At 45.9% G+C, this 121,896-nt stretch overlaps 2 protein-coding genes across 2 annotated transcripts; one reads left to right on the top strand and one right to left on the bottom strand.

The window, feature by feature from the left end:
* Positions 1–17,263: 17,263 nt before the first annotated feature.
* LOC141048067 (SLAIN motif-containing protein-like) lies at positions 17,264–60,254 on the top strand. The gene is made up of 9 exons (XM_073543427.1): positions 17,264–17,498; positions 35,057–35,665; positions 38,982–39,121; positions 40,401–40,550; positions 42,219–42,359; positions 46,056–46,373; positions 53,430–53,567; positions 55,835–56,135; positions 58,365–60,254. Exons 2-9 carry the CDS (start codon positions 35,070–35,072, stop codon positions 58,426–58,428), a joined length of 1,848 nt encoding a protein of 615 aa, XP_073399528.1. The 5' UTR covers positions 17,264–17,498; positions 35,057–35,069; the 3' UTR covers positions 58,429–60,254.
* Positions 60,255–73,065: 12,811 nt separating this feature from the next.
* Positions 73,066–105,601, bottom strand: VAMP7 (vesicle associated membrane protein 7). The gene is made up of 8 exons (XM_073543428.1): positions 105,357–105,601; positions 95,148–95,295; positions 91,878–91,935; positions 90,854–90,991; positions 87,806–87,896; positions 85,843–85,910; positions 78,885–78,977; positions 73,066–76,326 (listed from the first exon to the last, which is right to left on the bottom strand). The coding sequence occupies exons 2-8, from the start codon at positions 95,291–95,293 to the stop codon at positions 76,258–76,260; spliced, it is 663 nt and encodes a 220-aa protein (XP_073399529.1). The 5' UTR covers positions 95,294–95,295; positions 105,357–105,601; the 3' UTR covers positions 73,066–76,257.
* Between the last annotated feature and the right edge of the window lie 16,295 nt (positions 105,602–121,896).

The raw sequence follows: 121,896 nt of genomic DNA, 5'->3' as shown, positions 1-121,896 counted from the left end.
TGTTGTAATATATCTATCATACAGGGAAAGTGTACTATTAGTGTTAGTCCACTAGATGTAGATAGGTAGCATAATGTAGGCTTGATAAAAGTGTAAATAGTTAACTGTAGGAGGGGTCACTATGGTTAGAGGAAGGGAGCTTCCTGAATAGAGGCAGAAGGGAAAGGATGCCCATAGAGCTCGGGTGGGCTAATAGCCCAGGCAACTTAGATACGGCGTGCGCTCCAATCTGGAACACATATGATTCTTATCATGACATTTTGGCATATACTTTATTTGTTTAGCATATGCAGTTTCAATTTGGGTGTTACAATATTATTTTTAGGGCTTGATTGTTATTATTTGCACTGGCTCTATTTATTATTATATCACTTAGGAACAAATGTTTCCATTGGATGGGGTTACATATAAATATTTCCCGTTTCACTTACACCTCACTCCTTGAAAAAGCCACGGTAGGCGAAACGTACGTTGGAGGGAGCCTTAGACGCACTGAGCCATTTATTACGGGTATCTATGATTTAGTTATTCTTATGCACTTTTATGATTGTTTTTTTCAGCCTGTTCGCATTATGCACTTTATTATTGCTATTACATTCATATGATTACTTTGCTATTAAGGCCAATGTGTCTATTATGTATCCATCTCCTCGTGATATTATCTTATGGTAATTTATTATGTCCATTCGTTCTGCTATTCCCCTGTCTGTGTAATTTAATAAATTTATTTGAATCTTTATCAATCTGGACTTTTTCTTGGCTTATTCATTTTTTGAGAAGGTTATTATGTCCATTATGAATATCCATATATGCTTTAGAGATAATAAGTGATTTTTCACTTAGTTGGTTGTTAATTTGTTACCCCAGTTTACTGGGTTATTCTAATTCCAATGTTGTTTTTTTCTGTTTCTTTCAAGATGGATCTTCGCTCTCTTGAGGCCAATTGGCTTTTACAGGCAGAAAATATTTTTAAAGGGGAACAGACTCAGGACAATCCTAACCATAATAACATACGTGAGCTTAAAAGCAAACTCAAGAATTGTTTCCACCGTAGAATAAAGATTTGGTGGAATAAAGTGTTTTTTAGAAAATTATTTAAGTAAAAATTTGATCTCTAGAGGCCTAAGGGTACAATTGTTTCCCTCTTATGGTAGGGATGATGCTAAATTCTCATCAGCATGGGAGAATATTTGTGACACCTGTTAACGTTCCTTCTTGTCATTAATAATTGATTATAATTCCCAGTCCTTACCAGTACTGGAGAAAGAAATTGAGGATCTTAATAAAGATCTTAGTAAATTAATTACACCTGTTGAGATTGAGAGATTCAAAAAGGAATTAGAGGATTTGCATTCTACATGGGAAAAACAAATTAAAGAGGTTAAAACAAAAAAATATACTAGGGACCTCTCTGATGCAGGGAATGACAGGGTATATAAATGGAAACTCCCCTCGAGACAGAATAGGATGAGGAGTGCCTCCATGACTTCATCTACGTCTATTGAGTCATCTAGCTCTGGTTTTAGAAGAACGTAAAATACAAGAGATCGGAAGCGGAAGAACTATCCTACACAGGTGTCCCCCAACAAAAAGAAGGATGCCCAGGGTCCAAGTGATACTTTTTCTAATAAGGTAATTAATTTATCTAATATTGAATTGACGGAACCACAGCTGGAAGTCCTTGAGTTGGGACTCAATTTTTCACCTAGTGCTAAATTTGATACTTTTTTAGCTATAAAAGACTTACATCTTTTTGCTCGTAGACTTCTTCTCAAAAAGCTTCATCATAGGACAAATGCTGAAGTAAATAATGATTTCAATACGGAGGAAGAAATTGAGGCATTGGAAACGTTGAATGAATTACTTTTGGAACAGGGCCCCCAAAAAAAGTAAGTTTTCTGGTACTTTGGTCCCTAGGTCAAAGAAATTTCCACCTTTAACTCTCAATGCGAATATTGATTTATTTGTCAAATTGGTCAGTTCGGACCTGAAAAAAGTATCAACAGGGATTTCAGATTATAATTGCACTTTGGCACAGGCAAAAGCAATTAAAGAACTTTCCATTAGAATTGATGTGGTTATTAAACCATCTGATAAAGGTGGCAATACCGTTATTTGGCCATGCACTATGTATGAGAAAGAGGTGTATAAGCTATTGAGGGATACCAAGTGCTATAGGAGACTTACTTTTAATCCCCTTAATTCTTTTTGTTCACAGTTGAAGACTATTTTGACACATGGAGTTGAGTCCTCAGTAATTACTCAAAAACAGATGGAATACCTCACCCTAGAATATCCAACTATTGCGACATTCTATATACTCCCAAAGGTACACAAGAATGCAACTTGTCCACCGGGCCGCCCTATTGTGGCAGGCAATAACAATTTTTGTGAACCAATTTGCAAGCTGATAGATTATGTCCTTTATCCTTTGGTAGAAACTTTACCTTCCTATTTAAAGGATACAAATGATGTTTTGAGGAAAATGGATGGCCTACAGTTGGAAGAGGATATGATCCTGGTGACCTGCGATATTGAATCTCTTTACACCTCTATACGCCATGAAGATGGTTTGTCTGCTGTCAAACAGTTCTTGATGATGTCCAATGAAGATGGTGAGTTCTGCAGTTTCATTATGGATCTCCTCAAGTTTGCACTCACCCATAAATGTTTCATATTTTCTGATCAGTTTTTCCTACAGCTCCAGGGTACTGCTATAGGGGCGGCTTTCGCGCCCTCGTATGCAAATCTATTCCTGGGGCTGTGGGAAAGAAATATTTTTACAACTGATCCTACACCCTTGGTGGACAGAGTGTAATACTGGGGGAGATACATTGATGATATTATATGTATTTGGCAGGGCTCTATGGACGAGTTGCATACCTTTATGAATCATCTGAATAACAACGATTTGAATCGACGTGTAACATATAAAGCAGGAAGATCCAATATTGAATTTTTGGACATTGTCTTCCAAGTGGATGATGCTGGCTTTGTCTACTTTGATGTGTTTCGTAAACCTACTTCGACAAACAGTCTTTTACATTTTTCTTCATCACATCAACAGAGTCTTATACGTGGTATACCTGTGGGACAATTTTACGTATGCGACGTATCTGCTCAAAAGAAGAGCTGTTTGAAAAACAGAGTATGGATTTGAGTCGTAGATTTAAAGAAAGAGGATACCCTACTACATGTATCAATAAAGGATATTGGTGTGCAAAGAAAACAGAACGTTTTGAGACACTTCATAGACGTAAATTTGAGAAACAGCATTCAGACAAGGTACGCTATATTCAAACCTATAATTGTAAATGGCGTGAGATCAATAACATTCTCACAAAACATGGCAGGTTTTGCAATTGGATCCGGTTCTTACACAATATCTATCTCCTAGGCCGTCCATCACATATAGGAGATCTAGGAATTTCCGTGATACACTTGTACATAGCCATTATAAGAAAAAGGAGGTTAATGTCTTTGGATCAAGAGGCCCTCAATGGGGCTGCCGTCCATGTGGATCCTGTGTAGCTTGTTCTAATATTGAAAGGTGTGTTGATTTCTCAAATGCTAATGAGAATAGATCATTTAAGATACTGCATCATTTTACTTGTACTACCATTGCAGTGATCTATTGTGCGAGTTGTCCCTGCAATCTTAAATACGTGGGTTTAAACTCTAGAGAAATTATACGCAGGGTTAGAGAACATGTCCTGGACATTAGAGCAGCGCAAAATGTTTCTGATGTGGATTCTTTAAAAACACTGCCCAGGCACTTTAAACTTTTTCATCAATGTAATGAATCATTACTGAAAGTTCGAGGAATTGATCACGTTATGTTGAGTGCTGGGGGGTGACATTAAGAAGCGTCTTGCACAAATAGAATCCAAATGGATTTTTAGATTGGATACTGTTGCACCTAAGGGTCTTAACGAGCAGTTGTCTTTTAATGCATTCTTATAATTTTTATTACTAAATTCTCCTTTTCTTGCTTTTAGCTTGAACTCGGTCCTTAGAAACATCGTTATCCATGATTTATCCATATTTCATAGCACTTTTATAATATGCAATATATAATATGTATTACTATTAAAAAATTTTTGTATATATTTTATGGAAATATATTTATATATATTTTTTCACCTTCACTCGATCGCACGTGTGTTTCACTTCACTTATTTCACTTTATATGAATGTATTATATATATATATATATATATATATATATATATATCTTATTTAATAATGTTCACTTATCGATTTACTGTGAATTTACACTATGGATATTTATGGATAGGTTTTTCATTTTATTTTGTATTTTTATAGTGCAATATATATATTATTACTCCCCTTCTCTTATTGTTAGTAAGTTCGATATTGCCATAATAGATATTTTAATGCGCTGTGTTTGATGTCTGTAATTGTGGTCTGCGTGATTCTCATTTAAGGGTGCTTATATTGTATTATTCTGTTGGCGTTCCATCATTAAGTATATTTTAAGCGATGCACTACTTATTGTCTAATGGGAGGAGACTTTGTTAATGTGCATTGCTTTTCTGTAAATGCCCATTTTTGTTTGCGTCATCAGGATGCTCCCATTGTGTTGCTTTGTTTGCGTTCCATTGGTGAGCACATAGTTAGTGACGTGCTACATGATGTTGCAGGGGAGGAGATTTCCACTATGTGTCCTTCATTCTGGAGTGTTCCGCCCTCGGCCTGCGTCATTTCCGGTTTCGGTTGCATCTGTGGAGACCTGCATTTTATGTATGTCTCCCCGTGCTTCCAGTCCCTATGATGGCGGCGGCGACGGCATGCATTCCAGTCTGGAATGCATGAAGACATCCTGTTATTTTCTTTTGTTTGCTTTATTTTTGTCTCCACGTGTTTCCGGTTTCTGTAATGGCGGCGGCGGCGGCGGCGTGCGCTCCAATCTGGAACACACATGATTCTTATCATGACATTTTGGCATATACTTTGTTTGTTTAGCATATGCAGTTTGAATTTGGGTGTTACAATATTATTTTTAGGGCTTGATTGTTATTATTTGCAATGGCTCTATTTATTATTATATCACTTAGGAACAAATGTTTCCTTTGGATGGGGTTACATATAAATATTTCCCCTGTTTCACTTACACTTCACTCCTTGAAAAAGCCACGGGGGGCGAAACGTACGTTGGAAGGAGCCTTAGACGCACTGAGCCATTTATTACGGGTATCTATGATTTAGTTATTCTTACGCACTTTTATGATTGTTTTTTTTCAGCCTGTTCACAATATGCACTTTATTATTGCTATTACATTCATATGATTACTTTGCTATTATGGCCAATGTGTCTATTATGTATCCATCTCCTTGTGATATTTTCTTATGGTAATTTATTATGTCCATTCGCTCTGCTATTCCCCAGTCTGTGTAATTTAATACATTTATTTTAGTCTTTATCAATCTGGACTCTTTCTTGGTTTATTCATTTTTTGAGAAGGTTATTAACTTAGATACCCCGTAACGTTGTGTGCAAGCAAGAGCCCAGACATCCAGAGTGAGTGGGACATCATAGTCATAGCTACAGGAGCTACAAGTGTGTAAGCTACAGGAGAAGACACGGCAGGACAGGCAGGCGGGTCGCTCATCATGAGGCAGGCTGAGGAAACACCCGGCGGCAGTGAGTCTGGACAGGGAGGATGCCGAAAAACGTACAATAGAGTACGATCCGATCTCGAGCCGTGTGACAGGACAGAAGTGAAGGGAAAGCTGGAGTGATGTGTAATGTGGAACCTGCTGTAGATGCTGTATTGAACCTGGATGTGCTGCCAAGACATGAGAGTAAAGTTTTGCGTTTTCAGTTACAACTGGACTGTGCCTCTGTTATTTCACAAAGGCCAAAGGTGACCTTAGAGAGCAAAGAAAGAACCCTGGCAGCACAGAGAACGGAGAGGCAAGTAAGCTGAAAGTGGAACGTGATTTTTATGTAAAGGGAGGTCAGGGCCCCCAAAGCCCGATAAGCTCAGCCACAACTACTGCCCTGGACGACCTTTACATACCTACCGCTGAAATTGTGACAGCGGGTGGGGGAGGACCAGTGCCGCCGTGGACAGTTCGCCGTTTCTAGTTAGTGTCCAACCACTGGGACCCCCACGATCCGCAGAACAGGGATCTTTTATTCACCTCAGAATGGAGCAGCAGAGCACATGCGGTAGGCACCTCTAATTCCCTATGGCATTCTGCCGATCGGTGGGGGTCTCTGTGGTCGGAAAACCCCCCAAAATAAGTAATCACTCATCCTGTGAATAGGTGATATCTTGTTTTAACCGGACAGCATAAAAGCTTACTGGTCTAGAATTATCTGGGAAAGACAAGACCTTTTCCTCGTACAGGGCAGTGTTCACATGCAGGCTGGATATGATGGGGGCGCTCACCCTTGTAGTGGTCCCAATAAGCATGTCACTGTGTAGCAGAGGTTTGTCCTCTCCAGCAGAACTCACCTCGTCTCTCCACTGTGACCATCCCACCTCGGCTCTACAGTCACCCCTAAATCCTGGGGCACTAGAACCCACCTAAATAACAGACTGAGCAAATACATATTACTCAGGGCACAAATCCTCAGCAACCTCAGGGACATCCAGCAATCTACCCGCCGGCTGCTTACAAGGGGTCAGCAATAACTGAGTGAAGTACCTGAACCCCTTAATGCCCCATGACATAGATATTCATCATGGAACGTCAATCGTTGCTGTTAACCTCTTAAATGCCGCTGTCAATTGCTGATAGAGGCATTTAAGGGCTGCAATCAGGCCTGGACGTCAGATAGGGAGGTCATCGGTTTCCGAGACGCAATTGCCGGGAAATGACAGATTGCTATGACAGCTGAATGTCCCGTTGTCTGTCATGGTGTGATTTCTCCTGTGGCAGAGCATCATAGAAGACATTGATTTTTACTATATACCGTAATACTGCTTAAAGGGAACTAGTCAGCAGGATTGTGCTCAGTAACCTAAAGTGTCAGGTCGGCGCCGTTATACTGATTAAAATAATACTTGGGTGATGAAATTCATCTTGTGGTGGTTGTTTAATCTTTATTTTCAGTTTTCAGTAAATGAGATTCTCGTTCTCCTGGGCGGGGCTGTGGGCGGGGCTTTATGTGGTACTCTGATTACATATTCATCGGTATGGTTTATGACAGGTCACTGATCTCTCAGTGACCTGCCTCGCAAATCTATATTCAGTTAAGACAGAAAGTTATATTACTGAGATAGATGACAGTTCGTGCTGATAAGGTTCTATATAGAGGGGAAGGAGGGAGGAGCTTGACCTTTAGCTCCTCCCTCCTCATCCCCCTCTCCATAGAATCTTATCAGCATTAACTGTTATCTATCTCAGTAATATAACTTTCTGTCTTAACTGAATACAGATTTTACCTGTTGAGAATTGAGAATGAACGATCAGTCTAGGAGGAGTAAGAAGCTGATTTCCCTGATAAGTTATATAACAGTTTCTTCTTTTCACATGAACTAATAATTTATGAAATAAAAATGAAAATAACAGTTTGTCTTTTAAGGTGGTTTGGCAATACCCTTTAATACCCAAGTAGTGTGTTTAATGGTCTTGTTTCAGGTGTAGTGCAGCAGTGTCCACGTTGTGCAGTGATGAGGCAGTCACCCAACCAAGTTCAAAACAAAATGTGTTTAACCCCTTTACCCCCAAGGGTGGTTTGCACGTTTATGACCGGGCCAATATTTACAATTCTGACCACTGTCCCTTTATGAGGTCATAACTCTGAAACGCTTCCATGGATCCCAGTGATTCTGACAATGTTTTCTTGTGACATATTGTACTTCATGTTATTGGTAAAATTTCATTCAAATAACTTGCGTTTATTTGTGAAAAAAACAGAAATTTTGCGAAAATTTTGAAAATTTCACAATTTTCCAACTTTGAATTTTTATGCCCTTAAATCACAGAGATACGGCACACAAAAAACTTAAAAAGTAACATTTCACATATGTTTACTTTACATCATGACAATTTGGGAACCAAAAGGTTTTTTGGTAGGAAGTTATAAGGGTTAAAAGTTGACCAGCGATTTCTCATTTTTGCAACACCATTTTATTTTTACGGACCACATCACATTTGAAGTCACTTTGAGGGGTCTATATGATAGAAAATGCCCCAAAGTGACACCATTCTAAAAACTGCATGCCTCAAGGTGCTCAAAATCACATTCAAGAAGTTTATTAACCCTTCAGGTGCTTCACAGGATTTTTTTGAATGTTTAAAAAAAAAATGAACATTTAACTTTTTTTCACAAAAAAATTAATTTAGGTCCAATTTTTTTTATTTTACCAAGGGTAACAGGAGAAATTGGACTTTGAAAAGTTATTGTGCAATTTCTCCTGAGTACGCTGATACCTGATATGTGAGGGGGAACCACTGTTTCGGCGCATGGCAAAGCTCAGAAAGGAATGAGCACCGTTTGACTTTTTCAATGCAAAATTGGCTGGAATTCAGATCGGACGCCATGTCACGTTTGGAGAGCCCCTGATGTGCCTAAACAGTGGAAACCCCCCACAAGTGACCCCATTTTGGAAACTAGACCCCCCCAAGGAACTTATCTAGATATGTGGTGAGAACTTTGAACCTCCCAGGGCTTCACAGAAGTTTATAACGTACAGTCGTAAAATTAAAAAATCTAATTTTTTCCACAAAAATGATCTTTTCACCCCCAATTTTTATTTTCCCAAGGGTAACAGGACACTAAAAGTTATTGTGCAATTTGTCCTGAGTATGCTGATACCCCATATGTGGGGGTAAACCACTATTTGGGCGCATGGCAGAGCTCGGAAGGGAAGCAGCGCCATTTGACTTTTTTGGCTGGAATTGAGATCGGACACCATGTCGCGTTTGGAAAGCCCCTGATGTGCCAAAACAGTGGAAACCCCCCACAAATGACACCATTTTGGAAACTAGACCCCCCAAGGAACTTATCTAGATGTGTGGTGAGAACTTTGAACCTCCCAGGGCTTCACAGAAGTTTATAACGTACAGTCGTAAAATTAAAAAATCTAATTTTTTCCACAAAAATGATCTTTTCACCCCCAATTTTTATTTTCCCAAGGGTAACAGGACACTAAAAGTTATTGTGCAATTTGTCCTGAGTACGCTGATACCCCACATGTGGGGGTAAACCACTATTTTGGCGCATGGCAGAGCTCGGAAGGGAAGCAGCGCCATTTGACTTTTTTGGCTGGAATTGGGATTGGACGCCATGCCGCGTTTAGAAAGCCCCTGATGTGCCTAAACAGTGGAAACCCCCCACAAATGACACCATTTTGGAAACTAGACCCCCCAAGGAACTTATCTAGATGTGTGGTGAGCACTTTGAACCCCCAAGGGCTTCACAGAAGTTTATAATGCCTGTGCGTGAAAATAAAAAAAAATCATATTTTTTTTCCACAAAAAATGATATTTTTGCCCCCAATTTTTTATTTTCCTAAGGGTAACAGGAGAAATTGGACCCAAAAAGTTGTTTTGTAATTTGTCCTGAGTAGGCTGATACCCCATATGTGGGGGTAAAACACTGTTTGGGCGCATGGCAGAGCTTGGAAGGGAAAGAGCACCATTTGACTTTTTCAACGCAGAATTGGCTGGAATTGAGATCAGACGCCATGTTGAGTTTGGAGAGCACCTGATGTGCCCAAACAGTGGAAACCCCCCAATTCTAACTCCAACCCTAACCCCAACACACCCCTAACCCTAATCTCAGCCCTAGCCCTAACCCTAATGGGAAAATGGAAATAAATACATTTCTTTAATTTTATTATTTTTCCCTTACTAAGGGGGTGATAACTTGGAGGATTGATTTACTATTTATGGCGGTTTTTATGTTTGGCAGCTGTCATACGCTAAAAGACGCTTTTTATTGTAAAAATAGTCTTTGCATCACCACATTCTGAGAGCTATAATTTTTCCATATTTTGACCCACTGAGTCATGTGAGGTCTTATTTTTTGCAGGATGAGTTGAGGTTTTTATTGGTACCATTTTCGGGCACATGACATTTTTTGATCGCTTTTTATTTTGAGTTTTGGGATGCAGAATGAACAAAAACCAGCGTTTCATGAATTTCTTTTGGTAGTGCGTTTACACCGTTCTGCGTGCGGTAAAATTGATAAAGCGGTTTTATTCTTCGGGTCAGTACGGTTACAGCGATACCTCATTTAGGTCGTTTTTTTATGTTTTGTCGGTTTTATGCACTGAAAACAATTTTATATAAAAAAATTATTTTTGCATCGCTTTATTCTGCGAGCTATAACTTTTTTATTTTTTCACTGATGGCACTGTGTTGTGGCTCGTTTTTTGCAGAACAAGATTACGTTTCCAGCGGTACCATGGTTATTTATAGCCATCTTTTTGATCGTGCATTATTGCACTTTTTGTTCAGCAGTATGATAATAAAGCATTATTTTTTGCTTAGTTTTTTATTTTTATTTTTTAAGGGGTTTGCTAAAGGGGTTAACTAATAGGACAGTTTTATAGGGCGGGTCATTACGGACACGGCGATACTAAATATGTGTACTTTTATTGTTTGTTTGTTTTTTTATTTCCAAAAAATGAATTTATTAGGGAATATATATTTTTTTAATTTATTTAGCGATTTTTTTTATAAATTATTTTTTACACTTTTTTTTTAACTTTATTATACTGTCCCAGGGGGGACATCACTGTCATGTGACAGATCGCTGATCTGTCACATCACAGATCGCTGTGACAGATCAGCGATCTGTCACAGGCACTGCTGGAGGCTTCCTCAGGCATGAGGAAGCCGGCTCCCTGCAGACCCCCGAAGGTCCCCGCCGCCATATTGGATCCGGAGGCTTGCAGGGAAGGAGGCCCCCGGAGCAGCGCTGCACATCGTGGATGGGATAGTACGTCTCATGTTAGAAAGGGGTTAATGTCCAAAAAACTCACACAGTGCACAGCACGCTGTATCCTCTGGAATGCAGCTGGGATAACAAAAGCAGTCTGTGACCGGTTGCCGTGAGCGACTACACCTCTGGATCCGCTGAGGGTGCCAGATCTTTTGGTTCTGCTTGGCCATGTGTTGCCTCACAGAGGAAGTGCTCTGTCTACTTGGGCCATGGGCCTCTGGCAAGATCCAGGCTGGAGGATACAGACCGGCCCCACTACCTTCCTGCAGTCCGTTTCAAACATAAAAGTCCATAAAGGGTTACTTACTTTTATTCTGCCTTGTGACTCACAGGCACCCTGCTGTGACCACAAGGCACTCCAGGGGATCTAATACGACTCCGGTCACTGCTACACACAGGATATTAACGTGGTTTTTTTTTGTTTTGTTTTTTTGAGCCAACACTTTATATAGAGGTCGCCCCAGGACAGGAAACTCTTGGAAGTTCAGATAAGTATTTTGAAAGTAGTATATTTGTCTCTGAACAAGTCAGTCACGTCCCCACATCCTATGCCGTGATCATGCAGTTTTATCCAAAGGGAAGTACAGTTGTGGCCAAAAGTATTGACACCCCTGCAATTCTGTCAGATAATACTCAGTTTCTTCCTGAAAATGATTGCAAACACAAATTCTTTGGTATTATTATCTTCATTTAAATTGTCTTAAATGAAAAAACACAAAAGAGAATGAAGCAAAAAGCAAAACATTGATCATTTCACACAAAACTCCAAAAATGGGCCAGACAAAAGTATTGGCACCCTCAGCCTAATACTTGGTTGCACAACCTTTAGCCAAAATAACTGCGACCAACAACCGCTTCTGGTAACCATCAATGAGTTTCTTACAATGCTCTGCTGGAATTTTAGACCATTCTTCTTTGGCAAAATACTCCAGGTCCCTGATATTTTAAGGGTGCCTTCTCCAAACTGCCATTTTTAGATCTCTCCACAGGTGTTCTATGGGATTCAGGTCTGGACTCATTGCTGGCCACCTTAGAAGTCTCCAGTGCTTTCTCTCAAACCATTTTCTAGTGCTTTTTGAAGTGTGTTTTGGGTCATTGTCCTGCTGGAAGACCCATGACCTCTGAGGGAGACCCAGCTTTCTCACACTGGGCTCTACATTATGCTGCAAAATTTGTTGGTAGACTTCTGACTTCATAATGCCATGCACACGGTCAAGCAGTCCAGTGCTAGAGGCAGCAAAGCAACCCCAAAACATCAGGGAACCTCTGCTATGTTTGACTGTAGGGACCGTGTTCTTTTCTTTGAATGCCTCTTTTTTTCTCCTGTAAACTCTATGTTGATGCCTTTGCCCAAAAAGCTCTACTTTTGTCTCATCTGACCAGAGAACATTCTTCCAAAACGTTTTAGGCTTTTTCAGGTAAGTTTTGGCAAACTCCAGCCTGATTTTTTTATGACTCGGGGTAAGAAGTGGGGTCTTCCTGGGTCTCCTACCATACAGTCCCTTTTCATTCAGACGCCGACGGATAGTACGGGTTGACACCGTTGTACCCTCGGACTGCAGGGCAGCTTGAACTTGTTTGGATGTTAGTCGAGGTTCTTTATCCAACATCCGCACACTCTTGCATTGAAATCTCTTGTCAATTTTTCTTTTCCGTCCACATCTAGGGAGGTTAGCCACAGTGCCATGGGCTTTAAACTTCTTGATGACACTGCGCACGGTAGACACAGGAACATTCAGGTCTTTGGAGATGGACTTGTAGCCTTGAGATTGCTCATGCTTCCTCACAATTTGGTTTCTCAAGTCCTCAGACAGTTCTTTGGTCTTCTTTCTTTTCTCCATGCTCAATGTGGTACACACAAGGACCCAGGACAGAGGTTGAGTCAACTTTAATCCATGTCAACTGGCTGCAAGTGTGATTTAGTTATTGCCAACACCTGTTAGGTGCCACAGGTAAGTTACAGGTGCTGTTAATTACACAAATTAGAGAAGCATCACATGATTTTTCGAACAGTGCCAATACTTTTGTCCACCCTCTTTTTTATGTTTGGTGTGGAATTATATACAATTTGGCTTTAGGACAATTCTTTTTGTGTTTTTTCATTTAAGACCAATTAAATGAAGATAATAATGCCAAAGAATTTGTGTTTGCAATCATTTTCAGGAAGAAACTGAGTATTATCTGACAGAATTGCAGGGGTGTCAATACTTTTGGCCACAACTGTATCTCCTTTTTATTATTCATTTAGTTACATTTTATTTGTAGAAGGTTTTGGGGAAGGGAATACCATGTTGAATTCTATTTTTACTAGATCCTTAGGCCATTACATGTATGTTAACGCTAATTATCAAGCTGCACCTAGGTTGGCTTCGTCATGTAACAATGGCCAGTGTAAGTACTGCCAGTAATTGGTGATAAAGCGCATACGTTGTTGATATTCCTAATAAGTTACACAGCTGTTCAGATGAGGAGAGAAAAGGGGGAGACAGGGCGCTTCCAATGCGTAGGCCTGTATGGAAAGCAGATGAGTGCACAGCAAGTGTTAGGCTCACCTGATAGGGTTGTGAGAGTCACAACACCTATAATCGCATAAAACAGCTGCAGCAGTCTGCACGAGGTCCAAGGACTTGGTACAAAGAGAAGGCAGGTAGTGCAATAAGAGACTGAGCTGCTGTGGTAGAATTCAAGGTATCTTTATTGCCAACGCGTTTCCTGAGCCAGTCCCAGCTCACTTCATCAGGGCATGTCAGATGAGGAGAGAGGAGACGGAGGCTCTATCCTGGTGTAATATGAGTAGTGCAGAGCCCTGAGTCTAGTGGTGACCTAGGCTCTCTACTTCCCCAGTGAAATGCAGCGTGCCAAAGAAAAGAACATAATTATGTGTAACGTTCTTTTTGGAAACTTTGGTCCAGTGGAACGATAATTGGGATAAGGACGGGAAGAAGAGCTCGTCTGGGGCTGACAGGACCGTGCTGTTGTTGTGCACGTGCCCCTTCTCTTTTTCTCATCCACTGGTTGAAGCTGATGGACAATTGTCTTTTTTCAACAGCATTAATTCTGTAACTATGACTGTTTCATTGCCTGCAGTCTCTGTCTGTGCCAGCACGAACACTGTACTTGTTGGAATATGTTTGGTGTAACAACTCCATTCCTGTCTATGAGTGTCCAGTTGCTAGATTTGTTTGCTGTTTATAAAGGTAAAAAAAAAACTCCCAGAGGCTCACACAGGGAGAGCATGTGACTGTATTTCCTGTTTTTCCTGCGTCTGTGTATGAGAGAAGCAGCCTGCTGTAGATACTGCACAGACAGAGACACACAAATGATTTATTCCTGATCTATTAAGCTTATCACATGTTGTTCCTGATTGTTCCTAAATAAAGAAGCTCTGTTGTCACACGCTTAGAGAGTATCCTGAATAATCCGCTGCCAACAGTACTCCAATGAGGTCTTATTTCACCCACGTGGCTTTTGTGGTGGACACACTCTACTCTACAGCAATAGCATCGTTTCTTCCATCCCTCTCCAACAATCCCAATAAATGATCCCCCATCTGACCTTTTGGGCTACCCTGGTTTCTGCCCCAACATGTTGCTGGCCTGGGTCTCCAACTGGTCCTGGTCACACTGCAGCTGACCACCCAGTATAGACCCCACAACGTCGGTGGGTGATATCTCTGCTTGGGTGTCTTGCTGTCTCTCTAAGATGACACTCACATCTCCGGCTACTTTGTTCTCTTCTCCAGAGAGGTATCCGCACATTCTTCTCTTACTAGACCTACTCTGTTCTCCTCTGCCCACAAGACACGAGTCCTCCAGATACTGGGTCACACAATGGCAGCACCTCAAATCAAGGACCATCCTCAAATCTCCCAGTCCCTTCCACTAGGACACCTGTAATGGGGGCAAACTGCAAGTGCCCCTACTTGTCCGCTTCTAACATCACTCTGTAAGGATGGGGCAAAGGTAAGGTGGTTGTAAAATGGAGACATAAAAATGTTTGCAAAGATCAGAGTGGGAAAAATAAACGATAGTTACCCTCCCCGATCTCCCAGTTTTCTTCACAGCGTATACTCAGCCAATCAGTGACTCACTTGTGAATTGAGGCAGAACCCAGAAGCAGAGACCACTGAGGACATGATAAGTGTCAGATACTGTACTGCAGGGGATGGTTACAGTGAATATCACTTTCCTAAAAGTGATATGTCAGCAATTCAAAACAGGTCACATTTTGTTCTTACTTTATTCCCATTGATCCCCTGGATTTACAGTTTTTTTGTCTTTTTAAAATCCGCCATATGGTTACGGAGATATGGGGCAGCTTTTTATTTGGCCGCAGCCTAATGACACGCCCCCGAGGATTCTGTGAGCCACGCCCTCTCTTGATGGTGAGCTAGGAAAAGTAGCACTAAAAAAGGCTCCTCTCTCTAGTCAGCACCGTGCCCCGTGCCCGGCATCCGCCCACTTCTCCCTACACCCTCCGTGCATGGAAGCAGAACCCAAGAGGGCGTGTATGAGCTGAGCACGCTCCATAGCCGCTGGGCGGCAGCTGTTTTACACTGCAGATACCTTCTGTGATTGGAGGGCGCTCTGATCACACAAGTTTAACCCCTTACATGCCACGGAGAGGAGTGACAATGGCATCTAAGTGGCTAGACCAGGGTCACAGACCTCATCACCCCCATTGGACAAGTGTAACACTCAAGGGAACCCTATGGGTTAGTTCATGGCCAAAAATTGTGTCTTCACTATAGGACATCCAGATTCCTATCCACGCTCCTGGCGGCCAGGGGTAATTCTGGGCATCGGTATAATCGCTTAGTGCAGCCCTAAGAATGACACGTGCCTGAAGTTGGTTTCTTAGTCGTTCAGTTTCTTATTCGGAGCTGAAGTTGCTTTCTTATTCGGCAATATTTTCTTTTCTATTTTTTATAGGTTTAACAACAAAAAATAAGCATCACAATAATAAGATACAATGCAGCGAGGAGCCCTGATGAGAATACACTTATAAACAGCTACAAAAACTATAAAACTGGCCCAAAAATGGGTTAATCAAAGGGATAAATGACTTTGGGCCTCTGATATCACAGGAAAGATGTATATCTTTGTACCGTGTTAGCCAGTAGATAGAAAAATATTCAGAATTGAGAGTCCTCAGTGGTTGATACCTTTTAATGGCTAACTGAAAAGATGGTAACACATTGCAAGCTTTCCAGACTACTCAGGTCTCTTCTTCAGGCATAGACTACTACAACATCTGAAGTCACATATTTATACACAACACAGCACAGAAAAATTGCAATAGATGAGACAAGTGACGTGAAGCAGAACTATCATTATGGGAGGGGGATAAATATAAATATTGGACCAGTTCATAGATAAGGAGTCTGGATGTTTTATTGTCCTCTGATTGGGGTCTCCTAATGTGTTGTGATGCCCCATAAGGTCTTAGGAGCAAATTCCTTAATTGATGTAAAAAGACATAAATCCATGCGACACATTCATTCCAGCACTGAGAGTGTCAAAGGTCGTCATAAATTTATACTCACAGACTCTTCTCTCTCTCTGAGATGTGAAGTTACCTTTCAATACCAGTAATTTCATGTCCATGGCGCTGTGATCAGGGATACAGAAATGTTTTGCCACAGGCAGGTCCATTCTTTTTTCTCTTATTATGTGACGATGAGAATTCATCCTTGTTCTAAGCTTTTGCCATGTCTCCCCCACATACAGACCCCCAGGTGGACATTTAGTACAAATAATTAAGTACACCCCATTAGATGTAATGCAGGTGAAAGTACCTGGGATCTTGTAGTCCTGATATCACAGTGCAGACATAAAGAACAGGGAGCCCCACATCAAAAACGGGACCCTACAGCCTGGCCCAAATGGGTGCTGGGCATCAGAATTGGCATCAAAGTGGGCAGACAGCCCATTTTCGCACATCTGACTGAGCAACTGATGTTTTTAAGGGGTTAAATGACTTTGGGCCACTGATGTCACACTATGAATACACAGTTAAGTGATGCCCAGTGGGCAGGAGACAAAACATGCTGCCGCTGTCACTTTAAGACTTTATATCCCCAGGGAACGTCCTGTGTGCCTATCAACAGTGTGCGCAGAATGGCGGACACACTGCACGGCGCTGCCACCAGGGATCAGTAGCGAGATCCCCCACCAGGCACCTGCTCACTGCGCACTGGCCACACCCCAAACACAACGCCCCGCCCCCTCTTGTTTGTGGTGTGATAACACTCGTCCCCCCGCCTCATTCCCCCAGAGCTCCGCCCAGCTCATTGCACATCTAAAGTATTCCGACAGCGCCCGCCCCTCTGCTCCAGTGTGATTGGCGGGTTCCCGGCAGGCCTCGACTCTCTGCTATCTCGTCGTGTTTTAGTAACCCCGCCCCCTCAGCCGTTCACTGAGGATCCTGCCGCTGTGTGAGTAGTGCGCGGCCACGAGACGAGAGATGCTGCAGCCGTGCTGAGGGGGAGCGCTACCGGTGACAGGTGGAGGCCACAGCGGCGGCTGCACAGGAAGGGGCCGCCCGGCGGAGATGAGCGGAGCACGGACAGGTAGGATGGAAGAGGGGGGATGTGGAGCGCGGCGCTGGGGGCGGACGGCGGGCCGAGCCAGCTTTTGTTTCCATGAGTAGAGCCGGCAGTGTTATCTTCCGGAGCCAGCCCCGCCATTGTCTGCATCCGCCTGCGCCCCCCACACCGGGACCGGGAGGAGAGAAAGAGGGAGGCGGCCGTGCTGTTATCTCTCCAGAATATATATATATATAGCACTGCACCCCTCCACCTATATACACTGCACCCCTCCACCTGTATACACTAAACCCCTATATACTCTGCATCCTTCCCCTGTATACACTGCACCCCTTCACCTGTATACACTGCTCCCCTATATACACTGCACCCCTTCACCTATATATACACTGCTTCCCCTATATACACTGCACCCCCTTCACCTATATATACACTGCTCCCCCTATATACACTGCACCCCTTCACCTATATACACTGCTCCCCCTATATACTCTGCACCCTTCCCCTGTATACACTGCACCCCCATATACACTGCACCCCTCCACCTGTATACACTAAACCCCTATATACTCTGCATCCTTCCCCTGTATACACTGCACCCCTTCACCTATATACACTGCTCCCCTATATACACTGCACCCCTTCACCTATATATACACTGCTTCCCCTATATACACTGCACCCCCTCCACCTATATACACTGCACCCCTCCACCTGTATACACTAAACCCCTATATACTCTGCATCCTTCCCCTGTATACACTGCACCCCTTCACCTATATACACTGCTCCCCCTATATACACTGCACCCCTTCACCTATATATACACTGCTTCCCCTATATACACTGCACCCCTTCACCTATATACACTGCACCCCCTATATACACTGCACCCCTTCACCTATATACACTGCTCCCCCTATATACACTGCACCCCCTATATACACTGCACCCCTTCACCTATATACACTGCTCCCCCTATATACTCTGCACCCTTCCCCTGTATACACTGCACCCCCATATACACTGCACCCCTCCACCTGTATACACTAAACCCCTATATACTCTGCATCCTTCCCCTGTATACACTGCACCCCTTCACCTATATACACTGCTCCCCCTATATATACACTGCACCCCTTCACCTATATATACACTGCTCCCCCTATATACACTGCTCCCCCTATATACACTGCACCCCTTCACCTATATATACACTGCTCCCCCTATATACACTGCTCCCCCTATATACACTGCTCCCCCTATATACACTGCACCCCTTCACCTATATACACTGCACCCCCTATATACACTGCACCCCTTCACCTATATACACTGCTCCCCCTATATACTCTGCACCCTTCCCCTGTATACACTGCACCCCTCCACCTGTATACACTAAACCCCTATATACTCTGCATCCTTCCCCTGTATACACTGCACCCCTTCACCTATATACACTGCTCCCCCTATATACACTGCACCCCTTCACCTATATATACACTGCTCCCCCTATATACACTGCACCCCTTCACCTATATATACACTGCTCCCCCTATATACACTGCACCCCTTCACCTATATACACTGCTCCCCCTATATACACTGCACCCCTTCACCTATATATACACTGCTCCCCCTATATACACTGCACCCCTTCACCTATATACACTGCTCCCCCTATATATACTGCACCCCTTCACCTATATACACTGCTCCCCCTATATACTCTGCACCCTTCCCCTGTATACACTGCACCCCTCCACCTGTATACACTGCACCCCCATATACACTGCACCCCTCCACCTGTATGCACTAAACCCCTATATACTCTGCATCCTTCCCCTGTATACACTGCTCCCCCTATATACACTGCACCCCTCCCCCTATATACACTGCACCCCTCCACCTGTATACACTAAACCCCTATATACTCTGCATCCTTCCCCTGTATACACTGCACCCCTCCCCCATATACACTGCACCCCTTCACCTATATACACTGCTCACCCTATATACACTGCACCCCCTCCCCTGTATACACTGCACCCCTCCACCTGTATACACTAAACCCCTATATACTCTGCAACCTTCCCCTGTATACACTGCACCCCTTCACCTATATACACTGCTCCCCCTATATACACTGCACCCCCTCCCCTGTATACACTGCACCCCTCCACCTGTATACACTAAACCCCTATATACTCTGCATCCTTCCCCTGTATACACTGCACCCCTTCACCTATATACACTGCACCCCTCCACCTGTATACACTAAACCCCTATATACTCTGCATCCTTCCCCTGTATACACTGCACCCCTTCACCTATATACACTGCACCCCCTCCCCTGTATACACTGCACCCCTCCACCTGTATACACTAAACCCCTATATACTCTGCATCCTTCCCCTGTATACACTGCACCCCTCCCCCCATATACACTGCACCCCTTCACCTATATACACTGCTCCCCCTATATACACTGCACCCCTCCACCTGTATACACTAAACCCCTATATACTCTGCATCCTTCCCCTGTATACACTGCACCCCTTCACCTATATACACTGCTCCCCTATATACACTGCACCCCCTCCCCTGTATACACTGCACCCCTCCACCTGTATACACTAAACCCCTATATACTCTGCATCCTTCCCCTGTATACACTGCACCCCTTCACCTATATACACTGCTCCCCCTATATACACTGCACCCCTCCACCTGTATACACTAAACCCCTATATACTCGGCATCCTTCCCCTGTATACACTGCACCCCTTCACCTATATACACTGCACCCCCTCCCCTGTATACACTGCACCCCTCCACCTGTATACACTAAACCCCTATATACTCTGCATCCTTCCCCTGTATACACTGCACCCCTTCACCTATATACACTGCTCCCCTATATACACTGCACCCCTCCCCCTGTATACACTAAACCCCTATATAATCTGCATCCTTCCCCTGTATACACTGCACCCCTCCACCTGTATACACTAAACCCCTATATACTCTGCACCCTTCCCCTGTATACACTGCACCCCCATATACTCTGCACCCTTCCCCTGTATACACTGCACCCCCCATATACTCTGCATCCTTCCCCTGTATACACTGCACCCCTCCACCTATATACACTGCTCCCCCTATATACACTGCACCCTTCCCCTGTATACACTGCACCCCCGTATACACTGCACCCCTCCACCTGTATACACTGTGCCCCCCCACCTGTATACAGCGTGTACACTGCACCCCCCCACCTGTACACAAGGCATCTCTCCCCACTGTGTACACTGCACCCCCATCTATATATACTGTGTACACTGTACCCTCTACCTATGTACAAGGCATCTCTCCCCACTGTGTACACTGCACCCCCATCTATATATACTGTGTACACTGTACCCTCTACCTATGTACAAGGCATCTCTCCCCACTGTGTACACTGCACCCCCCTAGGCACACTGTGTACGCTGCACCCCCTCCACCTATATATGCTGTGTACGCTGCACCCCCTCCACCTATATATGCTGTGTACGCTGCACCCCCTCCACCTATATATGCTGTGTACGCTGCACCCCCTCCACCTATATATGCTGTGTACGCTGCACCCCCTCCACCTATATATGCTGTGTATGCTGCACCCCCTCCACCTACATGATCCCTTGCTGATTTTGTAAGTTTGCCCACTGACAGACATGAACAGTCTATAATTTTGAGGGTAGGTTAAGTTTAACATTGAGAGAGAGAGAATATCAAAAATAAAATCCAGAAAATCACATTGTATAAATCACGGCTGTGGAGTCGAGTCTGTGTCATGGAAATTGAGGAGTCGGAGGTATTGCTTACCGACTACACAGCTCTGGTATAAAGTATATAAATTTATTTGCATTTTGCAGTGAGAAATAAGTATTTGATCCCCTACCAACCATTAAGAGTTCTGGTTCCTACAGACCAGTTAGATTCTCCTAATCAACTCGTTACTTGCATTAAAGACAGCTGTCTTACACAGTCACCTTTATAAAATACTCCTGTCCACAGACTCAATCAGTCACTCTAACCTCTACAACATGGGCAAGACCAAAGAGCTTTATAAGGATGTCAGGGACAAGATCATAGACTTGCACAAAGCTGGAATGGGCTACAAAGCCATAAGTACGACGCTGGGTGAGAAGGAGACAACTGTTGGTGTAATAGTGAAAAAATTCAAAATGACTGTCAAACGACATTGATCTGGGGCACCATGCAAAATCTCATCTCGTGGGGTATCCTTGATCATGAAGAAGGTGAGAGATCAGCCTAAAACTACACAGATGGAACTTGTTAATGATCTCAAGGCAGTGACCACCGTCACTAAGAAAACCATTAATAACACATTACGCCGTAAAGGTTTAAAATCTTGCAGTGCCCCGCAAGGTCCCCCTGCTCAAGAAGGCACATGTGCAGGCCCGTCTGAAGTTTGCCAATGAGCATGTGGATGAATCTGTGAGTGATTTGGAGAAGGTGCTGTGGTCAGATGAGACAAATTGAGCTCTTGGGCATTAACTCAACTCGCCATGTTTGGAGGAAGAAACTGCTGCCTATGACCCAAAGAACACCATCCCCACTATCAAGCATGGAGGTGGAAACATTGTTTTGGGGGTGTTTCTCTGCTAAGGGCACAGGACTACTTCACCGCATCAATGGGAGAATGGATGGAGCCATGTACCGTAAAATCCTGAGTGACAACCTCCTTCCCTCCGCCAGGACATTAAAAATGGGTCGTGGCTGGATCTTCCAGGAAGACAATGACCCAAAACATACAGCCAAGGCAACAAAGGAGTGGCTCAAAAAGAAGCACATTAACCCCTTCATGACCAAGCCTATTTTGACCTTAATGACCAGCCATTTTTTACAATCTGACCAGTGTCCCTTTATGAGGTAATAACTCTGGAACGCTTCAAGACATCCTAGCGTTTCTGAGATTGTTTTTTCGTGACATATTGGGCTTCATGTTAGTGGTAAATTTAGGTCGATAATTTTGGCGTTTATTTGTGAAAAAATCAGTAATTTGGCGAAAACTTGTAACAAAGTGGTTACTAAATAACATTTCCCACATGTCTACTTTACATCAGCACAATTTTGGAAGCAAAATTTTTTTTTTTGTTAGGAAGTTATAAGGGTTAAAAGTTGACCAGCGATTTCTCATTTTTACAACAAAATTTACAAAACCATTTTTTTTAGGGACCACCTCTCATTTGAAGTCACTTTGAGGGGTCTATATGGCAGAAAATACCCAAAAGTGACACCATTTTAAAAACTGCACCCCTCAAGTTACTCAAAACTACATTCAAGAAGATTATTAACCCTTCAAGTGTTTCACAGGAACTAAAGCAACGTGGAAGGAAAAAATGGACATTTTAATTTTTCCAACAAAAATTTTCTTTTAGCATAAATTCTTTCATTTTCACATGGGCAACAGGATAAAATGGATCCTAAAATTTGTTGGACAATCTCTCCTGAGTACACCGATACCTCATATGTGGTGATAAACCACTGTTTGGGTGCACGGTAGGGTCCGGTAGGGAAGGAGCGCCATTTGACTTTTTGAATGGAAAATATGCTGGAATATTTAGCGGTTGCCATGTTGCGTTTGGAGAGTCCCTGTGTGCCTAAACATTGGAGCTCCCCCACAAGTGACCCCATTTTGGAAACTAGACCCCACCCCCAAGGAACTTATCTAGATGCATAGTGATCACTTTGAACCACCAGGTGCTTCACAAATTGATTCGTAAAAAAAAAAAGTACTTTTTTTCACATTTTTCTTTTAGCCTCAGTGTTTTCATTTTCACATGGGCAACAGGATAAAGTGGATCCTAAAATTAGTTGGGCAATTTCTCCTGAGTACACCGATACCTCATATGTGGTCATAAACCACTGTTTGGGCACACGGTAGAGTCTGGTAGGGAAGGAGCGCTATTTGACTTTTTGAATGGAAAATTAGCTCCAATCGTTATCAGACACTATGTCGCGTTTGGAGAGCCCCTGTGTGCCTAAACATTGGAGCTCACCCACAAGTGACCCCATTTTGGAAACTAGACCCCCCCACCCCCAAGGAACTTATCTAGATGCATAGTGATCACTTTGAACCCCCAGGTGCTTCACAAATTGATTCGTAAAAAAAAAGTACTTTTTTTCACATATTTCTTTTAGCCTCAGTGTTTTCATTTTCACATGGGCCACAGGATAAAATGAATCCTAAAATTATTTGGGCAATTTCTCCTGAGTACACCGATACCTCATATGTGGTCATAAACCATTGTTTGGGCGCACGGCAGAGTCCGGTAGGGAAGGAGCGCTATTTGACTTTTTGAATGGAAAATTAGCTCCAATCGTTATCAGACACTATGTCGCGTTTGGAGAGCCCCTGTGTGCCTAAACAGTGAAAACCCCCCCACAAGTGACCCCATTTTGGAAACTAGACCCCTTATGGAACTTATCTAGATGTGTGGTGAGCACTTTGAACCCCCAAGTGCTTCACAAAAGTTAACGCAGAGCAGTGAAAATAAAAAAATAATTTTTTTTCCTCAAAAATGACTTTTTAGCACCCTATTTTTTATTTTCACATGGCTAACAGGAGAAATTGGACAAAAAGTTGTTGTCCAGTTTGTCCTTAGTACGCTGGTACCCCATATGTGGGGGGAATCCACTGTTTGGGCGCACGGCAGGGCTCAGAAGGGAAGGAGCGCCATTTGACTTTTTGAAATGAAAATTACCCCTAATCGTTAGCGGACACCATGTCGTGTTCGGAGAGCCCCTGTGTGCCTAAACATTGGAGCTCCCCCACAAACGACCCCATTTTGGAAACTAGACCCCATAAGGAACTTGCCTAGATGCATAGTCAGCACTTGCAACCCCCAAGTGCTTCACAAAAGTTTATAACGCAGAGCCGTGAAAATAAAAAATATTTTTTTCCTCAATTATTTTTTAGTGCGCAATTTTTTTTTTTCACAAGGGTAACAGGATAAATTGGACCCCAAAAGTTGTTGTCCAGTTTGTCCTGAGTACGCTGGTACCCCATATATGGGGGGTGAACCATTGTTTGGGCACATGTAAGGGCTCAGAATGGAAGTAGTGACGTTTTGAAATGCAGACTTTGATGGAAAGGTCTGCGGTCGTTGTTACGTTTGCAGAGCCCCTGATGTGCCTAAACAGTAGAAACCCCCCCACAAGTGACCCCATTTTGAAAACAAGACCTTCCAAGAAACTTATCTAGATGTCTAGAAATGCTTCACAGACGTTTATAAGGCAGAGACGTGAAAACAAAAAAAAATCATTTTTTTCCACAAAAATAATTTTTTAGCCCCCAATTTTTTTATTTTCCCAAGGGTAACAGGAGAAATTAAACCCCCAATTTTTCCTGAGTACGCTGATACCCCATGTGTTGGGGTAAACCACTGTTTGGGCACACGTCGGGGCTTAGAAGGGAGGGAGCACAGTTTGACTTTTTGAACGCAAAATTGGCTGGAACCAATGGTTGCAACATGTCCCCCTGATGTGCCTAAACAGTGGAATGCCCTCAATTCTAACTCCAACCCTAACCCCAACACACCCCTAACCACAGCCCTAACCCCAACACATCCCTAACCCTAATTCCAACCCTAACCCCAACTGTTATGATTGGGTCACCGAAGAGGAAAGCAAGACCAAGCTAAGCCACAGAAAACCAGAAAGGTTGGTAGCTAAGCGGATTGCAGACCCCTGATCCTATCCACACAACTAGCAGTAGCCGTGGAGCGTACCTGCGATCATCCTAGACGCCTTGACACAGCCGGAGAACTAAATAAGCCTAAAGCAAGAAAGGGGAAATCTAAACTGCCCCAAAGCAGACCCCAAAGGAATAGATAGCCCCCAAACATATATTGTTGGTGAGACAAGATGAAAACACAAACGCAGGTAGGAAAATAGGCTGAGCAAACGATAGGGCCCAAACTAACTAGACAGGACAGGAAAAGAAAGACACTGTCTGCAATAATCACGCAAAAAACCCTGCAAAAAATGCCCAACATGTCTGCTAGAAAAAATACTGAAGTTACTAGACTTCGCCCACTATATCAGCACTCTGGTATATTCTGAAAGCAGAGCAAAGAGAGGCCAATCTAATAAGGGGCAAAAACAAACTGGCACAAACAGTAACATAAGGATGGAAATTCAGCACAGCACCAGCCAGGGCTGGCTGATCACACAAAACTGAAAGACAGAACCAAATCAAATGTGAACAATAGCAAAAGAACACTTAGCTGAGCATGCTGGGACTGAGCTGGAAACTAAGACCTCAGGAGGCAGGAAAAAATCACCAGCAGGGATAGAGGGAGTCGGCTGTCTTAAATCCAATCAGAAACTCCAGATGTCCAATCGTCCTCCTCATTATCAGGTGGCAGACCTCTGTTAATTAGATCAGCTCCATTACCTCCTGTAACCACCAGAGGGAGCCCGGAAAGTTCACTAGTAACCAGAGGTAGGCCAGAAAGTGAATTCACAACACCCAACCCTGACCCTAATTCCGACCCTAGCCCTAAGCCTACCCCTATTTTCAACCCTAACCCTAATGGAAAAATAAAAATAATTTCTTTATTTTATTATTTGTTCCTGCCTATGGGGGTGATAAACGGGGGGTTTATTTACTTTTCATTCTATTTTGATCACTGAGAGTTTATCACAGTGATCAAAATGAATGAATGGAATCTGCAGCCGGCGGGCGCACTGCACATGCGCCTGCAAATTTTCCAAGATGGCGGCGCCCATGGAACAGGACGGCGGGACATCGGAGGTACCGGGGGGGTCGGAAGGTGGGGGAAGTGGAGAGAAGGGGGAGGGGAGCAGATGATGACGGTGGCGGCACTTTGCCGCCGTCAGTCTGTATCGGGGGCCGATCGGCCCCGTGAGTCGTGGGGGGGTCGGATCACAGTCTCCAGCCATGTCCGATGTTACTGCAGCATCGGCCATGGCAGGATTGTAATATTTCATCAATTTTCATTGATGAAATATTATCGCTTTGATTGGCAGTTTCACTTTTAACTGCTAATCAGAGCGATCGTAGCCACGTGGGGGTGAAGCCACGCCCCCTGTGGTGAAGTACAAAGGCCCCTGTATCTGCGGGTCGGGTGACCTTTCAGTGACCCCGGTCACCCGACCCGCAGGGGGGCTTTAAAGTCATGATGCCACATAGGCGTCACTGGTCGGATTGGCACCGACTTTCACGACGCCTATGTGGCGTCATTGGTCGTGAAGGGGTTAAGGTCATTGAGTGGCCTAGCCAGTCTCCAGACCTTAATCCCATAGAAAACTTATGGAGGGAGTTAAAGGTCCGATTTGACAAGCGACAGCCTCAAAATCTTAATGATTTAGGGTGAGTGCACACAGTGTGGATTCTGCGCGGATTTGTAGGTAAACCCGCAGGTAAAATGACCTGCGGATTTGCCTGCGGTTTGCCCCTGTGTTTTGACACCTGTACAATGGAACAGGTGTCAAACCGCTGCGGAATCCGCAGAAAGAATTGACATGCTGCGGATTTAAAACCGCAGCAAATCTGTAGCATGTGCACTGCTGTTTTTAAAAGCCATTGATTTGCATTGTACCGTACATTGCTTGCAGATCTGCAGCGGATCCGCAGCAGAATCCGCACTGTGCACATGCCCTTAGAGATGATCTGCAAAGAGGAGTGGACCAAAATTCCTCCTGACATGTGCACAAACCTCACCATCAACTACAAAAAACTTCTGACTGCTGTGCTTGCCAGTAAGGGTTTTGCCACCAAGTATTAAGTCTTGTTTGCCAAAGGGGTCAAATACTTATTTCTCGCTGCAAAATGCAAATACATTTTTATAATTTATACGATGTGATTTTCTGGATTGTATTTTTGATATTCTATCTCTCAATGTTAAAATTAACCTACTCTTAATATTATAGACTGTTCATGTCTTTGTCAATGGGCAAACTTACAAAATCAGCAAAGAGTTAAATAAATTAAATTTCCCCCACCTATGTATACTGTGTGCATTGCACCCCTCACCTGTATATACACACGCACACACTATATATATATATATATATATATATATATATATATATATATATATATATATATATATATATATATATATATAGTATTGTGTGCTGCCTGTAATCTCCATCCTATACAGACGGTGCATATCCAGTGCACTGCGCATTATATGGACACTATACAGTGTGCTGCCTGTAATCTCCATCCTATACAGACGGTGCATATCCAGTGCACTGCGCATTATATGGACACTATACAGTGTGCTGCCTGTAATCTCCATCCTATACAGACGGTGCATATCCAGTGCACTGCGCATTATATGGACACTATACAGTGTGCTGCCTGTAATCTCCATCCTATACAGACGGTGCATATCCAGTGCACTGCGCATTATATGGACACTATACAGTGTGCTGCCTGTAATCTCCATCCTATACAGACGGTGCATATCCAGTGCACTGCGCATTATATGGACACTATACAGTGTGCTGCCTGTAATCTCCATCCTATACAGACGGTGCATATCCAGTGCACTGCGCATTATATGGACACTATACAGTGTGCTGCCTGTAATCTCCATCCTATACAGACGGTGCATATCCAGTGCACTGCGCATTATATGGACACTATACAGTGTGCTGCCTGTAATCTCCATCCTATACAGACGGTGCATATCCAGTGCACTGCGCATTATATGGACACTATACAGTGTGCTGCCTGTAATCTCCATCCTATACAGACGGTGCATATCCAGTGCACTGCGCATTATATGGACACTATACAGTGTGCTGCCTGTAATCTCCATCCTATACAGACGGTGCATATCCAGTGCACTGCGCATTATATGGACACTATACAGTGTGCTACCTGTGATCTCTGTCCTACACAGACGGTGTATAACCAGTGCACTGCGTACTACATGGGCACAATACAGTGTGCTATCTGTGATCTCCATCCTATACAGATGATGTATAACCAGTGCACTGCGCATTATATGGACACTATACAGTGTGCTGCCTGTGATCTCCATCCTATACAGACTGTATATAACCAGTGCACTGCGTACTACATGGGCGCTATACAGTCTGCTGCCTGCGATCTCCATCCTATAAATACGGTATATGACCAATGCACTGCGTACTACATGGGCGCTATACAGTGTGCTACCTGTGATCTCCATCCTATACCGACGATGTATAACCAGTGCACTGCGTACTACATAGGCGCTATACAGTGTGCTGCCTGTGATCTCCGTCCTATGCAGACTGTATATAACCAGTGCACTGCGTACTACATGGGCGCTATACAGTGTGCTGCCTGTGATCTCCGTCCTATACAGACTGTATATAACCAGTGCACTGCGTACTACACAGGGCTGTGGAGTCGGTAAGCCAAACCTGCGACTCCGACTCCTCAATTTCCCTTACACCGACTCCACGACTCCGACTCCGACTCCCACACATATTGCTTATATTTAAGTGAAAAATGTATTGTAGTACAATGTGAACCTCAGACATTTAATCATTTTTATGATCCAATAATCAAGATATTTATATAGAACAGAATATATATTGGTGTACTATCCGGTTTTCATTCTTTTTGGTACAGATACGATATGGATAGACAGATATGGATAAATGGATAGATAGAGCAGATTTCTAATCTGCTTTTGCTATTGAAAACATTATCTATGAGCTCAAAAACCTTTCAGGTGATGCAGTTTTTTAAAAAGATGATCAGCTTTTGCAGCTGAAAAACGTATCCTCAAAAAACACAGGAAAAACGCTGTGTGTGAATGTAGCCTTAGATCAGGAATATAACAGCCATTTATAGGACATTTCATAACTTTCCCAAACTCCTATGAAAAAATATTCAGCACATCCTGCATTGAATTACTGTACCCAATTTATTATATATTTTAGGAGTCGGTCCATTTTATACCGACTCCAACTCCGACTCCGACTCCACCAAAATGAGCACCGACTCCACGACTCCGACTCCGACTTCACAGCCCTGGTACTACATAGGCGCTATACAGTGTGCTGCCTGCGATCTCCATCCTATAAATACGGTATATGACCAATGCACTGCGTACTACATGGGCGCTATACAGTGTGCTACCTGTGATCTCCATCCTATACCGACGATGTATAACCAGTGCACTGCACATTATATGGGCACTGTACAGTGTGCTGCCTGTGTTCTCCGTCCTATACAGGCGATGTATAACCAGTTCACTGCGTACTACATGGGCACTATACAGTGTGCTGCCTGTGATCTCGGTCCTATACAAACGGTATATAACCAGTGCATTATATGGACACTATACAGTATGCTGCCTATGATATCCATCCTATACAGACTGTATATAACCAGTGCACTGCGCACTACATGGGCAATATACAGTGTGCTGCCTGCAATCTCCATCCTATACAGACGATGCATAAGCAGTGCACTGCGCATTATATGGGCGCTGTACAGTGTGCTACCTGTGATGTCCGTCCTATACAGACTGTATATAACCAGTGCACTGCGTACTACATGGGCGCTATACAGTGTGCTGCCTGTGGTCTGCTTCCTATACAGACTGTAAGTAACTAGTGCACTGCGTACTACATGGGCACTATACAGTGTGCTACCTGTGATGTCCGTCCTATACAGACTGTATATAACCAGTGCACTGCGTACTACATGGGCACTATACAGTGTGCTACCTGTGATGTCCGTCCTATACAGACTGTATATAACCAGTGCACTGCGTACTACATGGGCGCTATACAGTGTACTGCCTGTGATCTCCGTCCTATGCCGACGATGTATAACCAGTGCACAGTGCATTATATGGGAGCTGTACAGTGTGCTATCTGTGATCTCCGTCCTATACAGACTGTATATAACCAGTGCACTGCGCATTATATGGGCGCTGTACAGTGTGCTACCTTTGATCTGTCCTTTGCAGACTGTATATAACCAGTGCACTGCGCACTACATGCGTGCTATACAGTGTGCTCCTTGCGATCTCCATCCTATACAGACGTTGTATAACCAGTGCACTGCGCACTACATGCGTGCTATACAGTGTGCTCCTTGCGATCTCCATCCTATACAGACGGTGTATAACCAGTGCACTGCGTACTACATGGGTGCTATACAGTGTGCTGCCTGTGATCTCCGTCCTATACAGACGTTGTATAACCAGTGCAGTGCGTACTTCATCTGTGCTATACATTGTGCTCCCTGCGATCTCCATCCTATACAGACGGTATATGACCAGTGCACGGTGTGTTATGTGGGCGCTATACAGTGTACTGCCTGTGATCCTGAGTAGCACTGCGCTGATAACTTTGTTCCGTTCTGTATCTGTGACATTATGCCGCTGTGGTAGAATAGTACGTGGGTGATTCCCATGTTTGGGCTCTCTGATGGCTGAAAATCATAATTAAGGTCTCGTCCTTCGTACATGTTCCCTTTCTGCTGTCACTGTGAAGAAAAGGCGCTGCTTAGGTGGGCTTGGTTTGCAATATCCGCTACAAGAAGAGTGTTGTTGTTTAGGTGGGATCTTTTTTTCTTTTTCCCTTGCTCCAGATTGTGATAAAGGCATTGTACGCTTTTACCAGCCGTGGGCTGGGGTTTGCGGCATTTTCCCCTGTAGTGTTACAGCTGTGCACTTTATGTCTCCAGGAAAGGTTTCTCTCTGCAGAAAGCCTTTGGTGGAGTCTGGAGGAAGAAGGCGTTGTTGGCGGTGGGTTCGTCTCCGCTCAGCAGGGGCAGCCTTTCCTCTACTCTTACTTTTCCCTCATGAGTGTTTATATTGTGCACAAGGCGTTTAGTTTCCTGATTGCCGAGGGCTGTTCTGTGTCCGCCCTGGACTCTGCAAATAATGGCGAGCAGGTAGAAGGGGACAGCAGACGGGATCCGCTTCATGCCTCCTGTTATCTAACTACAATATAATGGCCGGTGCTCCTTATCTCTGAGTCTGTGAACCTTTACTTTAGGGGGAAGGGGGATATAATACCGAACGGATTACTGATGACAAGACACAACCCCTACAGTTCTCACCGCATTTACATCATCCGATCATCGCTGTCAAACTATCACTGACTATATACAAGATGATCGGCGGTGATTTAATGACCAGTTTATACCAGCCAACCACTGAAAGATTAATACCATTGTTCTGTGCATCTAGAATATACTCGTTTGACAGCACGTTCCCTGATTACAAAGCATGTTTATGCAAGCCGATAATAGTAGCGAATGCTGATCATCGGCTGGTCTGAGCATTTATGGCTGCAGTCAGGCGGCCGTATAAATTGGACAGAGATCGAGAGTCAGTTCAGACTGGCTGGCGGCTCTCCTGAGCCTGCATAGAAGTACATGAAGCTGCCACGCTCGGCTCAGGAGAGCCACAGGTCAGTCCGATCTCAGTCCGATTTACACTGGGCATCTGACTGCTCCTCATAAGGGTGTGTGTACACGGTGTGGATTTTGCTGCGGATCCGCCTTTGCAGATCCGCAGGCATTGTACAGTACAATGTTAACCAATGGATTTTAAAAACCCCAGTGCAAATGCTGCAGATTTTTCTGCGCGGAGTGGCTGTGGTTTTAAATCAGCAGCATGTCAATTCTTTCTGCAGATTCCGCTGCGGTTTGACACCTGCTCCATTGTCCAGGTGTCAAACCGCAGGTCATTTTACCTGCAAATCCGCAGCTGAATTCGCACTGTGTGCACTCGCCTTAAGAGAATGATGACTGTGAAGTAAATGAGAGGGAGCGCAATACTTCTCGGGGTCACACAAGCTGTGCTAGTCCTGTCCATCAGCTGATCGATAGGAGCACTAATCTGACATCGATGACTAATACTAAACATTAGCCACCAAATTTAGTCTCGGGAAACCCACTTTAGGCTGTCTGCACACGTTAGTGCTTTTTTCACATTTTTTTTCCCCTGCAAAAACGCTTAACCGCATACATTTATTCCATGGCACTTTACATGTGAAAAGGGGAAATATAGACAAGTATAGTAAACATGTGTAAGACAAGGGACACACAAGTACATAAGGAGAGCGGAATCTGCCCGCGAGGGCTCACAGTCTACAGGGATGGGTGAGGATACAGTAGGAGAGGGTAGAGCAGGTCATGCTGTAGTTCAGTAGACCGAGGATCATTGCAGGCTGTAGGCTTGTCGGAACAGGTGGGTCTTCAGGTTCTTCTTGAAGGTTTCCGTTGATGGTGAGAGTCTGATGTGTTGCGGCAGGGAGTTCCAGAGTATGGGGGAAGCACGGGAGAAGTCTTGTATGCGGTTGTGGGAAGAAGAGATAAGGGGGGAGTAGAGAAGGAGATCTTGAGATGATCGAAGGTTGCGTGCGAGTAGGTATCTAGAGACCATGTCACAGATGTATGGAGGAGACAGGTTGTGGATGGCTTTGTATGTCATGGTTAGGGTTTTGAATTGGAGCCTCTGGGCGATAGGAAGCCAGTGAAGGGCCTGGCATAGCGGGGAGGCTGGGGAATAGCGGGGAGACAGGTGGTTTAGTCGGGCAGCAGATTGTAGGATGGACTGGAGCGGAGCCAGAGTGCTAGAGGGCTAGAGTCACCTTGATGTCTTCTTCCATCTATGCTCTCATCCCTGCAGGGCTGACACTCGAAATTTCAGGGTCCCTTACTGACAACATATTCGGGTCCCCTGGAGATGCCGCCCATCCGCCACTCCAGCTCTGCCTCCATTCCAGCATAATAAAATATATATATATATATATATATATATATACACACACACACATACACACAGGCACAATATAGGCTGCTGCAGGCTGTATACACAATAGATGGCTGCTGCAGGCTGTATACACAATAGATGGCTGCTGCAGGCTGTATACACAATAGACATGCTCACACATACACTTCACCAAATCTGCTGCTGTGTGAAGACATCAATGACAGAGCTGTCTCATTCACACAGCAGAGGCTTTGTCACAGAACAGATTACATCAGTGACTGCCATCCCCTGTGCAGATTAGAAGCTGCAGACCCCCATCACTTGCCATCACACAGCCTGTTCTCACTGCTGCCAGCAGCCGAGCCCCATCACTGCCAGCAGCCTGGGACAGTGAGGGAAGGAATCACTGATAATTAGTGAGTTATGTATTGTAATCATAGAGTGGCACAGAATACAGGACGATTTTCCCTCCTCACTAGAGTTTCACTTTCCATAGATCACTGTTCAGCTTGTGTCTGGGGGAGGAGCAGCTGGGTGGTTCTGCTCTCTGCACTGAGGCTGCTAGAGTGGGAGGATTTGTTACTGTGTGAGGAGGGCTTCTTCATGTGGTTGGGGAGGGCCTGTTGCTATGGAGGGTGGGGTGGTTGTTATAGAGGGCAGGTTTTTAGTAGAGTAGGAGGAAACGACCAGTTCTCATTTCAATGCCAGAACGCACCCCCTCTTGGACATTCTGATCAGAAGCAAGAGAGTGATATCTAGAAAACCATGCAAATTGCTGACAGAAGGTAAATTACTTATTGTCACCATTCTGCAGCCCAGATATGCACTGAGATTATGTGAAAAGCCCGGATAACCCCTTTAATGTGGCCTTCAAAGTGATGTAACTCATGTGAAATCACAAAAGGAGCAGATACTCCTATCTGAGTCCAGCACTGGTTCCCCGCCACTACTCTGGTCTCGTGTTTTGGCTGCAATGGTCACATCATGTCGACAGTGTGCATTACCGCTGTAGGCGATTGATGAGCCGAGTGGCCTGTGTAGTCTCCGCTGAGACCAGAGCAACAGCGATTACCCAGCACTGGTCCCAGGGAGGGTAAGTACCTGCTGTTTTTTGGGTATTTTACAACATTCCAGAAAGTGACAAACCTTTTTTAAATAAAATCTAAGCTCAGCATTCTGGTGCCATCAGCCATGAGCAAGAGATTGGCTGCACTGGTTGCATGATATTCCTGCTGCAGCAACAAACACTGGGTGCAGCAGCAGTAAGCGGTCGCTGCAGTGAGTACATACAGCGGACTCTGGTATTTTCCATATAGGAAGCCTATTTCAGGAAAATAATGATGGGTGATCCTTCTAATTTTTGTTCTGAGGATTGTTAGGATCCCAGTAAGGCTAGGCAATTTTGTGTAAAATAAAGAAAAAATAGATTTTAGAGACTCAGTAGTTTGGCCTCCTCCAATCAAAAAGCGATGGCAAATGGCTTTTAATAGGGGACCATCCCCTTTACCATCCCCTGTATTTTCCCTTCTCACATGTGCCATCTGTCTACATCCTTGTAGGTAATGAGCTTTTCTGCGGTTTGTTTTGTCACCTCTGTTCAGCCCGGCCTGCCTTATACAAACATGTCTGCCCTGGCTGCAGTATAATGGGCACATAAACTACACTGCTATACGTCTGTATATTATAGAGAGGGACTAGTCTTGTGCTATGACCGATGTTGACTTGTGATAGAAGTCCGATATACACTACGATACTTTTATTTTTCCTCAACTCGTCCTTTACACCTAAATCTTCTCTGTGCAGAGTCCATTTGACAATGGTGGTCCCTGAAAGTTCCCCTGGCATTCAGCATGACCGCATGAGAAGCGACAGTATGATGCAAGGAGAAGGCAAAGCTGACGCTAGTTCCGACCTTAAAGAAGTCCGCAAATTGCATGATTTGGTCAGAAGGCTTGAAATTCAGAACCAGCAGTTACGGGTGAAGAAGACCCTGCAGAGTACAAGCCACGATCCTGGTGTGGATCCACACCTCTCCGCTCTGCACTGCTCCGGAGTCATGAACAGCATGAACATTCAGCCGGAGATGGGAGATCTGCAAATCATCCCGGACCTGCACAGCAAACTGGAGCAGATCCACTCCGAGAAGGAGAACATCCCCCGCCTGCGAGTGGACTCGCAGTATGACAAGGTGTGCTCCGACTCCAAGCCAACCACTAAGGAAGGCAATCACTGTGACACCGACGACAGCTCCTTTTTCAGCCTGGATGTCAGCGGGAGAACAGAGGAAAGCGTGGGCAAGATGTCGGTGAGGAGCTCCAGCGGAGATCTAGTGGCTTTCTTGGATGAAACTGCACTGGATGAGGTGGAGGTCCTGGAGTTGGGCTCAAGCAGTGAAGACGATGAGGACTGCTGGTATGTCTATGTTTATGGGGGGCTTAAGTGGTGTCCGACCCTTTAAATGTTACAGGTCAAATTAAGCAAAGCTCTGAGTAGACAGACTGATATTGTAGCTGGAAATATCCACTAATGCAGAAGCAGTTTGCTGCTCTGAAATATTTAAGCCTGCGCCTGCCTCAGCACGGGGATAAACATCCCTCGACCTAGTTTTTTTTTTTTCTTTTTCGTTTTTTAGGCTGCAATACGTTATGTTTTATTTGCTTGTAAACCAGTATTATAGTAGGTTTTGCTTTTTATGTCCCCTCTTGTACAGAAAAACCTTTATAATGCTTGACTACAGGCAAGGTAAAGACTTAAAAGTCCCTAAAAGCTCAAGAGGGTGCATAAAAAAGGCCCATTTGTTTAGGGGTATTGCAGCTTAGCCTTGTTCTTTCCAATGAGACCAGGCCTTCCTACCAGATGCAGCCCATGGATGAGTGGTCGAGTTTAGGGTCCAAAAAAGCAGGCATTTGGTCAAATTTCATACAACCCCTTTACAGTGGTTGTACCAAGTAAAGTTATTGATCTCTGGGAGTGTAACTATTGGGACCCCCACCAATCACAAGACCCATCTGAATGAAACAGAGGTGCTCAAACTCTATATATGTGACTACGTAGATGAATAATCTCTCCTTAACCGTTTTCCTGACTAGGCGCCTTTTTGAGGTTTTTCTACTTGCGCTTTTAACAGTTCTCAATTTTTTTTCTCTTTCAGATATTAAAATAATTTTGGCTTATTTTCATCACCCATTGGGTTATTTGTCTGATATTGGGGAGAAAATGTAAATTTAAAAACAGGAAGAAAAAAAATATAAATATATATATATTTTTTTTTTTTATTCCTTTTGCCTTTCCATATATATCCTGATCACCCCATAAAATACCTTTTTTGGGGCAATTTTAACATATTAATACTTGTTATTGCTGGGTTTCCCCTTTAACTGAGGCTTCTATATTGTCCCTAGTTACATGGAGAAATCGGCTTCCTGGCTGCATAGCTGAGCTGACTGGTTCTTGTAGGACCCATCAGTGTATGTACAGTTGTGGCCAAAAGTATTGACACCCCTGCAATTCTGTCAAATAATACTCAGTTTCTTCCTGAAAATGATTGCAAACACGAATTCTTTGGTATTATTATCTTCATTTAATTTGTCTTAAATGAAAAAAACACAAAAAGAATTGTCCTAAAGCCAAATTGGATATAATTCCACACCAAACATAAAAAAGAGGGTGGACAAAAGTATTGGCACTGTTCGAAAAATCATGTGATGCTTCTCTAATTTGTGTAATTAACAGCACCTGTAACTTACCTGTGGCACCTAACAGGTGTTGGCAATAACTAAATCACACTTGCAGCCAGTTGACATGGATTAAAGTTGACTCAACCTGTGTCCTTGTGTGTACCACATTGAGCATGGAGAAAAGAAAGAAGACCAAAGAACTGTCTGAGGACTTGAGAAACCAACTTGTGAGGAAGCATGAGCAATCTCAAGGCTACAAGTCCATCTCCAAAGACCTGAATGTTCCTGTGTCTACCGTGCGCAGTGTCATCAAGAAGTTTAAAGCCCATGGCACTGTGGCTAACCTTACTAGATGTGGACGGAAAAAAAAAATTGACAAGAGATTACAACGTAAGATTGTGCGGATGTTGGATAAAGAACCTCGACTAACATCCAAACAAGTTCAAGCTGCCCTGCAGTCCGAGGGTACAACAGTGTCAACCCGTACTATCCGTCGGCGTCTGAACGAAAAGGGACTGTATGGTAGGAGACCCAGGAAGACCCCACTTCTTACCCCGAGACATAAAAAAGCCAGGCTGGAGTTTGCCAAAACTTACCTGAAAAAGCCTTAAACGTTTTTGAAGAATGTTCTCTGGTTAGATGAGACAAAAGTAGAGCTTTTTGGGTAAAGGCATCAACATAGAGTTTACAGGAGAAAAAGAGGCATTCAAAGAAAAGAACACGATCCCTACAGTCAAACATGGCGGAGGTTCCCTGATATTTTGGAGTTGCTTTGCTGCCTCTAGCACTGGACTGCTTGACCGTGTGCACAGCATTATGAAGTCAGAAGACTACCAACAAATTTTGCAGCATAATGTAGGTCCCAGTGTGAGAAAGCTGGGTCTCCCTCAGAGGTCATGGGTCTTCCAGCAGGACAATGACCCAAAACACGCTTCAAAAAGCACTAGAAAATTGTTTGAGAGAAAGCACTGGAGACTTCTAAGGTGGCCAGCAATGAGTCCAGACCTGAATCCCATAGAACACCTGTGGAGAGATCTAAAAATGGCAGTTTGGAGAAGGCACCCTTCAAATATCAGGGACCTGGAGCAGTTTGCCAATGAAGAATGGTCTAAAATTCCAGCAGAGCATTGTAAGAAACTCATTGATGGTTACCGGAAGCGGTTGGTTGCAGTTATTTTGGCTAAAGGTTGTGCAACCAAGTATTAGGCTGAGGGTGCCAATACTTTTTGTCTGGCCCATTTTTGGAGTTTTGTGTGACATGGTCAATTTTTTGCTTCAGGCTGTGTGCACACGCTGTGGAATCTGCTGCGGATTCATCCGCGCGGATTTTGCAAAATCTGCAGATAAATCCGCAGGTCAAAAGACCTGCGGATTGGCCTGCGGTTTTACCCTGCGGTTTCACCATCTCCACAATGGTGGAGATGGGAAACCGCTGCGGATTCCGCAGAAAGAATTGACATGTCAATTCTTTCTGCGGTTTCAAAACCGCGCGGAAAAATCCGCACCGTCTACACAGCGTTTTTTTTTTCCATTCATTTGAATGGTACTGTACACCGCAGCTAAAACTGCTGCGGGTCCGCAGCGGCCAAATCCGCTGCGGAACCGCAGCAGAATCCGCAGCGTGTGCACACACCCTCATTCTCTTTTGTGTTTTTCATTTAAGACAAATTAAATGAAGATAATACCAAAGAATTTGTTTGCAATCATTTTCAGGAAGAAACTGAGTATAATCTGACAGAATTGCAGGGGTGTCAATACTTTTGGCCACAACTGTAGCTATCAGAAAGTCACAGACATAACAAACCATGTTTGGCTTCTCTGTGTTGAGTCTGGCTCTGTCTGACAGCCAGCTTTCCACTTGCAAAGTTGCACGGTCTTCTGCAAGCAGCTTACTCTGCGTTGACATTTTAGAATGTCAGTGCAGAGTAAAGTGTGGACCGCCTGGATATTTAAAAGTCTATGGGGGATCTGAAAGTAGTTAGGCAGCACAGTGTCTGATGATTTCTTTTTCCCGTGCACATTCGTTAGACTCATGCCCATTTTATTTTAAGGCTTTACGTGTCACCAAACAAGCTAGCGAGTGCAGAGCCGAAGCCAGATTCTCCTTTAAAATGGTGCAGACAAGTGTTGGATCACCACAGCCCAGAGACAGAAGCCGCCTGCAGAACACTGATTGGAAAGCTCGATCAAGGTGGGTAAAGTGATACATAATTTTCTGTATTATTTTTCTTTCCCAATGCAACCCTGATGTGTAGCCAAGGCACTGGTTTAGGGAAGCCGTTACAGATGCCAAGCCGAGGTTACATTTTATATAGTCGTCCATGAAGACATAATAATGTGGTGATCCTCAGTGAAATATAATGTGAATCAAGTCAATATTGCCCTAGATATTAAAGGGATTGTCCACTACTGGACAGCCCCAGCTTAATCACTCCCTGGGCCCCATTTATAATAAAAAATGGATATTTGCACCATTCCAGTGATGTCAGCTCCGCTATTCCAGGAGGTTCATATGACGTTGACTACTGCAGCCTATTGGAGGCCGCTGGTCGGGTGCAGTCTGTTTTGTTGGAATAGATGTCCACTCTTGATGGAATATTGATGACCTGTTGGGAATGGCAACACCAACATTGCAGGAATGGCTCCGCTTTGGGAGGCCAGTATCCATTGTTATTTGTGACCCCGAAACAGTGTCTGCAAATTGCGTTTTTGGTTTCACTTTTGTCATGTGGCAAGCCTTGTTATAGAGTTGGTATTAACTTTTTAGATTGCTACTTCCGATAGATGGCAGTAGAGTTCATGTCCTCTTCCTCTCTAAGAAGTATTGTGCATATTTCACTTCCCAGAGGAGCACTGTATAGCCTATAAGTCTCCTTATACTTACATGTCAGGAATATCAAGGTATGTTTCCACGTGGCATATTTGCTGCGGATTGGACACAGCGTCCAGATGTTACAGCATAGTGGAGGGGATTATATGAAATCCCATCTTTGCTATGCGTGCAAAGATGCAGGTGGCAGACCCGCGTAAACGCACATGCGGCGTGTCTTTATAGACCGCAGCATGTCTATTTATCTTGTGGGAACACTCAGTCTCCAAGATAAATAGCACCATTCTATGTATAGGATGCGGTGATTCCACACAGTTCAATGAACACATGCGGAATCACTGCGCGTAAAAAAGGGGGCAGCGCTTTGGGCGAAGCCGTTATCCACAGGGTTCAAAGCGCTGACAATCCAGAACATGGAAACATGCCCCCTCTCTCCACAAGGAGAGATGTTGGGTCACTGTACACACATGAACTACATCTATGTAAACCTTCTCTCTTTGCAGTACTATAAGGCAGCAGCAGGTAAGCCTTTTCCGATCCCTCACATCCTACATTTTCTGCAGCTGTCTGTTCTGTATCGTGGCGTTGCATCTGTTCTCTCCGTTTATAATACTGTTATGCTTTCAATCTGTCATTGTAGCAAGTAGATGGAAAAACCTTTACTGCAGCCCGCTGGCATCGCCGAGTGCATATAACGCCAACCATGAGACCAGCTGTTGTAGCAATACACTAAATTCACCGGGGTGCCTGAAATCCACTAACAAAGCACTACTAACCTGTGGCAGCTCAGGTACGGCATGTTGTGAATGGCACGTTTCCTAACCTACACGGCCTTGTTGTTTTTGATGTGTGCACAGATCCAACAACTATCAGAAGACGTTCTTATCCTCTGATAGGCTTTACACCGTACAGTGTAGACGTGTAAACAACTCTTGCAGCAAATGTACTAAAATCAGGCAGCGGTGATGCCTGTGCAGATGTGGCATGACCTCTGAGGCTCGGTCTGTGCTAGGGCAGTCGCATGCAGGTGTGGCATCTAAACAAAGCCCACCGCAGACGTATGGTAGACTGGTAGACGCTGCCGGGCGGGGGGGAGGGGGGGGGAATCAACCGGTGAATACGATCTTGTTTATTGCATTTGCTGCATTTTAGTTTGATTCCAGACGTCTGTATAATCATGGTCCTAGTACAGTCTGCGACTACAGGACTGACTGGGTCTCCTGACCCAGAATCAGAGCCTAAATATGCCTATGAGGCTGTTGCGATTGGATCAGGAGACCTGCCATCAGTCCTATTATTTGTGGTCCATGTTCGGACCGTGATATACAAGTCTTGATTTGGCTTCAGAAAGCTGAAGTGTAAAGTAGAGAATTCCTATAGTGTTGTTTTTTTTTCCTCTCTCCTTTTTTCCCATCTTTTTCCCCTCTTTCCCCTCTCCTTTTTATTGCATTTCCCCTCCTTCCTCTTTTTATTTTTTTTCTCAAAAATCAGCTTTTCCTTTGCTCCAATATCAGTAGGCTTTCTGTAAAGGTTCATAACCCCACTCTTCCATTATATCTGTCAAGTGTAAATGGAGAAGGGAGATGCGGCTGCAGTTTGTCTGTGATGATACTTAATGTAGCACGGTTGGGGAGAGGGGGTCTCGGCTGATTGATCTGAGCCTGCAGTGACATTTGCATCACACAGCGAAGACCTGGCCCATATATCAGTCAGTAAGATGGAAAAGATACACTTACAAAAGCCAGGCAAGGGAAGGAAAAAAATCTGCAAGTTAATGGGGGAACAGAACACTGCGGACCACCAAAGTGACAGAGCAATACACAGGTTTTGTTTTTTTTAAGCATTCTTTGCCTTTATCCAAAAAAACATAATTTTTTTTTTTTTTTTTTTTTTTAACATTCCTGGAACCAAAGGGAACTTAACCTTAAACCTAAAAAGGGACAGACACATGAGGCAGGTAATGTGATTTTGGATGATCCCATAGGTGTCACTTGATTGCACGTTTGAGGCTTATGTCTTACAGCAGGAGGTCTGCATCATCCGGCAGGCACAACCCTCAGCATCCCCTGCTTGGCACAGGGTGTCCGAGCATTTTGTGGTCTGTAGATTGACACGCCAGCTGCTGACAATGTTTGCAGATCCCTGCTGTACTGTGTATATCCTGGTGTGGTTTATTGTGCAGTTATCAGCTCTAGCAGACATGTTTGTCATTGAGACTTTGATCTTTAATGGTATCACAGTAATGGTCACGATTACCATGTCAAAGGCTGAACACAGTCCAGTTTAAGGTGAAATACCGCCACATGTACAGTGGCTGCAGATACACCGTATAGCGATGCCAGCCCTCCTCTGTATGAGCAGTACATGGACATCTCTTATGGTTGTCTCTGCCATGACTGCTCTTACCAGATCCCCCTATACAGATTTATGTCCTGATCGCCGTCTTCTTTTCCTCCAGGTTACATGAGCATCCATTCTGCCCTCAGCTCTCAGTCCTCTGTGGACAGTGAATTAAGCACATCCGATGACTCCATATCTATGGGATACAAGCTCCAAGATCTGACTGATGTCCAGGTGATGGCCAGACTTCAAGAGGAAAGTGAGTCCCATAGCCATGGTATGACACGGTATGTGGCCTTCAGGCCGCCATGACACATCTTTGTACATCGGTCACCTTCGGGATTAAGGTCATTAATTACCCAGAAGTCAAACACTAATCACACTTTATTCTGTAATGATGCTCCGCTAACAATCCGATCACTAATTCACGTCCTTCCGTGGCTCATAGAAGGTAAGGCCATGTATCAAGGCTCAATATCGAGGTAGGACCTGTATGGTGTGGTCTTCCCCAACCCTGTGGCTCTTCAGCTGTTGCAATGTAAGAGCTGAAGAGTCACATGTTGGTGGACATTGTTGTACAAGGAGAGCACTTTTTTATGCATTTTTCCTTTTATTCACACATCGTTTTGCGGTGTCTGTCGGAGCTAGACTTCAGAAGGATTTCCCTATGGAAACCTCCAATTTCTGCTACTGCCCAGCCATACAGCATCCATCACCCATATGCCTCCATTGTCAGTTTGTACTGTATGCCTCCTTATGCAGCAGCAGATGGCGTGGTGCCATACTGTAAGAAAGGTCTGCCGATGGTGGCCTAAAGGGACAATGTGTATATCCTGATGTATGCACAGGGATCATACAATCCCTCTCTGCTGTTCTCATCGCCAGCAGTTACTACTTGATTGCAGACCATAGGTTTTCATAACGCCGCAGCCAATTGCCGTTTTGTGGTTCCATTTTTTTTCCTCCCTTCTTCCTAAAGCCATAACTTTTAACCCCTTCCCGACCTTTGACGCCACATAGGCGTCATGAAAAGTCGGGCCAATACGACTCATGACGCCTATGTGGCGTCATGAATTGATTGCCCCCCTGCGGGTCGGGTGACCGGGGTCACTGAAAGGTCACCCGACCCGCACACAGAGGACACCTTAGCGTTAACCCCAGGGGGCGTGGCTTAGCCCCCACGTGCCTACGATCGCTCTGATTGGCTGTTAAAAGTGAAACAGCCAATCGGAGCGATTTGTAATTTCACCAATTAAATTTGGTGAAATATTACAATCCAGCCATGGCCGATGCTGCAATAGCATGGGCCCCCACCACCCGTCATCATCTGATCTTCTCCCCCCCGGTACCTCCGATGCCCTGCTGTGGCTCCCGCGGTCCCGGATCATGGGCGTCGCCATCTTGGAAAATGGCGCCGCATGCGCAGTGCACCTGCCATTTTCCAAGATGGCGGCACCCATGAATTTGCCGGCTGCCCATTCATTTTTCATTTTGGTCACTGTGATAAACTATCAGTGATCAAAATGGAAAAAAAAAAGTAAATACACCGCCCGTTTATCACCCCCATTTCCATTAGGGTTAGAATTAGGGTTGGGGTTGGAACTAGGGCCAGAATTGGGGTTAGGGTTGGAGTTAGGGTTAGGGTTGGAGTTAGGGTTAGGGTTGGAGTTAGGGTTAGGGTTGGAGTTAGGGTTAGGGTTGGAGTTAGGGTTAGGGTTGGAGTTAGGGTTAGGGTTGGAGTTAGGGTTAGGGTTGGAGTTAGGGTTAGGGTTGGAGTTAGGGTTAGGGTTGGAGTTAGGGTTAGGGTTGGAGTTAGGGTTAGGGTTGGAGTTAGGGTTAGGGTTGGAGTTAGGGTTAGGGTTGGAGTTAGGGTTAGGGTTGGAGTTGGGGTTAGGGTTGGAGTTGGGGTTAGGGTTGGAGTTGGGGTTAGGGTTGGAGTTGGGGTTAGGGTTGGGGTTGGGGTTGGAGTTGGGGTTGGGGTTGGAGTTGGGGTTGGGGTTGGAGTTGGGGTTGGGGTTGGGGTTGGGGGGTTTCAACTGTTTAGGCACATCACGGGGTCTCTGAAGTGACATGGCGCCACGTATTATTCCAGCCAATTTTGCGTTCAAAAAGTCAACCAGCGCTCCCTCCATTCCGAGCCCTGATGTGTGCCCAAACATATGGGGTATCAGCGTACCCTTGGTAAAATAAAAAATTGGGGGGTTAAAAAAATGATTTTTGTGGAAAAAAAATGATTTTTTATTTTCACGGCTCTGCGTTATAAACTTCTGTGAAGCACTTGGGGGTTTAGTTCCTTGGGTGGTCTAGTTTCCAAAATGGGGTCACTTGTGAGGAGTTTCTACTGTTTAGGCACATCAGGGGCTCTCCAAACGTACATGACGCCCGCAGACCATTTCATCAGTCGATATTTCAAAACGTCACTACTTCACTTCCGAGCCCCGACGTGTGCCCGAACAGTGGTTCCCCCCCACATATGGGGTACCAGCGTACTAAGGACAAATTGTACAACAACTTTTGGGGTCCAATTCATTTTTACCCTTGAAAAAATAAAAAATTGCTGGCTAAAAAAATCATTTTTTGAGGGGAAAAAATGATTTTTTATTTTCACAGCTCTGCATTATAAACTTCTGTGAAGCTCGTGGGGATTCAAAGTGCTCACCACACATCTAAAATGTGAAAATTGCGAAATTTTCCCCAAATAATACACAAAAATTATCGACCTAAATTTACCACTAATATGAAGCCCAATATGTCACGAAAAAACAATCTCAGAATCGCTAGGATGCGTTGAAGCGTTCCAGAGATATTACCTCATAAAGGGTCACTGGTCAGAATTGCAAAAAATGGCCTGGTCATAGACACATGAGGGCTTTTTTTTTTTTTTTTTTTGGCGGGGCAAGTTCTACCTGTGAAAGACCACATTAATTTTGCCACATAGTGTACTTGAAAATGAGAAAAAAATTCCAAGTGCGGTGAAATTGTGGGGGGAAAAAAGCAAACAACAATTCTGACTGTTTTTACAGTGTACAAATTGTGGTATAAATGACCATGTGATATGATTCCCCATCAGTATGATTACAGCGATGCCCTATCTTCTTACGATACCCAACATGTCCAGATTTTTTTTTTTTTTGTGTGGAATTGTGGCAACCAAAAAAAAACAAACTTTTGGCTTTCTTGAATTTCATTTTTGTTTTACAGTGTTTAACTGATCAGATTAATTGTTACATTTTGAGCAGACTTTTCTAAACCCGGCAATACCATTTATTTATTTTGTATATCTTTATTTTCAATGAGGTGAAAAGGCAGGTGACTTGAACTTTTATAATTTTTCTTTATTTTTCAGATATTAAAACTTTTTTTTTTTTTTTCATTTTTACTGTTTGCCCCCTTAGGGGACTTGAAGATGCGATCGTCCAATCGCTTGTTCTATATACGCCGATGCCTCAGCATCTACGCATTTAGCAGAAATCTGTCTCTTTCAAAGCTTGGCCACAGGCAGGGTTTCAGAAGAGCTCTGTAGTGACGGGCATGGGGATCATCAGCTAACCTCTGACTGTCGTGGATATCCCATTGGCGACCTGCGATCACTTCACTAGTGCGCCAATGGGTGGAAAAAATGACATGACGCGTGTTAAATGCCGCTGTCGGAGAGTGACGGCGGCATTTAACAGCTTGCAGAAGGAGCATCACTCCAGCCACCATTATTAGCCATCGGTCCTGGCTATCATACACAGCCATCACCTGCTCCATATACCCACTACCGACCTGCGCTGTACATGTGCGGCAGATGTCGTAAAGGGTCCATCCCAACAGTATGACCCTCAATTAGAAAGAGCTGGTCCAATCAACTAGTCACCTAAAGGGATTATGCTACCGATTCGGAAATAAAGTAATGCAACTGTCCATATAATAGAAGTACATGGGGCATTGTTGACATGCTAATTTTATGCAGGTCTCCGGCAGGACTACGCTTCCAGCTCGGCCTCAGTTTCCCGTCGCAGTTCTAGCGCCTCCCTCAATTCACTGAGAAGAGGAACTTTCAGTGACCAAGAATTCGACACCTACAGCCTGGAGGACGATGACGACTGCGATTGTTCTCTGTCCTATCGCAGTGCCCACCGCTATTCCCCATCGCCCCTCAGTTCGCCACGTTGCCAGTCACCTTCAGCCACATGTGACGGCAGCAGATCCGCAGTTTCCCGCATCCGACCTCCTCGCAGATCTATGCAAAATCAAGCTCAGGAGCGGTTGAAATACCCCAGTTATGAAGGTAAGATCATATCGGCCTGGCTGGGAACATCTGTTCTTTACTACATGGGGATCTGCCTCTAACTTAGGTATCACAACATTTTGAAATGTTGTTTTTTTTTTTGTTTGTGTCAATCTTTGAGCATGTTTTTTTACCAGAAATATTGTAAGTCTGGTCATGTTTGCCAATATATTATCCCGGCCTCTGTAACTAATAATTATATGTGGGTATATATGTATGGGTTTAATCCTCTCTGACCTGACCATACTACACGCACAATGCTTGCCCCCCCCAGCAGCTACAAATCACTACTAAGACACTGATACTGTCCCATATGTGTACAGAAAGTAAGAATGTTGTTTCCTAGGACGTCCCTCATGACAGCACGGTAGGAGTGGTTAGTCCCATGTATCCTCTAGGGACAGGAAGCACCCAAGAGGTTAAAAGCCCCCTTTCCGCCTTAACCCCAGTGTTTTTCCTGTCCCTAGCAGGACAGGGCGCGCAAGAGGAGCGCAGGAGCGCGATATTTACCGGAGCTCCGTGAGATCGGGGGGGGGGGGGGACACCGAATCTCTTCCCTTCCCACTGTCAAGACGCTCCATCGCTGATACCTCACTGGGCAGGGGTCCCTCAGCGTGTCGGTGGAGCAGGGAGCTCCCGACGTTGCCACATCCTTCGCCGCCGCCCTCTTCCGGTTACATGGTGTGGGGGAACGTGTTTCTGGCCGGACACTTTTTCGAGGAGGGACACTTCCGATAAGGACAGCGCTGCGTGGGTTCCAATCAGGAACACATGAGAGCTATGGGGGGTATTCTGGAAACCATCTGGACAAGGTAAGACCCTTTAAAAAGGGGTTCTCACAGACCATGTAGTGTGCATAATCTGAACCATGGAGGTGAATCCAACCTGCTCAGAAGCACCAGCCGAGCAGTCCTTAGTGTAAGTGCCCCCATAGCATCGGCCTTATTTCAGGTTGTAATTACTGGTAAAATGGGAAATGTTCCATTGTTTTTTTATTAGGATAAAGGCATTTCCCGGAGAAATCCGCGGAGATGTCAGTCATGCGAAACCAGATTAGTGGACTCCTACACAAAGCAGCTATGTCCAGAGTGTGTGGCGAAAGTCCTAAGAGAGGAACAGGCGTCCTTCCTGATGGATATGCGGGCCATTATCAGGGAAGAGGTCCAGAACACCGTGGCGAGTCTCGTGCCGCATCAGCCAGACTCAAGTACCTCCTGTCACAAGAGAACTTGATGGGAGATTGAGAAATCCTCAGAAGCGTACCCTTACTTGTACTGCTCAGAGGAGGAGGGGGAAAACGAGGAAGAGGGGTTTTCCCAGAGGCCGTCTGAGGAAAGAAAAAAAGTATTTTTTTCTCTCCTGAAAAGGGTTGACATTCCTATTGCCAGGGTAGTTAAAAAGACCGCTATACCTTTTGAGGACTCTTCCTGTCTGCGAGGCGCTATGGACAGGAAGGCAGAGGGTCTGTTGAGAAGGAGCTGGGAATCTACGGCGGCGATTATCAACACCAATATAGCGGCCACCTCGGTAGCTAGGTCCATGTGCGTCTGGATTGACAAGCTGTCCAATCAGATAAAAACCAATACCCCTAGGGAAGGTAATATTAGAGTCTATCCCTCTGTTGAAAATGGCGACGCAGTTTATGGCGGATGCTTTGGCCGAGTCTGTAAGATTTGCGGCTAGAAGTAACGTACTTTCTAACTCAGCGCGGAACGCTATATGGCTTAAAACATGGTCAGAGGATAGCCAATCCAAAAGCAAACTCTATTCCATTCCTTTCTCCGGTACACATGTCTTCGGTCCTGTACTAGATGACATTTTAGAGAGAGCCGCCGATGATAAGGGGTTTCCGGAAGAGAAAAACAAAAAATTACGGCCCTTTTGTGAAATCCCGTCAACTGTTTAGACAGGACTGAGGCTAAGTGCACACGTACCGGAACTCTCGCGGAAATTACCGCGAGAATTCCGGAATTCCAGTCCGCGGGAAAATCGCATTTTAAATTCCCGCGATTTTCCCGCGGAAAAACTAGCATTTTGCAAGCGTACTTAGCTTGCAAAATGCTAGCATTTTCCAAGCGATCTGTAGCATTGCTTGGAGAACTGATTGACAGGTTGGTCACACTCGTCAAACATAGTGTTTGACAAGTGTGACCAACTTTTTACTACTGAGGCCGCCTATGCAGCATCAGTAGTAAAAGATAGAATGTAAAAAAAAAAATAAAAAATAGTGTTATTCTCAGGGCTGTGGAGTCGGTAAGCCAAACCTGCGACTCCGACTCCGACTCCTCAATTTCCCTTACACCAACTCCGACTCCACGACTCCGACTCCCACACATATTGCTTATATTTAAGTGAAAAATATATTGTAGTACAATGTGAACCTCAGACATTTAATCATTTTTATGATCCAATAATCAAGATATTTAGATAGAACAGAATATATATTGGTGTATTACCCGGTTTTCATTCTTTTTGGTACAGATACGATATGGATAGACAGATATGGATAAATGGATAGATAGAGCAGATTTCTAATCTGCTTTTGCTATTGAAAACATTATCTATGAGCTCAAAAACCTTTCAGGTGATGCGGTTTTTTAAAAAGATGATCAGCTTTTGCAGCTGAAAAAGGTATCCTCAAAAAACACAGGAAAAACGCTGTGTGTGAATGTAGCCTTAGATCAGGAATAGAACAGCCATTTATAGGACATTTCATAACTTTCCCAAACTCCTATGAAAAAATATTCAGCACATCCTGCATTGAATTACTGTACCCAATTTATTATATATTTTAGGAGTCGGTCCATTTTATACCGACTCCAACTCCGACTCCACCAAAATGAGCACCGACTCCGACTCCACGACTCCGACTCCACAGCCCTGGTTATTCTCACCCTCCGACGTCCCGCGCAGCCGTTCCCAGTAATCCTTTGCGAAAATGCCCGCGATGACGTCAGTTCTCGCGGGCATTTTCGCAAAGGACTACTTGGAACGAGAGCGTGGAGAGAGGCGGGAATGCTGCGCGGGACGTCGGAGGGTGAGAATAACAATATTTTTTCTTTTTAAATTCTATTTTTTACAGGGATATGGTACCCAAAGCCCGGAGGACAGTCTCCTCTCCTCCGGACCGTGGGTACCATCCGCAATTGTTCTGCTTACTTTCCGCATGGTGTGTACAGCCACATGCGGGAAGTAAGCGGAACATTGCATTCCTATGGGTGCGGGATCGCCGCGATTCCGCAAATTAATGAGCATGCTGTGGTTTTTACCTCGAAGCGATTTCGCCGCGGTAAAAACCGCAGCATTAGCACAGTATTGCGGAATCCCATAGGAATGCATGGGATGCTTATTTTTCGCGTTTTCGCGGCAAAATCGCGCAGTTAAAACCGCCGCGGAAACGCGAAAAAAAGCCACGTGTGAACTCAGCCTTAGGCTGTGTGCACACGGTGCAGTTTCTGCTGCGTTTCCGCAGCGGTTTTGCCCCTGCGGAAACGCAGCAGTTCCGCTGACCAAGTACAGTACAATGAAACCCTATGGGGTTTCAAAAACGCTGTGCTGACGGTGCGTTTTTTTCCGCGTGGTTTTGCTGCGTTTTACAAACCGCAGCATGTCAATTGTTCGTGCGGTTTCCGCAGCGGTTTCATACCTCTACCATAGTAGAGGTGTGAAACCGCAGACCAAAACGCAGGAAAACCGCAGGTCACTTTACCTGCGGTTTTACCTGCGTTTCCGCGCGGAAAAAACCGCAGCGGAATCCGCAACATGTGCACATGGCCTAAGGGAAAGGCAGGCAAGTGGAGTTACCCCAAGGGAGGTAAAGGTAGTTCCGCCTGATCGTCCTCTGCCGCGCATAGAAGGTCTTGATGCCAGGAAAGTAGGGGGGAGTCTGCATTTTTTTCAAAGAGAGTGGGAGGCCATAACGAGCAACAAATGGGTCCTGCGAACGATAGGAGAAGGTTACAGGATAGATTTTTCCCATCTCCCGCCCCTTCGATTTTGCATCTCCAATCCCCACTCTTTCCACGCAGAACAGGATGTGGACAGAGGTAAAAAAAACACTTAAAATTGGGGGTGATCAAGCCGGTTCCTATCATGGAAATAGATCAGGGCCATTACTCTTCCCTGTTCTCCATAAGAAAACCCTCTGGCAAGTATCGAACCATCATAAATCTAAAACCCCTTAATCAGTGGGTAAATTTCAAAAAGTTCAAAATGGAAACAATCAGATCGCCATCCAGCTAATAGAGAGAGAACACTATGTGCATCTTAGATCTAAGAGATGCATATCATCATGTACTGATTCACCCAGACCATCGCCAATATCTGAGGTTCGCTGTATCTCGCCATTTTTCAAACCATCATTTCCAGTTTACATGCCTCCCATTTGGCCTGTCCTCAGCCCTGCGCATATTTACAAAGTTAATGACGGAGTTGGCAGCCTTTCACAGAAGACAAGAGATTGTAGTGGTCCCCTATCTGGATGACATCCTGCTGGTGGCGGACTTGGCTGTCCTCCTCAAACAGCTAGGCCAAACTGAGGGTTCTGGAGGACCTGGGGTGACAAACTGGGAGAAATCCATCCAGGAACTCAGAAGGTATTCTTAGGAGTCCTCCTCGATTCCCATCGCCGAATGTCCTACCTGCCCCACATAAAGCAGGAGGAGATCAGAGGCAGAATCCGTGCATTTCAAAAATAAAAAACTTCTATCAAGGACGCCATGAGAGTCCTAGGACTCATGACATCCTGCATCCCAGGGGTACGTTGGAGTCAGGCCCATTCAAGACGCCTTCAAAGGGCTGTCCTTATGTCTTGGAACAAGCGGCATTCGGGTTTGGACAGGAAAATGGCGCTTCCCACCGATTTTAAAACATTCCCTGTCTTGGTGGACATCCAAGGACAATCTTGGAAAGGGGGTACCTTTGATCCTTTCCCCCTGCATCCGGGTTACCACGGATGCAAGTTTAAGCGGATGGGGTGCAGAGGTAGAAGGTCGTTTCCTACAGGGCACATGGGGCCCGGGAGAACAGAGAAATCCTCCAACTACAGAACTAAAAGCTGTGTGGGAGACTCTACAACGTTGTCAGGACATGGTCAAGGATCGGCATGTAAAAGTCCTCTCTGACAACGTCACAGCAATTTCCTTCCTAAAGTGCCAAGGAGGTCCGAGAGGCCAACTCCTACAAACCCTAGCAGAAAAGATTTTTCATTGGGTGGAAAGAAATGCCTGATCCATCTCTGCCGTGCACTTGAGGGGTTCTGAGAACATAACGGCGGATTTTCTCAGCAGGAAGAGACTGTGGTCCTCTGAGTGGGAATTAAACTCGGAGGTTTTCCATTAGCTGACCCGGATATGGGGAACACCGCGGATTGACCTGTTTGCGACCCGGAAAAACGCAAAGGTAGCAATATTCTTCTCCTTAAGTCCAGTCGACAGACCAGAGGGTATAGATGCCCTGTCTCAGAGTTGGAAGGAAGGTCTTCTGTATGCATTCCCTCCCTTTCCCCTCATACCAAGAATCCTGAGGAAAGTCAGGGAAGATCAAGCTACAGTGGTTTCTAGTATTGCACTGCATGACTCTGGAAGATCCGGTTCCACTTCTGGACAGACCTGACCTCCTATCCCAAGGTCCCCTCTGGTACCAAGACCCGGGTTTCCTGCGCCTGACAGCCTGAATCTTGAGCGGAAAATCCTAAGTTCCAGGGGATTGTCAGAGTCATCACTACTATGCAGGCGAGTAGGAAGCCGGTAACATCAGCGATCTATTCCAAGATATGGAAAAGGTTTTGTTCCTACGTAGTAGAATCCACCTCGAGCACAGGCTGGCCACACATTTCCAAGATATTAGACTTCCTCCAGGAAGAATTTGAGATGGGCTTAAAACCTAGTACTTTAAAGGTACAAATCTCCGCCCTCTGTGATTTCATGGACTTCCCATTAGCAGACCATCCATGGGTAGCAAGGTTCTCTCGAGCCATCACAAGGTAAAGACCTACAATCAGAGAAACCGTTCCTCTTTGGGATCTAAACCTTGTATTAGGAACATTGTGTAGGCCAACCTATGAGCCCCAGGAAGAATCCGGCATCAACTTCTTCTCTATGAAGACTGCATTCCCGGTGGCGGTTACCTCGGCAAAACGTTTGGGTGAATTACAGGTACTGTCAGAGATCCCTACTTGTAGATCCTAGAGGATCGGCTAATACTTAGGCTTGACCCAAAAGTAGTCTCAATCAAATTTAAGCCAAGAGATCGTTCTCCCATCCTTTTGTCACTTCCCAAGAAATGAGAAAGAAAGGCTGTTCCATACACTAGATGTGAGAAGGGCAGTGATGCGCTATGTTGAGGTCTCCACTTCCTGGAGACAGGATTCAAATATCTTCATTCAGTATGCAGGAAAAAATAAGGGTAAAAAAGCCTCAAAACTAACTTTGTCTAGGTGGATCAAGTCATCGATAGCACTAGCATACAAGTCAGAGAAAAAAAATTCCACGAGAGCAATTTCTGTTTCCTGGGCTGAAAAAGCAGGGGCTTCCATAGACCAGATTTGCAGGGCAGCAACTTGGTCCAATATAACAACCTTCTGTAAACACTATAAGTTAGACGTGATGTCAGGTCAACAATTGGCCAATAGTCGAAAGGTCCTACAGGCAGTGATCCCACCCTAGAATGCCATTTATTTGGTATTTCTCCTACCGTGCTGTCATGAGGGACGTCCTGGGAAAATACAAAGTAGACCTACCCATAGTTTTATTTCCAGGAGTCCATCATGACAGCACCATTACATTCCCTCCCCTGAATTCAGAAACTAATGTGAATTAACATTTATATAGAAGAGTTCAATAAAAGAGTTGCATCCATCCTGGTGTAGTGATTGGTAAAAGGTGGGGACGGGGGGGGGGTGCTTTTAACCACTTGTGTGCTTCCTGTCCCTAGAGGATACATGGGACTAACCACTCCTACCGTGCTGTCATGATGGACTCCTGGAAAAAAAACTACAGGTAGGTCTACTTTGTATTTTCTATTTAATTTATTAATAATTTTATTATATTTTTCCAGATGACCTGAGACATAGCATGCCCAATCTTGCAAAAACAAGTCTCCGTTCCTTAGAAGCTGTGAGAAGCAGTCGCAGTTTGGAGTCCGACCTTCAGGGCCCGAGCAGCCGACTAACCAGGATTCAGCCGTCTACAGGCAGTACGTATGGAGAAAGGATTGTGTAGGGTGACCGATGTGCATAATGCAGTCACACTTGCAGGTATCACTAGAGTTAGAGAACAGTGATGATGAGCAAAGTGCTCAGATAAGGTATCTGAGCATGCTCAGGTGCTAGCAGAGTGACTTCGGTGTGCTCGAAAAATATGTTCGAGTCCCCGTGGCTGCATGTCTCGCTGCTGTTAGACAGCTGCAACACATGCAGGGATTGTGTATCAAATAGGCAATCCATGCATATGTTGTGGCAGTTGAAAGGCTGCAAGACATGCAGCCGCGGGGAGTCGAACTTATTATTCAAGCACGCCAAAGACACTGGCACATGAGCATACTCAGATAACACCTTATCTGAGCACTTTGCTCATCACTAGTAGAGAACAGTTACCGTAGAGAACCTGCAGCAATGAGTGATTGGCATTTTCCTGCAGATTATTAAAAGGTAATTTTCTAAAAAAAAAAAATAATAAAAAAACATAAGTTATCCTTGGGAGAGGGAATAACTTGCTGATGGCTGAAGTCTGTCCTCTGTAGCTCACCTGTGATCTCTGGATCGGGGCTTTGAAAAGCCTACAATGGGGCTCTGCAGCTCCGTTTTGCATGGAGTGAAGATGCACATGCTTTGTCTCCATTCATTGTCCATGGTACAGCTGTGTCTTAGAATGATTCTGGAGTCGGGCTTGCGTACTCCATTCAGGAAGGGTCTGCAGAGCCCTATTCATGGCACTGAAAGCCACGATCTCAGGATCGCTGGTTGACCACCAGTGATCAGCAAAGTTATCCAGAGGGTAATTTTATATTCTCTAAAAGATGAGGGTGGAGAAGAGCGGGCAAGAGAATGTGCGTGCTGTTGGTACCTGAAGGTCTCTTGCACGTTCTATAGATCTCATCATGTGTAAACTGGTCTCAAGAATGGTATAAAAAGTTGGTGCCATCACCAAGAACCATTAGTATTAGCGACTGGACGCCGGGCATGGTTCAGTGAGTAACCAGAATAGACAATAATTTTATGGCTGGATGAGAGAGGCAGCAGAAATGCTGAATGAGAATCTGAGGAACCAGAAACAGAAATGTAGAATAACATATTTTATTCATGTCTCACTACTAGAGATGGGGGAATCCCTGGATGTTCAGGTTCAGCCAAACAGTTAAAAAAAGGGTTTGATCTGGGAACTAGAACAGTACCCGGACCCCATGCACATGAATGGGGGGGCCTGAACATCCAGTGTTTGCCACGCTGTCTTGTGAATGACAGCGCAGCAAATGCTGCCTGATTGGTGGTAAGATTAATACTACCGGCCAGAGAGCTGCGGCTCCCATGTTGTCAGATGACAGGGTGAGCCAGCAGCTGTGATCGGAGGTAAAAAGTTAACCTCCGGTCACAGGTATCAGTTGGTGGGACTACTACTCCCATGAGCCTGCTGCCGCTAATAACAGCTAGAGAAGGCAGCGGCTGATGGGGAGTATTCATTAGCCTGCGCTACAAATTAAAAAAAAATAAATAAATAACAGCGTGGGTTCTCCTGTATTTTTGACAACCAGCCAGGCAAAACTGACAGCTGTGGGCTGCAACCCTCAGCTGTCAACTTCAGCAAGGCTGGTTATTAAGAACAGAGGGGGTTCCCACACATTTTTTTTTATTTAAATAATTTAAAATAAAACTTTTATTCTCAGGCTGGTAGGGGGCCATGGATATTGCCCCCCCCCCCCCCCAAGCCTAAAAATAGCAGTCCAGTCCTCAAGTTAAGGACTTTATATTGGCTGTGTCTTTATTTACCATACAACTATAGGATTAGCAATGGATAGGTGTCTTATAAACACCTCTCCATTACTAATCTGTGGGCTTGATGTCACCGGACAATACAAAGGTGACATCAACCACCACTTGCCACCTCTACAGGGCAAGTGGGAAGACCCGGGCAAAGTGCCAGCACGGATGATAGTGCAGGGTGCTGAACCCGAACAGTAACAGACTTCCAGGTGAAGTTCGGGATCTGTGCCCGATCAGTTGTTAGGTACGAACCCCAAACTTTACTGTTCGGATTCGCCCATCTCTACTCACAACTGATTTTTTTTTTTTCTCTATTTTTAACAAAATACTTGTGCTGAGCCTGAGGGAGATGATTTATGACAAGCAGCATGAAAGTGTTTCAAATAGGAAAAGTTTTTGTCACATGTTTTAGTTTTTAGTATAGATTTTGTTTTCTTTTCTTTCTCCTGTCTAGATGTTCTAGAAACTTTTTCTATCATTGTAGGTGTCGCACAGAATAAGATGCGGTACAGTTCGGGCTCCAGCCATCCTGGTGGTGTCCGTCCGCCAATGAAAACGGGTTTAAGCACAAGCTCCCTCATGAACTCCAGGCAGCCAATGAAATCCTCCGGTTATAATGGATCAGGCGGGATCCGTAAGATGTCTTCACCTGGTTTAGCTCCAGTCATTCCTGGGGCTTCAAGAACCAGTAATGTTCCACCATCTGTGAAACACTCAGGGGTAAAATCTCAGGCGACGTCAGGAAACACTGCTTCGAAAAGCAGGATGGCACAGCCTTCCAGGAGGTGAGCTTTGGATCAGATGCTCTTCTTTGTGGGCTAGTGCCCTGATTGGAGAGCAAAGTGCCCCGAGTACTGAGCTGAGACACAGAAACGAAACAGCAGCAGAGCTTATACAGGAATTTAAAGGGGCATTCCCATCTCCAAGATCCTATTCCAATATGTAGTAGGTGTAATAATATTAGCAAATACCTGCACTTAGAAATGTAGTATACAGGGTGGGCCATTTATATGGCATATACACCTAAATAAAATGGGAATGGTTGATGATATCAACTTCCTGTTTGTGGCACATTAGTATATGGGAGGGGGAAAACTTTTCAAGATGGGTGGTGACCATGGCGGCCAATTTGAAGTCGGCCATTTTGGATCCAACTTTATTTTTTTTTTCAATGGGAAGAGGGTCATGTGACACATCAAACTAATTGAGAATTTCACAAGAAAATCAATGGTGTGCTTGGTATTAACGTAACTTTATTATTTCATGAGTTATTTACAAGTTTATGACCACTTGTAAAATATGTTCAAAGTGCTGCCCATTGTGTTGGATTGTCAATGCAACCCTCTTCTCCCACTCTTGACACACTGATAGCAATACCACAGAAGAAATGCTAGCACAGGCTTCCAGTATCTGTTGTTTAAGATGCTACACATCTCGTATCTTCACAGCATAGACAATTGCCTTCAGATGACCCCAAAGATAAAAGTCTAAGGGTGTCAGATCGGGAGATATTGGTGACCATTCAACTGGCCCACGATGACCAATCCACTTTCCAGGAAACTGTTCATGTAGGAATGCTTGGACCTGACACCCATAATTGATGGTATGGTGTGGTATATGGGGTACATGATAGTGCGGCCATTCTTCATCAATGGAAACCTCAATGCCACTGGATATCTGAAATTGCTACATGATGATGTGTTGCCCTCTTTATGCTCTGAAGATGGCCCGTTCCCTGAGTTTTTCCAGCAAGATGGTGCACCACCACATTATGAGTGTCAGGTCTGAGCATTCCAAAAATGAATCTGACTCCCTTAGGCTAGCTTCAGACTAGCGGTTTTGCCCACGGCGCAGCTAAGCGCCGCCCCCTCTGGTCATCTCCGCCTAGTGTCGCACATTGCTGCATGCAATCTGCACACCCTATCTTTAGCATAGGGTGCACAGACCGTGCGCTAGTAGGATTTTGTGTGTGCTGCGCCCTTTTGACGGTTGCATTTTGCATGTTGCATTTTGGTGCGCTCGGAGCACCGTCAAAAGGGCGCAGCGCACACAAAATCCTACGGTCTGAGCACTCTATGCTAAAGATAGGGTGTGCAGATCGCATGCAGCGATGTGCGACACTAGGCGGAGATGACTGGAGGGGGCCGGGCTTAGCGGCGCCGTGCGCTGCGGGCAAAAACGCTAGTCTGAAGCTAGCCTTAGACTAGCATTTCTTCTGCGGTGTTGCTATCAGTGTGTCAAGAGTGGGAGAAGAGGGTTGCATTGACAATCCACCCTGTAGTTCTGACTTGCTGTCACTTACCCCATGTGCAGGGCATTGCAGTAGCTTGCGTATCTGTGGTTATGACCATCTAGTGACAGTTAGTTTTTAGTAACCATGGATACTGAAGGTACTGCAATGCCCTGCACATAGGGTAAGCTAAATAGATTGTCAAAACTATGCTGTATCTGAAAAATAGACCTCATTAAAAAAAAACAACAAAAACCTAAGTTAGATATGGGGCTGAGAGCACCCCGAGTCCACCTCCTACTGACACTAAGCTAAAACTGATGAGCTTCCTGCCAGTTGGTGGGATATATGCTGCTGGGGAGGAGCTAACCCTTTTTTGTGCATAGTGTCAACCTCCTAGTGGCAGCAGCATACACCCATGGTTTCCTGTGTCCCGCACTGAAGCGGGAAAGTAGATTATCAGAAGAACTATACTACATTTCTAATTGAAGGTATTTGCGGTTATTATTTCCTCTTATTTCTACTTCACATTGGGAGAGGATCTTGGAGATGGGAGTACCTATTTGAAGTGCAGATTATATAGGCATTTACTCTGACAGCCATACAAGTCTGGCAGTATCTGCTGAAATGCTACAACTCCCCCATGCTGTCAGGGCATGCTGGGCTCTGTAGTGTTCCAGCCGCTGAAGTGCTGCAGAGATTGTACACGACAATCCCAAGAACTGATGTAAAGTGAAGGTAAATCTAAAGCTCTCAATCCCGTCTTCTCTCTTTTTTAATGCAGATCCCTTAATTCAAGAACGAATCCTCTGGACGATGATGACTCGTGGAAAGAAGGATGCTATTAAATCACCCCAAAGATTTTTTGTTTTCTTTTTCCTGTTCATACTGGTCCAGCGGGCTGGACTGAAATATTTTAAAGGGGGTGGGGAGGGAGGAAGAATAAACGGGGTGACCCTTACCTGTTTCCAGGATCTGAAGACCCACTTTGTGTTTTTGCTGTAGTTTACGTTTCGGATTTTCATCTCTAACTCTTCGGACATCCTATAGGTTTGTTGCTTGTAGACTATGAATTATGTCACTGTACCGAGCCACTGGGTTTTAGAAGGCCAAAAAAATCTAGATTTGTCATTGGACATTTTTGCACTATTGTTAACACTCCATCTACTCATGTTGAAGGCGCAGACATTTTGAAGAGAAGAAATATATTTTTGGCAAATCTTCCTGATTGCGCCATAAGTTTATAGTGTACAGGGCTGCCATGACTCTGTACCCCGGCGGCTGCACAATACTCGGGCTTCCTGCAAGAGCAGAACTTCTTTTGGCCACCGTTATGCTGAGGGAGATTAGGATTAGACATACTGAATTTGATCGCCTGATCCTGTTGGGAGATAAGCCTTTGCCAGACCCCTTCTCCTCTGAGAACACTTGGCTGGGTGTTTCTGTACATAGGGGTCTTCTGACAGTGTCTGGCTGACTGCTAAGGTGTAAACCCATCTTAAAGGGAATTAGTCACCTGATTCACGCTGCGGAAATCAAGGGAAGCATGAATCAGAGACTGGCTGCAGCGCTCCTGGTGATTGACAGGTCAATGTGTGTTACTTGTATTTCCCCCTAAATAAATTTTTTTGGGCAACTTAAAAAATACACAGCAGTAGAGCCGCAAGGGTTGTCGGGTCTCTAAGAAAAGTCTGCAGTCACTATATGTGATTGTGCAAATCGCCAATCGTCATAATTCGGCACACTGTCACAAGTCCCCTGTATTCCCCGCGCAGGTGGGTGGTCACGTGATCGTTTGTATGCAACTTCTATTCTCACTGTCACATGCTGACTAGTCTTCTGCGATTTTTCCTCAATGCTCTTCTATTGAGAGAAGATGGATCATACTAGTCTGCAGGTGACCGCAAGTATGGAAATAGCGATACATGCAGAAATACCAGGAAAACCTTACTGTGCACATCCAGAGTCACGATTTGAGCTAAAAGATTCTTGTCCATGGCTCCGGATCAGATAACTGAACTTCCCTGACGCCTCTTCTGATTAGGCCCATGTGATATAAGATGCCCCGATGGTGCCTGCAGCCATGGACTACTGCTGCACCAGGGTCCTGCAGATGTTTGGCCTGTGATCTCAGACAAGTGTTGCAGTCATTTAGCAAGTGCTTCACTGTTTTGATGCTGTTTGTATGTTTTTGCAGCTACTATACCTCTTTTAATTTCAGCCCAAAATGGCATCTTTCCCCATGTGGAGACACAGAGCGGCACGGTCAGATCCTGCTGTGATTTAGATGGTCTTAACACTTTCTAATGTTTTCTCTTATTTGCCCATTCAGAGGACTCGAGAAACATTTTTGTATTTTTTTTTTTTCTACTTCCAAGCAGAGACACTTTTTTTTTTTCTTTTGTTTCATCTGCAAGTTTTTAACGTCGTGGACTTGAAGCGGTTTAAATGTGTGAATATCTGTATATACATAGATCTATTCCGAGATGAAGAAGTCACTGGATCCCCTTCCCTGCCACAAGGACCTGCCTAGTAATCACAAATGACGACGGTGCACAATATTTGTGTGGTTCTATGATGTGGATTTAGTTGCATTGTGTAAAAGAGACTGTTTTGTGGAACGTCACCTTATGAGTTCCTGCTTGACAACCTCTCAGTAAATGGAGAAATGTAACGTTGCTTCGTGCTCTTATTTCTGACTTGTTATACTCGTATAATGAAGAAAAAGCTGCATCTGCAGGTGTAGCAGAGCTGAACTTGTCATAGCGGCATTTTTTTGGTAGTGGGGTGTGATTACATGGGATTATATGCAGACTTGGCTTCAGTAGCTTAACGCCTGATATGAATTAAATGTGCAAATTGACAAAGTTGGCTCTACTACATGTACGATCTGGACTGCAAATATAAAAAAAAAAATCACGTCAGGACTATATTCCCATTTATACGCCATTTAAAAAATAAAAAGCATTCACTCCATTTTTTTTTTTAACCTGGGCCTTTAGTTTCTGATGCAGCACTCGACCTTACCACTAGAGGGAGCATTGTGCATTGGAACTCTATTAGAGTATGCAAGTGGCTCTCTAGAGGTGAAAGTAGCCAAAATATTAAATGGGCGGTCCAGCTGCAAAAATTCTGTCTAAAAGTACCGTAAGTGAATTGTAAACGGTTAACTTTTTTTTTTTTTCAGTGCAATTGTAAAGCTTCCACAAAGTCATCATTATGGGGGCCATTAACCCCTTTACCCCAAGGGTGGTTTGCACGTTCATGACAAGGCCAATTTTTACAATTCTCACCACTGTCCCCTTTGAGGTAATAACTCTGGAACTCTTCCATGGATCCCGGTGATTCTGACATTGTTTTCTCCTGACATATTGTACTTCATGTTAGTGGTAAAATTTCATTCATATAACTTGCGTTTATTTGTGAAAAAAACAGAATTTTGCCAAAAATCTTGTAATTTAAAAATTTTGAATTTTTATGCCCTTAAATCTCAGATGTGTCACACAAAAACCTTACATTTTCCACATGTTTACTTTCCATCAGCACAATTTTGGAACCAATATTTTTTATAGGGTTAAAAGTTGACCAGCGAGTTCTCATTTTTGCAACACCATTTTATTTTTACGGACCACATCACATTTGAAGCCACTTTGAGGGGTCTATGATAGAAAATACCCAAAAGTGACACCATTCTAAAAACTGCACCCCTCAAGTTGCTCAAAACCACATTCAAGAAGTTTATTAACCCTTCAGGTGCTTCACAGGAATTTTTTGAATGTTTAAAAAAAAAAAAAAAAATGAACACAACTTTTTTTTTTCACAAAAAAAAAAACTTCAGGTTCAATTTTTTTTTTCTATTTTACCAAGAGTAACAGGAGAAACTGGACTGCAAAAATTATTGTGCAATTTGTCCTGAGTACGCCGATACCTGATATGTGGGGGGAACCACTGTTTCGGCGCATGGCAGAGCTCAGAAGGGAAGGAGCACCATTTGACTTTTTGAATGCAAAATTGGCTGGAATTGAGATCGGATGCCATGTCACGTTTGTAGAGCCCCTGAAGAGCCTAAACAGTGGAAATCCCCCACAAGTGACCCCATTTTTGAAACTAGACCCCTTAAGGAACTTATCTTGATGTGGTGAGAACTTTGAACCCCCAAGGGCTTCACAGAAGTTTATAACTTACAGCCATACAATTAAAAAATCATTTTCTCCACAAAAATGATATTTTTACCCCCAATTATTTTCCCAAGGGTAACAGGACCCCAAAAGTTATTGTGCATTTTGTCCTGAGTACGCTGATACCCCATATGTGGGGGTAAACCAATATTTGGGTGCATGGCAGAGCTTGGAAGGGAAGCAGCGCTATTTGACTTTTATGGCTGGAATTGAGATCGGACGCCATGTCGCGTTTGGAAAGCCCCTGATGTGCCTAAACTGTTGAAACCCCCCACAAGTGACCCCATTTTGGAATCTAGACCCCAAGGAACTTATCTAGATGTGTGGTGAGCACTTTGAACCCCTAAGTGCTTCACAGAAGTTTTACGCCCGGGTGTGAAAATAAAAAAAAAATAATTTTTTCCACAAAAATGATATTTTTGCCCCCAATTTTTTATTTTCCCAAGGGTAACAGAAGAAATTGGACCCCAAAAGTTGTTGTGCATTTTGTCCTGAGTAGGCTGATACCCCATATGTGGGGGTAAAACACTGTGTGGGCGCATGGCAGAGCTTGGAAGGGAAGGAGCACCATTTGACTTTTTCAACACAGACTTGGCTGGAATTGAGATCAAATGCCATGTTGCGTTTGGAGAGCACCTGATGTGCCTAACAGTGGAAACCCCCCAATTCTAACTCCCAACACTCCCCTAGCCCTAATGGGAAAATGGAAATATACATTTTTTTAATTGTATTTTTCCCTAACTAAGTGGGTAATAAAGGGGGGTTTGATTTACTATTTATGACGGGTTTTTATGTTTGGCAGCTGTCATACGCTAAAAGATGCTTTTTATTGTAAAATTAGTTTTTGCATCACCACATTTTCAGAGGTATAATTTTTCCGTATTTTGACCCACCGAGTCATGTGAGGTCTTATTTTATGCGGGACGAGTTGATGAGTTTATTGGTACCATTTTTGGATCGCTTTTTATTCCGATTTTTGGGAAGCAGAATGAACAAAACCCAGCATTTCCAGAATTTCTTTTGGGGGGTGCGTTTACACCGTTCCGCGTGCGGTAAAATTGATAAGGCAGTTTTATTCTTCGGGTCAGTACGGTTACAGCGATACCTCATTTATGTCTTTTTTTTATGTTTTGGCGCTTTTATGCAATGAAAACAATTTTATATAAATTATTTTTGCATCGCTTTATTCTGCGAGCTATAACTTTATTTTCTCGTTCGCCTTATTGGGGGACACAGAGACCATGGGTGTACGCTGCTGCCACTAGGAGGCTGACACTATGCACAAAAAAAGGTTAGCTCCTCCTCCGCAGTGTACACCCCACCGACCGGCAGGGAACTCCTGTTTAGCTTAGTGTCAGTAGGAGGTGGACACGGGTCTTTCATTAGACCCTTATCTACCTCGATGTGCGTCGTTCCCTTTCAGGTTCTGGAGGGATACAGTGTGAATAGTCACAACTGTACTCCCACAAGGAGGCTTTGAGTACGGCGTGTACTGCCACCCCGTATCCTCATAGCTCTCCACAGCGGGACCAAGAGCTCAGCACGGGTGCGTGCCAGCGATCCAGATGGTCCTCGCTCCCCGTCTCCCACCCACTCGCCCACCAGAGCCTGTCTGTTTGGATGAGACGCGGCCACAAGAGACAGATCAGACAGCGTGGGATAATGAGGTACATTTATTGAATACAAGACGGAGGTAAGTATGGGGTCCGAGTCGCGTCCTCATACCTAGATGGGCATCTCGGCGGCTCCAATATTGTTCAAAGCGGCCACTGCGGCTGCCGCAATTACTCCTGGCCCTGGCATCAGTAGGGGTCTTGCCCGGCGTTTTCCCCTGCCTTTAGTCCTTGGCGCAGCAGATATCAGCGGCGTTCTGCAGAACTGTTGCCGCGGCAGCGCTACGGGACCTCCGCGCCGCCCCTCGCTGACAGGCGGCCGCCGCTATTAATTTAGGCCCCGGCTTCATTTCGGGCCTTCTTCTGCGTTGCGGCCACGCCCCCCGCCCCCTTCTCCTAAGCGGGCTTCTCTCCCGCCTGTTCTAGGCCTGCCCACCGCTCTCTTTGATCCTAGCCTGTTCTTGGCCAGCGGGCGGTGCCTTCCTTCAGCTTCGGCGGCTAGCTCCGCCCTTCTTCCTCTGAAAGCGCACGTTCCTCCTGCTCCTCTCAGGCCGCCGCCATCTCCGCAGCCTGTCAGCCGGACACCGCTCTCCGCTGCCCTACATCTTCCGACAAGTCGTGTGGCACGTTCCCTAGGGACACCGGACCGTGAGTATCTCTGCATCTGCAGACTGACACCCTCCTCTGCCTTTTTGACCCCCAACCTTCCGGCAGCAGGACAGCCTACTCCCCTCTGCCTGGACTGCAGCAACCCCATTCAGCAAGACTCCGTCCAGGAGCCATCTATTGCGCCATGTGGAAGCGAACCCCCATTACTGGTTGGGCCTCGTCTCCTCAATCTGTGGCAGACCTCACCAGGGTGTCTCAGTCCCTAGTAGCCGTCCTTGATAGGTTGCCCCTGGACACTTCTGCAGGGTCCAGCAGGTCACATGATGCTCCATTTGAGCCAGCCAGCAGAAGCCGCAAAAGGTCCAGACAGGACCTCCGGCCGGGATCCTCTCCTGGCCTCACATCCCCACATAGTCCTTCCCAGCAGTCGCCCTCCCGTGCCTCCTCACCCAAGTCAGGTGAAGCGCTTTCGGATGTGTCATCCGAAGAGATCTTAATGCTGGATTCGGACCAGGACGCGGACGTGAAGGTTACGGTACAGAACCTCATTGCTGCGATTAAACACGCCTTCGAAATCTCAGACTCCCCTGCGAAATCCTCAGAACAGGAGGTTTCGTTCAGACGGGCAGAAACACCTTCCAGGGTCTTCACTTTCCGATCTGAGTTTGGCAGGATCCTTACCAGGGAAAGAGAAAATCCAACCAGGCGCTCTCAAAGAGGGAAGCGCCTCAGCGTGCTGTACGCGTTTGCCAAGGAGCTCACCGACAACTGGTCCGCTTCCCCCTCGGTAGATGCACCCGTGTCCAGACTTTCTGACAACACGGTCCTCCCGATTTCAGGTGTGGTGGCGTCACTAAAGGATTCTAATGTTAGAATTATAGAATCTTTAGCAAAGTCAACATTCGAAGCGGCTACAGCAGTGCTAAGCCCAGCCTTCGCTTCATCTTGGGTAGCGAAGGCCAGAGCCACTTGGGCAGAGGAACTCCGCAAGGGCATCCTAGTTAAAGCCCAACCAGAGCAATTGGACAAACTGGCCAACCAGATCTCTCATGCATGGGATTATCTGCTCTCTGCCTCCTTGGATGCCGCGTCTTGCGCAGTTCAGGCGTCAAGCAACGTGGTAGCAATCCGACGTTCAATTTGGCTCAAGGCTTGGCAGGCGGATTTGGCTTCAAAAAAGGTCCCTTACCAATCTGCCTTTTCAGGGAGCGTGTCTCTTCGGATCCCAGCTGGACCAGATTATTAAAGACGCCGCTGGAGGCACGAGTTCCCTCCTCCCTCAGTCCAAGCCTCGCAGACCTCCGTTAAGACGTCAGTTTCAGCCCTTTCGGACTTTCCGCCGCTTCAATGCGGCAGACAACTTCTCTAACCAACAGAGACCGCAGGCACGCCAGGATAGAGAAAAGGTGTCCTTCAGACCCATTCCCTCCTGGTAATCTCACAACTCCCAGGGCAGATCCTCCAGATCCAGATCTGGACGGTCCACATCAGCATGACTATCAACGAACTCTCGAGGGTCCTTCCCAATTAGGAGGTCGACTCCCTTTCTTCAGAGACGTCTGACTTGCCTCAGTAGAGGACGCTTGGGTCAGGGAGGTTGTATCATCAGGATACACGATAGAGTTCGTTTCTCATCCCCGGGATCGTTTCTTCGAGTCCTGACCTCCAAAAGATCCCGCCTTAGTTCCGGGGTTCTTTGCGTCCATCGCCTATCTCCTCAATTCCGGAGCGATAGTGCCCGTTCCCGAATCAGAACGTTTCACAGGGTTTTATTCAAACCTGTTCGTGGTACCGAAAAAAGGCGGTACAGTTCGCCCCATCTTGGACCTCAAGTTACTCAACAAGAGAGTCCGACTGCGTCATTTCCGAATGGAGTCTCTTCGGTCAGTAATCGCTTCCATGGAAACGCAGGAGTTCATGTGTTCAATAGACATCTAAGATGCCTATCTACACGTTCCCATATTCTCCGGCCCTCAGAAATTCCTGCGTTTCGCGATTTGCCAGGAACATTACCAGTTTGTTGCACTACCGTTCGGTCTCGCCTCCGCACCCAGAGTGTTTACAAAGATCATGGCGGCGTTGATGGCCTTGTTGAGAATCAGAGGTCTTGTTCTTTTTCCGTACCTCGATGACATTCTGATCACAGCTCCGTCCTTTCATCAAGCTCACCAAAGTATTACCATCGTCCTCGACACCCTGTCCAATTTCGGGTGGCTCATCAACAAAAAGAAGTCCTGCCTGGTTCCGACACAATGTCTTGTGTTTCTGGGTCTATTGTTCGACACTCGTCGATCAAGGGTTTTTCTCCCACAAGAAAAGATTTGCTCCCTGCAGCGGGATGTACGATCGCTACAGATCTTACGACTTCCATCTCTCCGGACAATAATGAAAGTCCTAGGAAAGATGGAGGCAGCGACAGAGGCGGTTCCCTTTGCCCAATTTCACACCAGACCTCTCCAACACGCCATCCTGTCTCGGTGGAACAGGTCTGTTTTTTCTCTGGACCGCCCAGTTCGTCTTTCATACCGGGTCAAGCAGTCCCTCAATTGGTGGCTGACGTCTCCACTCATCTCCCTAGGACGGTCTTTCCTCCCCATTCACTGGCAGCTTGTGACGCCGTTTGCCAGCATCTCGGCTGTGGAGCAGTGTTCCGCGAACACACTGTTTAGGGTCGGTGGTCAACGCAGGAGTCAGCCCTGCCGATCAACGTTCTCGAGATACGAGCGATTTATCTGTCTCTCGTTCACTGGGAGAGACTTCTCAGGGGCCTGACTATCCAGATTCAGACAGACAATGCCACAGCGGTGGCATATGTCAACCGCCAAGGGGGGGACACGGAGTGTCTCAGCCCTGGCAGAGGTGTCCAAGATTCTAAATTGGGCAGAGGTTTCAGTCCCGGCTATATCCGCGGTGCACGTTCCCGGCGTGGACATCTGGACCGCCGATTTTCTCAGCCGCGAGGGTCTTGCGGCGGGAGAGTGGTCCCTACATCCGGAGGTATTTCTTCAGCTTTGCCGTCGTTGGGGAACCGCGGACGTAGATCTGCTAGCTTCTCTCCTCAACAGGAAAGTCCCACAGTTTGTATCCAGGGCTCGAGATCCCCTCGCAGTGGGCGCCGACGCTCTGGCCATTCCTTGGTCGCAGTTCGAGCTCCCCTACCTGTTCCCTCCCCTGCCTCTTCTTCCCAGGTTGTTGAAGGTAATCAAGGCGGAAGGAATTCCGGTCATCCTCATCGCCCCGAATTGGCCCAAAAGGTCTTGGTTCGCGAACGCAGTTAACCTTCTCGCTGACGCCCCCCGGAAGCTTCCAGACAGGGCAGATCTGCTGTCTCAAGGTTCGATTTGCCACCCCAATTCTCGGCCTCTCAATTTGACAGCGTGGCTGTTGAGACCGAGGTTTTGAAACGATCAGGCTTTTCGGATCGAGTTATTCAGACCATGATCCGGGCCAGAAAGCCATCGTCTTCCAAAATTTATTACCGTACTTGGAAGGCTTATTTCACTTGGTGCGAGGCCAACGACATTCCGCCCATGCGTTTTTCGCTCCCTTCTGTCCTGGCGTTTCTTCAGGCAGGGCTTGATGCAGGCCTTGCCCTCAGCTCTTTAAAAGGTCAAGTTTCGGCGCTGTCCGTTTTATTTCAGAAGACGTTGGCCTCCCGTCCTCAGGTCAAAACCTTCCTTCAAGGTGTGGCTCATGCGGCTCCTCTGTACCGAGCGCCCGTAGATCCTTGGGATCTTAATTTGGTTCTCAAGGTTCTCCCTTTGAACCTCTCAGGGAAGTTTCCCTATCTCTCCTTTCATGGAAAGTAGCCTTCCTAGTAACCATCACCTCCATCCGGCGCGTGTCGGAATTGGCGGCCCTCTCTTGCCGCTCTCCTGTCTTGGTACTCTACCAGGACAAGGTAGTTCTGCGGTCTCCGCCCTCTTTCCTTCCTAAGGTGGTGTCAGCTTTCCACCTGAATGAGGACATTGTTCTCCCGTCATTTTGTCCGGGTCTAGCTCATCCTCGGGAGCGGTCCTTGAACAAGCTGGACTTGGTCAGGGCGATGAAGGTCTACCTAGCTAGGACGACCCCTTTGCGGAAGACAGACTCTCTCTTCGTCATTCCAGATGGGGCGCGGAAAGGTCACCCGGCTTCCAAAGCTACTATTGCTCGCTGGATCAGATCGGCAATTTTGGAGGCCTTCCGGGTTAAGCATCGAGCGCACTCTACCCGGGCAGTGGGTGCTTCCTGGGCGGTACGCCACAGAGCCTCCGCGCTGCAGCTTTGCAAAGCTGCATCCTGGTCTTCGGTTCACACGTTTGTGAAAATTCTACAAAGTCCACACCTACGCTTCGGCAGACGCCAGCCTAGGTAGAAGGATTCTGCAGGCAGCGGTGGTGAGTCCACTGGCCTGATGGAAGTTTTTTCCCACCCCAGGGACTGCTTTGGGACGTCCCATGGTCTCTGTGTCCCCCAATAAGGCGAATGAGAAAACAGGATTTTTGGGTTGCTTACCGTAAAATCTGTTTCTCGGAGCCTTCATTGGGGTACACAGCACCCTCCCATGTTCTACAACTCCTGTTCTTACTTTGGTTGGTTACAGTTGAGTTGTTTGTTCTGTTTTCACTCTATTCTGTTACTTCTCCTACTGCTTTCTCACTAACTGAGGAGTTCCCTGCCGGTCGGTGGGGTGTACACTGCGGAGGAGGAGCTAACCTTTTTTTTGTGCATAGTGTCAGCCTCCTAGTGGCAGCAGCGTACACCCATGGTCTCTGTGTCCCCCAATGAAGGCTCCGAGAAACAGATTTTACGGTAAGCAACCCAAAAATCCTGTTTTTTTGCTGATGATGCTGTGTGGCAGCTCGTTTTTTGTGGGACAAGATGGTGTTTTCAGCGGTACCATGGTTATTCATATCCATCTTTTTGATCGCATTATTGCACTTTTTGTTCAGCGGTATGATAATAAAGCGTAGTTTTTTTGCTTTGTTTATTTTTATTTAAGGGGTTAACTAACGGGACGGTTTTACAGGGCGGGTCGTGATGGACGCGGCGATACTAAATGTGTACTTTTATTGTTTTGTTTTCCAAAAAAAGTAGGGAATTTTTTTTTTTTTTTATAAATTACTTTTACTTTTTTTTTTTAAACTTTATTACATTGTCCCAGGGAGGGGACATCACTGTCATGTGTCAGATCGCTGATCTGACACGTCACACAGCGCTGTGACAGATCAGCATTCTGACAGGCGCTGCACAGGCTTCCTCCTTACCTGCGCTCTGCAGGCACTCGCGCCCATATTGGATCTTTTGTAGGTTTTGTATGCTTTTTGGTCATGCAGTTATATGCTGCATGTGTACCAACTCAAACCAAGCTCAATTTTTGTGTTTTTTCTTTGTAGTTTTGCATTCTGTGCAAGCTGGGGTGTGGCCTCCCTCTCCTGAGCTGGAAATTGTATATAAGGCTTCCCCAGACTGGTGTCCACTGGTTGGGACCCGGTCCTTGTCTGCCCTTATTCACACAGACGTCATCTTTGACACATAAGGTTTTTAATATTAGACAAGTGTAGGACTGCCCTGACCACCATGTTGATGGTGGGATGGCTTTTATGCTATGTTTGATCAAATGCAGTATTACTAAGAACTCAATATGATTTAAATGCACTTTTGCTTTTTACTTATTTAATTACAGCAGGACTTTTTTCATTTTGTCTTTTGTATGTTTGTTCCTCCTTGCCTGCGCTCTGCAGGCACTCGTGCCCATATTGGATCCGGGGGCCTGCAAGGAAGGAGGCCCCCAGAGCAGTGCAGCACATCGCGCTGCTCCGAGGGTCTTAGGCAAGCACGGAAGAGCCCCCTCCCTGCCGATGCTTCTCTAAACCACCGGTACACTGCGATCGTGTTTGATTGCAGTGTGCCAGGGGTTAACGTGCTGGCGGCGGTCCATGACCGTCCCTAACACACAGTGCCGGGTGTCAGCTGTGATAATCAGCTGACACCCGGCCGCGATCAGCGGCGCTCCCCCCGTGAGCACGGCTGATTGCTGTGACATTATCCCGTCCCAGGGCACATGGACGGGATAGTACGTCCAATGTCAGAAAGGGGTTAAATACGTCAGCCTTCACCCAACTCCAGATCATGAAAAATGGAGACGCTACGGGTATCAGAAAATGGCCCTTTTTTTTTTTTTTTTTTTAGTAAAGTTTTGATTTTTTTTTTATTCACCCCTCAGAGTGGGGGAAAAAAGAACCTAGACATGTTTGGTGTCTATGAACTTGTAGTTACCTGGAGAATCATAAGGGCGGGCGAGTTTTAGCATTTAGTGAACCTAGCAAAAAAGCCAAACCATAAGTGTGGGATTGCACTTTTTTTTTTTTTTTTTTTTGCTATTTCACTGCACTTGGAATTTTTTTTCCCATTTGAGTATACGACATACTAAATCCAACTCGTCCCGCAAAAAATAAGCCCTCATACGGCCATATTGACGGAAAAATAAGTTATGGCTCTGGAAAGAAGGGGAGCAGAAAACAAAAATGCAAAGCTGAAAAAAGCTCGGGTCATTAAGGGGTTAACTTTTTTTTTTTTTAAATTTTTCTTAATTTTGGCATGCTTCAATAGCCTTAATGGGAGGCTAGAAGCATCCACAACTCGATCGGCTCTGCCACATCTAGGTGATGCTCAGATTGCTTCTATGTAGCAGAATTACAGTATTGCTATGAGCGCCGAGCACAGGGTGGTGCTCATAGCAATCCGGCATCAACAACCCTACAGGTCTCCAGGAAACCTCAGGTTATGGCAACGCATCGCTGACCCCCCGATCCCATGAAGGGGGTCAGCGATGTGCGTATTTCCGGCCGTGCACTGGAAGCTCTAGTTAAATGCCTGCTGTCAGTGTTTGACAGTGGGATTTAACTAGTTAAGAGGCGGGGGTGGATCATGGTTCCGCTCGCCCCTATTGCAGGCACATGTCAACTGTTTAAAACAGCTTTGAGGTGAACTCACCGCCGTAGCCCACTTCAAAGCAGAGAATACTGGCTGCTGATGTACTATCTGGTCAGTAAGGGTTTAAAGGGCTAGTCCCAAAATTGTAAGTTGCACCTCATCCATACAGTAGGTAGTGGTGTAAGTGTGACCCCCAAATATCACTGGTATTTAAGCATAGCTCTGTGTCAGAGGGAACTTGTGTGCCCCCTTCCAGCCTGTAAGCTCCAAGGTCTGGGTGTATTAGACCTCTATAGGGTATATCTTACATAGTGCAAGTGATCAAAACGCTGAGACCCCCTTCGATCTCAGCAGTGCCGTTCTATTCATTGTGGAAAAGCCAAATCCAGCTCTTGCCTATTTCCATCAGCACCATAGACTTTTGATGTGCTCATCAATAAAACATAATTAAGGCAAGCAGGATCATGGGATGCATTAAGATGTCTGGATACACATGATGAGAGCATTATACTGCCTCTGTACAAATCCCTGGTTAGATAGCACATGGAGTACTGTGTATAGTGTTGGGTACCGGTGCTCAGGAAGGAACTAGAGGGCAACAAAATAAAGGGGATGGAGGAACTACAATACCTAGAGAGATTAGCAAAATTAGGATTATTTAGTCTAGAAAAAAACAACTAAGGGGCAATCTAATAACCATGTATAAGTATATAAGGGGACAATACAAATATCTCTCCGAGGATCTGTTTATACCAAGGAAGGTGACGGTCACAAGGGGGCATTCTCTGCGTCTGGAGAAAAGGTTTTTCCACCAACATAGAAGAGGATTCTTTACTGTTAGTGAGAATCTGGAATTCCTTGCCTGCGGAGGTGGTGATGGCGAACTCAGTCGAGGGGTTCAAGAGAGGCCTGGATGTCTTCCTGGAGCGTAACAATATTGTATCTTACAGTTATTAGGTTCCTTAGAAGGACGTAGATCTGGGGATTTATTCTGACAGAATTTTATAGGCTGAACTGGATGGACTAATGTCTTTTTTCAGCCTTACTAACTATGTTACTCTAATATTGGGGAGTTGTCCCATCGTATTGAATATGTAGGGTGGGAACGTGTATACTCTGGCCCTGTTGCTCAGCTTCTGACAATCGCTGAACACTTTGGCCCATTTTGTGCCAGTTGTCAGGATGGAGTGCGTTTATCCCACAGCCGTAAGGGCCCGTTACACATAGCGATATCGCTGTGTGAGATACTTACCTCCGACCGGCTCCCTCACTGATCGTGCGAGAACGTCCTGGATCATTTCTCATCGTCAGCTTCCTGTGGTGCCGACGAGCAACGCGTGCAGGAGGACGTCAGGATCGCCACGTCTGACAGGTAAGTAACGACCCTGCGATGTCGCTGGTGAGATCTGCCTGTGTGGCAGCTCACTAGCGACCACTTAGCGATGCACCAGCGATCCATATAGGTGTCGGGATCGCTGGTGCATCGCTAAGTGTAACGGTACCCGTACTGCGGTGATTTTTTTTGTAACTTTATTTTTAGCAATCTAAGATCTTTAATAATTACAAAACACATACATAACGCAAACATCTCAGGAGGAACACAAACCATGAAAGGAGAAGCTGCTCCAACAGAGAACATTGTAAATCAACATTTCAATCCCAGCGGGGTAATAATCATCTGTAACCCGCTTAGCAGCAAACAAAACAGCCTCAGGGAGATTGGGGGGGGGGGGGGGGGGGGAGGTGGGAGAAAGGTCACCAAAACATTTCCATCTAGAGTCATCCTCTTGTCTATCAGTTCAAGTCAGGAGACGCCTGGTCGTCAGTCTATGGGCCCTGAAACTTGCCCATATGAACCTGACCTAAAAATTTGCAATCGTGCCAGAAGACGTCAAGTCAGAACATTCAAATGGATCTGGTACCAGGTTTGACAATACAAACATTAGACAGAAGTGTACCAGCCTTATGAGGTCTAAGAACATCCATATCTGAATGGGTGCAGTCACACATCCGTATGACTCATGAGAAGATCAGGAACTCGCACGAGTAGTACAGAAGAGGCACAGATATGTCCAAATTACACCTAGAGAGTGAGCTGGACTCCTAAACCGCTCATCTTATCAGGATTATACAAACATTCAGATACTGGAAAAATCCACAAGTACCATAGCCTCGTCCCAGTTTAATATTATATGCAGTGGTTAAGTGGATGTGTTGTCAGATTTCACAATACAACCTGCATACATTATTATTTACATTTTTTAGTGAGCATACCAGCCTCATCAGGTCTAAGACCTATTTAATAATGTGTGTATTGTGAAATCTGGTAGTACATCCACTATAGCAAACTACATACATTATTAATCTTTCATAACCAGATGAGGTGAGTGTACTTAAACTCCATATCCTAATGGTTGTATAATCCTGACAATAATATGAACAGATTGAGTCCAGCTAGACCTAGGAAACAGTGCTAGTCTTATCAGGATTAGACAGCCATGCAGATATGGATTTCCTTAGCAAGTACACCATCCTCCTCTAGGCTTAGCAGATCGATGTACTATTGTCTACAGTTTGGTAAAGGGAATGTGTTACAGGATTTCACAATACAAACTATACATTACTAAGAACCTGATAAGGCTGATGTACCGTACTTACTAAGAAAATCTATCGCTGACTGGTTGTACAATCCTGATAAGATGAACATTTTAGAAATCCAGCTTACTTACTCTTTAGGTCTAGCCTGGACTCATTTTATTATCAGGAATACACAGCCATTTGGATATGCCTTTCTTAGTAAGTACACCAGCCTTATCAGGTCCAAGAACGGTTTATCTTTCTATACAGTTCATACATTAAAGTCTGGTGACAGATTGGATTTAAAATATATTTTCTCTGACATTTATTGATGGTCTATACCAGGACCTCCAACACTCAAGCAGAACGGAGGGAACTGATTAACGCTGTGGCCCTTCATTGTTTATATGCAGCCCTGCTCACAGTAATAGGACACGCTGCAGCACAGGGCACAGACCTGGATGCACCATCAATTACAAATCTTGTTTGTAAACTAGAAAAGTGAAAATGTGCAAAAAGGAAAAATAACCCAACAAGATAAAGCAAGATGGAGGCCGTCTCTATAGATCTGTTATATTATATACAGGGTTACTTATGGCGATAAATCGTCATTGAATAAAGCAGAACATCTGTACAGAATCAGAGGAGAACATGAGACAATAAACAGGCAGGGAAAGGGACAATCAGAAGACGGCGTGTTATTACAGAAACCTGATCGCAATCCACACCACACAGATCTGATGAGTAGTGAGCGGGCGAGCATGCTCGGGGGCTGAGTGACTTGGGCGTGCTCGAATACTATGTTCGAGTCTCCACAGCTGCATGTCCCGCAACCCATGCAGGGATTGCTCGTTTGTTAACAATCCCCACCTGTACTGCGGCAGTCAAACAACACCGAGACATGCAGCAACGGGGACTCTGACATAGCATGCGAGCACACTGAAGTCACTGTTGGCACCAGAGCGTGCTCGCTCATCAGTACGGATGAGGCTTCTACTGTTCTGTGTGACAGTAATGGCATTTCTTCGTTATATTTCTTCCCGTGAAAGCTGGGTGACCACCAAAATAGACGCCATCCTAGTGCTCACAGTTGTCTCCCAGCTTTGGAATACAAAAAGAGTCTGGAAATGCAGCGATGTCGACAAAGGACGGATTGCTGCAATGGGCGAGTCTCTTGCGATGGCTACGAGACGGGGCAAAAAGACTGGCGGCACCCGGTTTTGACCCACTCCTCTGTGGCAGTCCTGCATCTCATCGCCTCTGAAGCCGCCCAATGTCATGACGTACGAGGCGAGGAGATGTCAGGACCTAGGTGGTAGCTGCAGTTGTGAAGTCCAGTGACCACAACAAACTGGACCAAGAGTTGGATGGGGGCATTGTGAGGTTTTTTTTTTTTTTTTTTTACAGATTTCTAGTAACTACATTGTTGATGGCCCAACCATGCCAGATTCAGGGACTATGACCATGGCATTCCAGACATGGAGGAACCATAATCACCTCAAGAAGAAATGCCATGGTTTTCCAAAAATCCATAGAAAGAGGGAAGAAAAAAAAAAAAAAAGGGAGCATGGCGATCCAGTGATTGACCACACCAGTGTATGGCTGTGGGTTAATGGATCTATATTTGTTAGGTCCTGTTCACATATTTATGAACATGTCTACCAGGAACGCCAAGCATCTCCATAGACCCCAGGCACTCAGATTATGCCAAAAGAGCACCCCCTTATGCAAACACTTAGCAGGGCTGCAGTGACGCTTCCCTACCACAAGGGTAAGTTATGAAAATGTGTGCTGCATGGTATCCAATGTGAGTGAATGGCCAACATCTGTGAAGACAGCGGAGGTATATCTGCTGTGAATTGATTTGCAGGGCCCAGTCCATCGGCCATGTGGATCATCTGCGGCCACCATCCCTGCGATCCACCTCCTACCTTCCGGCATCCACAGCTCTTCTTTTGATTATCTGGCCCGGCACGACATTGCAAGGACTTGGCAGAAGGCCGGCAGAGTCGGAGATTCCATTGCTCCTGCCCGGTGTCCGCTGGACCAGGTCCTACAAGTCAATTACAAGCTGAGTCCTAGAATTTTTTAGTGATAACCAACATGAATGGGGTAGTGTTCCAGCTTTTCTAAATTCCTGACAAATCATTGTGCAGGACTGGCATCGACTAGATTTACCACTCAGACGTCAGAGGGAATAGTGGCTGTAAGGTAGTACTCATTACCGGATGACCCGAGCACATGGACACATCACCTACCTAAACTTCACAAAGGAGGCCGGAGCTGAGAAATAACTGGAGATGGAGCAAAGTGATAAATAAGAGAACGTCATAGAAACAATAGTGGGTTTTCCCCATGAAGCCTGAGGGGTGCGGATGGCATCAATATGGCAGAACAAGCATTGCCAGGGGGGCTGGGGCAGAGAACATTAAAATGATGGACACACTCGGAAAAGATTAAAACATGAACCCGTCCCATCCACATAGTACGTAAGGAAAGAAATGGTGTAATGCCACAGACGACATCTCTCCCGTCACCTCCGGTAGATGCCCGGCTGTACGGGACGGCAGGCTCCAGGAGGGAGCTATAAGGCATAGAGATACATTGTCCGGTATGGATGGAGGGACAACAGATTGAGGAGAACTTCTGACACCTTGGTGTCAAGGGAGGAAAAGGCTTTTTTTATCAAGTCTCTTTTCTACAGGACGCTACATGTGTGAACAGGACGTATGTTACATTTCGCTTCCTGTTGACTGTCTTCATGCATCAGAGGAGATGGGGGTTACTTATTCACACAGTTGGGCCATGTCAGCCCTCCACATGCTGCCGACACAATGATATAGATGACGACCTGTGGGCGAGAAATGTGTAACTTATAGGATTAAAACACCATGGTAGGGAATAGTCGCTGAACTAGGAGACGTGGCGGCACAAAATCCCCTATTCACATTTATATACACTGGATCATTTTTTATTTATATCTTCTACCTAAAGCTATCAGACCACAAGCCCTTACACTAGACTCACACTTCCTGTTCTGTACAGAAGTCTTTTCAGCAGTCTCATTATCATCACAGGCAGGATTATACAAAAGATGAAACTTCTGTAGACTACAGAGAACACAGAATCAAATAAACATTCCCAATAGGTGTCATCACAGCTCACCACCTCCTCCTGTACAATGAGTGATAACACCACTATACACAGTAAATAACACAGGGTCCAGCATTCACAATAGGTGATATCACAATCTGTGACATCACCTATTATGAATGGTGGACTCTTATCTACTGTATATAGAGGTGTTACCAGTCTTTATACAGGAGGAGAAGGTGAGCTGTGAGTTACTGCTCACCACCTCCTCGTGCTCAATGACTGATAACACCTCTATACAGTCATAAGTTTGGGCACCACTATTAATGTTAACCTTTTTTCTTTATAACAATTTTGGTTTTTGCAACAGCTATTTCAGTTTCATATATCTAATAACTGATGGACTCAGTTATATTTCTGGATTCAAATGAGGTTTATTGTACTAACAGAAAATGTGCAATCTGCATTTAAACAAAATTTGACCGATGCAAAAGTATGGGCACCCTTATCATTTTCTTGATTTGAACACTCCTAACTACTTTTTACTGACTTCCTGAAGCACTAAATTGGTTTTGTAACCTCTTTGAGCTTTGAACTTCATAGCCAGGTGTATCAAATCATGAGAAAAGGTATTTAAGGTGGCCACTTGCAAGTAGTTCTCCTATTTGATTCTCCTATGAAGAGTGGCATCATGGGCTCCTCAAAACAACTCTCAAATGATCTGAAAACAAAGATTATTCAACATAGCTTTTCAGGGGAAGGATACAAAAAGTTGTCTCAGAGATTTAACCTGTCAGTTTCCACTGTGAGGAACATAGTAAGGAAATGGAAGAACACAGGTACAGTTCTTGTTAAGCCCAGAAGTGGCAGGCCAAGAAAAATATCAGAAGGGCAGAGAAGAAGAATGGTGAGAACAGTCAAGGACAATCCACAGACCACCTCCAAAGACCTGCAGCATCATCTTGCTGCAGATGGTGTCACTGTGCATCGGTCAACAATACAGCGCACTTTGCACAAGGAGAAGCTGTATGGGAGAGTGATGCGAAAGAAGCCGTTTCTGCAAGCACGCCACAAACAGAGTCACCTGAGGTATGCAAAAGCACATTTGGACAAGCCAGTTACATTTTGGAAGAAGGTCCTGTGGACTGATGAAACAAAGATTGAGTTGTTTGGTCATACAAAAAGGCGTTATGCATGGAGGCTAAAAAACACAGCATTCCAAGAAAAACACTTGCTACCCACAGTAAAATTTGGTGGAGGTTCCATCATGCTTTGAGGCTGTGTGGCCACTGCCGGCACCGGGAATCTTGTTAAAGTTGAGGGTCGCATGGATTCAACTCAGTATCAGCAGATTCTTGACAATAATGTGCAAGAATCAGTGACGAAGTTGAAGTTACGCAGGGGATGGATATTTCAGCAAGACAATGATCCAAAACACCGCTCCAAATCTACTCAGGCATTCATACAGAGATACAATTACAATGTTCTGGAATGGCCATCCCAGTCCCCAGACCTGAATATCATTGAACATCTGTGGGATGATTTGAAGCGGGCTGTCCATGCTCGGCGACCATCAAACTTAACTGAACTGGAATTGTTTTGTAAACAGGAATGGTCACAAATACCTTCATCCAGGAACTCATTAATAGCTACAGGAAGCGACTAGATGCTGTTATTTTTGCAAAAGGAGGATCTACAAAATATTAATGTCACTTTTATGTTGAGGTGCCCATACTTTTGCACTGGTCAAATTTTGTTAAAATGCAGATTGCACATTTTCTGTTAGTACAATAAACCTCATTTGAATCCAGAAATATAACCGAGTCCATCAGTTATTAGATAAATGAAACTGAAATAGCTGTTGCAAAAACCAAAATTGTTATAAAGAAAAAAGGTTAACATTAATAGGGGTGCCCAAACTTTAACATATGACTGTATATACGCAGTAGATACCACAGGACCATTCACAATAAGTGATATCACAGCTCACCTCCTCCCTCTTCCTTCACACAATGGCCCTTGCCTGGATTAAAACATGCTCAGGTAACGTTTCTATACAAAACAAATGGTATTCAATTCTGTCTATTGCTGCTAATGTCCATGTGAAGAACAGGAAGTAGGAGCCTTATATTAGGCCTAGTGGTCCATGTAAAAAAAATAATGCTAAAAGAAAGTTAACCTCTAATTTTTTCCCCAAAAAGTCATCTTCTAAAGACATGTTCCCTAGAAGTGAGTTTTTTTGGGATTAGAAAAAAACCTGAACATAAAAAGCAAGAAGCAAATCACAGTATAAAGGAATCGATCCCGAGTACTCACTATTGTCACAATCACAATAATGATGGTCAGCTTCAGATTCTTCATGCACATTGCCCTGGCAAGATTTCGGCTTGTGGTCTTAAAGGTCACAGACTGCAATGATAATTAAAGGGTTAATAAATGTGATAAAAAAAAGATCTCAAAAACAGATTTTTCTTTACATCGTACCCCGAGTGCTATAAAAAGAGATGAATGTGTTACATTACACCAAAGACTTTTCAGCAGTTCCATTATCACCACAGGCAGGGTTACAAGAAAATATAACAATAGATCACAAAGGATCCACCATTCAGAAAAAGTGGACCCCACCGATCGAACATTACCACCCATCTTCTGGACAGGTGATAGCTTGTTTTCCCCAGTCAACACCTTTGCAGCTTGATTTTATGGATTCCAGTATGGCCACAATGAGTTGGGGGGGGGGGGGGGGGGGAAGACGACAACAGAAGAGGAATCCCTTAATCTTCCATTTTGTCATAAATCGGACAGTGAAGCCTAGCCCTGCTGTCCAAGGAGCTCACTGACAGATTCTCTATCTTAAGTTGGCTACATCATGTGATACATTGACCCTGCAGAAACTAAATGCTTAAATAGGTCTAATGAAATGCCATTGCAAAAATGTATAAAATAAAAAGGGGTTTATCCACCTTTGGGGACTTCTTAAATGCATATATTTGGGGCTGAAAACCATTTTCAAAATTGGTTTCATTAAAAACTTTTCACCACTTGTACCATTACTGGCTGCAAAAAATAAGTTAACTGAGAAATTATTTGTAAGACAGCTCCATCAACAATGACAAAAGTCAGCCACTAGATGGCAGTGTCGGGGCACACGCTGAGCGTGTGTTACACCACAAGGCCTGGTGTATGCTGGGGTCTGGATGATCTCTGACCTTTGGGGTCAGAGGGTAGAGTGCTGGATGGGGGAGGGGACATGTGCGTATTCCAAAGCTCCTGCAGAGGAGTTGTGATGTCAAGGGTGAATATCCCATAATAATAAATTTTATTTTTATAGCGCCGACATATTCCGCAGCACTTTACATTTCAGAGGGGATTTGTACAGACAATAGACGGGCCCTGCTCGCAAGCTTATAGTCTATGAGGAAGGAGGTAGACACGGAAGGTGGGTGGTAACAGTTGCCCTGATTGTATGGACCAGCCATAATGTTAAGTGTGTAACAGTATGGACACAGAGGGCTAATGGATGCAAAAAGCATGTGGGAACATGATGCGGGAAATCTGGTTATTGTAAAACTTTTGACTGTGCCACACAGGGATAGATTAGGTTAATATGTTGAGGCGATAGGCCAGTCTGAATAATTGCGTTTTCAGGGCATGCTTAAACTTGTGGGGATTGGGGACTAATCGTATTGACCTGGTAAGTGCATTACAAAGAATTGGCGCGGCACGTGTAAAGTCTTGGAGACGGGAGTGGGAGGTTCTGATTATTGAGGATGCTAACCTCAGGTCATCAGCAGAACGGAGGGCACGGGAAGGGTGGTATACAGAAACAAGGGAGGAGATGTAGGGTGGTGCTGAGCCATGGAGGGCTTTGTAGGTGAGGGTAATAAGTTTGTACTGGATTCTGGAGTGGATGGGTAGCCAGTGTAATGACTGGCACAAGGTAGAGGCATCGGTGTAACGATTGGCGAGGAATATGATCCTGGCTGCAGCATTCAAGACAGACTTGAGAGGGGAGAGTTTGGTAAGAGGGAGACCGATTAGAAGAGAGTTACAATAGTCCAGACGAGAATGAATAAGAGAAACAGTAAAAGCTTTTGCAGAGTCAAAAGTAAGAAAAGGTCGAATTCTAGAAATGTTTTTGAGGTGCAGATGACAAGAGCGAGCCAGTGATCGAATGTGGGGGGCAAAGGAAAGCTCGGAGTCAAGTATGACCCCTAAGACAGCGGGCATGTTGTTGGGGAGTAATAGTCGAACCACACACGGAAATGGCAATGTCGGGTATAGGTACATTAGTAGCGGGAGGAAACACCAGGAGTTCAGTATTTGACAGGTTCAGTTTCAGATATAGTGAGGACATGATGTTAGACACAGCGTTTAGACAATCGCCGGTGTTTTCTAGAAAGGCTGGCGTGATGTCAGGAGAAGAAGCATATAATTGGGTGTCATCAGCATAGAGATGGTACTGGAAACCAAATCTACTGATTGTTTGACCAATAGGGGCAGTGTACAAGGAGAAGAGGAGGGGGCCTAGGACTGATCCTTGAGGAACCTCAACAGTAAGGGGAAGATGAGAGGAGGAGGAACCAGGAAAAGATATAGTAAAGGAGCGGTCAGAGAGATAGGAGGAGAACCAGGAGAGAACGGTGTCCTTGAGACCAATGGAACGGAGCAGAAGAAGAAGTTTCCAAGCTCCTCGCTTCTGCTCGGCCTACAACCTGCAACAGTGACCCTATTCCTTCACAGCTCCTGCAGTCTCTCTCACCAGTGGTCACCACTCACCTGACTAAAATATTTAACCTCTCTCTTTCTTCAGGTATATTTCCCTCCTCATTTAAACATGCCATCATAACCCCTTTACTTAAAAAGCCATCCCTGGACCAGAACTGCACTGCTAACTACAGACCTGTCTCTAACCTTCCCTTCATCTCTAAACTCCTGGAACGCCTGGTCCACTCCCGTCTAATCCGCTATCTCTCGGATAACTCTCTTCTCGACCCCTTACAATCTGGTTTCCGCTCTTTACACTCTACTGAAACTGCCCTCACTAAAGTCTCTAATGATTTAATAACAGCTAAATCGAAAGGTCATTGCTCCCTGCTGATTCTCCTGGATCTCTCTGCCGCATTTGACACTGTGGATCACCAGCTCCTCCTCACTATGCTCCGCTCGATAGGCCTCAAGGACACAGCCCTCTCCTGGTTCTCCTCCTACCTCTCTGACCGCTCCTTCACTGTATCTTTTTCCGGATCCTCTTCCTCTTCTCGTCCCCTTACTATCGGGGTCCCGCAGGGCTCAGTCCTAGGCCCCCTCCTCTTCTCTTTATACACTGCTCCTATTGGACAAACAATCAGCAGATTTGGGTTCCAGTATCATCTCTATGCTGACGACACCCAATTATACACTTCTTCCCCTGACATCACCCCTACCCTAATTCAAAATACCAAGGATTGTCTGTCTGCTGTCTCTAGCATCATGTCCTCCCTCTATCTGAAACTAAATCTCTCTAAAACTGAACTTCTTGTGTTTCTCCCCTCTACTAACCTCACTCTACCTAACATCGAAATAACCCTGGAGGGTTCAACCATAACTCCCAAGCAGCATGCCCGCTGTCTTGGGGTCATATTCGACACTGAACTTTCCTTTACTCCGTACATCCGATCACTCAGTCGCTCTTGTCACCTGCATCTTAAAAACATCTCCAGAATCCGACCTTTTCTCACCTTTGAAACTGCTAAGACTCTTACTGTCGCTCTTATTCATTCTCGCCTGGACTACTGCAACTCTCTTCTGATCGGTCTCCCTCTTACCAAACTTTCTCCTCTCCAATCCATCTTGAATGCGGCAGCCAGGGTCATATTTCTGTCCAGCCGCTTCACCGATGCCTCCATCTTGTGCCAGTCATTACACTGGCTACCTATTCGCTACAGGGTCCAGTATAAACTCATCTCTCTCACCCACAAACCTCTCCACTGTTCTGCACCGCCTTATATCTCCTCTCTCATCTCTGTCTATCGCCCTACACGTGCCCTCCGTTCTACAAATGACCTAAGACTAACATCCCCCGTAATCCGAACCTCTCACCTCCGCCTCCAAGACTTCTCTCGTGCTGCTCCAGCTCTCTGGAATGCACTTCCCCAGGCGATCAGACTGATACCTAGCCCTGACCTATTCAAGCGCGCTTTGAAAACCCATCTCTTCAAACAAGCCTACCACATCAACTACCCAGCAAGCTAACTTTGCCCTGTTCCCTCCTTCCAAATATTATTCTGAATCTGCACCCTACTATTCATCTGTCTCCACACCCTTCATGCACATGATAACTGCACTTGATACTTGTCTATTGCACTTAAACACACGGGCTGATGACCGGATCATGCAGCTTTATATGAAAATCCCTATTATAATTGCCAGACCTGAATTAACAAGCATTTTTCACCTACTGTGTCCCCCCATTTCCTTGTAGATTGTAAGCTTGCGAGCAGGGACCTCACTCCTAATGTCACTGTTTGAATTGTCTTAACTTGTATTGAATTTATTGTCTGTACATGTCCCCGCTTAATTGTAAAGTGCTGCGGAATATGTTGGCGCTATATAAATAAAAATTATTATTATTATTATAGTGAGGAGGAGCTGATGATCCACAGTGTCGAATGCTGCAGAGAGATCCAAGAGAATTAGCATGGAGTAATGACTAGAGTTGATCGACTTTGGTCGGATCGGGTTTCATGAAACAAAATTTGTTTCAGATGAAACTGGTCTGACTAGGGCAAAAAAAAGTCGGCGTTTCGCCCGAAACCCGACCCCAATGCAAGTCAATGGGAAATAAAAGTCGGCATTGAGCAGATGACATTCATCCACTCAATGCTGACTTTTAATCCCCATTGACTTGCATTGGGGTCGGGTTTCGGACGAAACTCCGACTTTTTTTGCGCTAGTCAGACAAGTTTCATCTGAAACAAATTTTGTTTCATGAAACCTGATCCGACCAAAGTCGCTCAACTCTAGTAATGACCATTAGATAGCTGTTAGTAGATCATTAGAGACTTTAGTGAGGGCAGTTCCAGTAGAGTGTAAAGAGCGGAAACCGGATTGGAGAGGGTCGAGAAGAGTTTTCTGAGAGATAGCGGATAAGACTGGAGTGGACCAGGCGTTCCAGGGGTTTAGAGATGAAGGGAAGATTAGAGACAGGTCTATAGTTAGCGGAACAGTTTTGGTTGAGGGATGTTTTTTTAAGTAGTGGATGTGTGACGGAATGCTTAAATGAGGAGGGAAAGATACCAGAAGAGAGAGAGAGGTTGAATATTTTATTTAGGTTAGTGGTGACAGCAGGGGAAAGGGACTGGAGGAGATGTGACAGAAATGGGTCACTGGTACAAGTGGTTGGGCGAGATGATGCAAGGAGCCTGCTTACTACTTCTTCTGTGACTGGTTCAAAATCAGACAGTGAGCTAGATGCAGTGGGGGAGGGAGGACACTGCATGGTATGAGGTGATTGGGAGATAATTTCCTGTCGGATCTGGTCAATTTTTTCTTTGAAGTAATTGGCCAGATAGTCAGCTCGGAGCTCCGTGGTTGGGGCCTGTACTTTTGGGTTGTGTAGAGAATGAAGTGTCAAAGAGTCGTTTCAGGTTATTGGACAGTGAGGTGATGAGGGTGTTGAAATAGGTTTGTTTGAAGAGGTGAAGGGCAGTGTTGTATGTTCTAAGCATAAATTTATAATGGATGAAATCTTCGGGTAGGTTGGATTTTCTCCACAGACGTTCGGCGCACCTGGAGCACCGCTGCAGGAAACGTGTTTGCAGGGTGTGCCAGGGTTGTCGCCGTCTGCGTTGTGGTGTTCTATTTATAGGGGGTGCAAATTCATCCAGGGCACTTTGAAGTGTTTCATTGTAATGCTTCAATGCAGAATCAGGACATGAGAGGGAGGAGATAGGGGCCAATGATGACTGCAAGTTCTTCATAAGTTTCTGGATGTTAATGGCCTGTATGTTTCTATAAGTATGGACAGTGGAGGTGACCTGTGCAGCCTGGCAGCTCTTGATAGAGAATGAAAGAAGGTTGTGGTCAGAGAGCGGGAGAGGGGAGTTTGCGAAATCATCCACTGCACAAAGCCGAGAGAAGACCAAGTCGAGGGAGTTTCCGTCTTCATGCGTTGGAGAATTAGTAAGCTGCGAAAGGCCAAATGAGGAGGTTAGAGATAAAAGGTGGGTAGCAGATGAGGAGAGGGGAAGAGCAATTGGGATGTTGAAATCTCCCATGATGAGGGTAGGGATGTCACAGGAGAGAAAATGTGGAAGCCAAGTGGCAAAATGATCCAGGAACTGATGGGAGGGGCCGGGAGGACGATACACCACCGCCACTCGCATGGAGAAGGGGGTGTAGAGTCTGACGGCATGGACCTCAAAAGAAGGGAAGACAAGTGAGGGTACTTGAGGGATAACCTGAAAGGTACATTTTGGTGATAGGAGCAGACCAACGCCTCCACCTTCTCTATTGTCTGATCTTGGGGTATGAGAGAAGTGTAGCCCCCCGTATGAAAGAGCAGCAGCAGCAGCGGTAGTGTCTGACTGCTGGATCCAGGTTTCAGTAAGAGCCAGGAGGTTAAGAGAATTAGAAAGGAAAAAGTCATGAATGAAGGAGAGTTTGTTACACACTGAGTGAGAATTCCAAAGGGCACAATTAAGAGAGACAGATGGCAGGCAGGGAATATTAATAACATTAGAGGGGTTTCTGAGTGTAGCAGTTGGGGGGTTTGACTTTCTAGAACATGAGGGACCAGGGTTGGGAGCAATGTCTCCTGCGATTATGAGGAGGATAGAAAGAGTGAGCAGATGGTTAAGTGATTTGTGAGAGCGTCTCTGATGTTGAATGGTGGGACTGACTGGATCTGTGCAATTTAACAATGTGAAAAGAGAGTGAGTGCTATACATGGGAGAGGAAAGGAGCGAGGGGCCGATATGGACGGAGTGTAGAGAGTTAATGCCAGGGTGGTGGATGTGTGTGAATGCAGCGGCCAGGATATAAATTACACAAATGCATATGGTATATATTTGTTGTACTCCAAATGTACAGGGAGTAGATGTATATAAATGTCCATTCATCAGAGCGGTGGTTCCGAAGAGTTGGAATAACTACAGGTCCCAGCATGCGCTGATGGACTGTGGTCTCGGTCTGGTCTGCAGGTCTCACATGATGGCTCAAGGAAAGTCTACATGACAGTCACATGCCAACCCCAGGAAGCGGAGACATTCTGGGATTTCCTGGCTATACCTACCGAGTCCACAAGGTTCTCCGTCTTATCTATTAGTAATTCTAGCCGTTCTCCTCTTTGGGCTACCAGATCTAGAAAATGGAAAGGTAAAATCCGTTACAGGAGTGGAAAATGCATTAAAAGCTGATTACACACGCACATTCCAGCCACTACTGCAGAGGCTTCCGGGTAGCAGTCAATCACTGATGACACCGGTGCCCTCATGATTACACCTATAGCCCCTATTAGCCTGCCTCCACACTATATACAGCCCGTATACAGTCTGCCATCGTATACGGACAGAGCCACTTGAAAGGAAAGTTAACATCAGAAAACGACCTATTGTTTAAAGGGAACCTGTCCTGACCTTTTGTCCTACAGATTTTCGACCTTCGCGTGCTCCAGAAGCTGCTGGCAGTCAGAGGCTTCGTGCATGCACTGAACGCGCACAGATCGAAACGGACGCTGAGGATGTACACGCAGCCTCAACGTGTAAGCTCAGGGAGCTGGCCACCATCTTTGGAGAGGGTCGTGATGTTGGGGCAGGTCAGCCCATCATTCACACTGTGTGGGCATGACTCATGGCCAGAGGAGCGCAACTGAAGCAACATCCAACACCACCCACGTGACTGGAAGCCCGGGATTTACATAGAAGGCGAGTAAAGATTAAAGGAGTCTTTTCCCTCTTCTATATTGGAAAGTTTTAAAAATTTGGGCAACTCCTCCCCTCCCCCATATAACAATCTCTTTCAAAGGGCATCTGTCAGTAGGATCAACCCTCAGCCTTCTATAAGGACATGCAGGTCATAGGAAGCTGAATAAAATGATACCTTGATAGCTGGGTTCCGATGTCTTATTCCAGAGAAATGCACTTTTTTTTGTAAATATGTAAATGAGCTGTTAAGATTTATGGGCCGGACATAGATCTCCTGAGAATCTGCCTCCGGAGCTTATTACAAATGGAAGGAGGCGTTACCAGTGTGAGACATGAAATGACAGACAGTCTGCTCTCCTCATGTACATGTCTCACACTGGTAACACCTCCTTTCATTTAACATCAGCTCTGGAGGCAGATTCCCAGGAGATCTATGTCCAGCCCATAGATCTTAAAAGCTCGTTTACATATTTAAAAACAGTGGATTTCTCTGGAATAAGACATCAGTTGGCAGATATCAAGGTATCATTTTATTCATCTTTCTATGAACTACATCCTCATGTAGGTGGTTTGGAAGGGTTTATTCTACTGGCTTAAATACACACACAAAAAAAAAAAAAAAAAAAGGTATCTTGCTTTTCTCACACTGGCCAAAGGGGCTATTTTAGACTCAAACTTCCTGTCCTTTCTGGAAGAGTTTTCAGCAGACTCAGACACAGGATTAAATAATGAGTGACACTCTCTACAAGCTGATATTGCTTGTGATTGGTGGATCCAGTGTCACAGCTCCCCCCTCCCTGCACAATGACCTTTGCAATGCTCATTAGACACTTCAATATAAAAGGGGCAGTTGTGTATTTTATGTAATTAGCAGACAAGTATTTCCTGAAACAAAAAAAACAAACATTTAATAAACTTAGCTGAAAGAAAAGTTATTTTTCTGATGATAGGTTCCCTTAAATTAGCACTCTGGCGCTTTTTCCAGGCCTCTCCCTTAGCCATACTCATGTGGTGAGTGCATGTAGTTCTATATTTATTGATTGCCATCTCTTTCTCAGAGCCGACCCTGTCCTCACTGCGTAGGAGCCGAGCTGGATCACCAGATGTCACAGACACAATCGGGGCCTACGAGCCTCACATTGGGATAGTGACTTGTGGTCCGCACAGAAGACACTGCGGGAAGCAGGCTGAGAGAGGACAGGAACGGCTCTGAGAAAGGGAAGAGACAGAAATATGACTACATTAATTCCACACATGACAATGCCTAAGGGATTAACAGCATTAAAACAATGATGGCATCACGTATGCCACTTTCCTGTGAATGGTCTGTACCTATATTCCGGACCATAATGCCCTTCAGCTCGTCCACTTGGGCTTGTGTCTCCGCTACACGGTCTACGCTCTTGGTTTCGGAATGATGTTTCTACAGATAAATGACAGAGGACACATTACACCCCATAACATCCAGCGTGGCCATACTGATCTCCGTCCGGCTGAGCCCCCCCCCCCCCCCCCCCCCATCTCCCCACTAATCCTACATGCAATATACTTCATTTATTGCATAAATCAGAGAAACAACAGCAGCCACACTAACCAGTAGCTGGGGACATTACTAAAGCTGCAGCCTGCAGGGCATTAGTAATGGCACCTGCTGACACTTTTTCCTGCCGTTTTTGGATTTGTCCTTTTCAGTAGATCATTTATTGCATAACCTTTATCTGGGGGAACGGGTAGACAACGACTACATGTTCATAACACTAAGACTAGAGTACAAAATGCACCAATATTTACATCCCATACACGCAAGCCCACCTATTCCAACAGGATATCCTCCAATCGCCCTAAAGGTCCTGTTACATTTAGCGATGCACCAGCGATCCCGACAACGATACGACCCGGTCAGGATCGCTGGTGAATCACTAAATGGTCGCTAGTAAGCTGCCACACAGGGAGATCTCACAGCGATGCAGCAGCGGTCACTTACCTGTCACACGCAGCGAGGGTGACGTCTTCCTCTCATGTCCATGGAGTCGCTCGTTGGCGCCAGCAGAAAGCCGGCGATGAAAAATGGACCAGGCCGATCTCGCGCGATCAGCGATATCCAGCGGGGGAGCTGGTCGGAGGTAAGTATCACATGTAGCGAGATCGCTACCGATATCGCTATTGCGTCACAAAATCGGTGACGCTTTAGCGATATCACTAGTGATCTTGCTGTGTGTGAAGGGGGCTTAAGGCTCAACTCAACCTGCACACCTTTCCAGATTGTGTTATACTCCCATAAACCTCAGGACCGTTTGTAGGCATTTAAAGTTAATCTTACAGCAGGTTTTTGCTATGTAATCTGAGAGCAGCATGATGTAGGAGCAGAGACTGATTCCAGCCATGTGCAGCAGTCAGGATGCAATCACAGTTTTCCTTGCTGCAGACCTAGGAATGCAGAGATGTGAATAACCCCACCAACAACACTGATTGGAGGAACACAAAGCTGTCAGTCGTGAGGGCGTGGTTAGACCAGGAGGCACGGGGATACCTTGTCCTGTAGTGATCATCTCCTGCTGATAAAACACAGCCAAGCAACACATCACTGGAATCAGGGTCTCTGTCCCTTCATTGTGCACATATCAGTTTACATTAGAAAAATCTGGGGATAGATGGATCCTTTGTTGGGTTCCAAGTCCTCCCTCGACTGTATGTATTACACATCGACTAAGAAATTGCCTCTTACTTTACAGCCAATGTTCTAGCATGCATTAGAATCATAGAATAGTAGAGTTGGAAGGGACCTCCTGGGCCATCTGGTCCAACCGCCTGCTCAAAGCAGGATTCGCTAAATCAAAGCAGGATTCGCTAAATCCAAATTAGTATAACAAATTGTGCCATGGAAAGGAACAGGGTGACAGAAGCTCCACCCTGCCTGATCATTTAGTCACTGATCACCCCTACAAAAGGGTCTACCCTGCCCCGACCAGAGTGTCCCCTGAGCAGAGTGGATTTGGCTCCTGAGCCTGCGTCATACACGTACACCCACCATAAACGTATGAGTGGGGAAAAAAAAAAAAAAAACACTTTAGGAATTACTGTACTTCAGAATCGAGGCATTGAAAAATACATATAATGCACACAAAAATAGCGCCTGTAGAGATACTGTAAGTTGGCAGAAAAATAAAAATAATTGTTCTGGAATCCACTGTTGCAAAAACAGAATCCTACAGCTTTTAGCCCCTTAAATACCTATAGAATGAGGAAGTACAATGCAGCTGACAGTCCTCTGTATAATGGCTCTGTACAGCTTACAGAGGGCATGAAGAGTTAGATATTGCTTAACAAGCAACCCTTAAGATATACAAGGAGTGTGGTGTCTGCTGAATACAAAGCTAAGGGTGTGTGCACACGCTGCGGATTCTGCTGCGGTTCCGCAACAGATTTGGCCGCTATGGGAATAAAAAACCGCAGTGCAGACAGTGCGGATTTTTCCGTGGTTTTGAAAACGCAGAAAGAATTGACATGTGAATTCTTTCTGCGGAATCCGCAGCGGATTGCCATCTCTTCCATTGTGGAGATGAAAAACCGCAGGGCAAATCCGCAGAGCAATCCGCAGGTCTTTTGACCTGCAGATTTACCTGCGGATTTTACAAAATCCACACGGCCAAATCCGCAGAGCGTGCACGTAGTCTAACTGTTCGTGATGAGCGAACGTGCTCGGATAAGGTGTTATCCCAGCATGCTCAGGTGCTAATTGAGTATCTCCGGTGTGCTCTTATACTATGTTTGAGTTCCCGCGACTGCATGTCTCGTGGCTGTTCGACAGCGGCAACAGAGGCAGGGATTGGCTGTTTGTTAAGACAATCCCTGCACGAGTTGCAGTTGTTGAACAGTCACGAGACATGCAGCCATAGGGACAACACTCTTAGTACTCGAGCATGCTCAGATAACACTTCATCCAAGCACATTCTCTCATCACTACTATCAGTATTGGCTGCCACTACTGCAGCCAAGAATGCTACATTAGGGATTTGCTAGTTAGGCGATTCCCCCGACTACTGTACACGACGAGGGGTTGAGGCCTTTTTAGCCCAAAATAGTGAAGTCCTGATTATATATCCAGTGAAAGCAAAGAGCCAGAAAATCACCATTGTGCAAGCACATGATGGCCGGCAAGTGTGCAGCGCGGGGGTCACATGTGAGCGGCTTACATAGAATGGGATCATTGACTCTCAAATCACATGACAATGGCTGCTCCGTCCTCAACACGGAGCTCAGAGACAAAAGGTAAAGCTCCCTGCAGCCCCAGGTCCATATGTATCCTTGTATCCACATTTCCTCATTCCACAGATTTAGCGTTCCACATCCTGAAAGTCTGAACACTGCCCATTTACTAACCAGCTGCGCAGCGAGGACGCTGGAGAACTCGCTGTTCATGGCGTAGGGGAGGGCGGTCTGCGCCCTGGATCCATACGTTGTCTGAAACCTCTTCTTTACTTCATTCAAGAAATTAAAGGCCCGGGAGCGCTCGAAATCCTGAACGTAACAAATACTCATTAGATTATAGCATACAAATACATTAACCCCTTAATAACAACCAAATTTCTGTTTTGTGCTTTAGTTTTTCCTCCTCTTCTAAAGAACATAGCTTTCTTCATTTTTTTTTTTCCATAATATAAACACTTATATACCTCTATATCTATAAAGGAGGCCTTGCTTTTATGCAAAAATTCAAGAAATATGGAGTTTCGCCTTGTTCTTCCTTAAGTAGCTTATCTTGTGTGTCAAATAAGGTAATATTTTGATAGATAGCATGTCTATGGACACAGCAATATCAAATGTACTTATTTTTTTAATTTATGGACGAGTGAAAAGTTAGGAAATTTTTTTTTTTTTTTTTTTTTAAATACATTTACTTCTCCCAGGAGGCTTGAACCGGTCAGTTTCATTGCTTGCACTATATATTGTGAAACCTCAATACTGCAGAACATGTCTTCTCCAGAAGCACCTGGATGTTGGCAATATGTACCCTTCATTGGGCTCCTGGCTGCCAAAGAAACCCATCAGCGAAGAGCCGGAAGATGCCGGACCAAATGGCTCACTGAGGCAGTGCCGCTCAAATGCAGCTGTCAGAAATTGACAGTAGCATTTAAATGTTTAAAGAGCATTGACAGGGCCAAGTTCTGGTCGTTGTGGTTGGAGGCAGGTGCTGGCTGTGTAATAAAACTGGCACCCATGTATGCAGTAGGCTCCGCTCCTTCGCCTACAGCTGACCGCCGCTATTAGTGACAGGTGCTGGATGTATAAATACAGCTGGCACCTGCCCACAAATCAGCAGATCTACTATACAGAGCCGCATAGAAGAGGCGCCATTCTCACTGTGGATCTATGAAGGTGAATTTCCCTTTAGGAAAGTACTCACGTCATCGGTGATGCACAGGTAGATAATTCTGTCTTGACAGATGTAGTGGAACAGATAACTGTTAGAAAAGAGAAAAAAAATATAATTATAGTTCTGCAAACAAGTAACTATACAAATGGCGCACAGCGCTGAGGACACAGTTATTGCGCTTGTAGGGGCGCCAGTATGGTCAATCATCCATGAAATCTCCATCTTCTCTTATGGTCTATTGTACATTCCAACTAATGATTTTTATACCCACATGAAAGATGTAATCAATGACAAAAAAAATAAACTGCTCCAAAAAAAATAAAGAGAACACTAAAAATACCACATCCTAGATATCTTAGTGAAATATTCCTTCCTTTATAAAGAAATGGTTTCGCTGGCTGAAAATGTTTCCATGAGTTATTATTATTATTAATAGTCTGGTTGTGTTTTTTTCTTTTTTCTTTCATGTGTCATGAATGCCTCATGATATTGCATTTATGTATGCTCTGTTATAAAATGTTAATAAAATTGTTTGGAAAAGAAATATTCCAGTTGCAAATTTTTATTCATTGCATAGTGGAATGTGTTCAGAACAATAAAACAATTATCAATGTAAATCAAAATGAATATCCCATGGAGGTCTGGATTTGGAATGATACTCAAAATCAAAGTGGAAAATCAAATTACAGGCTGATCCAACTTCAGTGGAAATGCCTCATGACAAGGAAAAGATGCTCAGTATTGTGTGTTGCCTCCACGTGCCTGTATGACCTCCCTACAATGCCTGAACATGCTCCTGATGAGGTGGCAGATGGTCTCCTGAGGCATCTCCTCCCAGACCTGGACTAAAGCATCCGCCAACTCGTGATGTTGGTGGATGGAGCGAGACATGATGTCCCAGATGTGCTCAATTGGATTCAGGTCTGGGGAACGGGCGGGCCAGTCCATAGCTTCAATGCCTTCATCTTGCAGGAACTGCTGACAGACTCCAGCCATGTGAGGTCTGGCATTGTCCTGTATTAGGAGGAACCCAGGGCCAACCGCACCAGCATATGGTCTCACAAGGAGTCTGAGGATCTCATCTCAGTACCTAATGGCAGTCAGGCTACCTCTGTCAAGCACATGGAGGGCTGTGCGGCCCTCCAAAGATATGCCACCCCACACCATTACTGACCCACTGCCAAACCGGTCCTGCTGAAGGATGTTGCAGACAGCACATTGCTCTCCACGGCGTCTCCAGACTCTGTCACGTCTGTCACATGTGCTCAGTGTGAACCTGCTTTCATCTGTGAGCACAGGGCACCAGTGGTGAATTTGCCAATCCTGGTGTTCTGTGGATGAGCTGCACTACCTGAGCCACTTGTGTGGGTTGTAGAGTCCGTCTTAGGCTGAGTGCAGACAGACTTTTTGGCCCGCGCAGAATGGAAGAAATCCGCAGGTCAAATGATCTGCATTTTTCCTGCAGATTTATTGCGGTTTTCCCCCTGCGGATTTGGTGACAGGGGAGATGGAAAACCGCACAAAAGAAGTAACATGCTGCGGATTTTGTACCGCGGGAAAACCGCGCGGAAAAATCTGCAGCGTCTGTACAGCGGTTTTTTTTTTACATTGATTTAAAGGCTACTGTACATCACAATGCGGATATGCAACGTTTCTGTGCGGTAAAATCCGCTGCGGAACTGCTGCAAATCTGCATCGTGTGCACATGGCCTTATGCTACCACGAGTGTGAAAGCACAACCAACATTCAAAAGTAACCAAAACATCAGCCAGAAAGCGTTGGCACTGAGATGTGGTCTGTGGTCCCCACCTGCAGAACCACTCCTTTATTGAGGGTGTCTTGACAATTGCCAATAATTTCCATCTGTTGTCTATTCCATTTGCACATCAGCATGTGAAATTGATTGACAATCAGTGTTGCTTCCTAAGTGGACAGTTTGATTTCACAGAAGTGTGATTTACTTGGAGTTATATTTTGTTCTTTACGTGTTCCCTTTATTTTTATTTATTTTTTGGGCAGTGTATATTCCGCCCACATTTGATCTTTGCCTGCAGGGCCAATTTTAGAGGGTAATAATCAGGAATAGGATGGGTCTGATGAGACTCACCACACGTATTGAAGTAGTCAAGCATTTGTTTTGGGAGGTAAAATTTCGTTCTACATACAAAAAGGTTGTGCGTCTCTATTCTACAATGGTATATAGCGATTACGCAGATATAAAGTTGTCATTTTCAAGAGGAATTGCCACCATTTTAGACCTGCTGAGTTTGGTGTACATACCATACTTTGAGCATCCATGTCAGAAAGGTTTTATAGTTCTCATATGTTCATCATAATACAGTCATTCTGACTTCTGACAGTTTTGCAAAGCAAGTACACCTTCTCACCAGGGCTGAGAGATCTATTAAATCACTTATGCAATTTGCATTGAGACAGGTCAGCTTAAAAACTGACAAATAATTCAGGCTCCCATGACTCTCTCACAGTAATATTGGCTGGATGAGAACTGTGTATCTAGGGTGCTGCTGTCTTCATTAGCTCACATCAGCACAGCTTCTATCCTGCACGTATTTATAGCTTCATGCGCTTTCCTTTTCCTGCAGGCGGTTTTCTCTGCCCTCACCGTGCCTGTACATGCTTTCTTCCCTGTCCACACTTGAGATCTGTATATAACTACACCCTGCTACCATCTCTAACACAAAAAAAGGAGCAAAGAGTCGTTAGGAGCTCTGACGGATTTATAACATTATTGCAGATCACTCAGGTGGATAAAGACCTAGCAGACCTGCTGCAGAAGTAACAGTGTAGTACATTTTTAATGAAGACCATTTAGCAGGTTGCTTAACTTTGCATTAAGCAAGAAGAATAAGTGAAAGTGTACAGCTACTCTCATCGACCCCAGCTTAGCTGCATTTTCAAATGGGTGTCTAAGGTGGTCTGAAATCATCTTCACAGGTAATTTCCCACATATAAATTCATGCAATTAAACTGAAATTTGGAGTTTGTAGATTATTCTATTTTGAAAGGCATCTACTACTTACCCTCAGAGTTGATGCAAAAATGAGCTGCATATAAACGGCAGCCTTCTCCTCCTCTGTCACCAGCATCAGGAGGAATTGTATGATGCATTCTGGGACACAGACTGTACAAAAGCACGCACCACTAGGTGTACTAGTGTCTAGTAGATTTCTGCCAGTTTCCCAGTGAGTTATCCATATAACACACAACAAGTATTGATCACAACATTCATAGGGAACGCCTGGTCCCAAATACTATGGGATCCCACCTACGGTACCTCACCTGCCATGAGAGTAGGTCAGTTTGCTGTTTTCTGATGGGATCTTGGCCAGGATCTGCTCCGTCACCTCCAGGAAGTTTCCTCCACACCAGGCATGTTTTGCCAATATGGTGGTTCCCCTCGCAACAACAGCAAACAAGATGGCCATATCTGCAAAGAACAGAGCGGACATGTCAAAGACCAGTCTGCAGAGGCTGCAAGCTCTGCGCCATGCAACTCATTACGTAGAGTAAGCTTCTCCAACATCAAGGGCCAATTATCTGCTGGATGAGGGAAACAGTCAGCTTGGATCCTTCTAGTCTACAGCTCATACCGGGCCTTCATGACAACGCACAGATTGCAAACCAAGAAAGATTTGTTGTTAATTCTAGATAACATCATAGAAAGACAAGATTAGTGACCGTATTATATGTAACTCATCATTGAGGAGGATGATGAGGGTTGTACGATTTGTTGCCCAACCATAAGGCCTGTTTCACACATATGTTTTTGATGTCAGTTGCAATCCGCGAAAATGGCGGAAAACAGATCCATCTCCGTTCTCACAGCAACATGTGCCACCGGAGGGAAAGGGAAAGTTTTTCCGTTTTTTTTTTTCAGAAATTGGCGGATTTTGACTGACACCAAAAAACTGATGTGTGAAACAGGCCTAAGCTGCCCATATAGTTTACATTGCTGGACACTCTTTTGGCCACCTTGTACCTCTTCTGACCCATTTATACACACTCCGCTAAGGAAGAGCATTCATGTGTTTTTAATTGTGAAAGCAGAGTAATGCACTGCCAAACGCCTCTGACAGAGGCTTATCTTCCAGAGAAAGATGGCTGGGCACGCAGCTCAATACACATGATCCTTCACATCATCTGTTCAGGAGAATCGGGAGGTTCAATTGACCTAAAGTGTATGGTGACCTTAAAGCATCCATAATTTTTCTTGCATGCCCCCGAATAAAACCTATTTCTGGATCCCTTGTTAGTGAAAATGTTGAGATGGGACCAGGGCTGTGGAGTCGGAGTCGGAGTCGGAGTCGTGGAGTCGGAGCTCATTTTGGTGGAGTCGGTATAAAATGGACCGACTCCGACTCCTAAAATATATAATAAATTGGGTACAGTAATTCAATGCAGGATGTGCTGAATATTTTTTCATAGGAGTTTGGGAAAGTTATGAAATGTCCTATAAATGGCTGTTCTATTCCTGATCTAAGGCTACATTCACACACAGCGTTTTTCCTGTGTTTTTTGAGGATACGTTTTTCAGCTGCAAAAGCTGATCATCTTTTTAAAAAACTGCATCACCTGAAAGGTTTTTGAGCTCATAGATAATGTTTTCAATAGCAAAAGCAGATTAGAAATCTGCTCTATCTATATATCCATATCTGTCTATCCATATCGTATCTGTACCAAAAAGAATGAAAACCGGGTAGTACACCAATATATATTCTGTTCTAAATATCTTGATTATTGGATCATAAAAATAATTAAATGTCTGAGGTTCACATTGTACTACAATAAATTTTTCACTTAAATATAAGCAATATGTGTGGGAGTCGGAGTCAGGGAAATTGAGGAGTCGGAGTCGGTGTAAGGGAAATTGAGGAGTCGGAGTCGGAGTCGCAGGTTTGGCTTACCGACTCCACAGCCCTGGATGGGACATCTTAGCTTCTGGCCATCAAGCATGCTGGGAATTGTATTTTTGGAACAGATGAAGAGCCACAGGTAGGAGACGGAGCTAGAGAAATCTTACACAAATATTGGTAGATCTTTTCCGCGTATTGTGGATTGACTTTAGCAAGATTCAATAGGTGTTATCATAATACTTAAGGCACCTTGCCACGTAAATCTACACGGGCTGAAGCTACAATACCTGGAAACCGTAGTGACAGTGTAAACCGAGAAGGAAGACTGAGTCATGGTGGGAAAACCCCTTTAATTATACTGGTGTGGCCTGACAGAGGGCCGCCCCGGTCCCCCCTGGCGACAGAGGGCCGCCCCGGTCCCCCTTTAAGAATGACCAGAAATGGTTTTAGTCTAAAGGCACATGATCAGCGAAGCCTACAGGTATTAAACTTGGGATCAGGAGCTTTAGATTACAAATATAGATGAAATAAGAAAAAAAAAATCCATTGATAAAAGCAAAATAATAGCTGGAGGAAGCACCGAGCGAAGCACATGACTGCGCCATAAATAAAGAATATAGTCAGACTCCCTCAGATGCAGTAGCCATAGGAATCCCCCGTGTAAAACACAATGGCTTCCCTCTGACAAGATCACGAGTAAATTACTGTTTTGCCTCCAGTTCTTCACGGCCCGTTAGACGGCGATCGTTCCAAAACTGTAATCCACTAATGAGTGTAATTACTATGCCAGACGACGGAATCCATTAGCAGGACTGGTATTAGGAATAATCAGCTGCTGCTCCGCAGCCACGATAAAAGCAGGAGTTCTCATTCAATTTCCGATAATCCAGAACTTCTGATAATCTGCCACAATTTATCTTTTTTTTTTTTGGATTATTGTCTACCTGGCTCAAATTCACCACCACCATGACAATACAACCTCTAGGAGTATAGTCACAGGGTGCAGTTTATTGTTGTAAATACGGAGACAAAAATGCAATGATTTTGTGTACGGTAATATTCCAGGGATTTTACTGTACTGTGTGAACAGGTCACAAATGAAGAATCAATCGTCCCGCTAACCCTATACCCCACATTAGAAGAAAGCCTCATTAAGACATTTATGTTGTAGAAAGGGTCCCTTTAAATATATAATTTTTTCATACAAATTTGAAGTATTTCGATAACAAAAAAAATTCAGCATTGTACAAAAAGCTATCGTTCTGAAGCTTCTAAAGGGTCTGTTCACTTTGGGCTAGCCTTTTTTCTTAGAAGCCCCACCAAAATAACCGAAAGTGCAAGGACCCCAACATTGCTCGGAGAACCCCTTTAGACTGATCATTGTGACAGTGGCTGAACCAGTTCTTCAGGAAATCAATAGCAAAGGCAAATTTCCTTGCCCAAGATGTAACGTGGATTAGATGAATGCACTTTCCGCGGTTAAAAAAAACCCGCTATCAGTCTGACTTCAGAGCTCACATATAATTGCCGTCCATTCATCAGGCGAGGAGGGCGCAGAGTTTCCTCGCTGACATTTTGATTTAGCAAAATGCATTTCATTTCTTCCATTACAGAGGAAGCAAAACCTTACCGCAGGTGGATCAGGAGATCCGATATATTTATAGGAACGAGGCGATCCATCATCTGTGTACTGAGGCTCATAAACCCGGTGAGGGGACGCCACCAGTCCAGAGATCACCCTTATTAATGTGTGGAGTCACCCGGACTTTATAGGACGTTCATGCAGGCTACTGGGGTGTGTGCAAATGATCAGCGCTAAACTAAAGTGATCTTTAAACTTTATTTTTTCCAGGTTTCTTTTCCCTGGAAAACTTGAAAAATTGCAGAAAACAAAAAAGCATTACACAATTTACTGGAAAAAAAGTCACTGAAAATAAATGTAAAACAAAGCTTGGAACTCATGGAGTTTAATAAAAAGGTTATACGGGGAAGCTCAGTTCCGAATCTGGAGTGCCAACGATGTTACAGCCCCACACAACGACTGGAGTGTAGGGATCATGAACAGGTGTGTGGGGTGGGAACATATTCAACACCGATACAGAAGGATATGTCCAGTTCCACGTCAGGAGGCGAGCGGTGCCTAAAGTGTAGGGGGCCCAGCAGGTGCCTGTAGATGCTTTGGCATCAGTGCCGCTCACCTCCCAATGCTGAAGTTATAGGCACCACTGTATTAGGGTCCATTTAGTGCTGCCGATCAGTAAGTTTACCGGTTGGCTCTTATCTTATTTACACAGAAAGATCGCGGTATCATTGCACACTAAACCCGTAGTATCGAGTTCTGTGCACACAGGCGGACACTCTTGGCAGTGAGAGTCCTGATTACACAGGACAACGTGGCACCAAGGACGATGATCTTTTGTGCTATGCAAATGATCATTTCACCTGATTAACGAGCGGTTTGCTTTTTCCAACGTGTGATCGGCAGTCCGTTTACACAAAGATTATCATGAAACAGGCATGGTAAAAATGCTAAAGAGGTTGTGTGCAGGAGGGCCAAAGTTCGGTGCAATCTAGATTGTCAGACTCGACCCCTGGCATGGCCATTATAGTAAATGAGGTAGACAGTCGTATGGTACAGCCGCCATGTCAAACTTTTTAGGTGGTCACAAAAAGTTTATCCACCACACTATTGTGTTCATCGGCTGTAGGGGGTGCAAAGAGAGTCCATCTCTCCGAGCACATGGCTCCGAAGATGCACCCAACCAAACCCAGTTTAAGGGGGTTCACACTGAAGCTCTGACAAGAGTCATAAGTGTGATGTGAACAGGCCTTTACTTAGCATTCATCGATATCTGCTCTCCTCATCATCCTATGAGGTGATCATACTCAGAGGAGCATCAGCAGTTGAATTTGCCAGTTTCTGCAGGGCCGGCCGGCCTTTTGCCTAACCTCCCAACACAGTGTCCAGGGAAGAAAGAATCGGGAATTTTAATAAGATTATATTTCAATCTGACCGATCCTTTGTTCTACTTTAAGGCTCCCATTTACCAAGGCTCCAAAGACCATGCACCATATATCCAGGGTCATGTTATACAAGGGGTCCAAGAAGATCAGGATAATCACTGGAGCAAAACGGTAAAGTTTAGTTGAGATCTGGAGTCCGATAGGTAGTACCACCACCATTTTAGGCCATGTTCACATGTTCAGTATTTTACATCAGTATTTGTAAGCCAAAACCAACAGTGGAAAAATCAGAAGAAATTGAAGGTATAGAGGCATAATTAGAAACATTTCACCACTTCTGTATTTATCACCCACTCCTGGTTTTGGCTTACAAATACCGTTGTAAAATGCTGACCAAATACGTGAACGTGACCTTAAGGGTATGTGCACACGCTGCGGATTGTGGTGCTGATTTTGTAAAATCCGCAGGTGCCATGCGGTTTTTCATCTTCTCAATGGAGGAGATGGGAATCCGCAGAAAGAATTGACATGCTGCGGTTTCAAAACCGAGTGGAAAAAGCCGCACTATCTGCACTGCAGTTTTTGTTTTCCATTGATTTTAAAGGTACTGTACACCGCAGCTAAAACTGCTGCGGTTCCGCAGCGGCCAAATCCGCTGCGGAACCGCAGTAGAATCCGCAGCGTGTGCACACACCCTAAAAGGGAACCTGTCAGCAGGATTGTGCACAGTAACCTACAGACCATGTCAGATGGGCGCCGTTATACTGATTACAATGAAACCTGGGTTGATGAAATCCGTATTTATGGTTTTTCCTTTTCTCGTGCCCCAAGGCGGGGCTGGGGTATGTGGTGCTCCGATTACATATTCATAATGCAGACTGCTGACTGGTCACTGATCCCTCACTGACCTTGCCCCCTAGTTTGCATAATGAATATCTGTACATGCATAAAAAAAAAAAAAAAAAAAAAAAAAATGCTGCAGACAATTTGAAAATGGCACCCGTGCAGTAGCTGCCATCGGTGTCTAGCTGATCTTGTAGCTACTACTGCGCATACACCGGTGGTGCCATCTTACTGGAGAAGAAAAAAAAAATTCCTCCTCCAAGATGGCGCCATCCGCACCGGTGCAGTAGCAGCTCTCGGCTATCTCCTAGAGCTGCTACTGAGCATGCAGCGCCATCTTGGAGATTTTTTATTCTTCTCCAGTAAGATCGCGCCGCCTGCAGAATAGTAGCCATTGGATCACAGCTAGACACCAATAGCAGCTATTGCACTAGCGCCATTTTCAAATTGAGTTTTTTTCTTTCCTCTAGCTGAATAACACGTATTATTGGCACATAAAACATGCGATTGTGCTGCTGCGCAGGTGCCACGGCTGGCAGCTGCCTTCAGGTTATTTTATTTTTTATACTTATGTACAGCTATTATGCAAACTAGGAGGCAGGTCAGTGAGGGATCAGTGACCCATCAGCAGTCTGCATTATATCTAATCGGAGCACCACATACCCCAGCCCCGCCTTAGGACACGAGCACATCAGTAGCACAATACTGAAAATAAAGATTACGAAACAGACAAGACGGATTTCATCACCCAGGTATCACTGTAATCAGTATAACGGCGCCGATCTGACACTGTGTGTAGGTAACTGTGCACAATCCTGCTGACAGGCTCTCTTTAAGTGGAGTTCCTACAGAAGAAGGGCTGTTATCCCTGCCACAGAGTACTGCGGTGGATATTAATTCTGGGTACAGTTACAGCAGTTCCTCTATATATGGAGCTAGATAACAACACATTTCACATCTGTGTGTCGGAACTGCTGATTCATTCAGTTTCCTCCACCAAACCATAGCGTCAGACAGCTCATTTATCATTTTTAGGTTTCAGCCTCCTTTGCTTAGAAGGTCGCTGTACTTTGACAACTTGACCTTATTTGATAGATAACACTCTACACAATCAGCAAATCACAAAATGTAAAAATTATCAGTGACAAATCCCTCCCATCGTTCCTCCACCACTAACAGTGCAGACGAGATGCATGACTGTCGCCTACTTCTGATAATTCACATTTGTCAGACGGGTCAGTAACCCAATCACTGGTTATCATTTAGCAAAACCATGTCATAAGTGTTGAATTTCTCTACAGCACACCCGCAGGAGAAATGAAGCATTACATACTGCCAACGCAAATCAATGTGTTCTGTGCTATGCAGGACAGGTCCTCCAGAACAAGAGACGCTCTTTAACTGCTCTCTTTTTGTACAAGAAATTAAAAGTGGGAATAGTGTCCTGGTGTATTAATTTAGAATGTTACTAAGCGTGTCGCCACAATCTGATCACTCGTAGCGAGCAAATAGTTGCCAGGTTTTTCTTCAAAATCATGTGGCCATGGCTGCAGAACAGTGAGAGGTGACTTTAGCCACTCTCTGGACGCCCCTATGACTGAAAGCAGGCAGCTCACTGGAGGAAATAAGTTCATTTTCTCATAGTAGCTGCACTTAAAATGCTGTCCAGCCACCATAATGAAGCATGAATCATAAAAGTCCCCAAACTGTTAACAACCCTTTTACTGATGCACCTGTATGAATGCAAAACAGATCCCAATAACCTATCCCTTTATTGTGGGTCATACTGCAGGACACAAGTCTCTATAGCAAACATACAAGTCACATCACCGCTTTCACTTTTCATTGGACTTTACCATCTGCAATGACACTGTTGTGCAATGTTTCCCTGCCAGACACTGGCTATGGGCCAAATCTGCAGGTCCTGACGCCGTATGCCAGCCTTGTCCTCCAGGGTGCAATGCGATTAGTCTCCAAGACAACCACAACATATACCGTAATTCTCCAATAAACACATTCCTGCTAGTGATAGACGAGTGGAAATCAGTGGCTATCAAACACGTAAGGTGCCGCTTATCTCCCTACGTATGCTTCTTCCCAAAACACACCTCGGGTCTAATGATCACTAAACCAGGGGAACACAACCTGCAGTACATCAGCCATTAGGACACTACAACTCCCAGCATGGAATGACAGGCGGCAGCCATCATACTACAACTCCCAGCATGCCTTAACAGTCCAATCTGTTGTGAAATTACATCTCCCCTATACCCCGACAGCCTCCTGCTTTAGATCAGTCTAACAGCAGCGACCAGAACTTGCTCCGATCACCCACTGATTGTGGGGTCCTGATGGGATACCCATGGCCCCCCCCAGTACTGCCATGTTGCCCCTCCATAGGCAGAGCTTCACAAAACATCTATTCCTCTATACACTGCAATACTGGAATGTTACGTTGCATAAAACAATCAGGTGTTCATAGGCTCAAGTTCCCCCCAAGTGGAGGGAAAAAAAAGACAATGGCAGATTTGTAGGTTTTTTTTACCACCATTTTACTCCACTTGGAATTTTTTTTCTTCCACATTTTAAAGTATATTATATAGCTTAATGATGTCATCCAAAAGTACAACTTACAGGAAAAAAGTTATCGCTCCTTGCAGATAAAAGGACAAAAAACAGAAAATCGCCCAGCCAAGGATGGGTTAAGGAGCACATACCCCAGGCTCTGATTGGCTGCTATGAGTAACAATGCGTGTATTACAGTGGTTAAGAAAAGGACCATAGCGCAAGGTGGCCTACCATACAGCCCGGCGGCCTGGCCCGGCGGCCTACCATACAGCCCGGCGGCCTACCATACAGCACGGAGGCCTGGCCCAGCGCACGGTGGCCTACCATACAGCACCGAGGCCTGGCCCAGCGCACGGTGGCCTACCATACAGCACCGAGGCCTGGCCCAGCGCACGGTGGCCTACCATACAGCACCGAGGCCTGGCCCAGCGCACGGTGGCCTACCATACAGCACCGAGGCCTGGCCCAGCGCACGGTGGCCTACCATACAGCACCGAGGCCTGGCCCAGCGCACGGTGGCCTACCATACAGCACCGAGGCCTGGCCCAGCGCACGGTGGCCTACCATACAGCACCGAGGCCTGGCCCAGCGCACGGGGGCCTACCATACAGCACCGAGGCCTGGCCCAGCGCACGGGGGCCTACCATACAGCACCGAGGCCTGGCCCAGCGCACGGGGGCCTACCATACAGCACCGAGGCCTGGCCCAGCGCACGGGGGCCTACCATACAGCACCGAGGCCTGGCCCAGCGCACGGGGGCCTACCATACAGCACCGAGGCCTGGCCCAGCGCACGGGGGCCTACCATACAGCACCGAGGCCTGGCCCAGCGCACGGGGGCCTACCATACAGCACCGAGGCCTGGCCCAGCGCACGGGGGCCTACCATACAGCACCGAGGCCTGGCCCAGCGCACGGTGGCCTACCATACAGCACCGAGGCCTGGCCCAGCGCACGGTGGCCTACCATACAGCACCGAGGCCTGGCCCAGCGCACGGTGGCCTACCATACAGCACCGAGGCCTGGCCCAGCGCACGGTGGCCTACCATACAGCACCGAGGCCTGGCCCAGCGCACGGTGGCCTACCATACAGCACCGAGGCCTGGCCCAGCGCACGGTGGCCTACCATACAGCACCGAGGCCTGGCCCAGCGCACGGTGGCCTACCATACAGCACCGAGGCCTGGCCCAGCGCACGGTGGCCTACCATACAGCACCGAGGCCTGGCCCAGCGCACGGTGGCCTACCATACAGCACCGAGGCCTGGCCCAGCGCACGGTGGCCTACCATACAGCACCGAGGCCTGGCCCAGCGCACGGTGGCCTACCATACAGCACCGAGGCCTGGCCCAGCGCACGGTGGCCTACCATACAGCACCGAGGCCTGGCCCAGCGCACGGTGGCCTACCATACAGCACCGAGGCCTGGCCCAGCGCACGGTGGCCTACCATACAGCACCGAGGCCTGGCCCAGCGCACGGTGGCCTACCATACAGCACCGAGGCCTGGCCCAGCGCACGGTGGCCTACCATACAGCACCGAGGCCTGGCCCAGCGCACGGTGGCCTACCATACAGCACCGAGGCCTGGCCCAGCGTACGGTGGCCTACCATACAGCACGGAGGCCTGGCCCAGCGCACGGTGGCCTACCATATAGCACGGAGGCCTGGCCCAGCGCACGGTGGCCTACCATATAGCACGGAGGCCTGGCCCAGCGCACGGTGGCCTACCATACAGCACCGAGGCCTGGCCCAGCGCACGGTGGCCTACCATACAGCACCGAGGCCTGGCCCAGCGTACGGTGGCCTACCATACAGCACGGAGGCCTGGCCCAGCGCACGGTGGCCTACCATATAGCACGGAGGCCTGGCCCAGCGCACGGTGGCCTACCATATAGCACCGAGGCCTGGCCCAGCGCACGGTGGCCTACCATACAGCACCGAGGCCTGGCCCAGCGCACGGTGGCCTACCATACAGCACCGAGGCCTGGCCCAGCGCACGGAGGCCTACCATATAGCACGGAGGCCTGGCCCAGCGCACGGTGGCCTACCATACAGCACGGAGGCCTGGCCCAACTGCCTAACCCATAGCACTGGGAAATATCATTGATGCAATCTCCTGGTTATTTCAAAACTCCCTCCTGAGCCAAGCAGCGCTCACATGACACATAATGCTGCTGCTGCTAGCACCAGGCAGTGCACCCACCATTACATTACCACCAGCTTGACCCTCTGCCCCCCACAATGGTGTGAGCAGGCCCCCGTACCTGGAATGGCTTAGGCTGTACGGTGAGGATACACACAGGGCGTTATTACATGCCAGCACTCTGCAGCTGCTTCCTCCCTGAACTCGATGTGTCGTTCGTGAACGATCCGATACAAAGAGCCGGCTCCCTGCTGTGAACGAAATGAGCCGGCTCTGCAGGGTGAACGAGCCGGTTTTTTTCCTGCCGCCTCAGCTGCTTATCAGACCCAGCTTACTGAATCCTGACTGTGACTCATCTGGGGGAGGAGCGGTCAGGAGAGGAGGAGATGAGAATAAATGCAGGGGAGTTAACCCTTCAGTCCCAAATATACACTGCCCGTTCCTCCATGGCATATATGGTGTGTGACTGTGTGTGAGAGGAGGGACGCAGCACATTGTCATCATCATCTGCACTGACCTGTGCGTTACCTTTAGTCCCCAATAAAGCTCCACTTTCCCGGCCCCTCATCCCTGGCGTATACATACAGTATATGGTGTGTGTAGGAGGAGAGGCTCCGCACAGTGTTTGGTATATCATCTTCTCATGGTGTTAGGCCGGGTTCACATTGCGTTTATGGCCCTGCGATCAACGGGATCGTTACATAGCGGCACTAACGCTGTAACGGATGAGGTAACGCCCCCATTGGCCGCAATGCTACTAACGCATTCAAAATCGGCCTGATGCGTTACTTCATGACGCCCCCTGGAGCGCGGTCTGCAGCATTTGTTGGGGGCGCCATGAAGTAACGTATCAGGCTGATTTTGGATGTGTTAGTAGCATTGCGGCCAATGGGGGCGCTACCTCATCCGTTACAGCGTTAGTGCCGCTATGTAACGATCCCGTGGATCGCAGGGCCAGGAGGATTCAGAACAACACTACAGGGAGGAGGACAGACGGCGGCAGGTGTTGCTGCTAACGGCTCATACTCACTTGTGAGGGACGCTCGTGATTCTTGTGCGAGTCTCACGCATGGAAACCTGGCACTGCCGCCAGCACTCGGACCGGAGCGTGTGGTTACATGTACTTCTATGCAGTCACCCCCTCTGGTCCCAGTGCCGGCAGTGCCGGGTTTCCATGCGTGAGTCTCTCACTAGTGAGTATGAGCCCTAAGGGGAGGGGAAGGAATGTAAAGAGATTTTAGGTAAAACCTGTGGCGAGATCTCGGTCCAGCCCCAGTCATTATATAGGGTTACGCTGGTGTCACACTTGCATATCTTGGCTGCACACGGATCCGTTTTCGTCTCCATTGACTTTTAGTGGTGACGGATGGGACTGTGCATCCAGTTGTCACTGTTTTCCCACAGATCACTGTCTGCATATTTTATCAGATGCACAAAAACGCAACTTGTTACAGTTTTGTGTTATCTAAAAAACACGCAGGCGCAGGGAGACGCACGGATCCGCGGCTACTCGTCTGGAATTAACATGGTGCTCTATGGAGCACGGATCCAGGACAACACAGATCCATGTGCTTCCATGTGCAGGAATCCGTTCTGCGGCACTGAGCATGCTCGGAAGCGAGGGATGTGCTGTATGGGACCAGTGTGCAGGCATAATATAGACTATGTCCGCATGCTGCTCTGTCATACAGTGATCTTTCCCGCCTCACTAGAAGGGCTTGTGCCCTGTGCTATGCTGTGGTAATGATAATAAAATGTATTGGGAGCATGTATATGACATGGGGGCTCCTGGTTAGGGGCTACACGAGTGGGGCTGCATTCACACTTGTGCAGGGGCGGACAGAGACTGTAGTGGGCCCCTGTGCAAGAAATTTTTCGGGCCCCCCCTTCATAGGGCAACAAAGTTATTTGCTATTTGTTATCTAATATTGAGTCTATGCAGGGCTGGATATAATATCTGTATAGAATATAATGTAACCCCCCATAGAATATAATGCAGTCCCCCCCATATAGTATAATGCAGCCCCTCCATAGAATATATGGCAACCCCCATAGAATATAATAAATATAATACAGCCCCCCTATAGAATATAATGTAGCCCCAAATAGAATATAATACAGCCCACATTCCCATAGAATATAATGTAGACCCCCCCATATTATATAACACAGCCTCCCCTTATAAAATATAATGTAAAATGTACCCCCATGGTATATAACAGCCGCATAGTATATAGCCCAACAACACATGGTATATAACCCACCATGGTATATAGCCCACCATGGTATAATACAGCCCAGCATGGTATATGGCCCCCCCAGCATGGTATAATACAACCCAGCAGGGTATAATACAGCCCAGCATGGTATATAGCCCCCCCAGCATGGCATAATACAGCCCAGCATGGTATATAGCCCCCCAGCATGATACCATACAGCCCAGCATGGTATATAGCCCCCCCAGCATGGTATAATACAGCCCAGCATGGTATATAGCCCCCCAGCATGGTATAATACAGCCCAGCATGGCATATATCCCCCCCAGCATGGTACAATACAGCCCAGCATGGTATATAGCCTCCCCAGCATGGCATAATGCAGCCCAGCATGGTATATAGCTCCCCAGCATGGTATAATACAGCCCAGCATGGTATATAGCCCCCCAGCATGGTATAATACAGCCCAGCATGGTATAATACAGCCCAGCATGGTATATAGCCCCCCCCAGCATGGTATGATACAGCCCAGCATGGTATATAGCCCCCCCAGCATGGTATAATACAGCACAGCTTGGTATATAGCCCCTCCAGCATGGTATGATACAGCCCAGCATGGTATATAGCCCTCCCAGCATGGTATAATACAGCACAGCTTGGTATATAGCCCCCCAGCATGGTATATAGCCCCCCCAGCATGGTATATCGCCTCCCCAGCATGGTATGATACTGCCAAGCATGGTATATAGCCCCCCGAGCATGGTATAATACAGCCCAGCATGGTATATAGCCCCCCAGCATGGTATAATACAGCCCACCATGGTATATAGCCCCCCCAGCATGGTATAATACAGCCGCCCAGCATGGTATAATACAGCCCAGCATGGTATATAGCCCCCCCCAGCATGGTATGATACAGCCCAGCATGGTATATAGCCTCCCCAGCATGATATATAGCCCCCCCAGCATGTTATAATACAGCACAGCTTGGTATATAGCCCCCCAGCATGGTATAATACAGCCCAGCAGGGTATATAGCCTCCCCAGCATGGTATATAGCCCCCCCAGCATGTTATAAAACAGCACAGCTTGGTATATAGCCCCCCAGCATGGTATATAGCCCCCCAGCATGGTATATCGCCTCCCCAGCATGGTATGATACTGCCAAGCATGGTATATAGCCCCCGAGCATGGTATAATACAGCCCAGCATGGTATATAGCCCCCCAGCATGGTATAATACAGCCCACCATGGTATATAGCCCCCCCAGCATGGTATAATACAGCCGCCCAGCATGGTATAATACAGCCCAGCATGGTATATAGCCCCCCCAGCATGGTATGATACAGCCCAGCATGGTATATAGCCTCCCCAGCATGGTATATAGCCCCCCCAGCATGTTATAATACAGCACAGCTTGGTATATAGCCCCCCAGCATGGTATAATACAGCCCAGCATGGTATATAGGCTCCCCAGCATGGTATATAGCCCCCCCAGCATGTTATAAAACAGCACAGCTTGGTATATAGCCCCCCCAGCATGGTATGATACAGCCCAGCATGGTATATAGCCCCCCCAGCATGGTATAATACAGCACAGCTTGGTATATAGCCCCCCAGCATGGTATAATACAGCCCAGCATGGTATATAGCCCCCCAGCATGGTATAATACAGCCCATCATGGTATATAGCCCCCCCAACATGGTATAATACAGCCCAGCATGGTATAATACAGCACAGCTTGGTATATAGCCCCCCCAACATGGTATATAGCCCCCCCAGCATGGTATATAGCCCCCCAGCATGGTATAATACAGCCCAGCATGGTATATAGCCCCCCAGCATGGTATGATACAGCCCAGCATGGTATATAATCCCCCCCAGCATGGTATAATACAGCCCAGCATGGTATATGGCCCCCCAGCATGGTATGATACAGCCCAGCATGGTATATAGCCCCCCCAGCATGGTATGATACAGCCCAGTATGGTATATAGCCCCCTCAGCATGGTATAATACAGCACAGCTTGGTATATAGCCCCCCCAGCATGGTATGATACAGCCCAGCATGGTATATAGCCCCCCCAGCATGGTATAATACAGCCCAGCATGGTATATAGCACCCCAGCATGGTATGATACAGCCCAGCATGGTATATAGCCCCCCCCAGCATGGTATGATACAGCCCAGCATGGTATAATACAGCCCAGCATGGTATATATCCCCCCAGCATGGTATAATACAGCCCAGCATGGTATATAGCCCCCCAGCATGGTATGATACAGCCCAGCATGGTATATAGCCCCCCCAGCATGGTATGATACAGCCCAGCTTGGTATATAGCCCCTCCAGCATGGTATAATACAGCCCAGCATGGTATATAGCCCCCCAGCATGGTATATAGCCCCCCAGCATGGTATAATACAGCCCAGCATGGTATATAGCCCCCCAGCATGGTATGATACAGCCCAGCATGGTATATAGCCCCCCCAGCATGGTATGATACAGCCCAGCTTGGTATATAGCCCCTCCAGCATGGTATAATACAGCCCAGCATGGTATATAGCCCCCCAGCATGGTATATAGCCCCCCAGCATGGTATGACACAGCCCAGCATGGTATATAGCCCCCCCAGCATGGTATATAGCCCCCCCAGGATGGTATAATACAGCCCAGCATGGTATATAGCCCCCCCAGCATGGTATTATACAGCCCAGCATGGTATATAGCCCCCCAGCATGGTATATAGCCCCCCTTGCATGGTATATAGCCCCCCCAGCTTGGTATAATACAGCCCAGCATGGTATATAGCCCCCCAGCACGGTATATAGCCCCCCCAGCATGGTATATAGCCCCCCCAGCATGGTATAATACAGCCCAGCATGGTATATGGCCCCAGCATGGTATAATACAGACCAGCATGGTATATAGCCCCCCAGCATGGTATAATACAGCCCAGCATGGTATATAGCCCCCCAGCATGGTATAATACAGCCCAGCATGGTATATAGCCCCCCCAGCATGGTATAATACAGCACAGCTTGGCATATAGCCCCCCAGCATGGTATATAGCCCCCCCAGCATGGTATAATACAGCCCAGCTTGGTATATAGCCCCCCAGCATGGTATACGGCCCCCCCAGCATGGTATAATACAGACCAGCATGGTATATAGCCCCCCAGCATGGTATATAGCCCCCCCAGCATGGTATAATACAGCCCAGCATGGTATATAGCCCCCCAGCATGGTATAATACAGCCCAGCATGGTATATAGCCCCCCCCAGCATGGTATAATACAGCACAGCTTGGCATATAGCCCCCCAGCATGGTATATAGCCCCCCCAGCATGGTATAATACAGCCCAGCTTGGTATATAGCCCCCCAGCATGGTATACGGCCCCCCCAGCATGGTATAATACAGACCAGCATGGTATATAGCCCCCCAGCATGGTATATAGCCCCCCCAGCATGGTATAATACAGCCCAGCATGGTATATAGCCCCCCCAGCATGGTATGATACAGCCCAGCATGGTATATAGCCCCCCAGCATGGTATAATACAGCCCAGCATGGTATATAGCCCCCCAGCATGATATATAGCCCCCCCAGCATGGTATAATACAGCCCAGCATGGTATATAGCCCCCCCAGCATGGTATGATACAGCCCAGCATGGTATATAGCCCCCCCAGCATGGTATAATACAGCCCAGCATGGTATATAGCCCCCCCAGCGTGGTATGATACAGCCCAGCATGGTATATAGCCCCCCAGCATGGTATAATACAGCCCAGCATGGTATATAGCCCCCCAGCATGGTATATAGCCCCCCCAGCATGGTATAATACAGCCCAGCATGGTATATAGCCCCCCCACCATGGTATGATACAGCCCAGCATGGTATATAGCCCCCCAGCATGGTATAATACAGCCCAGCATGGTATATAGCCCCCCCAGCATGGTATGATACAGCCCAGCATGGTATATAGCCCCCCCAGCATGGTATATAGCCCCCCCCAGCATGGTATATAGCCCCCCCAGCATGGTATATAGCCCCCCAGCATGGTATGATACAGCCCAGCATGGTATATAGCCCCCCAGCATGGTATATAGCCCCCCAGCATGGTATGATACAGCCCAGCATGGTATATAGCCCCCAGCATGGTATATAGCCCCCCAGCATGGTATGATACAGCCCACTAGTGTTTTGGTACGGTGCGTTGTGATGTGTAGCAATCCTGATGCATCCTGATCCAGATTAGATCCCTATACTTAACATAGGGACGCACGGACCTGTGTTTGCATCAGGATCAGGATGCATCAGGTGCACCGACACATATCACAGCACTTAGGCTGGTTTCACACTAGCGTTTATTCCATGCAGCACTCGGCGCCGCTAAGCCCCGCCCCCTCCCGGCTCCCTGCCCGCCCCATCCGGTCATCGCCGCCTACTATCGCACATGGAGGCTTGTGATCTGCACACCCTATCTTTAGCATAGGGTACGCAGATCGTGCGCTGGCCGTGCGCTAGTAGTTTTTAGCGTGCGCTGCGCACTTTTGAAGGTGCGCCCGTGTGCCCCGAACGCAGCATGTTGCATTTCGGCGCGCACGGTGCACCTTCAAAAGTGCGCAGCGCACGCTAAAATCCTACTAGCGTACGGCCAGCGCACGGTCTGCGTACCCTATGCTAAAGATAGGGTGTGCAGATCACAAGCCTCCATGTGCGATAGTAGGCGGCGATGACCGGATGGGGCAGGCAGGGAGCCGGGCAGGGCTTAGCGGCACCGAGTGCTGCATGGAATGAACGCTAGTGTGAAACCAGCCTTAGGCCTCTTTCACACATCAGGTTTTCGCCGTCAGGCGCGATCCGGCGCTTTTGACAGAAACCGGATCCGGCGAAATGCAATGCCGGATCCGGTTTCCCCCCCATTGACTTGCATTTGCGCCGGATCGCGCCGGATGGCCATGCGTTTCATCCGGTTTTCGCCAGATCCGGCAATGTGTCGCGATCCGGCGTCTGGAAAAAACGGCTACTGTAACGTTTTTTGTCTCCGGCGAAAAAGCCGGACACGCCGGATCCGGCACGTCCGGCTTTTTCACACAATGAAAGCCTATGAGCGCCGCAATGCACCTGATCCGGCGAAAGCCGGATCCGGTGGCCGGATCCGGTTTTTTGGTCTGAGCATGCTCAGTAGCTCTGCCCACAAGACATATATAAAAGCAAGACAGTGGGACCCACAGCCACACCCAACATGCCACCCAAGAAAGCAACCAAGCGCAGCAGGAGAAGGCAGGAGACCACTGCAGCACCATCAGCACCACCACCACCCCAAATGGAGCAGCAAATGGAACATGCTGAGGAGGGGAGGCCAGCAGCAGATGAGAGACGGTAATTATCAAATCCCCCATTCCTCCAAACTAGGGCTATTGAATATCAAGATATTCATTGGCCCTTTGTTTCTCTTTATTCAACAGCCGCCCAAGAGATGCAGCAGCAGCAGCAGCAGCAGAAATGGCATCACTGGCAGCAGCAACAGCAGCAGCAATACCCACAGCCATGGAGTCTGGCCATCAACAGGACAGCACATCTTCTTCTGGGAGCCCTCCCTCGCATCGTCAGCGTTTGACGGTAAGTTTTTATTTCCAAAATCCATCATCTCTGTAATATATGTCTATTCATTGCCTTTTATTTCAAAACAGGAATCACAAGATGAAGAGGAGCTCCCAGAAGAAGAAGGAAGGGGTGGACAGACACTTGGAGTGGGCTCACAATTGGTAAGTTTTTTGCATCAAACGCAGAAACACAACATCACACTACACACAACACATAGAAAACAATGTTCTGCAGACCACACACAGCAAACAAATGCCTACATCCAAAGACATAACATTTTTTGTTTTCTTCTCTAGTCTTCCCAATCTGGTGCTCGGCCAAGAGGTCCTCGCAGTGCCTCCCAGGGTCGTCGGCGACAGCAACGCGGCGGTCACCAGCGTGTAAGTATAAATATTTTTGCTTTGTTTTTTTGCACTTTTTATTTCATTTCTTTTGTGGAGGCTAATTATGTTATTTTTGTCTTTTTCTTTAACAGCCTTCACAGCGTGCTCCCGACTCTGACGGTGAGGATGGAGGACTCGATGTGGACCACCTCATCGATCTCGTCAGAGAAAGGGAGCCGCTCTGGAATATGGCTGACCGCCGCCACGCTGACCTTATCGTTACCCGACGACTCTGGGAGGAAATCTGTTCGCTCCTTGTGGGCCGCTGGGAGGACCTCGATGTTCGGGCCCAGATTAAAGAGCGTAAGTATATACAGTACCGGTTGCTTGATGTAAACCAGTGTTTCCCGAACTCCAGTCCTCGTGGTCCCCACGGATCATGTGTTCAGGATTTCTATTTACTATGGAAATCCTGAAAACATGACCCCTGGGGACCATGAGGACTGGAGTTTATGAAACACTGATGTTGTATACTAACCACTCCTTTCTCGTTTCAGGGAACAGAATTGTGAATCGGTGGCGGTCTGTGAGGGATCGTTTCAAGAAGGAGTTCAATAAAGAGATGCGGGCCCCGAGTGGATCTGGAGGACGCAGGAGCAAGTACAAGTACGCACAAGCCCTGTCGTTCCTCCGGGAAACAATGGTCACTAGAAGGTAAATATTACACACCACATGTGAAAAAAAATGTTAGATGTAACTTTTTTTTTTCAGCCAGGGCCATACCATGTCAGTATTTTAATTGTTTTTTTTTCTCTTTATTCCACAGCACGGTGAGCAGCACTCGGGAGCCTGCACGATTGGACCCTTCTGAGGCGATCCCTGAGGAGACCGGCACCGAGGGACACTTCGACCGCCCCGGTACATCTGCACCTTCCCAGCCTTCCCACACATTCGACCCATCTGTCCCATCCACCAGCACAGGAGCATCGTGGCCGCCTACATTACATGAAGCTGCTGGTGAGGAGATCGCTTTCCCTTTACCCCACCCTTCTGCCCCTGCCACCTCTAGTACACCTGCGGGTACTGGGCGGCAGCGGCAGAGGGGTCAGGAAAAGAGTTATGCGCCAGAGTTCTTGCATCTGAATGCATCTTTCCAGAACTGTCTAAAAGTCTTGTCAGAGCAAATCTCCGCAGGCTTTCAGCAGATCAACTCCAGCATTCTGGAGGTGAAGACACTTCTGCAAACCATGCATTCAGAAGCAAGATCTTCGCCAAACCACACCTTTTTCAGGTCTGTTGTGGAGCGCATGGCAACACTATCTCCTACCCAGCAGATGCATGTAATGCATTCGTGCCACGGTGCTCTACAGCAGGTTACCTCCCAACCTCCACCTCCCACCACTGTAGTTCCTCCACCTGCACCCCCTCCAGCCACTTTCCATCCTCCCCCTCCTATTACATCTGCACCCCCTCCAGCCACTTTCCATCCTCCCCCTCCTATTACATCTGCACCCCCTCCAGCCACTTTCCATCCTCCCCCTCCTATTACATCTGCACCCCCTCCAGCCACTTTCCATCCTCCCCCTCCTATTACATACCAGCAACCTCACCAGTACCAGCAACCTTCCCAGTACCAGCAACCTCCCCAGTACCAGACATCTCCCCACTTCCAGCAACCTGCCCCGTACCAAACTCCTTCCCCGTACCAAACTCCTTCCCCGTACCAAACTCCTTCCCCGTACCAAACTCCTTCCCCATACAACTTTCCATCAACATCATCTGCTCCTACAGTCCCTGCCCAACCCTCCACTCCACCGCCCACCACCTCTTCTGCCTCCCACATGTCCACCCATTCTGTAGCTTTTTCCACACCTTCACCTCTAACTGTACCTTCCCCACCACGATCCCAGTCCTCTCTCCACACTCCCAGTGTCGAAGTGTCCCGCAGCCCCTCCAGCAGTATTTCCACCCCACACTACACCGAGTTATAATGTTATTTTTGTAATAAAAATGCCCATTTGGTTGGTTTCAAACCTTTATTAAAAAAGTTTTTTTAACTTTAAAAACAGTTTACACAAAAAAAAAAATTTTAAATAAAAGTTAAATTATCGTTTCACAATGGTTGTCTGTCATTTATTTCTGCGGCGAAATATGTTTAAAAAAAAGGTTAAATACAGGGTATTTCAAAGGTGAAATGGTATTCAAAACCAGGTATATAACTGTGGGTAAATTTTAGCTTTTTGCCACAGTTGTGTTCCTGGTTGTGTTTGAAGCAAAGTATTTCACCTGAAAAGTTGTGTTTATTGTTGGTGATTTCCTAACAATGTACACAACTTTTGTTAAAAGGTGAAATACTTTGCATAAAACACAACCAGGTACACACCTGTGGCCTAAAGGTAAAAATAGTAAGACCATGACAAGATAGCCAACTTTGGTTGGCAAAGGTATATACTGTTGGTACAGAAGGTACACAAGTTTAGGGCACAAATCTCTCACACTCTGTCATCCTGCCAGTGTACTCTGCCTTGAGGTGACATAAAGTATAGTGCAAAATTGTCCCTGAAACCGTCACAGAACTTCTAGTGGTAATATTTCCAATGACAACATCCATCTTCGCCAGTCACTTGCTCTTCTCTCCAACCTGCACTTTCTTCTCTACAACCTGTCAAAGAAGGGCTGTAGGAACATGCTATATCTAGTTTTCCAGTAGCCAATCCCGTTCGGAAGGCCACAAGGGTCAATTTTAAAAACCGGATCCGGCGTAATCCGTCGAAAAACGGATAGAAAAACGGATGAACCGGATGAGACGGATCCGGTTTTGTCTGTCAAGAACAAGACGGATCCGGCAGAAAACCGGATCCGGCACATCAGGTTTTACAAAACATTTGCCGGATCCGGCATTCCGGCACGACGCCGGATCGCGCCTGACGCCGAAAACCTGATGTGTGAAAGTAGCCTTACTAATTCACAAAGCACGTGGACAAAAAATGCCACAATACATGTTAAGACTACAACCGAGGAGGAGCCGGGGCCTGATCACAAGAGCTGACAATCTGAGGAAGCAGCAATGCTGAATAACAGTCTACTCTGCGTGACACAGGTGGAGAATGAGGCCCTCACTTCACAGGCAAAGACCTAGAGCGAGGACTGTGGAAAACGGATTTCTATTTAAAAAAAAGAGCCGTTTAAAGAGCCAAAAGAGCCGGCTCTTTATGGTGAGCGGAGCCGAATGAGCCGGATCACCAAAAAGAGCCGAACTTCCCATCACTGAACTGCGGCGCCTCGTGCTCGCGTCATCAGTGCATCGCGCTGTGGTGACGTCAGCTTGACGCAGGGGGTGACGGGAGTTGTAGTTTAACGAGTTGCCTGCCTTCTTCCGAAACCTTCTGTTACCCAACATTCCCGATAAGCTCTTCTTCAATTTCGAGATCTCTTCTTGCAGTCAGGGTGGGGAATTCATTAATTCCTTAATGGCGCAACCAGTTTTAATTTTTTCTCTCTGCTTCCCCTTTTCCAAGAGCGTTTGTTTTTTCACTTAACAGGTTCACTTTAAAGCGATTTTGTATGTGAATTTTGGTGCAGGTTATGTTGAAAAAGTCTGTGTGAGCATACCCTAGTGGTAGGCCAGGATATTGCCACTGCTAGTGTGAACAGAGCGTTTAGGGGTTACAGTTTTTTTTTAGCAGATCCCCTCCAAAATCTTCAAAAACTGCTTTAAAATAAGTTTTGTCAAGCTCTTACAATGTATTTCCTGAAAAGGTTTAGAAAAACACCTGGTGGGAAAAAAGAAAGTGCACCTCACGCCATTCCTGAGGACAACGGAGGAAACCGCTACAGACCAGATACTGTCCAATCAGAACGCTGTGGGAGGAGACTACACGAGCAGTAATGTGGATGAGAGCCTACAGATAATCACTGGCATGGGCTGTCCATGTCCTACAGCCCCCCTTCTATGCAATCTAGGGGTGCTGATGGGTATCTATGGTGGCAGTACGAGGCCATTCATTGTCACCTGAACTACATACCGCAAGTCCAAATTCAGACATCCATATATAAAGGTCCAAGCACGGATGACAATGTATGAACCACAGTGTACAATTCACAGAGCACAATGCAAGGTCCAACCATGGGTCTCCTGCCACAAACTTGAGGTGGTAAGCCAGTGCTCTTTGATTATTTTACTGAGGGCCTAAGAGCTCACTGATAATGACTATCTACCTGCCTGTTCTGCTTGGCACTGATCTCTGCTGGTACATACAGGAGCTTCTCACAATATTAGAATATCATCAAAAAGATAATTTCAGTTCTTCAATACAAAAAGTGAAGCTCATATATTATATAGAGTCATTACAGAGTGATCTATTTCACGTGTTTATTTCTGTTAATGTTGATGATTATGGGTTACAGTCAATGAAAACCCAAAAGTCATTATCTCAGTAAATTAGAATACTTTATTCTACCAGCTTGGAAAGTTATTTTAAAATATGAAATATTGGCCTTCGAATATGTATGTTCAGTAAATGCACTCAATACTTGGGCGGGGCTCCTTTCGCATCAATTACTGCATCAATGCGGCGTGGCATGGAAGCGATCAGCCTGTGGCTCTGCTGAGGGGCTATGGAAGCCCAGGTTGCTTTGATAGCAGCCTTCAGCTCATCTCCATTGTGGGGTCTGGTGTCTCTCATCTTCCTCTTGACAATACCACATAGATTTTCTACGGGGTTAAGGTCAGGCGAGTTTGCTGGCCAATCAAGCACAGTGATATTGTTATTTGTAAACCAGGCATTGGTACTTTTGACAGTGTGGACAGGTGACAAGTCCTGCTGGAGAATGACATTTCCATCTCCAAAAAGCTTGTCGGCAGAGGGAAGCATGAAGTGCTCTAAAATTTCCTGGTAGACGGCTGCGCTGACTTTGGTCTTGATAAAACACAGTGGAACTACACCAGCAGATGACATGTCTCCCCAAACCATCACTGATTGTGGATACTTCACACTAGACCTCAAGCAGCTTGGATTGTGGCCTCTCCACTCTTCCTCCGGACGCTGGGACCTTGATTTCCAAATGACACGCAAAATTTACTTTCCTTGTGGAGTGTGTCAATGACGGCCTTCTGGACATCTGTGAAGTCAGCAGTCTTCCCCATGATTGTGGAGCCTACTGAAACAGACTAGGGGACCTTTATAATCAATTAGGAAGCCTTTGCAGGTGCTTTTTGTTAATTATTCTAATTTACTGAGATAATGACTTTTGGGTTGTCATTGGCTGTAAGCCATAATCATCAACATTAACAGAAATAAACACGTGAAATAGATCACTCTGTTTGTAAAGACTCTATATAATATATGAGTTTCACTTTTTGTATTGAAGAACTGAAATGAATTCACTTTTTCATGATATTCTAGTTTTGTGAGATGCACCTGTAGTGGTCACAGATCGCTCCTGATGGTGATTCCGCAGCGTCCGCTCACTTCATGTCGGTGGAGTGACATCTTCTCTTCCGCTCTGCTATGATGACAGGGTGTGACTGACAATCAGCGAGACTTCAGCAGTGACGCCCCAGATTGGAAGATCTGCTCTGCTGATGTGGAGCAGCTGAATCGCTGGCAGGAGCGGTCGGTGACCTCTCTGTGGCGGAGCAGGCATCTGTCGGTTAGGTTTTAGGTCTATAGTTAAAAACAAAACATGGTAGTCCTGGATAAACCATATGACGGCCTCACAGTCATACATGAGACTGACAAGTTGAGGTCGGGGGCTGATTTGGGCTGTCGGATCTCCCACCTCTTTCCGTGTTCACATGTAGCATGTTGGCTGTGGGTTTTTTTTCTGTCTATTTCTCATGCAGAATAAAAGGCAGCATTTTCTAGGAGCTACAAGATAAGTGACGTTCCTACAATGTCAGTCACACAGGGAGTTTTTTATTGTGTATTTTGAGTTGAGGTGCATGGGTTTTCTTTTAACCTGCAGCATGTCTATTATTTCAACATCTATGATGCTTTTTATCCATCTTATTGAATGTATAAAAAAGTATAAAAATACATTAAAAAAAAAAACGCGTGGAAAAAAGCACTGTGTGCACACATCCTAAGGATCACTAGAGCGCCCAATGATCAGAGCCACCGATCACATCTTAGGGACAGTCCATCACAAGGAGCTCCCCTTTACTTCCACGTTCTGTTCCTCCGTGCAGCGCCCGCACCACGTGCCCTGCTGATATAAATGCGCTGCAGATACAAGGACCACCGATAGGGGGCGCGCACGCTGTGCGGAATCACCGGACACGACTACATTTCCCATGATGCCTCGCTGCGACGAAGAGTCACCTGCGGAAGTCAGCGTGATCTGTGCTATTGATGGGAAGTTTGGCTCTTTAAACGGCTCTTTTTTTAAATAGAAATCCGTTTTCTACAGTCCTCGTTCTAGGTCTTTGCCTGTGAAGTGAGGGCCTCATTCTCCCCTTGTGTGACGCAGTGTAGACTGTTATTCAGCATTGCTGTGTCCTCAGATTGTCAGCTCTTGTGATCAGGCCCCGGTTCCTCCGTTGTAGCCTTACCATGTAGTGTGGCATTTTTTGTTCATGTGCTTTGTGAATTAGTAAATGCTGTGATATGTGTCGGTGCACATGATGCATCCTGATCCTGATGCAAACGCAGGTCCGTGCGTCCCTATGTTAAGTATAGGGATCTAATCTGGATCAGGATGCATCAGGATTGCTACGCATCACAACGCACCGTACCACAACGCTAGTGGGCTGTATCATACCATGCTGGGGGGCTATATACCATGCTGGGCTGTATCATACCATGCTGGGGGGGCTATATACCAAGCTGTGCTGTATTACACCATGCTGGAGGGGGCTATATACCATGCTGGGCTGTATCATACCATGCTGGGGGGGCTATATACCAAGCTGTGCTGTATTACACCATGCTGGAGGGGGCTATATACCATGCTGGGCTGTATCACACCATGCTGGGGGGGCTATATACCATGCTGGGCTGTATTATACCATGCTGGGAGGCTTTATACCATGCTGGGCTGTATCACACCATGCTGGGGGGGCTATATACCATGCTGGGCTGTATCATACCATGCTGGGGGGGCTATATACCATGCTGGGGGGGCTATATACCAAGCTGTGCTGTATTACACCATGCTGGGGGGGCTATATACCATGCTGGGCTGTATCACACCATGCTGGGGGGGCTATATACCATGCTGGGCTGTATCATACCATGCTGGGGGGGCTATATACCAAGCTGTGCTGTATTACACCATGCTGGGGGGGGGCTATATACCATGCTGGGCTGTATCACACCATGCTGGGGGGGCTATATACCATGCTGGGCTGTATTATACCATGCTGGGGGGGCTATATACCATGCTAGGTTGTATCACACCATGCTGGGGGGGGCTATATACCATGCTGGGCTGTATCACACCATGCTGGGGGGGCTATATACCATGCTGGGCTGTATTATACCATGCTGGGAGGCTTTATACCATGTTGGGCTGTATTATACCATGCTGGGGGGGCTATATACCATGCTGGGTTGAATCATACCATGCTGGGGGGTTATATACCATGCTGGGCTGTACAGTATTATACCATGCTGGGGGGCTATATACCATGCTGGGCTGTATTATACCATGCTGGGTGGTTATATACCATGATACCATGCTGGGGGGCTATATACCATGCTGGGCTGTATTATACTATGCTGGGGGGGCTATATACCATGCTGGGCTGTATTATACCATGCTGGGGGGGCTATATACCATGCTGGGCTGTATCATACCATGCTGGGGGGGCTATATACCATGCTGAGGTGCTATATACCAAGCTGTGCTGTATTACACCATGCTGGGGGGGGGGGCTATATACCATGCTGGGCTGTATCATACCATGCTGGGGGGGCTATATACCATGCTGGGCTGTATTATACCATGCTGGGAGGCTATATACCATGCTGGGCTGTATTATACCATGCTGGGGGGGCTATATACCATGCTGGGCTGTACAGTATTATACCATGCTGGGCTGTATCATACCATGCTGGGCTGTATTATACCATGCTGGGGGGGGGGCTATATACCATGCTGGGCTGTATTATACCATGCTGGGTGGTTATATACCATGATACCATGCTGGGGGGCTATATACCATGCAGGCCTGTATTATACTATGCTGGGGGGGCTATATACCATGCTGGGCTGTATCATGTCATGCTGGACTGTATTATACCATGCTGGGGGGGCTATATACCATGCTGGGGTGCTATATACCAAGCTGTGCTGTATTACACCATGCTGGGGGGGGCTATATACCATGCTGGGCTGTATCATACCATGCTGGGGGGGCTATATACCATGCTGGGCTGTATTATAAAATGCTGGGGGGCTATATACCATGCTGGGCTGTATTATACCATGCTGGGCTGTACAGTATTATACCATGCAGGGGGGCTATATACCATGCTGGGCTGTATTATACCATGCTGGGAGGCT

Source organism: Dendrobates tinctorius, unplaced genomic scaffold (genome assembly GCF_039654945.1).
Source record: "Dendrobates tinctorius isolate UK_male_01 unplaced genomic scaffold, ASM3965494v1 ptg000133l, whole genome shotgun sequence".
Lineage (NCBI taxonomy): Eukaryota > Metazoa > Chordata > Amphibia > Anura > Dendrobatidae > Dendrobates > Dendrobates tinctorius.
The sequence above is the reverse complement of the archived record's forward strand: the minus strand, read 5'-3'. Positions and strand labels throughout refer to the sequence as shown.

Coding starts and splice junctions, on each gene's coding strand:
- LOC141048067 (XM_073543427.1), top strand. CDS start 35,070: ATGGTGGTCCCTGAAAGTTCCCCTGGCATTCAGCATGACCGCATGAGA. Junction 35,666..38,981: donor GAAGACGATGAGGACTGCTG/GTATGTCTATGT, acceptor TTTTATTTTAAG/GCTTTACGTGTCACCAAACA. Junction 56,136..58,364: donor ATGGCACAGCCTTCCAGGAG/GTGAGCTTTGGA, acceptor TTTTTAATGCAG/ATCCCTTAATTCAAGAACGA.
- VAMP7 (XM_073543428.1), bottom strand. CDS start 95,293: ATGGCCATCTTGTTTGCTGTTGTTGCGAGGGGAACCACCATATTGGCA. Junction 91,936..95,147: donor CTGACCTACTCTCATGGCAG/GTGAGGTACCGT, acceptor CTTTTCTAACAG/TTATCTGTTCCACTACATCT. Junction 78,978..85,842: donor CGGAGAACCTTGTGGACTCG/GTAGGTATAGCC, acceptor TTATCATTGCAG/TCTGTGACCTTTAAGACCAC.